At 46.9% G+C, this 121,896-nt stretch overlaps 1 protein-coding gene across 1 annotated transcript; it reads right to left on the bottom strand.

The window, feature by feature from the left end:
• Positions 1-5,850: 5,850 nt before the first annotated feature.
• EPHA8 (EPH receptor A8) lies at positions 5,851-67,253 on the bottom strand. The gene is made up of 17 exons (XM_028740993.2): positions 67,008-67,253; positions 47,827-47,891; positions 44,737-45,400; positions 35,616-35,771; positions 29,812-30,147; positions 26,336-26,460; positions 25,037-25,199; positions 23,544-23,640; positions 23,073-23,140; positions 21,345-21,470; positions 20,910-21,095; positions 18,191-18,252; positions 16,946-17,155; positions 15,045-15,194; positions 12,030-12,220; positions 10,652-10,807; positions 5,851-7,353 (listed from the first exon to the last, which is right to left on the bottom strand). The coding sequence occupies exons 1-17, from the start codon at positions 67,093-67,095 to the stop codon at positions 7,239-7,241; spliced, it is 2,958 nt and encodes a 985-aa protein (XP_028596826.2). The 5' UTR covers positions 67,096-67,253; the 3' UTR covers positions 5,851-7,238.
• Between the last annotated feature and the right edge of the window lie 54,643 nt (positions 67,254-121,896).

Genomic DNA, 121,896 nt, shown 5'->3' with positions numbered 1-121,896 from the left:
TGGGGGGAGCTCAACAACTTTGCCCTGTGTCTGGATTTTCACTTTCTTAAATATGGCAGCCCTACAGACAGTCACTTGCACACTTGCACAACCCTGGCAGGTGAGAGGCATTGTCTAGTACTGTGCGAAAACCTTTCCCTTCCAGTTTCTTTTTTTAAAAAATATATAATAATCTTCTTCTTTAAATAGGTTTCCGTTTTTCCAACTCATTCCTAGGGCACTTGAGAATTAATCTAGAATTCCCCTCACTGAGGGTTTTGAGCTTGACCTTACGGTTATGAGTTTGTGTGTGCCCCGACTCCCATAAATGGGTCTAATGGGTGCTGCATCTAGTGGGTGTCAGAGTTTAATCAATGTTTGGAGTATTAAGATGGGCACCTAGGTTCTGAATTTAGCAGTGTCAAAATACAGGCAAAACCAGTTTGGTGTTGTTTTTTCCCCCATGCCCAGGAAATTGCCTGGGAGAAGGTGGAGCATTAAAAGTGGACGAAAGAGGAGGTGAAGAGCCATTAGGAAAGCCACAAAGAAAGCATAGGCTATGCCAGACAGCAAAAGGGTGGAGCCCCTCCTTCCACTGAGATATAGTTAGCAGAGACAAAAGTGTAGCAGTAGTGGAGTTTTGGGGTTGCAAAGCTGCAAAGCAAGCGAGCTGGAGGAAAAATACTTGCAGTCTGTAAAAATGCAGCTGACTGCAGAGGATCAGAGAACCATGGCTGATTTCTGGTTTGAGTGTAATGCTGGAAGCCCCTCGTGTGTAGGTTCAGGTTGTATATACAGTGGTACCTCGGGTTAAGAACTTAATTTGTTTTGTTTTTTTTAATTAAATATTTATTAAAGTTTTCAATATGCATACACAATTGGTTCACAATAAATTATCAGTCATAACATATTTTCACAACTTCTCTGGACTTCCTCTCATCTTCCGCTCCCATTTTCATCATAAGAAAAAAAAAAATTTTTCCAGCAAATTATCCTCTTATTTACATTATACACCCTCAAACTTACTTTATAATCTGATAGTTCCTAAATAGTTCACATTTTCTTAATCTCACTTGTCTTCCTAATTCTATCTAGTTTAGTGGTGCCCAATTCTTTATGATTTAGCAACCTGCTTAACATTCAATCAGATTACAATGTTTTTGTAAATAAATTTTAAATTTCTTCCAGTCTTCTTCCATCCTCTCTTCTCCCAGGTCTCGGATTCTGCCTGTCATCTCGGCCAGTTCCATGTAGTCTATCAGTTGCATCTGCCAGTCTTCCAATGTGGGGAAATCTTGAGTTTTCCAATGCTTCGCTAGGAGTATCCTTGCTGCTGTTGTTGCATACATAAAAAATGTTCGGTCCTTCTTTACCACCCCTTTTCGCCTTTTTACTAAAGAACTTAATTTGTTCTGGAGGTCCGTTCTTAACCTGAAACTGTTCTTAACCTGAGGTACCACTTTAGCTAATGGGGCCTCCTGCTGCCCCCACACCGCCGCCACGTGACTTCTGTTCTCATCCTGAAGCAAAGTTCTTAACCCGAGGTACTATTTCTGGGTTAGCAGAGTCTGTAAGCTGAAGCGTCTGTAACCCGAGGTACCACTGTATGTGTAAATAAGCCATATATCATAAAGACACCACAATCTCTGCTGTGCCTCATTTCCCAAGGAAACACGAACCCTGGGTAAGTGTCTGGAACCCCTGAAATCTCAAACCTGCATGGGAATTGTGGTGGCATGTAACATTATTATGAGATGTCCAGGGGTCAGATATGTTGCTTCTTTGCAGTAAATATGTCTCCAGCACCCTGCAACCTTCCTAGTGGCTCCAGGGAGCCATAACATCTGCTTTGAATGCAGAAGGTCCCAAGTTCAGCCCTTGGCAGCAAGCTGTCTGAACCCCTTGATCCGAGGGTATGGGGGATGTATGGGAGGAGTTGTCCCGTGGTGTCTTCTTCTGGGATTTAATTGAAGTTAGATGCTTTTCAGAATGAAAGGCCAACACCCCTTGGCCACCTCATTAGTAAAGGAAGCCATTAAACTATGGAACTCACTTCTGCGAGGGGCAGTGGTGACCACCAATGGCTTTAGAAGAAGACTAGATTGGTTTGTGGAGGACAGAGCTCTCAGTGGCTACTAGCCACAATGTCTATGTTCCACCTCCACTGCCAAAGGCAGCATGCCTCTGAATGCCAGCTGCTGGGAGTTGCCGGTACGCAGAGTGCTACTGTTGTGCTTGGGTGCTGCTAGTGGGCTTCTCATAAGAGGCATCTAGTTGGCCACTGTGATGCTAGACCCAATAGGCCATTGGCCTGATTCAACATGATATTCTGGTGTTCATATAAAAGAACCTGCTCCAGACTCTTCATCATTGCACATTTTGACATTGGGGTGCTAGGTACATACAGTTGGGTTCCTCTAGGTGAGTGGGCACCTTGGCTGACCTGTGGCTTGTGGGCCATGGCCAACAGGTATGTTGACATGAAAGAGTTGGACAGGTAAGGATATTTATACGGGTAAGGTTATTGATGGCTACAAGGCACAATAGTTGTGTCGTACCTCCGCTGTCAGAGGCAGTGCACCTGTCGATTCCCAAGTGGTGTCTCCTTTGTGGGCTTCCCATATAGACATCTGGTTAGCCACAGTGAGAATAAGATGCTGAAGCAGATGATCCTTTGACTTGGTGGTTGCGAGAAGTGAAGCTATAGGGAACCAGAAAGGGGGCCTTCTCGGTAGTGGCACCTACCCTGTGGAACACCCTCCCATCAGAAGATGAGTAACTATATAACCTTTAGAAGAACATCTGAAGGCAGCCCTGTATAGGGAAGCTTTTCATTGTGTAATGTTTTATCATGTTTTTATCTATGCTGGAAGCTACCAAGAGTGGTTGGGGCAACCCAGTCAGATGGGTGGGGTACAAATAATAAAATTCTAATTATTTTCTTCATAGAGTGTTAATCTTCGAATGGATCAGGTCATCCACTGTGAAAAGCAGCTACAAGTAGAACTCCATTAGCTGAATTGCCACTCTTATAATGAGGTTCATGGAAAAGGGTGGAGCTGAGGCTCGGTCAAAACTCCACGAGTTTCCTGGATTATTATCTGCCTTCCTAAAGTGGAGGCCATTTTTTCCTACTGCTTTCTAGTGGGCTGAGGGACTTCTCTGAAGATTTCAGGAAGGGGGTACCACTCACCTTCCTGGTTCCCTGTCTCTCCAGGGAGCCATAGTATCTGCTTTGAATGCAGGAGGTCCCAAGTTCAGCCCTTGGCTGAATACCCCGGAGAGCTGCTGCCAGCCAGTGTAGACAGTACTGAGCAGGATGCACCAACGGTCTGGCTCAGTATAAGGCAGTTCCCTATGTCTTTCTGCCCCACAAGTGCTTGGGCTGCTTTTTCCCAGCTCTGCCTCCCTGCGCCTCAGCTGCCAGCCAGGCCAGGGAATTGCTGTGGGGGGGATCACATCAAAGGGTGATTGTTTGCTTCTGCCTGTTTGAAGTTGGCTGCTCACAGTTGGCATGTGGAGCGCAGCCCCCGCTCCTCAGCTCCCACAACGAACCCTCATTGCCTTGCTCTTAAATTATCAGAGACACCTGCACCCACCAATTTCCATCTTTTATTCATGCTCTCCTGCCCAAGCAGAGGCAGACGGACACCTTCCAAAATACAAAACAGAAGAAATCTAGAATGGGAGCAAGCGGGAATCTTTCTGTGGTCAATTGCCGCATTCCCATCTAGGCAATCTTATAGAGGTCATATGTCGCTGGTAGGCAGGACAGGGCCAGAGACAAAGGTAGGTGGAGCAATTAATGCTAATTTTACCTTTGTACAGTAAGCTAGTTTCTACTGTCCCACTTTTCCTTAAAGGTAAAGGGACCCCTGACTGTTAGGTCCAGTCGTGGCCAACTCTGGGGTTGTGACGCTCATCTCGCTTTATTGGCCGAGGGAGCCGGCGTACAGCTTCTGGGTCATGTGGCCAGCATGACTGAGCCGCTTCTGATGAACCAGAGTAGCACACAGAAATGCCGTCTACCTTCCCGCTGGAGCGGTACCTATTTATCTGCTTGCACTGCATGCTTTCAAACTGCTAGGTTGGCAGGAGCAGGGACCGAGCAACGGGAGCTCACCCCATTGTGGGGATTCGAACCACCGACCTTCTGATCAGCAAGTCCTAGGCTCTGTGGTTTAACCCACAGTGCCACCCGTGTCCCTCCCTTTCCTTAGGACGTCCCTATTTTCATCAGAGAAATGTTGGAGGGTATGGACCCCTGAGCCAAGGAGATACAACCTTTAGAAGGCAACTGAAGACAGCCTTGTATAGGGAAGTTTTTGTAATGTTTAATGTTTTATCATGTTTTTATATATGTTGGAAGCTACCCAGAGTGGCTGGGGCAACCCGGTCAGATGGGTGGAGTATAAATAGTAAAATTGTTATTTTTGTTGAATAGGAAGTCCCTATGTTCATCAGAGAAATGTTGGAGGGCATGTAAAGTTTGTGGCCTGTGGAGAATCACACCAGCTCTCCAGCCAGGTGGGGCAGAAGCAAGAATAATTATCAAGGAACCCGCTGCCCCCAATCTTGGGAACGATAGTTTGTTAAGGTGCTTGGCGCTGTAGCTTGGTGAGGGCTGAACTACAATTCTTAGGGTTCTTTGTGTGAGGGGTGGGGAGAGAAATGTGTGTTAATTGTGTTTTAGATGTATGGAGAGGATGTGACCTCAATAAGCCTAATGTCGATTAAAATGCAAACCGATCTAAATGTCTCCTCCTTCCATATCTTGAACTTTGGGGGAACTTTGAGAGAGAAATAGCTTGTGCCAGAAGGGATAAAAGCACCTCCCTGCTGAAGTGAATGGCAGAAATTGAGTAGCCACAGATGACACCTCATCAAATAAGGAACAAAGAGGCAAGCTGTGAATGGAAGAGTTTTATTCTCTGAGGACAGCCTGGACAGGAGAGGCGTAGGGATCAGAAAGAGCAGGAAGGATGACTCAACTGCCTGGCAGAATCCTCAACCACATCCCTCCTCCTGGCCCTTCCCGGCCCTGATTCTGGGGAGCAAGGTCTGTCCTGCAGCTTTTTCTCCCCCCAATGCACCCTCTTCCTCTCACCTTTTCAGGGGTCCCTTTTAACCCCCTTTGTGCTGGCTGCAAAACAAAACAAACAAAACAAAACATTGGGCTCTGCAACCCCTTGCAGTTCATACAGGAGGTTGGTGCTTCCTCTTCCTTGGCTGCTGGATTTGTACACTGTAAAAACAAGGTATTGCATCTTTCTCTGCTTAAAAATAAAGAAAAGGAAGAAAACGAAAGAAGGAAGAGCTTCCATAGGAAGAAAGAGTTGCTGCTATACAACTGAAGTGGCATTTGCCCTGCAGAGATGGCTAAGGTTAGCCAGGTTTATTGCGTTATGGAATGACTCAAATATTCCTCCCATGTCCTACTCCTAGGATCCTGCATGGGTCACATGAAAACATATGTATGGAAACTGATCACTGGTCCACTTGAGTAAGATCTGCTCTTGGGCCCTTCAACAATGACACCCTTGATATTTTTCCATTACACCCGCAAAGCCCCTGAGCACCCCCCCCAAACTTACTGCCCACTTGATAATGATCTCATGTTGACAGTGGGAGTGGTTATCGTCTTATCCTTTGAAAGGTACATAGAGATGACAGAGGAAGTTGGAAGAGTGACCATCTTTCCCACTTCCTCTTTCAGCTTTGTGTGCTTTTAAGGCTCAGACTAATGCTACTTGGCTGGCTTTAACCCAAATATTTTGGAAGAGCAAAGTGTGCCACGCTCTGTCTCTTTTTGTGGGGAGAGTTGATGTGGTGGATAGAAGCGACCAAAGAGTGTGGCACCCATGTCAACTCTGAGGGAACCATGTCCATTAACCACAATGATTCTGTTCTTAGGACTAGCATTGCGTATAAATGCTCAATTGTTATGCTGGGAGTCAACATTCCAAAAAAGATGGACCAGTTGAGCTTCCTTTATGTTGGAGACTGTGCAGGGGGCGGGGAGAGATGCTGTGCTTTTAGACCATTTTTGCTTATTCAAATGGGGGTGGGGAGGAGAGAGAGCCATCTGGACTGTGGCAGACAATCCTATTTACAGGGAGGGTTATGAGTAGTCTCTCTCTCTCATGCATTGCTTGTTCTGTGTCTTTGTTTCTTCAGAGGGCTGTTTCTCCCCTCCTTCCAAAAAAAAAAAAAAATGAGAAGAAAATGGTACAGCCCAACACCAGAGTGCCTGGATCCTCTTGCCAGCAGAGAGGCCTACTAAGAGATCAATGGGCTTTCTCAGACCCAAGTTCTGTACTTGGCTGGAAACAGTCACAAATGCCTTTCAAGGAACCAAAATACATCAACCCCACCCCTCCCTGTATCCCATAATGAAAGACCAGAAGTACAGTGGTGCTTCCTAGCAGCTGAAGAGAAGCTATGTCTGGTCCCGTCCTGTCCCGGTGAGGACAATACCTTGGTGGACATTAGAGAGATCAAATAGATGAAGGTCTTTCTTTTAGCAGCAATGGAAGAACAGATATAGTCTCTCCCCAGACCTGGAAGAGGAACTGGGCCACATCAGGTTAGTCTCTGGCTGGGTGAGCTGGAATGTGGGAAACCTGAGTTTGTGGCCCCAAGTCCTGGGCCCCCAGCCTAAGCTTCAGGCTTGTGGGTGTGAACTGCTGGTAGATTCAAAGTGTGGCTTTTTCCTCCCCTGCAGGCAACATCCTCCACTTCCGAAAGGATCATCTCAGATTCCAAGGCGCAGGTGAGGACCCAGAATGCATCTTCTCTGCCTGTCCTGGCTTTGGTGAGGTGTTCCTTGAAAGCCCATTCTCTTCCATCCCAATAAAGGGCAGCTTAGGGTGCCTGCCAGAGCTTATTGCAATGGGATGGCAGGATAAGGCTTAAAGTCCCTTTATAGTCCTCCATCTCTGCTCATGAAGAATGGTCAGGACCATCACGCACAGCAGAAGTGCTAATCCTTGGTCCTCTGCAAGCAAAGTCCAAGATATGGGAACTGCAGTGCATATGAAGTCCACCCTAGTGATGAATTGTGCAATGCAAGCCCCAGCCCTCCATCTCCAGGGGGAACAGGCCTTCCGCTGAGAGTGGCAGATCATTCTGTGTGCAGCCCAGAACCCTACGTCTAACCAACCATCCTACCACACAACCTTTAGAGGAATTTCTCCTTGGCAGGTGCTTAGCCACCAACACAGGTGAAGAAGCTTCTAGGTCTATAGAGGAAGGGTCCATCACAGGTGTCTTCTGGAGCCCATGGTGTTGAGCAGCTGAGACCTCATGATCTGGATGCTGGTCAGGATCTTCCTCTGGTGACCCACGAGACTGATGCCCAAACTCTGCACATCACTGTGGAAACAAAGGCAACATCAGGCAGACCAAAAGGAGAACACTCAAAGAAGGTGCAAAGTAGGGGCAGTGAAGGGTGTGGCCTGGGGAGGGTCCCAAAAACCAGAGAGAAAGAGATCTAGAGAGCAACATTTAGCCCGTTCAAGGACATGCTGCAATCAGGAAGAAACACTCCTAGGGGATATAAAGCAAGGCTGGTGACATGCATGGCCTGGGAAGGAGGTCCTGGGGTCATATAGAGAGAGCCACATTTGGCATACACACCCTGCTGGGGCCAGATGCTTCCCACCCCTAGTCTAGCTAATAATGCTCATGGGTATTCTGAGCCAGGCGACATTATGCCGATGGAACTTGCAATGCAAAATGAGATTCTACCCACGTCCCTCCAAAACACCATTTAGGTTGCTTGATAATTGAAAGTGCAAAAGTGTGTTCAATGAGGGAGAATCTTTCACTGAAGCAAATCACGGGGGAGGGGCGGAATGAGTATTTCTCCCTGTTTTTCATTTTAAGTGAGATTCTTTGCAGAGCTCTATCTAAACTGTGATCACTATCCAGGACTTGGATCCAAGGGAGTGGTGGTGGTGGTGGTGGGCAAGTACGTTTTCAGGGGCAATTGAAACTGATACGACAATAGGATAAGGGACAGATCCACCACCACCACAGTGGTGGTCAGTGCCCACTGGGAATGGTAGGGTGAGGCCAATAGTAAGTGGCGACAGAGCCAACAAAAGGAAAAAGCAACAAATTCTACTCTTGTCCCCATCTCCCTGCAGAGCTATACAACAGCAACACTGGGACTAAGGAGGAGGAAGCTGATAGCCAGGGATACCCTCTCTGGACTGGTTGTCAGGAAGATGGCAGGCAGCTGAGGGCACACAGAGGTTATTGGGGCAGTGCACAATTTGCCCTAATGGAACAACCTCCACCTCCCCTGAGAGTAGGCAAGTTCTCTCGGTTTCTCATTTTTCCAACCTTGAGTTCAGGTCTCCACGTTTCCAGAGCAGTTGGCTCCCCACCCTGCCCTTTTAAAGAGTCCTTGTGAAAATTCAGCAGTCATTTAGCGTGAATTTCTCCCGAAAAACACACATCTGTATGCAATTTGGCCCAATGCACACATTCCTTTGCAAAATGTTTTACCCTAATAGAATGCCTTTTTGTGTCTTATTTTCATGAGGATATGTAGTTTTAAGGACACTGGTATGTGCGTTTCTATACACAAGTTGTGGCTGGAGAAACGGCATTGCAGAGAAGTGTGAATGTTGAACGACGGCTGTGTTTCAGTTGGCACATTTGGAAATTGCGAATCAGGTTGGTTCGCCTTTGAATGTGAGCTGAGTCATAATTCCCCCATCCCTACTTGAAGGAGCCCTGGGCTTCAAGCTGATTTTGAGCCGAGCTGAATCGAATTCACCCACCATGAGCCAGAAAGTGGGATCTCTTAGAATGCCTTGCTGGTCACCCATGGAGCACTGAAGTAGCTTCTGCTGATGTTTTGTGGCTGCTCTCTGAGAGAATGAGGAGGAATCTGTTCTGGGTGGGTGAGGTAGTTGCCTATTCCTGCACCAGCATGACTAAGTCTCTTAACATCTGCACTTCCCAATTTTCTCCAACAGAACCGCACCTTCTGCTCAAGCCAAAACAGGTGGGGGATACAGCCAAGTCTGGAACAGAAAGCTCCTCAGCTGTGGCTGAGGAATTGCCTGACACTCCTCATATAATATGCTAATGCTTCTCCTGGTCTCTTTCAACTGATAGGTTGTGTAGCAGCTCAGGCTCCTAAAATGTAATGGCAGGGAGATCCAATGGGACTCAAGAGGCGTGTAGATGCATCCCAGGGATCCTGATTGGAGGTCAGTAGCAAAGCAGGCCACTGGGATTGGTAGGGTGGGAAGCAGGGAGGCCAACAGTAGGTGGAGCCAGAGCCAAGAAGAGACAGACCCAGAGTCAATGATAGATGAAGCCAACTAATTCTGGTTTCATCCCCATCCTTGTCTCTGCTGAGTTCTACAAGGGCAACACTGAGGCTAAGAAGACAACAGCCAGCTGCACCCCCTAGACTGGGGGCTCATCCAGACTTCCGCTTGTCTTACTTCTTTCCTCAAGAAAAACCCAATCTTTACCACTGAATTGGAGGAAACGTCATCTGGGTTTCCTGCAGATTGACAGCTGCTCCAATTTAGCACTAAAAAAATTGGGTTTCCCTAGGGGAAACAGCGGAGGAGACTCTTGAGAGTCCCATGGACTGCAAGAAGATCAAACCTATCCATTCTGAAGGAAATCAGCCCTGAGTGCTCACTGGAAGGACAGATCCTGAAGCTGAGGCTCCAATACTTTGGCCACCTCATGAGAAGAGAAGACTCCCTGGAAAAGACCCTGATGTTGGGAAAGATGGAGGGCACAAGGAGAAGGGGACGGCAGAGGACGAGATGGTTGGACATTGTTCTCGAAGCTACAAACATGAGTTTGACCAAACTGCGGGAGGCAGTGGAAGAGAGGAGTGCCTGGCATGCTCTGGTCCATGGAGTCACGAAGAGTCGGACACGACTAAATGACTAAACAACAACAACAGGGGAAACAGCATATAGAAAACCGTTTGGATAAGCAGAAGCATGGAGGAACCCTAAATGTGAGTAAAGAGGTAGGCTGATGGGGGCCTGAGGCCCGACTGAACTTGGAGGGGCAGTGCCCCACACATTCCAATGCACCAGCCTCCATTCAGTGGAATAACATGGGTCCCCTACCAAAGAGGAGCATGACCAAAGCTGGTGCTGGTAAGTGGTGCAGTGTAACAGGGAAAGGGGTGTCACAGTCATAGTACAGAGGGTGGGGGATCCTTTTCAGCCCAAGAGCCACATTCCCTCTGGTCAACCTTCGAAAGACCAAAGGCCAGGGGTGGGCAGGGCCAGAAGGAAAAGTGGGTGGAGCATGAGATGTAAATTTTACCTTTCTGCAGCAGCCTAGTTCACACACACACACACACACACACACACACACACACACACCTCTCTAGCCTCCAGACATGCAAATGAAGTGCATGGTCAGAGTTCGAGGACCAATTCCAGCAAGGCAAAAACACTCAAGGAGGGTGCAAAGTAGGGGGAGTGAAGGGTGTGGCCTGGGGAAGGTCCCAAGAGCCTGAGAGAGAGATCTAGAGAGCCACATTCAGCCTCTGGTCCTTACCCCTGCCATGGTGCCTAGCAGTGACTGAAGAGGAGATGTTGGGACTGGCGTCCCATTTTGGCCCCTGTTCACCAAGCCTCAACCCCCCCACCCCTCACACACATTTTGTGCTTACTCGATGTTCATCCGCATCACCATGCCAAGGGAAGAGTAGCCGGCCAGAGCAAAGTTCTCTTGGTATCGCCCCAGCCGGATGGAGTCCAGCCAGTCTTCCACAGTTGCACAGCTGGTGAAATCGATGCAGCCTCGTTCCGAGATGGTTTGGGTGAATCTGCAAGCCAAGAGATGGAGCACAGGAGGGAGGGGTGAGTGGAAGGTGGAGCAATGATTCTGTGTAGAAAGCGTGTGATAGTAACACAGCACCTAAGGAAGCATAGGCCAGTTATTTTTTCCCCCTTTCCCAGAATGAGCTGCTTCTTGACAAGAGGGAGAACAAGGCAGAGCACAGCCAACTGAGCTCTGGCTCACTCTGTTCAGAGCTAGTAAGCCAGACAAGGGAAACATCCATCATCCCTGCTGGCTGGGGCTGATAGTCATTGTAGCCCAACATCTAGAGCAGTGTTTCCCAAACTTGGGTCTTCAGCTGTTTTTGGACTACAGTTCCCATCATCCCTGCTCACTGGTCCTGCTAGCTAGGGATGATGGGAGTTGTAGTTAAAAACAACTGGAGACCTAAGTCTGGGAAACACTGATAGATAGATAGATAGATAGATAGATAGATAGATAGATAGATAGATAGATGATAGATAGATAGATAGTTTATTACGGCCATAGGCCCATATTCAATACATCATACAACAAAACAGGTATAACAAAATAAAATTGATAAATTAAAATACATTTAAATCAAGTACATCTCAAACCGTAAATTTCTACATTCCATTAAAATAAGAACAATATAGCGCTTAAAATATCAAATTATCAATATATATGGGAAACACTGATGTAGAGAGCCACAAGTTCTCCTTTTAGTGTGTCAATAGAAGTCAGAACAGTGACTCATACAGAGAAACAGCACAGAGCCCCCTTTCTGGATGGGGATTCCAGGGTGGGAGAACCTGTGGCCTTCCAGATGTTGCTGGATCACAACTCCCATAATCTCTGAACATTGGGCATGCTGTCCAGGTGTTGGTGGCATGTGGAGTCCAGCAGAATCTGAAGTGTCACAGGCTCCCCATCCCTGTAGTAAGCAATCACTGCTCCTCCTCCTCTAATTTCTCAAAGGTGTTCTTCTCTGTCGGTCTGCCTCATTCACAGAGCGCTTGAGACTTTCATTATAATTTCGATGGCACATGATAGACACCCCCCCCCCATCACCTCACCTTGTCCTGGGTGGTTCTAACCACCTTTGGCTGCCTTCCTCCACTCCTGTCTTCATTGCCAGGGGAACAATGGACACCGATGGCCTTACTTTGGTTTCCAGCCATGGACACACAACTATCTTAGTTCTCTTCCCATGGGAGCAGAGCATCTCTCTGCTGGCAAACATGTACCTGTTGACTGTGGCCGTGCACTTGAGGTTCTGTGGGCTGCGGATGAGCTTGTCCAGGATGCTGACAATCTGGGAAAAACGTGGCCTCTCATTCCGATCTTTCTGCCAGCAATCCAACATGAGTTGATGAAGTGCTGTGGGGCAGCCCATGGGGGCGGGCAGCCGGTAACCCTCCTCCACCGACTGAATGACCTGCAATGAAGGTTTGACAATGTGTGTTTATTGGTGTTACACCTCTCTTTCCTCCAAGGTTGTGCACTCAAGGTTCTGCCCTTCTCCATTTTATCTTCACAACAACTCTGCATGGGAGGTAAGGCAGATAGGTAGTGACTACCTCAAGGACACTCAGTGAGCTTCATGCCCGAGTGGAGATTTGAACCCTGGTCTCCTAGGTCCTAGTCTAATACTCTAACCACTACACAGCACTGCCTCTCCCAAGGTTTGCCTTTCTAAGAATCACCCTGCTAGGTGAGGTCAAAAAGTTTGTCTTGATGCCCCCAGAGAAGCTTAGAAGCAGGAAAAGACAGTTGCAGCTAAGGAAGGGTGAACCTGCCCATTTCAATTTCTCTCATTTTTTCAGTCTCAAAATTAGTTTTGCCCATTTCTACATCAGTTTGCATTTTTAAAGAAAAGAACAAAATCCTCAGGAAAATCCGTCAGCATTTCTCCTTATATACACATTTTCATATGCCGTGCAAGATAGCAGACACATTTTAACACAGCAATTTCCCCCAATAGAATGCAATTTCATGTTACAGTATTTTCACTAATATATGCCCACACCATCCTAGTATGTGTGTTCTCTCTAAGAACTACTTGGTTGGAGAACTGCCTTGCAAAATTCAGAGAACTGCAAATGCTGAAGGACTGCGGTATTCCAGTTTGTGTATTGTTTCAATCATTGCAAACTAGGCAGGTTTGCCTTTCAATGCAAACTGATTCAAATCTATCTCTCTCATCCCATCTTGTTAACCTCCAGCCTTGGGCCTTCAGGGCTGCCTGAAGAATCCTTGGAAAAAGATACTGTGCTGCTAAAAAAAGAGAGATGGCGGAAAAGGAAAGGAAACGTAGAGTGTGCTTCTAGACCTCATATCAAATTCGCGGAAGACCCTTTTTGACTGGGTAGAGCCCTGCTCCTGCCAGAGATCAGCTGCCCCATCCCATTTCCACTATTTTCGCCTGAATTTCCTTCTACATCCATTTTTGTCCCTGGAGGCTACAGGGACAGAGCAGAGGTGCAATTTGCCTGATTTCCCCAATTCATTCACTTTTCTCTAGAGCCTAAGCCCACCCCGCTTTGCAGCTGTGTCTGTTTCGTAAATGACCAGCTCTTTTGCTTTGGTGTGCTGGGTCTTTGTATGATTTCATAATTGCTTACTTAGTGTTTTGTGAACACACAAAATGCCTGTATGATCTACACTTAGAATCATAGAGTTGGAAGAGACCACAAGGGCCATCGAGTCCAACCCCCTGCCAAGCAGTTCTTCCCCACTGCAACATACTGTGTGTGTGTGTGTGTGTGAGAGAGAGAGAGAGAGAGAGAGAGAGAGAGAGAGAGAGAGAGAGAAATTGGATCCCCTACTTGGGAGGGTACGCAGGGATGGATAAGCAGAGACCGAGCCAGGGTTCAGGCTAGTAAAGGTAATTACTGCACGATTTATCCAGGGAATTGACTCACTTGCAATTAATGTTCTTTTTCCTTTTTCAAAACAACGCTATCAATTTGATTCTTAACAGGATAATCAAGTCACACAATTAACTGAAGCATTTTTAATTTTTGACCAAAAAAGATTGTGAACACACGTGGAATCCCATTCAACGTGGAGTGCACAACTCCAGCACATGCCATGTTTGGGTAGTGAAAATTATGACTTTCTTTGCAATCCCACCCAACAACTATGATGTGCAGAGGTTGGGGGGGGGCTGGGAGACATCTACAACAGATTGACCCTCTGGCTGAAGGACCTCCCTCTGCTCTTTCGTTGCCCTTCCTTGATGTCTTCTTGGGCACACTTCCTTCTAAACTGGCAGCCGTCTGGATTGAGTAACAAATTCCTCAAGGAGAGGCCAACTAGTCTGTCACAGTGCAAAGATCCCCATGGAGCCTGTTTAAGACCAACACACTTGAGAGCATGGAATGTGGTCTCAACAAATCCTGAGGCATGGGAGAACATGGGAGGAGCCGAAATTGGTGGAGCGATGGTGATGGCAGTGGGGTAGGGACCCTCTGAAATTTATCAGTTCAGAGAGCTTTGCCAAAGCATAGGGGGAATGAGAGAGGGAGCCACCATGGACAGAGTGATGGGAAGAAGGGGAGAAATCCTTTCTGGGTCATCGATTCAGACCTCTGGTAAGAATGATCCTTCTTCCAGGAACCTGCCAGGGGAGGAGTGAGAGAAACTAGAGTGACAGAAAGTGGGGGGGGGTGGAGGTACACCCCCACCCATTTTCTATTCTCACTCCATTTTCTGTCCTGTGTCCAACTCCTGCCTGAAACTCTTGAGAGTCACTGACAGTCAATGTGCTTAGCTAGATAGGGCAAGTGTCTGACTCGGAATAAGGCAGGTTCCTTTGTTCTCACATCTTAACAGAAGGACCATAGCTCATTGCTTTCCATGCGAGAGGTTCCAGCTACAACTCCCAACATTTAGACAGGTAAATCCCTGTCTAAAACTACCGGAGAGCACCTGCAAGTCAGTGTGGACAATACTGAGCTAGATGGACCAATGGTGTGATTTGACAGAAGGCAGCTCCTGATGAAGTGCAGGAGCAGAGAGTTGAGAAGAGTGCCAGTCTGGTTCCAGAGTGTTCCAGATGCTGCACCCTGTTCTCCTACTCTGATCCCACCAGCAGAGACCATTCTTATCTTCCTGGCAACTTGGGGAAAGGAATGACCCGGGGATGTGCACAATTCCCTTCCCACAATGCTGAAATCTACGAGGATCGCTTTCATGCAAGTTCTGTTTCAGGTGGAGGAATAGATTAAGTTATGGGCAGCAGCAGCTGCTTCCCTTACGTCCCGGTTGGTCATGTTCCAGTAAGGCCGCTCCCCATAGGCCAGCACTTCCCACATGACAATGCCGTAGCTCCACACGTCACTGGCCGAGGAGAACTTCCGGTATGTGATGGCTTCTGGCGCTGTCCACCGAACGGGGATTTTCCCACCCTACGATAAGGAAAGTTCAAGGTAGAGACATACAAGTCAACGAACCTGAGCAAAGCAACCACCACTGGCCACCAGGAACCACGATTCATCAAAACGGGCACCCGGGGAGTGTGAAACCCTGAGCCCTTGACTGGCTGCTAAGTTAGCTAAGAGTTTTCCATAGCCAGCTGTGTTCATGTGCATGGGCCTCTGCAGTTAAAGGTAAGTAGTGAGAGAGTGCACAGCAGCAGCAAGGAGCATTTTTCAGCCTGAGAGCCACATTCCCATCTGGAAAGCCTTCTGGGGGCCACATGCCAATGGTGGGTGGAGCCAGAGGAAAAAGTGGGCGGAGAAACAAGGGTCAATTTGACCTCTTGCACAACAGGCTAGTTTCACACACCCTCTCTGTCCTTCACCCAGGGATCAGAGTTGAAGGACACATGCCAACATCTAAAGAGGTTGCAAAGTGGGGTAGTGACAGGATTGTAGAGGCTTGGGGGCTGCATTCAGCACCCCCAGGCTTCAGATTCTCCATCACTTATGTACAAATTAGTGGTGAGTGAATGGTCCTTAAGCTCAATTTGGGATCAGCTCAATATTTCTCAAACCATTTGGGTCTGGAGCACGATAAGGATGCCTGCCTTTTCCAAAAAGTTCTTTCCTGGCTGGTAGCATTGGGTATATCTAGATGGTTTCATCTGCCCCTCAAAAGGCCATCTATGCTGTAAATGTGTGTGCCATTTTCTGGGGGAAATGAAGCTCGATTCAGGATACTTCTGAGCATTGCAAGCTGCCCAGATTCATAACTCTGAAGCAGCATTAGCAGCAACATCTCAAATGCAGAACCGGATGCTGGAGGAAGGCAGTGAAAGAGACCTGTGGGGGCAATAGGAACCTGACAGGCTCCAGAGGGCAGGATCAGACATCCTTAAGGAAAGGTCTGTAGCTCAGCAGGAAAGCACATGCTTGGCCTGCATAATGTCTGGTGGTCAATTCCCAGCATCTCCAGGTGCTGAGAGCCTGGAGAGCTACTGCCAGTCGAAGTGGACAATATTGGGCATAGTGGACCATGGTCCTTCCTGGTATATATATATATAAACCAGGCTCCTGTATTTTGCTGAGAAAGGAATATTGGGGGGGGGGGGGAGGCTGTCTGAGAAACAAGGAGGGGACAAGCAGAGTTAAGCTGAATGTGATTCTCTCTGTGTGCATGTGTGCGTGAAGAGCCCCCAAGTTAGGATCTGCAGGAAGAGGCACCAATTCAACAAAGCTACAAAACTGCTTGAAGGAAGGTTCCCCCCAAATCCATCAAGGTCCAGGGAATTCTCCAGATGCCTTAAATGTCTACAGAGATGCTGAGGAGTGAGCTTCATTTGGGTTGATGAGGCATTGTCCTGCTAACCTCAGTCTGCCCTCTTCCACCCCCATCTGCCTCTCTGCTTTCAGAGTCTAGAGGTGGCAATACCTGCCAGCACCAGTGTTGCCCATGTAGAATGCATCAGAGAGGAGGATGGGTACAAAACTAGCAATGGCTAGCTCTGCCTGTTATTGCCTCTGGCTCCACCTACTGCTGGGCTCCCTACCTTCTGCCCCACCAGATGCCGCTGGTCCCAAGAGACCACCAGTCTCCTTTTAGAGGCTTAGAAACCATCATGGCAATCCAGCAGTATGTAAAATCATCATCACCGTCAGGACTCCATAAAAAGAAAGCTAACCGTAATCACAACTTAATCATGACAAGTAGCCCCTGTGTGCCGCAAGCCAGAGCGTACCGTGGTGGTATAAGCAGCCTCGGGGTTGTTCTCCAGGATTCGTGACAGGCCAAAGTCAGAGACTTTGCAGACCAAGTTGCCGTTGACCAAGATGTTGCGCGCCGCCAAGTCGCGGTGCACGTAGCCCAAGTCCGCAAGGTAGCGCATGCCAGCGCCGATGCCTCTCAGCATGACGACCAGCTGAAGCACCGTAAATTGCCCGTCATGTTTCTGGAGAAAGACCAGCCCGTGTTAGTTTTCAGCCAGTGTCATGTCATTGGTAGAGGCTGGTCTGGAGAGCGAACAGGGTACCGCCACACCAAACTCAGCCTGCCTCTAGGCAGCCCCAGATTGCCAGCCATCTTATTTATAACCAGTCCTGTCGGTGGCACTGCCTACCAGCTTTCTTGGTGTTGCCTTTGTAGATCTCACCAGGGAGGAGGACGGGAACGAAACTAGAATGAGCTGGCTCTGGCTCTCATGGGTGACCCCTGGAGGCACCAGCCCACACTGCACCCCACTAATTCATATCCCAGGACCAACCTAAAATACAGGGGTTAGATTTCAGGCTGACACTGGAGAATGTAAGAAGAGCCTTGCTGCTAGGTCAGGCCAAAGGGTGCTCTAGTGCATTATGCTGTTCTTGCAGTGGCCAACCTGATGCCTCTGGGAAGCCCACAAAGAGGACCAGGGTGCGACAGTGCTTTCCCCAGCTGTGATTTCCAGCAACTGAAAGCAGAACATAGCCACCATGGGTTTGATTAATCCACTTTTATAGCTATCCAGGTTGGTGTTCATCACTACCCCTTGTGAAGGCAATTCTAGAGTTTAACAATGCACCATGTGAAGCAATGCTTTCTTCCATCCTTTCCTGAAAGTTGAGAGATGTTGGAAGAACATTCAGCTTCATTGGATGCCCCCATGCTCTAGTATTCATAGAATCATAGAATTGTAGAGTTGGAAGGGGTCCTGAGGATCATCTAGTCCAACCCACTGCGATGCAGGAATACGCAGCAGTCCCATATGGGAATTGAACCTGCAACCTTGGCATTATGAGCACCATGCTTGAACAAGCTGAGCTATCACCAGCTCCACCCCCTTGATCATTCTGGCTGATCAACCATTTTGGGCTCTATACTATCCTTCCTCCTGTGATCCTCCAGTCAGACACCACTGTCATGAGGCTGCAGCACCCGCCTCTCCTTGCTCCTGTCAGTCACTCTGCCAGGAACCATGCAGCATGAATAAGAAGGCGTGCTATTTTACCCGGAGAAAGGAATCCAGCGAGCCGTTCTCCATGTACTCGGTCACAATCATGACTAATTTGCCTGCAGGAGACAAGAGAGGTCAAGTTAATAGACATGTGCCTTTGCAGCTGATGCGTTTCTGTCTGTTCAGGACTGGTATGAGACATTGTGCGGACGAGGGGCACCAATGGGTCCCCCACTCTACTTGACCACAGCTGTGCAGTCTTTTCTTTTTCAGCTGCTGCACCACTCACTGCCCTCCCAGATGCCCCCCTCCAAGATATCATTTTGGCAGTAGATGAGGAGTGGTGCCACTTTTGAATGGGGGACAAGCTTGATTCCCATCCATGATGGTCGCCAGCCATCATTATTTCCCCAAAAGGAAATCTAGGTATGTCAAACCTGGAAGAGCCTGTAGAGCCTATATAGAGCTATAATAACTGCAGAGTCTCTAGGTCAGGACATTGCATTTGGGGTAACCCCCGGATTAGAGTTCAAGCTTCGTTCTCATTCTAAAGAAGGATGTAAGCCTGGCTATTTCCAATAGGGCTGAGCCCAGTGGGGAAGGCAAGGAGGCAGCTGGGTCAGGCAGTGCAGTGTCCCTGGGGCATGAGACCAGTGTCTGAATTGACTAACTGCTGGTGCCAGGTCTTGGGGTGCTTATTGGTGGGGAAGGGACATTTAGAAAGCCCTCTCTGCTCCACTATAGTTCCTGAGACTTCCTCACAGGATACCAAAGACAGACAATATATAGGCACCGTTCATGTTATTAAGTCATTCTGATATTTGCATCCTATTACCATAATGCTTTGCATCAGAAGTATGACCCAAAAGCTCCCCCTCCTCCCCAGCTTTATAATTCAATTCAGCTCATCCCAAAAAAAGAGAGTGAAAGGGCATTTTACTTCTGTGCAGGAAAAGAGAGTCAGAAGCGCAAGCCAAACGTTCCCTCCCCCCTCCCTTTTTTCTCATCTCCATCAAATGAACCGCTGCAGGAAGAACAAACCCAAATCAACGGCTCATTTTGCTAATGATATTCGTAAGGAAGCAAGGACAGCAGCCGGGGACAGGCTGCCTTCCTCTCCCTCTGAAATGAGAGGCAACAACTAAAGGAGAGAGGAAAACTAAACTCCCGCTTGAGGCTTCAGAACAATTGACAGCTGGCCAGTAGGCCAATCCAGGTTGAAGGTTACCAAGTCTTGGGCTGGACCCTTGTAGGTGTCTGTTTTCAGAGGAGTCTAACCTGTAGGTAGGGATGGGTGAATCATAGGAACAGAAGAAGAGCATGAGGTCATTGAGCAATGTGGCCCAACATCCTGCTCTGACACTGGCCAGCCAGATGTCCATGGGAAGCTCAAAAGCCAGAAATGAGTACAACAGCACTCTGCCCACATGTGACCCCCAGTGACTGGTATTGAGAGTGGAATAGAACACAGTCATGGACGCTGGGGACCAAAACTCAGTGACATATGTTGATTTAAATCAGAGAAGGAGGATCTGTGGTCCTCCAGATGATGACCACAAACTCCCATCATCCTTGAATATGCTGGCTGGGGCTGATGGGTGCTGGAGATCAACAGCATCTATTTTTGTTTTATTTATTACATTTCTGTACTGCCTTTCATCTGAGGATCACATGGGCAGTTTACAATATAAAAACACAAAAATATATAGCATAGTAACAACTAAAATCAATAATCCCTAGCCACACACACAAAGCTAATCTAGAAGGCTGCTGGGTCCTCATCCCTGACAATCACTTTTTCAACATACACGTTGAACCTAATTTGCATTGTGACTAATCAGGGTAAAACAATCTGAGGCCGGTGGAATGAACGTGACCACTAGTAAGGCTGAGTTTGATAGCCAAAAGATGAGACTTGCCCAATGCCTTTCCAATGTCACTCAATGACACAGGTATCCCTGAAACAAGATTGATTTCTTAAAGCCATTCACGACTTCCATCTTCACAATAAAGTCCCTTTCTGGGTTGGTCTGCAATGCTGATGAGTCCAGACTGATATCAAAAAGGTCTTTGATTAGTTTTCCTCTCTGCTTGGGGCCTCGAATATCCTGCAGTTCTTCTGAAGACTGGCCCCTTCCACCCTCATTGCCCACAAATTGATTCTTGATGTCCTTATTCATAGGAAACTTTGCCTTCCTCAAGTGCCCCCCCCACCCTATGACAGACCATTTGGATGGAAGGAAGATAGGTGTGTGGGTCAGGGGAGGCAGAAGAAGAGAGTAATGGGGGTAAAGGCTAGCTAGCTAAGTTGTGGCATCACATCATGAATAACTGTGAAATCTGGATGTAGACTAGTAGCTAAGAGTCTGATATGTGACCCAGGAAGGATCTGGTTCAAATCTCACCTGTGACATAAATTCCCTGGGTAGCCTTATGAAAGTCACACTCTCTCAAACCTGCCACCTTCTGCACTATGGAGGAAAATAATACAGGTCTCTCTTATAGTATTACTATAGGACAGCCTTCTTCAATCTACTGCCCTCCAAACGTTCTGGACTAGAACTCTCATTATCTCTGACCATTGGCAATGAGTCCAAAACATGGAGCAGCATGGAGGAGAAGGCCATTGGAAGAACTGCAACCAAATCATAGGCATGGAAAGTGTTTTGAACAACATCATTCTCTCTAGCAGCCCCTTGAAGTCATGAGACATGTTCCCCTTGTTCCATACGCTAAACTCACCTAGTTGAGTCAGACCTGGCCTCACACTTACTTTTGGTGACCACCCCCTCCAGGTGGATGACATTGGGGTGGTCAAACTGGGCCATGATGCTTGCTTCACTCAGAAAGTCCCGTCGCTGCTTCTCTGTGTACCCAGCTTTCAGGGCCTTGACCGCCACGGGTACCTCCCTCTTCCCAGGTAGCTTCAGACGGCCATAGCACACTTCTCCTGACTCTCCTGCAGACCAAGATGGACCAGCACATCACATTCAGTTTTTATCTTACTGCCAAGCCCCTTTCCGAGCTTCCCTTGGCCCCCAATTCCACCCTCAGATAGGCTTCTGAGAACCTTCCAGAAGGCCAATGATTCTCATTTGAGAAAATGAGATCTGGTGCCCCATTGGCCTTAAAAGAGCAGCTTCCCCTGCCCCTGGATGTTCTCTGGGTCCAGGGAGAGGGACATCTATGGGGGAAAGGGAGTACACACCAGACCCAATGACTCTCTCGATTTTAATCCTGGAGGCTTCGATTTCTCGCGTGAACTCGTGCACAGCCTGGCAGGGGTCCTCATAAGTGTGGGGCTCCACGTAGAACTTTGACTCTGGGAATTTCACTGTAGGGCATTCCGGAAGGACAGAAGAGACATGAAGCTTGAGGCAGTTATGCAAAACAGGGACAGGGGAGAAAGTCGATCTTGTTTGCATTTGAATGAGAAACTGGCTCCTTGGCACTTCCCAAAGCAATACACAAACTCAACCCCCCCCCCCAAATCCTCTGAAATTTGCACTTCCCTGAATGTTGCAGTGCTGTTCTCTAACTAAGCAATGTGTACATACATGAAACATTATTTTTTTTAGAAAATGAAAAAGAAATCCCACATGCATTTACAAAAAACCTCCACTATTATACAATGGAACATTGCTTGCGAAAAAGTGCGTGTTAGTCAAAACTGCTTACCAAAAAAAAATGTGTCTCTTAGGAGAAATCAACACTAAGATGCTGGCAATTTTTCATGAAGATTTAAAAAGAAGAGAGTTGTATATTGTGGAGGATATATGGATAAGCACATTTAAGATTGGGGAAAAGACCCAAGGAACTGAGAGAAACTGAAACTGACAGATTTATCTGTCCTTGGGCTTAGCAGCAGGTGACTGATGCTCAGGTGAGGCCAGTTGATGTGTCCTGGGGTGAAGGTGCAGAGGATACATCCCATTAGGAGAAGGGAAGGGACTTGTGTTTTAGGATCAGCAACCCTCACTATTTGCCCTGCTGGTCAGGCTGATGGGAGTTGGAATCCAGCAACACCTCTCTCCCTGCTCTATGCCAGTGATCTTTGACCAGCTGAGACCCAAGACCCACCTGAGACCCCCAAGCTACAACATGGGACCCAATTCCACATTTTTCACTTTTGTTATATCGTTTTAAGTGCTAATAATGCACACTATCGATCCTTACATGGCAATTCACAGAGCAATATGCATAGGATTAGCATGAAAACTAGTCTTCCAATGTGTCAGGAGAAAGGCATAGGCATGCAGTTGGTCAGAAATATATATCTTAGCTAAAAACAGTGTGTGCCTATCTCTTGCCACATTGCACCACTCATGAAAATTGATAAAATGAGCATCTCATCAGAAGAACATATTCCAGTCCTGACAAGCATGTAGTGCCCCTTTGGTATAGCCAGCCTAAGCTGGAATCCAACATGGAAGCAAGAGCTTTGCTGCAACCCGCCTGGTGTGGCCTTGCAACCCACCTGTGGGCCCTGACCCACTGGTTGAAGACCTATGCTTTAGGCTTGTCTACAGTAGCTAATGGTTGAGGAAGTCAAGTGAAAGTCCTCTGCCAGAGGGAAATCATCTGTGGCCTCCTCAGCACTGAAAGGATATCAGGGAAAGCAATACCAAGCTAGCAAAACATATCTCAGGGAAACAGAGACAGGCTCATACAAAGCTTCTTCCTCTAGAGAACCCAACTTCCTATCATCAAGGTTGCATCCTCCTCCCAGGTGGTTCAAACCTCAAGCCAGACAGGTACAGTGATGCCTTCACTTTGCCTCCTGGGACAGTGTCAGAGTTCCATGTGCACCATGATGGAGGCTCTGACCCTGCACATTTACCAGCAGAGGCTTACTCTTGGCATGGTAATGTTAGTTCTGGTGCTGCAGAATGGACATACATGAAGGTCACTGAACAAGCTTTAGCTCAACTCTTACCCTGTCCGTTCTGATAATGCATCTTCTCCTCGTCAGAGTCCTGGAATGCCTTGCTGTAGCCGCAGTGTCTGCCCGGTGATGCGGCGGGGTGGAGGGTGAGGAGAGAGATGAGACACAAAATATGCTAGTGAGGCACCACCTTAAGAACTTAAGAAGAGCCCTTCTGGATTTGACCGAATGCCCTGTTTTCACAGTGGCCAAGCAGGTGCCTATGGGAAATCCGCAAGCAGCAGATGAAAGCGACTTCTCCACTTGTGCTCTCCATCAACCTTTTCCTTCATCAATGGTCTAAAACTCTTTTAAAGCAATCTAAGTTGGTAGCTATCACTTGTTTGCCTTCCTTCCATACTAAGAAGAAGGCCCAAACCCAAATGTTGAAACTTTTCCTCTTAGGGGCATGAAAACATGCAGAAGCATACCACTTGGGAGGAGGCCCCCAGTGAGAGATCTGTCCTTAAAAGATAAGCTTACCTCTTCTTGCAGATCAGAAAGAGCAGCAATGCGACGAGGCCACTGATGAGGGTGAGGCAGGTCCATACAACCGCTGTGGTGTCATAATGGGGAGCTACTGGGAAAGAAAGATTGCAGGATTCTAGCTCTGCAGCCTGAGACAGGCAAACACCCACACATGTGCACTGTTCTTTTCCCTTTATCCCTGGGTTCAGCGCATCCTGACTCCCCATGGAACAGAGGCAGCTATCTTTCATCAAGTCCAGCTAGCTCAAGACTGTCCACAATGACTGGCTCTCCAGGATTTCAGGTAGGGGGAATTCTCAGCCTTACCTGCAGATGCTGGGGATTGAATCAGAGACCTTCTGCATGCAATGCAGATAACTCTACCACTCCGCTACAGCTCTTCCCCAAGGAAACAAAGAGGCAAGGGTGATCCGGCGACAAGGAAATATGTTCTTCCAAAGAATGGAGCCTGTTCCCTGAACATGACTTACTAGTGGGAGATCATTGCCCGTTCGAGGGATGACTTTCTTTTTGCAGCATTCCATAGCTCAGTGATGGCCAAACTTGGCCCTCCAGCTGTTTTGGGACTACAACTCCCATCATCCCTAGCTAACAGGACCAGTGGTCAGGGATGATGGGAATTGTAGTCCCAAAACAGCTGGAGGGCCAAGTTTGGCCATCACTGACATAGCTGATACGCCTTTGTTGCTTGAGAACACCAGTGGAGAAGAAATTATTGAGGAAAGTAATGGTAAAGCAGGAGAGGAATTCTAGCAGTGAAGGGCTGTAGCTCATTCATAGAGCATCTGCTTTGCATGCAGAAGGTCTATGGTTCAATGCCTGGCATCTCCAGGAAGAACTGGAAGGGACTCTTAGAGGAAACCCTAGAAAGCCACTACCAGTCATTATAGACAAAACTGAAATAGGTGGGTCATTGGCCTGTCCCCCTCTAAGGCAGCTGCCTCTGTTCCTTTGTTGAGCTGTGGCTGATGGAAGCTGGAGTCCAACAACATCTGGAAGACTCAATGGTTGCCTGATTCTCCTTTGGTCCCATGTCCAAAATTCATACAGAACCTCAGAACAGGTGACAGACCAAGGATAACAGGGATCATGACTGTGTCAGCACACTGCCCTAGAGCCTTAACTCTCCCCCTTCTGGGCTTAGCCCTCCCTTCCGTAAGAACATAAGAAAGAGCCCATCTAGTCCAGCTTCCTGTTCTCACAGTGGCCAAAGAGATGCCCCAATGGGAAGCTCACAAGCAGCACCTGGGTACAACATTGCTCTCCCCAGTTGCGATTCCCAGCAACCAGCAATCCATGGGCATAACTGCCTCCAGCAGTGGAGGGAGAACTCCTCCTCTGAAATGGGTATGTCCTGTAGGGGTTGGAGGCCACTGCACGGGGGAAGGCAAACAGAGCTTGCATTTTGGGGTCGGGTGCCTTCCAGTCCTGACCCATCCCACACCTGCACTCTCATGCACCCCACTCCTCCCCCTGCTTTGCCTCACTTGCTTTGGCGGTCTCCACTTCCACCACCTGGCTGAATTTGCCACAGCCAGCAGAGGTGCGGGCTCGGACCTGGAAGACATAGCAGGTTGCCGGCTTCAAGCCTGAGATGGTGGTGCTGTTGCCTTTGGACTTCAGGGTGGAGTAGCTCTGCATTTCTTTGTCCTGGGGAAGCAGAAAGTGACATCAGTCCAGGGCAGGGGTGGGGAACCTCAGGCCTGGAGGGCAAACGTGGACTTCTGGGTCTCTTCATCTAGCCATCAGGACACTACCCAGGCCACCTCGTCATCAGCCCTGTTTTGCCTTCCCACTGCTTTTTCCTGGCTAGAATGTGTCCTTCAACTCTGGCAATGTCTTTTGGATGGTGGTTGAGGATGGACTGGTGTAGGAACATCTGCAATTTTTGCTCCAATCACTTTTACACCTGGCCGCTCCCACCATCAGATCTTTGAAGGGTCCCCGGAAAAACAATATTCCTCACCCCTGGATCAAAGCCTTGTGCTAGAGAAGGTATTATTGGAGATGGGGACAGGAAGTAGCAATGGGTTTATTTCAGCCTTTCCATACTTGCTTGGCTTGCCTTCCAAGTTAACTTGGGGAATTTCTAAAATCAGTGTTGGAATTTGGCAAATGCAGGGTTTGCTGGAGTCTTCAGTTTATGGTTTTACTTGGTTTCCTCGTGGCTTACTGAAGCACACCAACCACCAGAGCTTATGAAGATGGATGAAATCTGGTCAAGAAGGAATCATGATGCAATTCCATCAGGATTCCTTTTTATGCTGCAATTTAGTCACTGCACACACGAGCACATGTGCATGGAATCCTGATGCAACTGCATTTAATCAATGCACATGCATGCAATCGCATTAATATTCCGTGTTGTGCTGTGATTTAATCGGTGCATGTCGGAGCATGAGCAGTTGTGCGTGGAATCTCGATGTAATCATGCAGTCATGTCAGAACTCCATTTTACACTTTGATTAAATCAATGTCATCATTACAACTGTAATTTGTAAAGTTAAAAAAAAAAAGGCAAGCTGAAACCCGTGAGAAACTGCACATGCACAGTTGTCTGAACAAAGTCTGGAAATAAAAGGAAGCAGAAATAAATAGCTGCTTGCTAATGGAGAAATGCCCTGTGGAAGCAAGACTCTGGGAGAAGAAGGGGGGGGGGATTTCCATTAGCTTTATTTGCACCTTAGAATCTGGGAAGCATCTTGGATGGAGAGATTTAGCACAAGCAATGGCACACCTTGCCCAACAGAGAGAGCAGACAGGTCAACCAGCACAATTGCTTTTACCTTTTCATAGTACTTGATCTCATATTCCAGAATGATGCCGTTGGGCTGATCCGGTTCCTGCCACAGGAGCGTGACACTGTTTTGGCCCACGTTCTCCTGGTGAACGGCCAGCACTTGGGATGGAGCTACGGAAACAGACAATAGGAGACCACATGAGGGTGGTGCTGATAATGCCAAGGTTGCAGGTTTGATCCCTGTATGCTACAGCTGCATAGGTTGGGCTAGATAATCCTCAAGATCCCTTCAAACTCTACAGTTCTAGAGGAGAGAGAGAGAGACAGAGACAGAGACAGAGAGAGGCCATGGTGGAAGTGGAGAAAGCAAGGAGGCCAGCTGTAGATGGAGTCAGAGCCATTGCAAGGTGGGCCCACCTCCTGTTTGATTGCAAGTAAGACAGTAGAAAGATAGGAGCTGGCCAAGGGGAGACCGAGGTTGGTGGGGTTCTGTTTCATCTGCCTTAGTGGACCACCATTGTCAAATGGGTCAAGAGGTTCTAGGTGGCTTAGGTAACCAAGCTCAGCCATACAGCAATTGCTATAAGAGGGAGACTACATTTAATCTCACGACAAGCACCAGTTAGTGGCATTGTCAGGCAACTGCCAGGACATCAGTACTCCAGGAAGGCTTACTATGGGTGCCTGCCTTGTGAATTCCTAAAAACACTCAACAACCATAATAGCATGACACTGACTTCCACCCATATACAATTCGGGTTGCAAATTTTCCCATTTGTTCATTTGATTCCGTTTGGGAATCACTTCTCATACAATATCTCAAAGGGACTTTGCAGCAAAAACGCCAACCACCAAAAAATTAAAAACAGTTCCAGATACAAAAACAAAATTAATTTTAATATGTTAAAAAAAACAAAAACAGTTTCAGGCTTGATACAGGCACAGTCTGGAATAAAGATCTGCCATTGAAAGTGCTGTTGAGAAAGGAAGGTTTTCAGAGAATTGGAAAGAATTCTTCAGCAAAGTCTACTCCAACTCTGAATTGGAAGAGTACTTCATTCCTCAATAAATTGGTGCGTTGACCTTTTCTTGCTTTCTAGAATTAGCGATTCATCATTGCTCTTGCTATGTAGATGACATTTTGTATGTATATAAAACATTTTTGCAGAGATGGCCTCTGCCTGATATGTTGGGTGAGGGAATTCCAAAGAGGAGGTGCCACTACCATAAAGGCATGATTGCTCTCTCATACAGAAGTGACCTCCTGATAAAAGCAGAGTAGGCATGTCAGGGGTAAGATGATATTTTAGGTATATTTTTCCAGGTCTTCCTCATCATTAATAGTAACAGTTGGGGATTGGACTAGATGATCCTTTGGGTCCCTTCCAACTCTGCAATTCTATGACTCTACGAATTAAGGCTGCAATCTTATGCCCACTTACCTTGCGCTATGCTCCACTGAACTCATTTCTGAGCAGACATGTATAGGATTGCTCTGTTAATCTGCAATGATTTTAATGGGTCAAAACATCCAGAGTAGGGTAGGTATGTGAGATGGAGTTCTGGTTGGTTCTATCGTGGAGGGGAAAGAAAAAGAAAAGAAAAGAAAAGCAGAAAACAATGGAACGGGGAAAGGTCACAAAAGGCAACCCAGATGAACAGAGGATGAAGAATCTTCCTCACAAAGAAATGCTTTTTGTTGTTGTTGCTGTTGTTTTTTTAAAAAAGGCTATTGGAGGGACATGAAAGAGGATTATATAATGTTCCATTGGTGTGGAGGAAGTAAATAGAGAGGATTTCTTCTCCTTCTCTCATAATACTAGAATGCAAGAGATCACCCTGGGAAATTGGTTCGCAATAGATTCAGGATGCATGGAAGGAAAAGACTTCTTCATGCAATTTCTAGAAATCAGTCAAGTTTGTGGGATTCAGTGCTACAGGGGTGGCGATAGCCACTAGTCTAGGCTGCTTTTCAAGAGGATCAAGCAAGTAACAGAGAGAAGGCGAGCACCTAGGACCTGCCAAAATGAAAAAGGAGGTTCAAAGAGGGCAGCAGTTTGCATAAAATCTGAACGTGCCAATTTGGGGGTCGCCAGAATGGCACCTGTGGAAGCCCATGAAGTTAGGCTTGGAAGAAATGTTCCATTGCTGCTAATAAAATGGGTTGCAGTGTGTGCTTGGTTGCGGAGTGCATGGTATCCACCAACAGTTTCTCCAGTCTGCAAATGTGTCTATGGGCCCAAAACGGCTGGTGAACCCAGGGCTCATACATATGCAGAAATGCACATTTTGAAATGATTGCTGCAATTTAAATAGAAGTGCAATACCTAGCACAGGAGTGGAGAAGACTGTGACCAGGTGATCTGGGTGCCTGCTCAGCCAATTGTAAAGATGCCATTGATGGGCAACATCAAGGCCCCTTCCATCTTCATGCTCATTATCTTTCAACATTATCAGCAAAGCAGACCCTACAAATGTCCCTATTTTTCAGGGACAGCCCCGAATTTACAGAAGCCATCCCAGTTTCCAATTTGATCCTGGAATGTCCCATTTATCCTAAGGATGTCCCTATTTTCATCGGAGAAACACTGGAGGGTATGGAGTTATGTGACCTCCCCAAGCCAAGGAGATAAATAACTATACAACCTTTAGATGACATCTGAAGGCAGCCCTGTATAGGGAAGGTTTTTTAATGTTTTATTATGTTTTTATATATGATGGAAGCTGCCCATAGTAGCTGGGGCAACCCATTCAGATGGACAGGGTCTTGTTGTTGTTGAATAGGACATCCCTATTTTTATTGGAGAAATTTTGGAGGGTATGGTAACACTCGTGATCTGCACAGCCCTTCAAGGAGAGGACTGTCGTCTGTAAAATAGGCCACATAACCACCTGAAATAACATGGAGTTGGTGATGAAGGACATCTGACCTAGGGAACCATCCATGTCACTTAAATTTGGGAGCACCTCGATGGATTCCAGCCAGTGCTTTTTTCGTTTCTTTTTTTAGAAAAAAGATACTGGTACTCACCATGAAGTTGTTAAATTAAGTGCCACACTTCTAACATTTAGGGGGGAGAGGTGCCAGTACAGTGGTACCTCGGGTTACATACGCTTCAGGTTACAGACTCCGCTAACCCAGAAATAGTACCTCGGGTTAAGAACTTTGCTTCAGGATGAGAATAGAAATCGTGCTCCGGCGGCGCGGCATCAGCAGGAGGCCCCATTAGCTAAAGTGGTGCTTCAGGTTAAGAACAGTTTCAGGTTAAGTATGGACCTCCAGAACGATTTAAGTACTTAACCCGAGGTACCACTGTACTGAACAACACTGAATAGACAACACTTGAGTTAAATGGACCAGGCGTCTGATTCAGTATAAGTCACCTTCTTACATGCCTGATCCTGCCATAAAAACCTCTTTGCCCATTCAGTGAGATCCACCATGTTCAGCCCTGAGAAGCAGGCTAAGCAGAGGCTGAAAGCCAGTCTGGCAGGGCAAGCAGGGGGGAGGGCATCTCCTACCTGCCTGGTTTGTGGTGATGTTGACGGCAACGAATTTCGGTGGCTCGAGGGTCAGGTCGGAGACCCCGTTGATGGCCTCCACCCAGAAGGAGTAGTTGGTGTGGGCCAGGAGGTTGGTGACAGCCAGGGATCCCTGGGCCAGGTTCACAGGCTGGGGCAGGAAGCGGATGCCAGGGCTGCAGGCCTCGCACTGGCCAGAATCCCACAGGCAGTGGCGGCAGAGGACGTTGTAGAGGATGTCGCTGCGGCCGCCTTTGTCCAGAGGCGGGGACCACTCGAGGGTGACGGAGGTGCCATTCACACTGGAGAGCAGGTTCACGGGGGCAGAGGGAGGACCTGGAAACAATCAGGAGGAGCGCAGGGTCATGGAGGGAGAGTTGGAAGGAACTTCCATAACAGCCCTAATATTTGTTTATTTATTTAGGGCATTTGCACCCTGTTCTTCAGGGACGCGGGTGGCACTGTGGGTCAAACCACAGAGCCTAGGGCTTGCTGATCAGAAGGTCAACGGTTCAAATCCCTGCGACGGGGTGAGCTCCCTTTGCGTGGTCCGTGCTCCTGCCAACCTAGCAGTTCGAAAGCACCTCAAAGTGCAAGTAGATAAATAGGTACTGCTCCGGCGGGAAGGTAAATGGCGTTTCCATGCGCTGCTCTGGTTCGCCAGAAGCGGCTTAGTCATGCTGGCCACATGACCCGGAAGTTGTACGCTGGCTCCCTCGGCCAATAAAGCGAGATGAGCGCCGCAACCCCAGAGTCGGCCACGACTGGATCTAATGGTCAGGAGTCCTTTTTACCCTGTTCTTCAGTCAAAAAAAGGATCCCAGCCTGCACTCCATTAAAACAGGCTTATCATCTTAAAACACATACACATGCAACACAACACACAAGGGAAACGGGACAGGGAGGAAAGAGAAAAACCGGAGCCAAACCTCAGGCACCAATTTTTGAACAGCTGTTCCTGTGCCAGCTGGCACAGTTCAAAAGCAGGAGGTGCCTGATGGAGCCAGGCTTCCAGCAAAGCTGATGCAATGAGCCTTCTGATTCCTATCTCTTCCACCAAGGCAGCCTGATGGAATGGCTGTCCCCACATGATGGGAGAAGAGGTCTGCAGGCAGACCGCTTTGCATCCTCTCCTCTGCTCCTGTAGACATATAACCCTGTCCCAGAGTGGGGAACATGCAGTTCTTCAGATGAGGCACAGCCAAGGTGGTGCCCTCCAGATATTACTGGACTACAAGTCCCATCAGCCCTGGGGCATGCGGAGGGCACTACCTTGGCTACTCCCATCCACCCCAACCAGCATGGTCAATGCTCAAGCATGAAGGGAGTGGGGGGCAAATGTTGCACATGGATATAGGAATACTGCCCCCTCTTTTTGAGCCAGGGAAATGGGCTGCAAAACAATGCATTGGCTTGCACAGGTGCACAATCTCAGTTTAAGGTGTTTAAATCTGCTGTTTGCATGTTTGTGTGTGTGTGTGTGTGTGTGTGTGTGTGTGCATGTAATTGACCGTATGCGATTGTCAACCAGGCAGATGTCTGTAGGAGATAAAGGGTGTGGCATGCCTGGTGACAGGTGAGTTTTCCACTAGTTCTAACTATTTAGAGACAGTCAGGTGTATTCCAGTGCTTGGGCTCACTCAAGAGCTCATCCAAATGGGAATTTGGAGACAAAAATCATCCAGCAACTTGCATACGAATATTCAAAATGTTTTCGTAATGTTTATTTATTGCATTTTATATTCCACTTCTTTCTCCAAGGAGCTCAAGGTGGTGTGTGTGTGTGTGTGTGTATCCCCCCCAATTCAATTTCACAATAACCCTTATTTAATTGGCAGCACCAGTTTGAACTGGGGCCCTTCTGCATGCAGTGCATGTGGTCTAGCATCAAGCTAAGGTCACTCTTTCTGACCACAGGATTAAAAACAGAGAAGCATAGAAACGAAAGCTGCCCTAAATATCCAAGTCAGTAGGACTCTGGGTCCTTGCCAAACCCCCCCCCCCCATTTGTTTACCACCTCTGCTCCCCTGTCAACAGGCATCTTCCTGACCGCAAAAAGAATTTGTTCAAGCAAATGATGGGATTTGCACGTCCATCTACAGAAAAATGGCAATGAGATGCAAATGGATTTGCATGGGTCTCCTGCTCCTAAAAAGAAACAGGCTCTCTTCCTCTGCCTCACCCCGCTTGCAAATTCTGCCCTCTTTTATCTTTGGCCTGCAAATCTGAGAATTTTGCTTTTTTTAAAAAAAAGTTTCTCATTTTTCTACTCTTAAGCTGTCCACATCAGTTTTAAAAAAGCAAGTTCTTGTGAAAATGCGCCAGCGCTTTACGGCGAAATCTTCCTAATGTTTCCGTACGCTGTTTTCCCTAATGCATACATATTTTGCAAAGCAATTTTCACTCCTTTGATGGATTTTTGCAGGCTGCTTTGAGGACTGGTACAAGGTGTCCAATGGTGGGAAGTCTTGGAAAGCGATGGGTTCTCCTTTGTTAGAGGTTTTTAAGCAAAGGCTGGGTAATTACCTACCAAGGATACTGGAGCAGCGAAATGGCATCCTCTCTGACTCTTACAATTAAAATATACAAACATGGATGCATAACTTTGAAATCCAAAATGCCGAAATATAATGGATAGAACACGATAATCTATATAACTGATAGAACATTATAATCTATATAATTGATAGAATACTACTACTACCACTACTACTACTACTATTTTGGGCAGGAAAATAATATTACTATTTTTTAGGGCAGGGAATTTTTTATGGACTACATCAGACCCTCTTTCAAATTTTCACATTGGGGTTTCATTTTATCTCCCTTTGGAAATGCCTCACCTTTTTGACCTGGATTCCAGAATAAGTGTGCAAACAACATTGAGCATGCTGCTGGTTCCAAGAGGAAGACCTTTTTTATTATTATTAATATTATCTAAAGGAAAACCAGTTGACAGACAGAAAGGTTGAAGCCCTTAAGACTAGCAGAGGAGCTTCCGGCTTGGCAGGTCCCTTAGGTGGCTCAGACCTTTCATGAAATGCACATGCTTGGCATGCACAAGTTTGCAGGTTCAATCCTCACCATTGCCAGTAAAATCATCATAATTTTAAAGGCAGCAGGGACTGTAAAAGCATTTCTACCTGAGACAAAGTTGGGGGGAAACAGCCTGTTGAAATGATCTGCCCTGTGTTTGTGTGTTTAAAAAATGGTTGTAGCCAACTAAGTTCTACTCAGAGAAGACCCACTGAAATCAACGGCCTTCAGTTTGGGCTTATCCATATTTAACTTTGCTCCGTGAATTCTAGACATAGGTCCGGCCTTTCTAGGGGTCCATGTCCAGGTGAGATTTTATTGTTCCAGCTGTTTCCCTGGGGAAAGCTGTATTTTACCGCTGAATCGGAGCAAACAGCAATCAGGTTTTTCCCAGGTTGCTATTTGCTCCAATTCAGCAATAAAATGCAGGTTTTCCTGAGGAATGTGCCAGGACCAGACCAAAAGGGGGGAAAAACACTCAGACACAGATCTGGAAAGCTCAGACCTGTACCTAGAAAAGCACAGAGCAAAGGTAAGTATGGAGGAGCCTTTTGCTGTGTTCTTTTATTTCAATGGGCCTACTCTGAGTAGGACTATCATTGCAGAGATATGTAACGTAACAGAAAGAAAGAAAAAAGAAACATCAGCTCACAATTAAGAACTATCTATCAATCCTGCTTTAGGCATATTCTTGAATATAAGCAGTCCACACGCCCAAATAGATATGCAAATTAGACTGGCAATTATAAGATATACGTTCGAATGTAGAAATGGCAGGAAGATTTTCAAGCCCAGTGAGTTATGGATGGTGGGTGTTTATCTTCCTGTAAGCCACTTTGCAACCATAAGAGCTTGAAGAGTCCACTTTCATTATCTCATTTCATTCTGGCAGGAAAGCAGTTTAAAAGCACTTCACCGTATTGGCAAGCAGATAAATTGGGGTGTGTTGGATCAGAAGTGTTGGTTTTTTGGTGATTTCCCTAAAAAATATGGCAACCCTATATGAGCTAGGGACCATATATGCTTAGTTTGCAGCTGGAATTAGACAATTTTGATGTTTTGACATTGTTGTTGAAGACATTTTGGTTGAAGAAGGGAGTGCAACCCGGTCATTTTATGGCAATTGTACAATTGTAGAAATGGTTTTATTGCTTTAGTTTATGGGGTTTATCATCTTTTCTATTTTATCTTATTTATTTAGGAAATGCATAGACTGCTGGATCAAAACAATCTTCCAAGTATTGCGCAAATAAGATTGGAGTGGTTGGAGCCAGAGGGAAAGGTGGGCGGGACAACACAAACTCACATGATCCTCTCTATCCTCCATTCAGACATGCAAGATGCAATATCAGAGTTCAAGGACACATTCTCCACAGTAACTCAAGCAGGGCTCTTACTGTGGTGGCCCCTATTCTGTGAAATAGCATTCCTGTCGAGATACAATGGGCACCCACTATCTTCACTTTCTGGAAACAATTGAAGACAGGTCTTTACCACAAATGTCTATTCACATGGCTTCAGTTTTAAATGCATTTGCTCTCTTTTTTGCTTTTTTAATTGTCTTTAATTATGTTTAGTCTAAATCATATTGGGAAGGTTGTTTGGAGGGGGATTCATTTACTACTACTACTACTGATAATAATAATAATAATAATAATAATAATAATAATAATATAATATAATAATAATAATAATAATAATAATAATAATAATAATAATAATACTCAGGCAAAAATACTTCAGATGTAAAGCAGTGAGAGGTGTGGCCTGAGTGGAAATCCAAGGGCCAAACAGAGAAAGCTTGAGGGCCACATTTGGCCCCTGAGCCACCCACCCCTGCCCTCGTATTTATGAAGTTATGCTGCTTCACTACCTTATTGTGTTCTGGTATCAGGCTAATTTATTTCTAATCTTCCTGATTCCAAGAAATCTGAATCACGGGCTGGAAAGAGAAGCCAAGCCAATTGTGAATAGTGCAAAGGGTGCGGTATTATTTATTATTTATTTATGTCATTCATTGTTTATTTTATTTGCATCCCACCATTCCCACCCCCCTGAGGAGCTCAAGGTGGTGTAAATGGTTCTGCCCCTCTCCTCATTTGATCCCCACAACAACCCTGTGGGATTGTTTAGGCTGAGAGGCAGTGACTGGCCCAAGGTCACTCAGTGAGTTGCCGGGCCAAGTAGGGAATCGAACCCTGGTCTCCAAGGTCATAGTCTGACACTCTAACCACTACAGTAAGGGGACCCCTGTCCATTAGGTCCAGTCGCAGACGACTCTGGGGTTGTGGCACTCATCTCGCTTTATTGGCCGAGGGAGCCGGCATACAGCTTCCGGGTCATGTGGCCAGCATGACTAAGCTTCTGGCGAACCAGCGCTGTGCATGGAAACGCCGTTTACCTTCCCACCAGAGTGGTACCTATTTATCTACTTGTACTTGACTTGCTTTTGAACTGCTAGGTTGGCAGGAGCAGGGACCGAGCAAGGGGAGCTCACCCCGTCGCAGGGATTCGAACTGCCGACCTTCTGATTGGCAAGCCCTAGGCTCTGTGGTTTAGACCACAGCGCCACCTGCGTCCCTTAACCTCTACAGTACACCACACTTAATATTTGTTGGCTCTGGCTCCTCCCTCGCTTTGTGGCTACAGGGTGCTCATCAGTATTTTGGGAAGTATCCTCTTTTATCTGACTGAGACTCGCAGTAAGGGTCTGGGTTGTCCAGGCACGCATGCAATTCGAGGGAGCGTTGGCGGATGAAGTACGTACGTGTACAGGCTGCCGAAGGAGGGTCCTGCGCTGCTCTGTAAAAGTTGCTCTCACAGCGACACACCTGTGCTGCCTGGGTCTCAGAATAGCTGTGGGCAGGGCAGGTAGCACAAAGCTGATCCCCAGGCGAAGACTTGTAGAAACCCAGTTGACAGGCTAGAGGGCATAAAAAAGGAGAAAAGAGAGAGAGATGAGAAGGCAGAAGACCAGCAGGTCAGTGCGTTAGCTAGATTCCTGGGCAGCCCTAACTTTTGCTGCCGATGTGACACTGTGGAAAGGCAGCCCATTCCCATTCAGATGACTCCTGCTTCCTTCATTGATTTTGTCTTATGAGGAAACTAGGCAAAAGTTGGCTGTAAATTTCACTTTGGGTACCGTAGGCTAGTTTCTTCACATGCACCCCTGTCTGTCCCTCCATCAATGTATGCAAGAGGCACCATCAGATTTCCAGGGCATATTCCAGCCAGGCAAAAACACTCAAGGAGGCAGCAAAGAGGGGTGAGGGGTGTGCCTTTGCAGAGTCCCAAGGGCCAGGTGTAAAGCTCTGGAGGGCCACATGTCACCCATGTGACTCAGGTTCCCCAAGCCTGCTATAACCACTACACCAGATTGTCTCTCTAGCTTTTAATTGGTTGGTTTAGTTTCTGGAAATCTGAGCGTTGAAGGCATGGTCTTCCCAATCTGCCACTCCTTCCCATTCATCAATAAAGAGCCGCTCCCCCAAATACTAGTTGCTAGGCATCATAATTGGGGAGTGTCATGTCTCACTCAATTCCTGCTTGCAGACTTTCTGGGGACATCTCACTTGGCTTTCATGAGAAAGGGAAGCTGGTCCTAATAGGCCACTGGCTTGATCCACCAGGGATCTCTTTGTTCTGATTCATCGTATTCTCCTTTAAAAAAAATGATTGTTCAGATTCTGAGAGGATAAGGAGTAGCAATCGCTGGACTTGTAAAAGATTATTAGGAAATGATCCATAATGAATTGGGAAAATATGTTTAAAGGTACTTTTCCAAAAAAAAATAACACAGAATCGTTTCTGTTAGGGATAATTCAGTCTGAAATTCCCAGGTGCTCAAAGGGGTTATTTATGTATGCTACTATTGCGCCCCGTGTTTTGTTAGCCCCAAAATGGAAAATGAGTGAGGTCCCAACCAAAGAAGAAGGGCAACTTAAGTTGACAGAATATGCACAACTTGCATACTTAACATATAGAACAAGAGAACAAGAAGAACATACGTTTAAGGAAGACTGGAAAGTGTTTATTGAATATATGGGAAATAATTGTGTGCAGCTGAAAACGCTGGCAGCATTAATATAAATTCAACAGTGCAAACATGTTTTGATGGATGCAAGAATGGAATACTGAATGGTATAGTTTTTGTAAAATATGAAGGGATTTATGATATGTAAAATGAACCAGGGAAAGAGAAGAAGGGGAGTCATGGATGTCTTAAGGATGTAAAATCAGTATTTTAAATTGTAAAACAGAAAATTGTGTGTGTGTGTGTGTGTGTGTGTGTGTGTGTGTGTGGAGTAGCAATGGCTGCTAGTCAATGTGGCTCTGTTCCACCTCCACTATCAGAGACATGAAGCCTTTGAATACCAGTTTCTGGGAGTTGCTAGCGGGGAGAGTTTCTCTTGAACTCAGGTCCTGCTTACAGACTTCCCATAATGGGTGTCTGGCTGACCACTATGAGATAGGATCCTGAAGCAGATGGTCCTTTGACTTGACCCAGCAGAGCTTTTCCTATGGTCTCAGAAGATGCCCTAAGGCTGCTCTGCAGATCCCATGACATTTGGAGTACACATTGGTTTTCTAGGTTGGCTCATTTCCCCACCACCTTCCCCATAGGCAGAGTCCCCCTCTATCTCCTGTTCCTTCTTGCCTGGCCTTTTCCCTCACTGCTTTCCTTCTTCCCACCCATCTCTCTATGTAACCAGCTGCCACCTGCCGCGTCCTCCTGCCTCAGGAGCTGACAGGCTCATCTCCCAAAGCGCGGGTGGGTGGGAGGGCCCAGCCAAGCCATCTGCAGCATGGTCCATTTGTCCTCCTGCTCGCTCTTCTGAGAGACAGGAGAACATCTGCTAATAAGCCGGTGGGATGGCTGAAATGATAGGCAGGCCTGTCTGTCAAAGAGATGATAGCAAAGCGAGAACCACTCTGCTGGGTACCAGCTCAGAGTTCAGGGGGGCGGGGGCTGCACCATGCATATGAAAGGACTTTGGGGACACAAAGGCTGCATTCAGAGCAGCTCAGCACAGGAGTAAAGAAAAACAAGACAGGCTTATTCCACCCACCCACCCCCTACCCCACAATTGCCAGGTTCAGAGCCTGCAACCATCACACACCCTTCTTGCAAATTCCACTGTTCAACCTTATTTACTAATTGGCTTCCCTTTGGTTTTATCTAAGGAAGGAATGGGATCCTTGGACCCTCTGTCTGGCTCTTGGGACTCTCCCCCGACCACACCCCTCTCTAGCCCTCCTTTTCACCCTGCTTGTGTGTTTTTCCCTGGAAGGAATGGGTCCTTACACCGGATCTACAAATTTTGCCATAGGAAGCAAATATATGCACTGCCACCCTCATACTCTGTGATTGTGAACTCCAAGCATCAAGGGTCTATCGTTGATTTACTTGAATATTGATAATCTGCACTTCCCTAAAATATATTGCTACAAAAGTTGGGTGCCACCCCGCACTCTCTGCCGAGCGATGACAAAATCACAGGGGGTTCCAGGCACACCCCCAGGGTCTGTGGACTTTTGGAGAATTAAGACACAATGGAGACTGTCGGAGCTTGAAGAAATATGGTTTATTCACTTATTTACACCTTCAGTCTGCATGGAAGGAGTCTGGCTCTTACAGCATGGTCATTTCAAGAAGGGCAGTGCAGCCCTGGAGTCCAAGGCATCTTTCTCCCTGTTAGCTCTGCAGCCAACCTGTCTGAGATGGATCCCGGTCTTTCCCCCCTCTCCTTCTTCTTCCCAGCAACTTTTGCTAAAGACTCCCTTTTCCTGACAACCTTCCAAACACGCCCCCCCCCCCCCGTCTCTGTTCACATGGGGAGGACAGTTCTCTTGCATTGCCAATAGCTCTCAACGCCTAGCTTGGCCAGGTCGTTTTTGCATAGACTACTTTGGGAATTCCTCTGTGGCTTGTATTTTCATCCAATTAATCAAAATCCTACCATTTATTAATTTCTAGGATTTGGGGTGTGTGTGTCCCTCCCCCCCCCCCCAATCTATGACAATATCAAAATGGCTTACAAAACAGCCAGGTCTTTGTTCGCCTTCTGCCACCCACCAGTCTGCTCTCGTTCCAGGCAGCAACAGCAAAAGCTGCAACCACAGCAACACCCCCATCATCAACCCCAGCCTTTGGTCAGCCACGGCTAAAGGAACAGGGTCTTTAGCAATGTGGTCTGCTTCCTAGGGCAGTGTTTCCCAACCTTGTGCCTCCAGCTGTTTTTGAACTACAACTCCCATCATCCCTGACTAGCAAGACCAGTGGCAAGGGATGATGGGAATTGTAGTCCAAAAACAGCTGGAGGCACAAGGTTGGGAAACACTGTCCTAGGGAACAGCAAGGACAAGGCACTGCTGGAAGCTGACCAGGTTCTACAGCTGATGCATGGGTGCCAATTTGCATAAAATATGGGGGGGTTGCAGGTAAGCGCCACCCTGCATAATTGATCACAAGACACACAGCATTTGGATGACAATGCCCATTAACTTTGGGGGAGCCCAGCCCCCTCAAATATTCTATTGGGAGGGGGGAGAGACAAAGGGGCCTCAACCTCTAGGAGTTGGCTCCTATGAGATGATGTCTGGGGCTTGCAGAGCACCAGACCCTGTGCTAGGCATCACCACTGCTTGGAAAGGTGTGGGTCAGGGGGGGCTCGGCTTGGCCACACTGTGTGCCAAATCAGATCTATGGGCCAGAGGTTTCCCCATCCCTGCCCTTTCCCTTCCTCGACTGCTTGTCTGCTGGAGAAGCTTACGCTTGATAGATGAACTCCAGCCTCTCTTTGACTGTCAGTTCATTATACAGAGAGAAAACCCTGGGAGAGTTAAGGGGGTAGGAGGCGCCGAGGAAGGTAGCCTGGTTGTACTAAGCTGACAGCACCCAGGCCTCTATGACAGGCCCTCGCCTCTAGGGATGTGCCTTCTGGTGACCTGCAAGGGATGAGAGAGACTCTGAAGCAGGAGCTCAGGTCTCCCCTCTGTGCTCTTTCCGAAGGCGATGGCTCCTGAGGGATGGCAGGGGCGGCCCCAAGGTTCAGTCCCTTTACCTCTGATTGGCATGGGGGTCGCAGCCTGCTTAGCATAAGTGACACAGCCGTGGCTGGGAGCCTTTGGAAGGGCTCAAGCAACGATCCCTGTGAAATGCTAAACTCTCCAGCGAAAAAGGCTTGCAAGACTTATGCTATCGGAGCAGTTGCAGGGCTAAAGGGAAATTCTTTTGTATCTAGCCCGCCCTAGATACTAAAAGACAGCATCTTTTTGCCAATATCAGAGTACAGGGCAGAGCACATGGCATTCACAGCTCTGTCCTCTCCCTGCACCTTAGCATTTGCCACCTGAGGCAGCTGCCTCACTCTGCCTCTTCCTAGGGCTGGCTCTACCCACTCAGCACACCCTCTTCCCAAAACCACACCCCTCACCAGCCTTGCTTCACACCCTTTTTAGGGGATCATTAGGAAAAGGAATTGAAAGCAAAAGTGCCGATATCATAATGCCGTTATATCAGTCGACGGTGCATTTGGAACACTGTGTACAAGTAACTCATGTCTTAAGTGAGGGTTAGGTTCCGGGGGTCTATGTATATATGCAAAAATGTGTAAAGCCAGGAACCCCGGGAAGTGGGCTCTGGAATGCTGCCAGAGCCCTTGCAAGCTCCTTTCCCAAGCCAGGTAAGCCCACAATTGCAGCTTTGTGCAGGGGCAGTGGAATAAATGAATGAAAAGTGGGTTTCCTTCACTTTCCATTGATTTATTTATTTTCACCCAGCCACAATCTTACAGTCAAGTAAGTAAAATAATTGCAAGCGACCTGTACAAAATCTCGTTCTGTCACCTCAGAAAGGAGCCGGGAAACGTTCAAAATAAGTCAACCAAAATGATCAAGGGGTTGGAGTCACCTCCCCCTCCAAGGAAAGGTATTTAGGACATTTTAATTTAGAGAATGGGACGTGGGTGGCGCTGTGGGTTAAACCACTGAGCCTAGGACTTGCCGATCAGAAGGTCGGCAGTTCGAATCCCCACGAGCTCCCGTTGCTCAGTCCCAGCTCCTGCCAACCTAGCAGTTCGAAAGCATGTCAAAGTGCAAGTAGATAAATAGGTACCGCTCCAGCGGGAAGGTAAACGGCGTTTCCGTGCGCTACTCTGGTTCACCAGAAGTGGCTTAGTCATGCTGGCCACATGACCCGGAAGCTGTACACCGGCTCCCTCGGCCAATAAAGCGAGATGAGCGCCGCAACCCCAGAGTCGGCCACGACTGGACCTAATGGTCAGGGGTCCCTTTTCCCTTAATTTAGAGAAAAGACTAGGGAGATGTGACAACATGACAGAAATCTGGAAATTTGCTTTGTGACCGACTGACAGTTTTGGTAGCACAGGGAGTCAGTCTGGTCTGTGGGGCTCTTGGTTCTGCCACCTGCCTGACCCTTAAAAAAAAATGCATAGCCACAGCAAGACTGTGATGCTTTCAGGAATTTCCAGCAAACACAGGCGGGACGACCAACTTTCTTTACAGTCTCAGTCCAGCAACAGGCACTATCCTATGTCTCCTCTTCCGCTGCCTTGGAAGCTCCTTTCTTAGGTAAACATTAAAGCTATAAAGAAGTCCTTAGCTGTGCAAACATCTTTAAGAAATCGGATGCCTAGCTGTGAGAAGGAATGGGGAATTAATTTGGAGTCACATTAGGATGCTACTACGAAGGTAAAGGTTTAATTTCTTCCCCTGCCCAAAAAAATTGAATTTCTCTGATATTTATAGAAAGATGATTAGGACTACAAAGTGGGGTTTACATCATCCTGTCCCAATGGCAGGGAATGAAATATTACCCAGGGTGACAGCAGTGTGGGATCTCGTTCTGACAATTAAAACAGCGGAACGAGGAATTTCCAATTCCAGTTGATTTGGGTTATCAATCTTGCAGCGCCGATTCTTTTCTCTACTGAAAGAGCAGGCTAAACAGCAGGAAGAACTCTCTGACGGTAAGAGCTGCTCAACAGAGGAATGGTCTCCCTCAGGAGGTTTAGGTGTCTCCTTCCTTGGAGGTGTTTAAGCAAAGGTTGGATGGCCATCTGCCATGGATGCTGTAGCTGACATTCCTGCATTGCAGGGGGTTGGACTAGATGACCCCTGGGGTCCCTTCCAACTCTACAACACTATGATTCTAAGTCCAGGCTAAGAGTGCTTTAACTGTGACTGGGACACCACATTCAATGAGTGTGCTAATGTGCATGCCTGTGTACACAAGTGGTGAACCTGTGCACTCGCACTGTTGTTCAAATGTAGCATTCAACAAACATGGAATCTTTGGTCTTCACAAATTTGCTGCCAGACAAAGGAAAGGGTTTAAGTGACACCAATTAAGGCTGCATTAATATGGAACATTGGGGAAACAGGTTCAACTGCTGTGTGAAAGTAGCGATAAGGCACCATTGAAGCAATTCACTTTTACTGGCAACAAGGCAAGGCATGCTAGGTCTGTTGTGCTTCCTAAAAAACAAGCCCACCACCAAGGTTTACATTTGATAGAAAGAATTGTGCAGTGTTGCTCTTTTCATTATTTTCTGCACAGGGTCTTAACTTTAGAACAAAAACGCTAACTTCTCAAACTATCAGAATTATAGCCATATTTTTTTAAAAAACCACTGTAAATAAATAATTCTTACTGTCTAAGGGGTGTTCACATGTTCTATTCCATGTGTGCACCATCTGTGCACCCCTGTACACAAATAGCTAAGCTGTACCAAGTATATTACTTCACACAGTACATGCAGAGAGAGAACTTGTACCTGTGTTCAGCTTAATCCCAGGTCTTTTGGGGGTCCAAGGTGCTGTTTTTGATCTTTAAGTCCCTTCACAGCTCAGGGACTCTGACTCTCTCTCTCTCTCTCCACCCCCAGACCATCATATTTTCTCTGAAGGGTCTTCTCCAACTGCCCCTATTGCAGTGATGCCCACATGACCTCATGAGACCTCAGGTTCAGGACAGGTCAAAAGCCGGGGCATAACTGAAAAGGAAGAACTGGAGTTCTATTTTAGGGGAAATTGCTAGCAAAGAATATATATGGAATTGCAGAGTTGGAAGGGGGGCCCAGCAGTCATCTAGCCCCACCCCTGCCTGCCTGACCTGACATTCACTTTCCTGCCTGATGCCTACCCACCAGATCACCCCTCCACTCAATAGCTGTTGAGGGGGCAATCTGGAGGAGGAGGACTCCTTCCCCAGTCCTCTCCTTCCTATATCATAATTATGATTTTAAAACCCAATTAAACATTAGCAGAGCCAACGAGGGCTGTGGCTTGCGGAGAGGGAGTGTGGCCTAGGGAGAGTCTTGAGGGCCAGATACAGAACCCTGAAGGGCCACATTCCACCTCTGGCCAGGAAGTTCCCTCTTTGCTTCACCTGGTTCACAGCCTATGTGACTTCCGAACTTGCAGTGTATCCAGGGCACATGAAGACGGGCATCTGTCTAGTTTAGCCGTGTCCTTCCCTGCTTGACTTTGCCAGAGGTAACCTTGTGCAAGGTATTGTCAATCCTGCTGTTCACATTCCCCCCGCCTCTAAACAAAGCCGCCTTTTCATATTTGCCAAGCTCTGCTCCTCTAAATAGCGCTTTTCCCCCCCCTGAAAGAAACTGAAAGCAAACAAAGCCTCCTATGAGGACCCCAGTCAAGTCGCCTGTTGTACACATGTAGCCTCAGGGCAGTGTGTACTGCTGCCTTCTGCACAGCTGCTGCCTCCTTATCGTCGTTTATACAGTTGCGAGCTGCAGCCGTCTTCCCAGAGCCCACGGACACTCGGGGGAAACGCCTCCGTCTTCCTCCAAGTGCTCGCTGGCGATGGATTAAGGAGATAGCTCTGTTTCTGTTGACTTTGCTTTTGTTTTCTTTGCTGAGGAAATTTCCTGCCAAAGGAAAGGCAGGGCTGCAGAAAAAACGGCCGGCTGATGGAGCCCAGAAGTGGCCAGAGCCCCCAAGGGAAGGCCCTGGAGCGGAGCCAAACGCACACAGCTGGAAGGGAGGCCGCTCGGCAAGGCGCCAAATAATCAATGCATGTGAGGCTGGTGCTCAGGGCAATCTCTACTCGGAGCAAATCGGGTATCTCCATTGTTATTGACTCCTGCACTGTACGTGGGCCCAGAAGGACCTCCAGCTTCTAATTACACCTCGAGAAGTCCTGGGAAGGTAGACAGCGGTGGAACCGGAAACAATGTAATAATCCTTGGCTCCAGGATGCGTGCTGTAAGCTGTTAGAGTTCTAAGCGGGCCATTTCCCTCTTCTGACTGGTTTCCTATTTTTCTCCCTTTAACCAACACCTTGACATCCTCCAGGTTATGGAAGCAGCACCAGATTTAGGGTGGTGTGGGCTAAGGGGGCATAAAATTGAGGAAACCCATAATCCATTTGGGGGTGCTAAATTTTGGCCTGGCACAGGGCACCGTTTTACTAGGGTTGCCATTTCCTGGAAATATCCATAATATCGCAGTCTGCAGCAGTGTCTGGGCAGAAATAGGTCAAATCTAGACCTATGGCAGCCCATGTCAGCAGTGCTGAAGAACAGCGATTTTTTTCATGATTTTGCCGAAAAAGCTCAACAGCTTTTCTGTCCAGATTTTCACATACTGAAATATGGCAACCCTAGCATTATGAAAGATTACTGAAGTCTGCCCTGATGGAAGCTCACAGGTCATGGTCAGGCAATATTGCGATTTCTTCTTTTTTAGCTGCAATTTGGGGGTGGGGGGCAACCCTGTACCTGTTCTTTGAAGTGGACCTGATCAAACAGAGCAGCACCAAAACATTTTCTCCCAGTGCCTCTTCCCTCCGTCCTTCCCAACAGCAGCAACAGTAGTTTTGCACAACCCACATCCAGACTTACCCAGACACGAATCCCTTTGCTCCTCATAGCCGGCACTGCAGACGCATTTTCCGATGGGCACCAGCCACTCCCCGTCAGCGCTGCAGTACATTTTCGGGGTGTCCCTTTCCTCAGAGTGCCCCACGCACTCGCCCCGCACCTCCACAAGGGACGAGGAGTCTGCTCCTGTCACTGCCTCGGAGAAGGACGCCAAGTTCCTCACCATGGCCGGGCACTTCTTGTAGTAAACTCGGACCGAGACGATGGCAATGCAGGCTCCAATGTCTTGGAAGGCCAGGTAGAAGCCTCTTTTGCTCAGGGGCCCCACGCCACGCACTTCCGTGTTGAGCTTGAGTCGCCTGACGCCCAGGTCCACGTTGGTGAAGCTCTCGTCAGCCGCAATGGTGTCAATCTTCACAAACTGGCTCTCGCGGGGGGTGCTGCCCAGATCGCGGTCCGACTGGAGGTAGTAGAGGTTGAAGGTCTCCTTGCATGTGCCCAGGACCCCTGGCATGCTGTTGCAGTCCCGCAGGGTGAAGCGGATCTCTGCGTACACCCGGTGAGCCCCGTGACGCTGCACCCAGCTAGTCCGCAGCCAGTTGTTCTGGTTGGGGGACATGACATTGCAGACTTGGTAGGTGTGGATGGGGTTGAAGAACTCATCCATTTCGTTGATGGAGTCCCACTTGGAAGGAAAGAGAGGGAGAGAGGAGTTAGAGGAACCAGGTCCAGCAGATTTTGTACTTCAAACCTACATCCCAAGGTAAGGGACGTCACAGAAGATAGAAGCTAGGCAGGATTCATGCTTTAACTGACACCTTGACCTTTGTCAACAGACAAGTGTAGGAGGGAGCTGTAGGGCTACAGTCATAAAGACACTGACTTCAGTCTCACTGAATTCGGTCAGGCTAGGGGAAGAAAGTGGTTCAATTCACATTTTAATGCCAGCTTACTGAGTTTGTGCTTCCAAAGGCAAATATGCAAACTAAAACACATTTCTCTGAATTTTGCAATGTAGTTCTCCAGCCAAGCAATAAAAGTTAAAATGCACATATTTGTGAAATGTGCACACAAAATAAAGTATAGAAATGCATTTGGGTAAAGTTGCTCATGAAACTGCATATACCTGAAACATATGTGTATGAAAATGTACATATTAGCAGAAATGAGCACAAAAAACAAGTACGAATTTTCATATTGCCGTTTTGGGGGTAGGGAAATGTATGTGGGAATGAGGCAATCTAAATTAAGATTGGGAAAATGAGAAACTGGAAGAAGCCAAAATATGCTGATTCATCCATCCCTAAACAGGACTTATTTTGAGCAAACACTCGCAGGATTGTTAGTTGGATGAGTTCAGAGGTTACAGAACTACGTAGACCTGGACAGAGGACCAGACCGGGAAGTGGCTAACCCGACACAGGCCACTCTGGCAGGTAGGCGGGCTATGTACCTATCACTCATCTGATGCTATATGATGTTAGGCCAGGGGTCTGCAACCCGCGGCTCCGGAGCCGCATGTGGCTCTTTTACACCTTTGCCGCGGCTCCGGGGTGGATACTAGCGAGGGGAGGAGGCACATTGTGCGCCCCGACACTCCCCACTGTGGCGGGCGCTGTACTGACTGTGACGTCGCATGGGGGCGGTGCGTGCGTTAGTCACGCACCGTCCCGACATCACCTTCCCACCCGCTGTCAGATCAGAGGGCAGCGGCGTGCATGCTTTAAATGTCGCAATGGTTTTGCGGCTCCCAGGGTTTTTTTCCTTCAGAAATGGGTCCAAGTGGCTCTTTTTGTCTTAAAGGTTGCAGACCCCTGTGTTAGGTCATTGATAGTTCAAGCCCAGGTGTGCACTCTAAGTGTGCTCTTGATCCTTCCTTTGCAAACAAAATTTGGTGTGTTTTGAAGTTGGAGACTTTTTCTTTTACTGCGCAAGGCAGCAGAAAAAAAGGCATCCAATTCAAAAAGTTCAGGGTTTTGCCTGCTGAATGCTTCCATGTGCCTTGAATTTTCTCATAAGACACCAGGCCCAGGAAAGATGGCTCAGGTTTGCCCCGAACAGCCTTGCAAGCTGACCTCCAAGACCATATTAAGCCCATGTTGTGGAAGTTTCCCAACAGCTGATTATTTAAAGCACTTTCCTTATTTGAAAGAGGTTCCTCTGATTAACTGGGATGCAAACTGTGCAAGAAAAGGGACAGGCTGTGAGAGCTCCCATTACAACCTAACATGCACTGCCTTGTTCCTATCTCTGTTTCTTTTTTCATAAAGCGAAATGACTCTCCTCTCTTCCCATGTCATTGAGATAAGGTCTCCTAGCAAGATGAAAATGAGGACATCATAATTAATGCGGCAGGCAAGCGGGTTTGATTACATCTGTATTCAGGAACTTGTTAACAGTTTAAATTAAAATCAACACAAGATTTTAAACACACACACACACACATACACACCAGATTATAAAGGGATAAAGATGCAAATAATAGATACGAGTGTGGCTTAAGCTTGCCCACATGGGCAAAAGAAGAAGGAAGCGCAGATGTTTGCTGGGAGAAATTGTTTGGCAAAGGGGGGATTTTTTCCTCCCACTATGCTATTAGAATTTGGGGTTATTCAATGGAGCTGAACATTGGAAGATTAGGGACAGACAAAAAGAAGTAACTCTTCTTCACACAGTGCATATTTAGACTGTGGAACTCTCTCCCACAAGAAGCAGTGGTGGCCACTAACTTGGAAGGCATTAAAAGAGGAATAAATAAATTCATGGAGGAGAAGAATAGAGGCTGTAGGGCAAATCAGTTCCCCACTGAGCCTTCTAAAGCGGTAGCCTAAGTCAGTCCCTCAAAAAAGATGGTGGCTACTTCCTTCCCAGTGGGCGGGATTCTCAGAAACATTGGGAAATAAGAAACTGAACAGTATGGAAATTTGGCTCAACCCAACAGGAATCAAAGGAGTGTAGAATTGGAAGAGACCACAAAGATCATCTAGTTCACCCCCCTGCAATGTGGGATTTTTTCACCCAACGTGGGGTTCAGACCCACAATTAAGATTCCCATGCTCTACCAACTGACCTATCACTCATCCCTCTCCATAGGTTTTCCAGGTGACTTACCCCATGGGAAGGGTAGGTGAGCCAGCCCCAGTCGCCAATAATGGTGGAAGTGTCCAACAAGTTCACTGAAAGATATAAGAAGAAAACTTTCATTAGACAGACAGAGAATGTGAGGCACGCACAGTTGTCCAGCAAATACTTGGGCCTTCTTGAGAACCCATTCATCAAAAGTCAGAGTCTGAAGAACCTGGGAGCCCTCAAATGAATGGGTGCTCTAATGCAGGGGTGGAGAACCTGCGGCCCAGGAACCAAATGCAGCCCTTTAGGCCTTTCCACTTGGCCCCTGGGATTCTTCCCAGGCCACACCCCATTTCCAGACACACACCCTCTCCCCAGGCCACACCCCTCACTGGCCCAACTCTGTACCCGCCTTGAGTGTTTTCGCCTGGCTGGAATCTATCCTTGATAAGGCCTTCTGTTTGCCGGGATGGAGAATAGAGAGGATTGTGTGAGAAACTAACCAACTACAGTGGTACCTTGGGTTACATATGCTTCAGGTTACATACGCTTCAGGTTAAGAACAGTTTCAGGTTAAGAATGAACCTCTGGAATGAATTAAGTACTTAACCTGAGGTACCACTGTATACCATGGTAAAATTGTGCGATGTGCATCAAAATGTATTGATTAGTAAAAATAAGTATACAAACATGCATTCCATTAGGGGAAGTGCTTTGCAAAAATGTGCAAAAATACCTGCAAACTGTCAGGAGAAATTCTCATTAAAACTCTCAGTTTTCATGAGGAAGTTTAAAAAAAAATTCACAAACTGATGTGGAGATGTAGAAAAGGAAACTTAAGAGTGGAAAGATGAGGAATGGAGAGAAACAGAAACTGACAGATTGGGCCATCACTAAACTTGAGTGAAGGCAAGGTTGGGAGCCTCTGCCCTGGGAAGTGTGATGGCAGAAGCAGCAACATTTGTTCAACAGCTGGTATTCAAGTCTGACATCACACAAATGCAAACACACCTCTAAAGCCCAGTGGTGTTACCCAGAGCCTTTTTCAGCCAGAACTCATGGGAACTGCGTTGCGGCACCACTCAGATGGGCACCATTGTCATTATAAGAGAACAAGGGACGTATTCATGGTGAGTTCCAGCACCCCTTTTTCTAGTTGTGGTGTTAGCCACAACTGCAGAATAGAGCTTGCTTTTCCCATGATGAACCAGCCTCCATCGTACACCTGTGTTTTTGTTTGATTAACCGTTCTGAAAGTCTTTTTGGCTGAAGAGTGGGGTAAAAGGTAAAGGTACCCCTGCCCGTACGGGCCAGTCTTGCCAGACTCTAGGGTTGTGCGCTCATCTCACTCTATAGGCCGGGAGCCAGCGCTGTCCGCAGACACTTCCGGGTCACGTGGCCAGCGTGACAAGCTGCATCTGGCGAGCCAGCGCAGCACACGGAACGCCATTTACCTTCCCGCTGGTAAGCGGTCCCTATTTATCTACTTGCACCCAAAGGTGCTTTCGAACTGCTAGGTTGGCAGGCGCTGGGACCGAACGGCGGGAGCGCACCCCGCCGCAGGGATTCGAACCGCCGACCTTTCGATCGGCAAGTCCTAGGCGCTGAGGCTTTAACCCACAGTGCCACCCGCGTCCCATGAAGAGTGGGGTACAGATCCACTAAATAAAATAATAAATCCATCTAGACATCCGGAAGAAATGCCAGATCCAGCATTTCTCCCCATGAACCTGTGCATTGTTCTTTCTTTCTTTCTTTCTTTCTTTCTTTCTTTCTTTCTTTCTTTCTTTCTTTCTTTCAAGGGCAGAGCCACTCCATCCAAAACAATGTGCTCCCACTTCCCCCTTGCAATCTTTACTTTCCAGAGGCTCAGCCAAGTCCTTCTCTGTTTGTTTCACACTTCCTGCGGGAATTAATCCAGGTTTGAAGTCTGCACACTAAAGCTAAAGTAATTATGCCCCGTGGTGCACAGCTACGACACGCACACACACAAACCCATACCAATACCTCTCTGCTCACACCAAAAGAAGCGAGCGAGCAGGATCTCCCAAGCAGAGATTTCATGGAGTAGGGGGAGACAGCAGGGGTGGAATCAAAGTCACCTGCTCCAAAGTTGTCCACCTCCAGGGAGCCCAGCTTAAGTTAATGAGGAAGTCGAGGCAAATTGCTCTGCTCGTGATCTGGAAACCAAATGCCTTTCAACGCTGGTGAAGGTTCTCTTTAATCTAGCCATGTGCGTGTGTGCTGTGGGTGGGCAGCCAAAAGCTCAGCCTCCTCCATGTTGGACATTCGTTGTGTCAAGCGAGAGTCTCATGGGGCCATTTTCTTGGCAACCCTGCGATGGTTGGGAATGAGAAAAGACCAGCAGCTGCCAGCCAAGGTCCGTCATACCCTCCAACATTTATCCGATGAAAACAGGGACGTCCTGTTCCATCATCATCATCATCATCACCACAATAATTTTACTATTTATACCCTGCCCATCTGGAAAGGCTTGCCTCAACCACTCTGGGCGGCTTCCAACATATATAAAAACATAGCAAAACATTAAACATTAAGAAACTTTCCTACACAGAGCTGTCTTCAGATGGCTCGGGGGTCAGATAGCTCCATACCCTCCAACATTTCTCCGGTGAAAATAAGGACATCCTAAGGACAAGGGGACATTCCAAGAACAAATCAGAAACTGGGATGGCTTCCATAAATCTGGGACTGTCCCTGGAAAATAGGGACACTTGGAGGGTCTGTCAGTGCATGGATACTTTTGCAGGATACAGCTCATGCTGCAAGCAACAGATTTTGGATGAGAGACATACAGTAGGCCTTATACTGTGTCAGAATCTTATGTTTATCTATCTCAGTACTGTCTACACAGGAGAAGAACCATGTAGCTTTCCTAGAACTCCTTGGCAGAAGGATGTGACTGAAATATACCTCTGAGTGTGCCTGTTTTGTTCCTACAATGTATTTATCCTGCTTTGTCTGAATAATTTTCTGGAGCTTTTCCTTCCCTTCAGTTTCTAGCACCTGATATGCCAACCATGCATTGGAGAACAAAGCCCCACTGCGTACCTGCCCATTAAGTAGCAAATCCCCCCATTTTTCTTCCCCTAGGGCGCCGGCACAGAAATATTTTCTGCTCTCCATGCTGACATTTCCCATCCCCGCATTTCCTCTGCACCACTTCAGCCACAAATAGGCCACAAATTACGATCCAGTTCTTCAGGGGAACACAGATGTTCTGAGTCTGGCCTTTGTTGTGAATCCGGGAAGTGATTCCAAGGCTTAAAATGTGCTTGTGGTGAGGAAACAACTCACCACCCAGCCAGCAATAAACTGCAATATTTATGCTGCTGGATAAATATTATTCTTGCCATCAAATTGCATGACTGTGGCCACCATAAGTTGCTTTGTCAAATACAGTGGCATGCAGGGCCGGCACAAGACATTTTGGCACCTGAGGCAAAGGCACCCCCTCCCCTCCAGGGAAGAAGGGGTGAGTGATCAGGATCAAGGAGGGAGATAAAGATCTACACTGGGATCTGCTGCCCCTGTAGATCCTGCCACCTGAGACATGGCCTCCCCTTGTCTCATGGGTGGGCCAGCCCTGGTGGCATATGTCAAATCAGCCTCCGGCTAGTGCTGGTGAAGACACAACTAGGAATTTGGACCCTCAATGTCATGCCCACATTGTGTTGAATATTGCACTGTATTTAGAACTAAGTTTCATTGACTTTCTAGGGATGCGGGTGGCGCTGTGGGTTAAAGCCTCAGCGCCTAGGACTTGCCGATCGAAAGGTCGGCGGTTCGAATCCCCGCGGCGGGGTGCACTCCTGTCGCTCGGTCCCAGCGCCTGCCAACCTAGCATTTCGAAAGCACCCCCGGGTGCAAGTAGATAAATAGGGACCGCTTACTAGCGGGAAGGTAAACGGCGTTCCGTGTGCTGCGCTGGCTCGCCAGATGCAGCTTGTCATGCTGGCCACGTGACCCAGAAGTGTCTGCGGACAGCGCTGGCCCCCAGCCTATAGAGTGAGATGGGCGCACAACCCTAGAGTCTGTCAAGACTGGCCCGTATGGGCAGGGGTACCTTTACCTTTACTTTCATTGACTTACTCCAAGGTAAGTGAGCACAGAAATACAGCCTTCATTACAAACCCTGTGCATGTCTACTCAGAAGCAAGCCCAGTTGAAATCGGTGGGATTTACTCACAGATAAGTATGTATAGGATTGCGCGTTTAGGGAGCACTCCTGTACCAATTTGCTTAGATGTAAGGATGGGCACCTATGCCAATTTTGGTTTTTCTCAGTTCCTCATTTTTCCATTCTTAAGTTTGGCCCTCCATATTTCCACATCAGTTTGCAATTCTTTTATAAAGTCCTCATGAAAATTCATCAGCATTTTAGGGCAAATTTCTCCTAATCTACATTTTGTATGCCATTATCCTTAACAAACACGTTTACTATTTTTTTTGCAAAGCAACTTCCCCAAATATAATTCATTTCTGTATGTTGTTTTTTATGGCATACATACATTTGCATGCACACCTTATCCTTGCATGCACATTTTTTTTGGTAGACATTATTCGGCTGGAGAACTGCATTGCAAAATTCAGAGAAATGCAAATTTCAGTTCTTGTTTTGTTTCTGAAAGTGCAAATTAGGTGGGTTCACCTTTAAATGTGAACTGAATTGAATCCCCCCCCCCCCAAAAAAAAAAACTACTCACTGGACTTAATTCTAAGCAGACATGCATAAGGATTCCACTGTTAATATTTTAAATTATTCTTTTTAAAAATTAGGAGGATGCCGAATCAGCAAGCAAACACACACACCCCTACCTATTGTATCACCCAATTGCCAGGAGGCTCAATTAGTTCTTTAAACCAAAAGGCTGGCCCAACCCGCCCCCCCTTCCAGCATTGCTCGGGCCATTTCATTCTGTCTCCCCACCCCCCATCCCAGTTCTCTTTTGGCCAATGAAACTCCCTTTCCACTTTCTCTACATTAGTTCATTTGCCCATGAATTAGGATTGACCTAGATGTGCCATTGTTTGTGCAATTAGCAATTGCACGGATACGATTAAAAACAAAAACTGTAAACAAAGCTGGCATGGTCCATAGTGATGGTGTTGAGGAAGGGGACTTAATCCTTGCTTCTACTGTGACTATGCCCCCTCCCAACTGCAGCAAGCCAGAACTTTGACTGCCTCTGCTCCCCATAGTCCAGCTTTGACAGGTGGTTGACCCTGCCCACTTGTCAGTCACTTGACATCATTATGATGACAGGTGACAACTTCAAAGAGGCTGATCAGCTGTTGGAGGCATGCTGTCAGCATCAAGAGGCAGATTCTGCTGAAAACGTGTCTCTGAAGGAGCTTGCTATAACCCCTGGCAAGCTGCCTAAGGAATGAAAATATCTATTTGCAGTTTGTATTCTTAGCTGCTCCAACATTTATGACATCAGGTGTGGGGCAGGTAAGTACCGTTTGTGGAAAACCTTTTGGCTGCCCCCTCACTGGGAGAAGTGAAGCTATAGGGAGTCAGGCAGAGGGCCTTCTCAGTAGTGGCACCCACCCTGTGGAACGTTCTCCCATCAGATGTCAAGGAGATAAGAAACTCTACAACCTTTGGAAGACATTTGAAGGCAGGCCTGTATAGGAAAGTTTATATTGTTTGATGTTTCATTATATTTCTGTATATGCTGGAAGCCGGGACGCAGGTGGCACTGTGGGTTAAACCACTGAGCCTAGGACTTGCTGATCAGAAGGTCGGCGGTTTGAATCCCCGTGATGGGGTGAGCTCCCATTGCTTGGTCCCTGCTCCTGCCAACCTAACAGTCTGAAAAGCATGTCAAAGTGCAAGTAGATAAATAGGTACCGTTCTGATGGGAAGGTAAATGACGTTTCCGTGCGCTGCTCTGGTTCGCCAGAAGCAGCTTAGTCATGCTGGCCACATGACCCAGAAGCTGTATGCCAGCTCCCTTGGCCACTAAAGTGAGATGAGCACCGCAACCCCAGAGTCAGCAACAACTGGACCCAATGCTCAGGGGTCCCTTTACCTTTATCTATATGCTGGAAGCCACCCAGAGTGGCCGGGGTGACCAAATTAAAACAACCTTTAGGGCCAAATGGAGACATGTGCCAGGTCTGTTTAGTGAGCCAGAGGCTCTCTACCTCTGCACTGTTGCATTGGGAATAAAGCTGTCATCAGCGGTGGGGGAAACAGGGTTCCTTCAAAGACTTCTCTTGTACCACAGCACACATCTCACCTTACTGGGGAGTGCCAGAGAGAAAGAGAGATTCTCAGTCTATTTTGGTTCTGCACTTTTGCTCCTGGAAGCGAAATTGGTTAAGCTCCATTTAGAGCATGCTGTGTGGCGAGGCAGTTCCCAAAGCTAGGTAGCAAAAATATTCCGCCTCCGCCTCCGCCTTCTCCTGGCATTCTGACCTGGCAAACTGCATATAGTTAATTAAAGGACCTGTCAGGGCCGTGGGGAGGGAGGGGATGCAAGAAGTTTAAGAAGGTTGCAGGACGTTTAGCGGGATTGCATAATTAAGCAACTGAATGAGGCAGTCGGTGCTGCTGGGTTCTGATTCTCTCACACACACAGGCTTCCTGCACGTTGGGGAGAAAATGTGTCTCTACAGAATTAATGCTGCAATCGACCTGTATCTCCTGCATTTATGACATTTGCATGGGAAAGATGAACCTATAACAGGGGTAGTTCGACAGATTTTATTTTATTTTTTGGTTTATTTTTTGTTTTTGTTTTTTTGTTTTTTTGTTTTTTTTTTTTTGTTTTGTTTTTTTTTTATTATCCCCAAGCATTGGTCATGCTGGCTAGGGCAAAAAAATATGCTTTTAAAAGCATACTTGAGAGATTCAGAAACACTTGTTTTGATTCTTTTAAAAAAATGTTTTAAAATATTCAATAAATGCAGATTTTTGGTGCAGATTATTATTATTTTTAATCCACCTGATAATGCAGGAATGGGATGAAACTGGCACATAGGAGTACACTTTGAAAGTAACACAGACATAATGTGCCCCTTTTAAGCAGGGATGTACCATGCAAATACCTGTTTATGTCATGCCTCACAATTGCTTTGAAGCCCGACAAAACAGATGAGTCCAGTGAGATTGATCAGTGCCTTATTCTGGGAGGGAGTTATACAGCCCCTCTTAAAGAAGTCTTCCCCGGATAAAGAGGTTTCAGAAAACTAGCATCCAGTTTGCAATATTCCTTTTCAGGGCAAGGTGGTTGAGAAAATGGTGGCTGGCCAGCTGCAGATGTTCCTGAGGGACTATATAAACTATTTAGATCTATTCCAGTCTGGTTTCAGACCCGGTTTTGCCACCGAAATAGCCCTGATTGCCCTGATTTATTACCTCTGTTGGGAGAGAGCTGGAGGAGTGTAACCCTATTGGTTCTCCTTGACATCTCAGTTGCTTTTGACACCTTGGCACTGCCCATGGTGTCTTCTTCTGGAGCAGCTCGGGAAGGTGGGTATTGGAGGCCCTGTACTACAGGGTTTCGCCCCTACTTACGGGATCAAGAATGCTGAATGTTGACCAAGCTAGTTGCCTATTCACTATGCATTTGGACAGCTCTTGAGATATCATGGCCAAATTTTGCATGACGGTTCCTGAGATCAAGGGGTGGGTTTTTCTCTCTGTTTGGATACAATTTTGATTTAAGATGGCGGACTGAAGCATTCAAAACCAAACTGTTTTTGACCACTGGTTTCAAAACTGCACAGTCCTTTTCATTTTCCATTAATTCCTTAGCAATGTAGGGTGCAGGGCTTTTAGTAAGTAAATAAATATGACATGTGTTTAGCATTGACCAATTGAAGAGATCTCGAGTGTTCAGGAATTAATTCCTCTTTGTTTGACTCTTATTACTTTGCACTCACTTCTTAATTTCAATCCCACTGCTATTTCCTCCACTCAAATCAGATGGAGGCAGATCTTGGCCGGCCGGCCACAGAATCAGGCTACAATAATCACACCCAATAGAAAACAAAGAAAAACATGCCAGGCCAATGAGTTTGTACTAATGATGGCAAGTGGCCCCTTTCTTTCTCACGCTCATTCTGCACCACGCAGGACTGTCAGAACGATGAAACGCTTCCAGACGGCCGAAGGCCTTGCTTTGAAAGCAATAGCCAATTAAACTGAATTTTGCATGATGTCAATAGAAGTCTCATTCTGAGGATATTGCACGACAAAAGCAGGCACCAGCCTGCTTAATAAGTCAGACAAATCACACACTGGAAAATCATTTCAAAATGGATCTCCTGCCGACATGGCTTATAAAACTATCATCAACAGCTTTTCGAAGGGTGTAGTTACAGTTAATGAAAAATTAGTCTCTCTCTCTCTCTCTCTGTCTGTGTGTGTATGTGTGTGTGTTATGTGTACAGATAAATCTGCCCTTGCATTCCTCCCTTCCTAAAAGCACACACACATAAAACATATTTTTAAACTAGATTGCTGGAAACAAGTGTGCTAAGTCATAAGCATAAAGCAAGTATTGTCAATTTACTTATGTAAGCATGTGTGTGAGAGATGTGGGGTCTTACAGAAGCAATTCTGGGGTGACCTCCAGCTTGAAGAAATAAATTCCAAAATTAGTGTTTATTGTGAGCTTAACACATTTCAGGGAAGGAAACATTTTTAAGGGCACTGAAAAATTCAAACATAATCAGGAAACAGATGATTGACACAAAATAAAATGGAGTGAAATATATTCTCCTGAATCCATTTAAAGATACTGAGTTGTATCCAGTGCTTGTGCTACACAAAGTAGACCCATTGAACTTAATGAACCTTAGTTATGTTGATTACCTGTAATGAGTTTGAGTAGGACTAATATTGACTACAACCCATAAAGTTCTTTATAGATAATTACATCACTTAAAAAAAAACTAATATCAAAATATGTTTAACATTACCAAGTTCAAAACAAATTGTTAATAACGAAACAAACCCTAAACAATTTCGGAGAGGGGGGAGGGAGAGCTAAACTATAATAAGATATTGTACATATACACACACACGGCTTTTTTTGCAGTTGGAGCTCACAGGAGGTAAGCTTGACACCTCTCAGATGGGCACCATTGTCGTTCTAAAAGAACAAGGGTGAAGTTCATGATGAGCTTCGGCACCTATTTTTCTAGAAAAATAGCATTGTATACACACATTATATCCAGCATGAAAGTAGGTGTAAAAGGTAAACTAATATTTTTTAGCAATACTTCTAACACACCAAGGATAATGCAGTAGCTCCTGCTACAGAAAACATTCAGTGTGGAATTCGTCATAATAAAATGTGACCTCTAGTTTGGTGACAGACTGGAAGCTTGCTTACCCCTTTTAAAGGTAAAGGTAAAGGTAAAGGTAAAGGTAAAGGTAAAGGGACCCCTGACCATTAGGTCCAGTCGTGGCCAACTCTGGGGTTGCGGCGCTCATCTCGCTTTATTGGCCAAGGGAGCCAGCTTACAGCTTCCGGGTCATGTGGCCAGCATGACTAAGCCGCTTCTGGAGAACCAGAGCAGCACACGGAAATGCCGTTTACTTCCCGCCAGATCAGTACCTTTTTATCTTCTTGCACTTTGATGTGCTTTCGAACTGCTAGGTTGGCAGGAGCAGGGACCGAGCAACGGGAGCTCACCCCATGGCGGGGATTCGAACCGTCGACCTGATCGGCAAGTCCTAGGCTCTGTGGTTTAACCCACAGCTCCACCCGCGTCCCTTACCCCTTTTAAGGACCCACAATTTAAGGACTAAGGAATGACGTTCCTAGCTTTCCAGTGACTGTTTGGGGCATGTGGATTTTCTTGTCCACACCAGTGACTCAGAGTGGGGGACTGTACAGCCTAATAACTTGAGACCAGTTCACTTGAAGGATCACCTTAACCAATATAGACCGACTCAGCAACCTCGATCTGACACTTTTAATGAGTCCCACCCAATCTTTGTTCAGTATGTGTAAGGAACTGATCATTCCTACATTCTGGGTAGGAATGACCACTGTGTATCATAAGAACATAACAAGAGGCTCCTGGATCAGGCCAATGGCTCATCCTGTGCTCACAGTCACTAGCGGAGAAAGGGGGTTGCGATAGGTGTGGTCTGCCCCGGGGGTCATCCCTGAGGGGGAGTGACAAAAAGGCACACCGCGGGGAGCTCGCCCTGCCGCTCCCGTGTGCAGTGGCTTGAGCGTGGCAGACAGCCCTGCCCCCGTGCAGCTCACAATGGATCGTCCCCACCTGTGCAGCCCGCCCTGCCCCCCCCCCCGGGTGCACATGGCCGCCCATGCAACTAACTCTGCCACTGCTCACAGTGGCCCCCCAGATGAACCAATGGGAAGCCCCAAAACAAGACCTGAGCACAGCAGCATTCTCCCTTGGTGTCCAGCAACTGGTATTCAGAAACAATCCACCTTTGACTGGGGAGGCAGAGCGTAGCCATTATGGCTGGTAGCCATCGATAGACTTCCCCTCCACGAATTTGTCTAATCATCTTTTAAAGCCATCACTGCCTCCTGGGGGAACGAGTTCCAAAGTTTAGCTACACTCCGTGTGAATACTTCCTTTTGTCCTTCCAAGATTCAGCTTTTTGAGATGCCGACGAGTTCTGGTGTTGTGAGAGAGGGAGAAAAACCAGAGCCCCCATCGTCCAGCCCATATTTTTCAGTGCATTTCTCCATTACTTGGCTAGCCACAAAACTAAACAAAGATTTCTCATCCTATCCACTTTGATTGCAGCCCCTCCTGCAAGATAGTGAGGCACCAACCTGCTTCTGACTGATTTAGAAAACACAGACTGTTCATAATCCCAAGGAAGCTGATAATTAAGTTTCTACAATTCAGATCACTTGGGGTAAAAACTTCAGGAAGTCAATGAATCAGTGAGCTATACTGTCCTTTTGCTTACATTCCATGCCCCCCCCCCCCAGTTTATTATGGTATATCTCATTGGATTTTTAAATTTTCCTTTTAATAGCTTGTTTTAATTAAGTAGTGGATTCTTCTGCCAGGGTGATGTTGCTATAGCCATAACCTACAGGCGTAGCTCTAAATAATGTTGTGGCACCTTGTGCATCTTGTGGACTGGAGTCTTAGTCAAAGGTGCTGTGGATCACGATGCTAGGATGTAAGGATCAGATAGACCGCATTTGCAGGTCAGTTTATTCTGTTTCCCCTTTTAATTTCTGCATTATATTTGAGCTGTCACGTGACGTAAAAGACCATTGCAGAAGGTTAGCAGAATATAGTGGAAATTTAGGACTCAATTCCATGTTAATTGCTTCCAGGCCGGGGGGGGGGGGGGGCTTGCAACCATGTTAACCCTGAAAATTGTAGGAGTAAAATGATGACGTTTCGGGCAGTATACTGGCATACAGTTCTTTCTTGCCATTTTGATGGGTGAATCATGGGAGAACAGAAGCACGCATATATGGAAAGGGTGTGGGAGTAGCAATTATTAATAATAATAATAATAATAATAATAATAATAATAATAATAATGATGATGTTGTCAAATTATGTTCATTGTTGTGTCACACCACACCCACTGGTGAAACAATAAGCAAACAAAAACACAGCCATTTTTTGAAATTTTAACCTATCTGGATTTTGCAACGCATTTCTCCAGCCAAGTGACATGTACAAAAATGCACACACCAGGAGACAATGTGCATTGTAATGCATGCATTAGTGAAAATAACACGTGAAAATGCATAATCTAAGAGGAAATTGCTTTTCAAAAATGTGCATATCAGACAAAATCGCATACAGACCAGTGTATGGAAGGGAAATTATAATTGTTGTTGTTGTTGATATTATTCAAATGCTGCTGAATTTTCACAAAGTATTTTTTTAATTAAAAGAAAACGCAAACTGATTTTGAAATGTGGAAAACTGAATAAAAAAAATGAAATAGACAGATTCACCCAGGGTCAAATAGTACACTGTGTTAAGGATGGACAACCTACAACCCACAGACTAATTTTATGTGGTTCTTGACCTAATTTCTTGCAGGTGGAATGGAGGGGGAAAAGGAAGTGGCAGGAAGTGAAGGAGGGGGTGATACCAGACAGACAAAAGAGAAAGGTGGCTTCACCCACCTTTGACTCAAGCCCCACCTACTTTTTACTCCAGCCCCACCCACAGCTCCCCTTTGATTATCCCTGCTCATCCCTGCCCTACATTAAACTGCAACAAACTTCAGACAAACCTCATTTGGGATTGGGATCACATTCAGGTAGAGGAAAGGCTTTTCAAATGCACCACCCTCCTACCCAAACATGCTGTTGTCCCAACGAAAATCCCTTCTTCCTTTAAGCAGAGAGGGAGGGTGTAATTGGTGATGACTGGCAGTGGAGAAAGAGAGGATCATGGGTCAACGGAAGTGCAGGTCAACCAGCTCTTTACCTGTCCGACTCTGAAATCATTTCCTCTCTTTCTGTCTGTCTCTCTGACACACAAAATACTGAATGCATAGGTAAGGTAATTGAGCATTCTCCAAGTCAAAGGTAGAGAAGCTTTTTTTCTCAGGTGATGGAGGTGATTTGCCTTGGGTGCAAGACCAGATTCCAAAAGTGGGTGCTTCTTCTCACCTTCCTCCTGCCACTCCAATCTCTTTCTTTCTTTCTTTCTTTCTTTCTTTCTTTCTTTCTTTCTTTCTTTCTTTCTCTCTTTCTCTCTTTCTCTCTCTTTCTCTCTTTCTCTCTTTCTCTCTTTCTCTCTTTCTCTCTCTCTTTTCTGGTACTCCTTTCTCTCTCTCTCCACTCATCCTGCATTCACACAGCAGTTTATTCCACTTTCTTCAATGTTTCCCTAACTGTTAAATTTCATATTATATCTGAGCTTTCACATGACACCTCTGGAAAAATAAGAAAATGTAGCTCAAGTTTAGCATTCATTTCTGTGCTATTTACTTCCAGAAAAGAATCTGGTTGCAAATAACACAGGAATAAGTGCTAAACTTGTGCTATAAGGTAAAGGTAAAGGGACCCCTGACCATTAGGTCCAGTCATGACTGACTCTCGGGTTGCGGCGCTCATCTCGCTTTATTGGCCGAGGGAGCCGGCATATTGCTTTTGGGTCATGTGGCCAGCATAACGAAGCCGCTTCTGGCGAACCAGAGCAGCGCACGGAAACACTATTCACCTTCCCGCCAGAGCGGTACCTGTTTATCTACTTGCACTTTGACGTGCTTTCGAACTGCTAGGTTGGCAGGAGCAGGGACTGAACAATGGGAGCTCACCCCGTCGCAGGGATTCGAACCACCAACCTTCTGATCGGCAAGTCCTAGGCTCAGTGGATTAGACCACAGCGCCACCTATATATCTGAAGGTGGCTTTTATGTCATGTGAAAGCTCAGTCTCTGGTGGCAGTGGAAGGTCACCATTTCGTGGTTCACCTCAGGTGCCAAAATGGCTGGGAACAGCCCTGGATTTGGAATATGGACCCTTTGCCCAATAGTACCTGAGCATTTATCTTTTCAGACACATTGCTTCCTGCATGACTTCAGTGTCCATACTCCAATTCTGGAGTATGACATGGTATTAGAAGCACATGGCTGCCAGGCCCAAACCATCCTGTTACTGGATACAACCTTGACACCACACAATACTGTGACCCAACTGTGATCCTGGAACTATTAATAAATTATCTGGGCATGTCCCGTAGTGGAACAGCCTCTGGTTGTGTGAGTAGAAGGTCACAAATACACACTAGGTTTGGATGGATCTGGCAGCCTTGGGGCCTCTGACTTTTTCATTTTTGCAACCTACAGTTCAGTTCTCCATGCTTCCACATCATTCATGATAGGCACACAAACATATATACATTTATGGATATAGATATATTTAAATGTCCTCACGGAAATTCTTCAGCAATTTAGTGTACATACAGCTTTTGCAAGAATGCCTGTTCATATATTATTTCATAAAAATATGCATTGTTATGCAGACATTCGCCTAATAAACCCATGGTTATACTTCTTAAACTTTCTTGTGGGGGTGTGGGTGTCAGAGTACTGCATTGCAAAATTTGGAGACATATGAGGTCTCATCCAGATTTGCCTTTGCCCCGTCGCTTTCCCCCGGGGAAGCCTACACTTTAGTGATAAATCGGAGCAAATGTCAACTGAGTTTTCTCTGGGTTCACATTTGCTCTGATTTATCGCTCAAGAGTGGATTCTCCTGGGGAAAGTGGGGGTGCAAGGGCTCAACTGCTGGGACCCATGCTTTCTAGACAAAGGACAGGTGGAAGTGTGGACGAGCTCGGAGTATCCAGCGATTGTGCTTTTGCTCATGCAGTGGATGAATTAGTTGGTCTGCATTAAAATGTGAACCCAACTGAATTTACATACAAACAGTATGGTCGTTCCATAGTGATGTATGGAAGTGAGAGCTGGACCATAAAGAAGGCTGATCGCCGAAGAATTGATGCTTTTGAATTATGGTGCTGGAGGAGACTCTTGAGAGTCCCATGGACTGCAAGAAGATCAAACGCATCCATTCTTAAGGAAATCAGCCCTGAGTGCTCACTGGAAGGACAGATCGTGAAGCTGAGGCTCCAGTACTTTGGCCACCTCATGAGAAGAGAAGACTCCCTGGAAAAGACACTGATGGAGGGAAAGATGGAGGGCACAAGGAGAAAGGGGCGACAGAGGACGAGATGGTTAGATAGTGTTTTCGAGGTTACCAGCATGAGTTTGACCAAACTGCGGGAAGTAGTGGAGGACAGAGGTGCCTGGCGTGCTCTGGTCCATGGGGTCACGAAGAGTCGGACACGACTAAACGACTAAACAACAACAAAAGTATGGTCGCAACTGGAAAACCCTGACAAGTCGGTCCATCCACCCTGGAATCCCGTGCTCACAGCATAAAAGATGTCCAAAAAAATTGTGTGTGTGTTAAAGCAATGGGCATAAATATATCCAAAAATATTTTCTCGTGAACTCAGTTCCTGCCAGGCAGGAGATCTTTGATATGGAGAGGAAAGGGTGGGATTTGGGGATCAAGTAATGAAATAAGGATCTGGAATCAAGGCAGGGGTGACAGCTCTTCAGAATGGAAAGCCCGCAGCCACTCCCCCCCCCCCCAGCCACCAAGCCTCCTTCTGTAAGGTGGCATTTGGAAGGTGGCGCTGTGGGTAAAAGCCTCAGCGCCTAGGGCTTGCCGATCGAAAGGTCGGCGGTTCGAATCCCCACGGCGGGGTGCGCTCCCGCTGCTCGGTCCCAGCGCCTGCCAACCTAGCAGTTTGAAAGCACCCCCGGGTGTAAGTAGATAAATAGGGACCGCTTACCAGCGGGAAGGTAAATGGCGTTCCGTGTGCTGTGTTGGCTCGCCAGATGCAGCTTTGTCATGCTGGCCACGTGACCCGGAAGTGTCTGCGGACAGCGCTGGCTCCCGGCCTCTAGAGTGAGATGAGCGCACAACCCCAGAGTCTGTCAAGACTGGCCCGTACGGGCAGGGGTACCTTTACCTTTTTAATGCCAGTACCAAGCCTTCACATTGCTTGGCACAGACCTGGCAGCACGGACCGCATCATTCTGGAGCCAAGGACAAATTGGCCTCGTGTGGCCCATAGTTCAAACCCACCCAGCATCGGGGGATAAAAAACGCGCTCTGCAAATCATAGCATGCTGTTACGTAAACAGGAGCAGAGCCTCCCAGCCACAGTCAGGCTGGCATGATCAGTTTGGGCAGCTCACAGGCACCATGCCCCTCAAGGAGACAGAGCGAGTGCACTGCCCCAAGCCCCGGGGTCAAGGTGATGGGCCCCTTTGTTTACCTGGCCTCGACTCCCTTCAGAACCATCTTTCCAGAAGGGTGGACTGCGTGAAGCAACGTGGACCACTCAGCACAGGCCATGCCAGGGTATTCGGAGCCAAAGGAACGCAGGTCACCATGATCTCATGAAAATTCCCCCAGACACCCTCCTCTCTCCCACTTATCTCTACCAGCTTGGAAACTGCAGGTGTGGTGCCTGCGGAAAAGCTGCAGGAAAGGGCTGCGAAAAAATGATCAAGGGGATGCAGCAACTCAAATGTTCCGGCGCTTTAGGCTTTTTCGCTTGGGGGGGGAGACACAATGGGGTGGGGGGACAACAGCACATAATCCAGGTGGGCAAAACAGTGCCCGGCATGAAGAAAGTAGAAAGGAAGGCATTGGTCCCCCTCTCTCATAATACCAGAAACCAACGGGGTCACCCCGCAAAGCTGAATGGTGCGAGATTCAAGGCAGCAGGTAATTAGACTGCAGAATTCGCTGCCACAAGATGTGGCGGTCACCAGCTTAGATAGCCTCAAAAGGGGGTTGGGTAAATTCATGGAGGAGAAGTCTATCAGTGTCTCTGATAGTCCCAATGGCTACAGACAGCCTCCAAGATCACAGGAAGCATGTCCCTGAAGACCAATCTCTAGAGAACAGCAGAGAGGGGGCTGCTGCTCTCATGGGCTGCTTGTGGGGGAACAGGTTGTGACCCTAGATAGGCTGAATAGCCCTCTCCTCCTGTGGTTCCCCTGCAGCTCTGTAATAGGCCTTGAGTTTGATCCAGCAGGGCTCATTTGAGGCGCCCGTCCTCTCTGTCACAATCCCTTTTCTGCCAGCTGTCTTTGACGTGACATGCTCTCTCCGTGTGGCTGTGGTTAATGTAGCTTCAGAGTTGGCGTGTGAGAGAGAGCAGCTAGGGAGCTGGGAGGGTTGTGGGAGCTGCTTTGCCCTGCCGTGACCTCCTTGTGATCTCTCAGCCACCAGGGGAAGCAGGTAAGAACCGTGGGTGATGATCCCCCTGTCTCTAGGTGGCAGGGAAACACAACTGCACTTGTGATTCTGAAGGGCTGGGCCAGGGTAGAGGAGGAGGACGAGCACCAGGAGAGGGGCATATCTTCTTTAACAAGCACGTGGAGGCAGGTGAGGACCCAAGGAGAGCACTGCTGGATCAGACCAAAGGGCTATCGAATTCTACATCCTGTCTCCCACAGTGGTCAAGCCGATGGCTCTGGGGAGCCCATAGGCAAAGCATGAAAACAACCCTCCTTCACTGCTATTCACAAGAACATAAGAAGAGCCCTTTTGGATCAGACCAAGCACCCATCCCATCCAGCATCTTGTCTCTGCCAGGGGTCATCCAGATGCCCATGGGATGGCCCAACCATCCATCCCCCATTGTCCTCACCCCCCAGCAACTGATATTTAGAGGTATGCTTCCCCTGAACCTATAGGTTGCTTTTAGCATTAATAAATGCTAAAATAAATGGCATTAATAGAATTATCCTACATGAATTTATTGATTCATAGAATTGTAGAGTTGAAAGGGACCACAAGGGTCATCTAGTCCAAATGCAGTAAATATTTTGCCCAATGTGGGCTTGAACCCATAACTCTGAGATTAAGAGTCTCATGGTCTACTGACTGGGCTATCCAAGCCTTTTACCTTTGTAAGGCAGACTTGTAGCAGCTAGAGTCATGGCAAGGACTGGGGAGACTCAGGGTCACATCCCAACGAAGCCACAAAGTTCACTGGATGACTCTGGGATAACTTCTCTCTCTCTCTGTCTGTCTAATCTACCTCACAAGGGTGTTGTAAGGGTAAAGTAAAAGGAAGGAAATCCATGTACTTTGAAAGAAAGGAGGGATATAAATGAAAGCAGATACAGTGGTACCTTGGATCTCGAACTTAATCCATTCCAGAAGTCAATTCGATTGCCAAAACGTTTCAAAAACCAAAGCGTGGCTTCTGATTGTCTGCAGGAGCTTCCTGCACTCAATCGGAAGCCGCGGGAGCTGCATTGGACGTTTGGCTTCCGAAAAACGTGCGCAAACTGGAACACTCACTTCTGGGTTTGCGGCATTTGGGAGCCAAACCATTTGGGAACCAAGGTACCACTGTAAATGAATGCAAAATCAGGTAGGGGATTTGGAAGTATGGTTGTGGCACAAAATTGGCAGGAATAATGGAGAGATGGGCAGGCAGCTCTACCAAGAGGCATGCTGTAGCTCAGCTTTTGCTAACCTGGCGCCCTCCAGATGTTGGCTGAGGCTGATGGGAGTTGTAGCACCAAAAAACATCTGGTGGGCATCAGGTTGGTGAAATCTTCTGTAGGTGAAGAGGTGCGGAGACTTTGCTGTAGTTGCTGGAGAGGAGTAGTGGAAGAACTCAGGCTAACAGCACCAGACTTCACAGAACTGGTCAATACTCTGGCTAGTTATCCATCTACTTGATGTTCGCTCTGAGGCCCCACAGAATGACCCTGGATGTCTTCCGGAGATGAGACAAGGAAGAACACAGAGGTCAACAGTGGAATGTGAACATGCCAGTGGATGGACACTTATTTAAAGTCCAGGGAAGTTGGCCATGCAGAGACAGCAGCTCCACTGCAGGAGCTGGTTTTGCCATAGTTTCACAAGTAGGCATGCGCCATGGTGGAAGATGCAGGTGGTCTTGACAGTATCAGAGGGGTCAGCAGAAATGGGCAGTTGCTCTAGAACCAACGATGCCAGCCAAGACAGACTGGTATTAGAGGTGGCCTCAGCCCCAACCCCCCCCCCCCTTGCTGATCCCCAAAAGCCAAGGGCACTGAGACCAGCATCTGGGCAAAGGAACCAGCAACAATGTTGTGGGACAGTCTCCTCCTAAAGCACAGAGGTGATGAGCAGGTGTGTCCTGTCTGCCTCCCCTTCCTGGACTTTTCTACGCAACAAAGTCCATCTTTTAAGACGCCCAGCAACCCACCCGCTTCCTCTTCTCAGCTCACAGACCACAAATGCCCACTGCACTCACGCAAAACTGGGACATCCTGTCTGCACACACCTTGCCACTGCTGGAGCCCTGGGCTGGGCAATCTCTTCATTATTTACAGAGCGGGAGTTCCCGCTGTCCTTCTCCTCCGCTGTGTGGCGAAGGACCTTAGCTCCCTGAGCCCCTGCCTTGCAACAAAAGGTCCCTGGTTCAAATCCCGCCATCTCCTGCCCAAAACCCAGTCGGTGTGGGCAACGCTGAGCTGAAGGGACAAGCGGTCTCGGGCAGGTTCCCGCGTCGCTGTCCCCAAACCTCCAGGAGCATCAAACTCTGGGAGACCCTCCCCAGCAGTGCGGGGAGGAAGTTTGCTGGGCGACAAGCCCTCGCGAGCGCCCAGCCCACCCGCGCCAGCCGGCACCCGAGGCAAGGGCTGCCTCTCCGTGCTGCTCCCGGGCTCTTACCTTCGCTGGTGGTGGCCGCGAGGCAGGCGGCGCAGGAGGCGATGAAGGCGGCCAAGGAGGCTGCTCGCTCCGCCGGGGTCCTGGCCATAGTGCACCGGGGGCAGCCCGGCGGGCCAGAGCGAGCGCCCTGGCTGCGTGCTGTCAGCGGAGCCCCGGCGCCTCCGACTGCACTTTCCCCACATTTGCTCCCATCCACACTCCGGCAGCGTTGCGCGCGGGAGGAGGGGGCGAGGCGCCCGGCTGCCTGTCACGGCGCAGAAGCCAATTGGATTTGCAGCTTCGCCAAAGTTTCCCCTTCCCTCCTCCTCCCCCGCCCCTCCTCTCCTCCCCATCCGCCACCTCCCACCCACCCCGATCGCTGGGCCAGGAAAGCATCTCCTTCCGCGCAGCCAGGGAGCGGGGTGGGCACCTTTGGTCAAACACCTCCTGCATCTCGCCTCCTCTGCGCGCAGCTCCAAAAAGAAGCCCTTGCCTCTTCTCGGTCCTTTGCGCCTTCCGCGTGGCAGGTTGTTTGCGGTTGCTAGGGAACCGAGCCTGGACAGCCTGGTGCCCGGTTTCCCCTTCCTGGACCCTCGGGCTGGGTGGATGCTCAAATGAGGGAAATGGGATGCTGGACAGGTCCCGGACCCAGCCGCTTGGACGGGAAGGCTGCAAAAAGCTGCCTAGAATGGCACGGATGGATTTGTCGATTGCAGTTCCTCATCCCTTCCGCCCCCAATCTGAAGTTTGGTCCTGTACATTTAAGCATCAGTTTATGGTTTGTTTGTTTGTTTGTTTGTTTGTTTGTTTGTTTGTTTGTTTGTTTGTTTCACTGCACATTTTTCCTGATCTGCCTCCTTTTTTGCAAGCAATTGGTATAATGCGTTTTGCATATTGTTTTCACGAAATTCTTATTACAATTTATTACCTTTTCACCCTAAGGTCCTGGGGTGGGTTACAACAATTTAAACGATTAAAACACAGCACTGATATTAAATCACAATATATACACAATATTGGACAATATTGGACAGGACTCTCATGATCTTAACACCCAAGATCAGGAAGGAGGCAGTCTTTCATAGATTTGGGACCTGAGTCGTTTATATGGATTTTATACATACACCCACCAAGGGGTGGATCTCCTATGAAACTAATGGAGATTACGCTTTACCACCCCTAATCCCAAAGCGACCTCAGAAGTGACTTTAGTCCACATTGTTTTTAAAAGATACGTCTAGTAAAACCGATTTCAGTTGCACAGCTCAAACTGATTATTATTTTGTTGTTGTATATGTTTCAACAATCCCAAAGTCTGAGTCAGTTGCCTTTCCTCTTAACTAAGCCCCAGACTTGCCCCACCCCCCTGCTACTTCAGGGCTCCACATTTTCTTATCTCTCGTGAAAATCAGCAAAATGTTGATTTTGTAGGTTTCCTGCTCAGCCTTAAAATACATCTTTAAAATGACAAATTCACAGCACCATGTGATGATACATAAGGTAAAAACTAAAGTGTATAATTAAAATGAGCAAATCACATTTTAAATCAGAAGTAACACATCTGTTTCTAATCAAGTTCAGCTTATTGATCTGGAAGTATAATTTTAAAAATGCTGTCCTGAGTGATAAAATGTTTGTTCTCCAGTTCCTGACCTTCAGCAGAGGTAGAGAACCTTTCCTCAGTCCCTAGGCTTCACTCTCCCATGGGGAACCTACTAGGGATTGACTATGGGATTGGGGTCCCCTTCAGCAGGGGATGGAAGAGAGGGTAGAGGGGCAGAGGGGAAAATGCATGCAAATCAAGCCCCATGCAAATCAAGTCAATAAGGTGAGTCCGTAGTAGCTATCAGTGGCCCTCTGGTTTGAGGTAGTCACACTATCATCCTCTGACTCCGTTGGAGTAAAAGGGTGCTGGAGCAGTTGAGGTGGTCCCTTCCCAGAGTGTGCAGCTGGTGTGGAACTGCTGCTCCTACATAAGGCTCAATCTAAAGCTGAAGCAACATCAGAGGGTGAGGCCAGGCCTCTGACGAGGTCAAGGCTTGCATCACAACACTGGGCAACCAATTCATGGTCTTCTAAACAGGGCTGTGCACCAGAGCTGTCCAAATTCCAGATCTCAAACCAAACTGGGCCAAATTGGATCAATGCAGGATTCAGCTGGGTCAGGTTGAGGCAGCCACAGATTGAAGCAGGTCTGCCCTGAATCACCCAGGGCTTTTAAAGGGGCCTGTTCTGGCAGGTGGGGAAGAGAGAGAAGAAAAAATGCCATGATCTCCATTTTCTATCCCTCCCAACTGCATGCTCTATTAAACACTGTCCAAGGCCCCTAAACTGAGTTGGAGCCAGATTCAGGTTGGGTCAGCCCCAGTTTGGATTGGGTCAGGTTGCGGCCAGTCTGAAGCAACTGGGGGCTTTTGCAAAACTCCTACTTCTACTATAACCACATCTTGCCCCTTTCACTGCCTCTTCTTTGAAAGGCTGGGTAGAGGATCTGCACACTGTCTGTTGCGGAGGAGGATGCTGTCGCTATTTGACACCAGACTTCTGTTTTGTTTTGTTTCCCAGGAAGCTCTGGGAGCACAGTTCTCATTGATGAAAGAGTGACCATAAATAGAGTTGGGTTTCTTTAGGGTTTTTGCTTCTTTTATCATTTCCCACATAGCAATGAATCCCCATGGTCTTAACTCAGAGTCCTAGCCATGATGACTAATCTGATGAGACTCTGGAATTGCAGAAAAGGCAGATCTTTTAGTGCAGAGGTACAAGACCTCCTTCCTTGGACCATTTGACCACACCCTTCAACATTTCACAGATGGTAATATGAATGCTCTTGTAAGACCTTTGTCCTCATACTACAGATCATTGCATTGTGCGAGTTCACCCCCCCCCCTTTCCTCTTAACTTTGTTGGATCCAGGATATAAAGGACTCTGAGACACAGCACCACGCGTGGACCTGTCTAACCCAGAAGAGACAGGGCGTACAAGCTGAGAATTCTCTTGGGTTGCATCTGATCTTCATGGCCACTTTGTACCAAGTGGAAACGCTAATACTGTAAGAGTGATGGGCCCTGTTGCTGGTCTTGTGTCAAGGAACTGTGAATGAGCCAGGTCAACCACAGGGCAAGCACACAAATGGCAGGCATGGAATGCAATTAGCTCTTTATTAACAGAAAATAACAACACGGAAGAGTCCTCTGGTTCACCTTAATGCAGCTAAGATGGTGCTGAAACTGACCACTAGCTTCAGCCTCCCCCCTCTAGCCTCTTACTTTGAATCCCTCACAAGAAGATGAAGGGGGTGAGATCCTCCTCCTCTGGGCCTGTCTGGCCTGTTGTTCAATAATGTGCAGCACTCTCCTTGATCAGGGTGTCAAAGGGGGAGGTGAGCCACCAGGACTGGGACTGTCCTGCTGCTATGTAGCAGGGCCAACCTCTGACTCCTCTCTTTCTGAGTCTGTGCTCACACAGTGACTCTCACCCTGTCTTGGAAGACCCTCCTTCTCCTGACCCCTCTTGATCTCTCAAACTCCCTGCTTCTAGCACCTCCTGGCTCATCTCTTCTGCAGACTGCTCTTCAATGTCCCATCTGGGATCTAAGTTGTCTTCTTCTGTGCCCTCCTTAGGGGGCTCTTGGGCAGGTGGTTCCCACCACTCTTCCTCATCCAGCCAGTCCCTGACATCTTGGGACCCTGACCCAGCTCTGCCTACTATATGTTTCTAAGCCATCTCTGATCCATGCTTTATTCCAGGGATGGGCAACCTACTTCAGCCTGAGCGCTGCATTCTCTTCTAGGCCACCTTCCCAAGTCCTCATGGCAGTGGTGGGTGGGACCAGAGACAAATGTAAATTTTACCTTTGCTCAGCACACTAGTTTCTGCAAACACCCCTTTCTATCCTCCATCCAGGCAAGCAAGAATCACTATCGGAGTTCAAGGACATATTCCAGGCAGAACAATGCAAAGCCAGGCTGGTGAGGGGTGTGGCCTCAGGAGACAAGGCATGGTTGGGGGCGGTGTCCTGCAGAAGGAGGATGTGAAGCAGGGCTGGGGAGGCGAGGGGCCTGGGGGAGGTTCTTAGGGCTAGAGGGAGAGGCCTGAGGCACTGGGCTTGAGGTTCCTCACGGCTGACCTAGATAAAGCAGTGGCCAGAAATGGCATGAGGCAGCTTCCTCGGTCCCAGCCAAACCCAGCTAGAAATTTCAGAAGCCGCCGTCTATTTGAGATCCATCCATAATGCAGAGCTATTAACTTTAAACTGTTGTCTTTGCTGCCGGGCCTTTGCTCACGCTGCGAATGCAAATATCAGCGAGACCCAAATTACACAGAGATGTGCATAATCCCTTTGAAAGCAATTGGTAAAAGTACACGCTCTGTGCAGAGCACCGTTCCCTTGGCCCAGGCAAATTATAACTAAGGGCTGGGCTACGCCTTATGGTTACCGAGGTTGACAAACCATCGTAGCTCTGCTTGTCTGGAACTCAGAGCGCAGGCTGAAGGCAAGACAACTCCCCAACATATTATAGGAGAATTGGTGGGGCATAAAGATGTCCTTACATGGAAGGAGGAGCTGTGGACTGGCCACCGTTCTTCTACTCACTCACCCTGGTTACCTCTTCTTTGGGGTTTAATCTGCCAGTGGGTGGGACCAGATATTAAAGTAGGTGTGGCCAAAACCATTGGAGGTGGGGCAGGCTGAAGAGGGGAGAGGTCACATATTCACTCTCTCCTTCAGCTAGAAATTGGAATGGGAGGATAAACAAAATATTAGGAGAGAGAGAGAGGAGAGAGAGAACGGGCACATTCACACAATACATTTAACAAATTTATTGACAGCTGCACAAATTATGATGGCTAGGAAGGGGAAGGGGCAAGCAGAATATAAAATGGATGAATGGTATACAGAGGTGTGGGATATAGCTAATAATGAGAAATTAACATGTGCCATTAACATAAGATAGGGAATATGCAGGAGAAATGATTTCGAGGAGATATGGAAGGTGTTTGTAGGATTTGTGCTTTTACAACGGAAAGGGGTCAAACCATCGCAAGAGGTGTTGACATTTTGGGAGGTTGTATACTTACAATGGAATACAATGGAATAATGTGGGGTGCGCATTTTTATTCTTATTTATTTATGATTATAGCTTTGTCAAAATAAAAATGAATGAATGAATTCTGGGAGCTGTAGTTATTCCCCTTCTAGAGCTAGAGTTCCCAGAATTCTCTGAGAAGAGGAATCAATGACATAGCATGGGTTGCCAATGCCTGGGGCCGTGAGGAAGGTGGGTGTGAGGGAGGGAAACAGATTGAATACACATTCAATGTGTATGCACATTCTTTCTTTTTTTAAAGAATTTTATTAGTATTTTCCACACAACAACACGAAAGATATCAAAAGATAACAATACACAACACACAAAAAACAACATTCAAAAACTAAAAAAACAAAAAACAAAACAAAACAAATCCATATCTTACAAATTAATATTATAAACACTAAAACAACAGCAACAAGACATTGACTTCCACCAATCCCACAGCACCTCCTTTATCTCTCATTCTGTCTTCCTGTTTTCCTGTTTTCTTTATCCTCTCTATCCTAACATCTAGATATAAATCCTTCTTTCATGTCCTTTCACTTCACAAGGTTATTCCAGACTCAGCCAGATTTCTGCCCTTGAACCTTGGCTTTTGAGGTATTCATTTAGGCACTCCCATTCTTTTTTTACTTCACTTTTTGGTTTTTGTCTTATTATATCTGTCAATTTGGCTAATTCTAAGTATTCTGAAAGGGACGCGGGTGGTGCTGTGGGTAAAAGCCTCAGCGCCTAGGGCTTGCCGATCGAAAGGTCGGCGGTTCGAATCCCCGCGGCGGGGTGCGCTCCCGTTGTTCGGTCCCAGCGCCTGCCAACCTAGCAGTTCGAAAGCACCTCCGGGTGCAAGTAGATAAATAGGGACCGCTTACTAGCGGGAAGGTAAACAGCGTTTCCGTGTGCGGCTCTGGCTCGCCAGAGCAGCGATGTCACGCTGGCCACGTGACCCGGAAGTGTCTCCAGACAGCGCTGGCCCCTGGCCTCTTAAGTGAGATGGGCGCACAACCCTAGAGTCTGTCAAGACTGGCCCGTACGGGCAGGGGTACCTTTACCTTTACCTTTAAGTATTCTGAGAGCTTACATAGCCATTCTCCCCTAGTAGTGTATACACATTCACCCCTCTCATGGTGTCTGCATCACACAGGTGATCACAACCACACAGATATGAAAACAAGAGTCATACCATTGTCTGGAGAGGTCACTTCCTGGTTCTCCTGGAGAAACCATTTTCAACGGAGCCCAGCGAGGGAAGCACGCAGCTGTTTTGAGGCAGCAGCGGGTGTTGAAATTTTGCACCCCTAACAATTTTGCGCCTGCGGTAACCACCCCCGTGGGTCCCCCCCTCCACTCTACTCCACTGAGAGGGATTGTTAAACCACTCTGTAGTGCTTCCTCAGAGTGAGGGAGGGGAGATGGTGAGGCCAAGGCCCAGCCATCCCTGCCACCATGTTAGCAGCGGCAAAACAATGAACATGTTAGGGTGGAAGCGAAGAAGGGCAGAAGCCAGTCCTGGTCATGTCACTGAAGAAGCTGATCTTCAAAACTGCCTGATGCTTTGGGGAGGGGGCACATCCTGGAGAGCAGACGGCATGAAAAGACGGCCTAAGCAATGGTTTGGAGTGTCCCCACGCTAGTAGGTGGTGCTCCCAGCCGCCCTGACCAGAATGTAGATGCTGGCCTCGTACAATGGATTCCCAGAGTGCAGTTGGCAGGTCAGCTACCTTCTAATCCCATCTGAGGGTGTCAGTGAGGCTCAGTCGTCACACGCCTAAGCACCCCGTATCCCACCCCCGGGCTCAGCTTTCTATGATGCCAGCCTCCGTGAAATCACTCTGACATTAGCCACTTCCTAATAAAGCTGTCAGAGGCACCCCCATTATCTCCCAGCCTACCAGCCCCACTTGCCCTCAGTTTCACCAGATAATCTGCCTTTTAAAAATAGATTTTCTGCTGGCTCAGTGGAAGCTGAGCCCCATCTCAGCTACTTGTTACCACAGTGCAATGCAAAAAAGAATAAGAAGGGGAGGGGGGGACTTGATTGTCACAGAGACTAATTATTGTGCCATTCCCCAAAGTCCTGCTGAATGAAATTAAAATGTTTCAAGGGAAAACTCAAGCACCTCCGCTTTTTTGAGCCCAGGCTTGTGGAGGTTTGGAGTACAGGTAGATAGATCAGATGCATAGTGCCAGGTAAGGCGAAGAAATTCGATTCAGTTTGCATTTAAAGGTAAACCTGCCTAATTGACAGATTAAGAAACAATATGCAAGCTGAAATCTGCAAATTTTCCTAATTTTGCAATGCAGCTCTTCAGCCAAGAAACATGTGTCAAAAATGCATATAGGAGGATAAATAACAATGCACTTATTGGTGAAAATAACATTTAAAAATGCACAATATTAGGGGGAATTGCATTCATTCATACATGATAGATAGATAGATATAGATGATAGATAGATAGATGATAGATAGATAGATAGATAGATAGATAGATAGATAGATAGATGATAGATAGATAATGATGATAGATTAGAGAGAGAGAGAGAGAGAGAGATGATAGATAGATGATAGATAGATAGATAGATAGATGATAGATAGATAGATAGATAGATAGATAGATAGATAGATAGATAGATGATAGATAGATATAGATAGATAGATAGATAGATAGATAGATAGATGATAGATAGATAGATGATAGATAGATAGATAGATAGATGATAGATAGATAGATAGATAGATAGATAGATAGATAGATGATTCTTGTGGAAACGTGGAGAACACACCACAGCATCATTAAAAGCTTGGCAGGCAGGGCATAGAAACTGTTGGGACATATTTGGTGCTTCCATCCAGTTCCAAACTTCTTGCCTGATTCAGGAACTCCTCAGTTGTGACTCCTGAACCTTGTCCTTTGCCAAGCAAGTCCTGCTCCTTGCCTGAATAAAGTTCTCTTTCTCACTGCTTGAGAATGTTGGGCAGGAGTCAGGACACCTTCTTCAAACACTGGCTCTGCTCTGCCCTCTCCTTGAGTCTTTTCTGCCCAGTTGGGAATGCCTCATTGAACTCTGATCATGCCTCTTGCTTTCCTGGATGGAGGACAGAGAAAAGGGTGTGTAGCAACTAGCTTACTGTAGAAAGGCAAATTTTACATTTGGTGCTCCACCACTTCTGCCTCTGGCCCTGCCCACCACTAGAAATTCTCCCCAAGTAGGCTACAGAGAAGGGAACGTGGTCCTTGCCCTGTAAAAAGTTCTCCTGCTGCATTGGTTCTGTTCTTCCCATATATATTGAGTTTGTTCTGTTCAGAGCAGATAGAACTTAATAGACATAACTAGCTTAGGACCAATAATTCCTATGGGATTACTCTGAGTAAGACTTGGTTAGATACATTGCATTATATCCAGGGGCATCTGTAGGCTATTGATCATTTGGCTGTGATAACTGCATTGCAAGGGGCAAGACAAGACGACCTTTTGGGTCTCTTCCAACCGTACAATTCTACAATTCTATGGTTTGCTCGGTGCCAGCATTTTTTCTGCTTGGCTCACCATGTCCATATTCTCTCCCTTTTTGCACCATGCACCCATATCCCTCCCGTCGTCTAATATTTGTGTAGAGCCATTTATGTTCGTATATACTGTCCATTGCTATTGAGAACCTCAGCGATAGAGGATTGCATATATTTTAACTTGGTCTTGTGTGTGTGGTTTTTTTTTAAAGAGAGATGCAGGTCAGTGCCCAGCAGGGGAGCCCTGGCAGACATAGAACAGCTGTGTGCAGCCTGCAAAGGGATATGCCAATCACGCAAAGCAGCAGCTGCAAGCATCAGACATGCTACATAGGGGGGGGAAGGCTGCAAGTAGACCAAGCCCGAAGAACACAAAAAGCTGTGAGCTTCAAAGAGAGACCCCGGTTCAGCTCACTAATGGGAATAGATGTTTGTGCTAGGAGGGCGACAAGATGCAATGGAGGATTTCAGGCTTCTCAAGATTTGTTGTTGTTGTTTGCAGGTGTATTACACAAGGACATAAATTGAGGCTGCTGGATCAGGCCAATGGGCCATCTATCCCCACAGATGCCTGCGAAAAGTCTGCAAGATGGGTATGAGCAGAACAGCAACTCTTCCCTACTGCAATTGACAGCAACTGGTGTTCAGGGGCATACAGCCTCGGACAGTGGAGACAGAGCATAGACATCATAGCTAGTAACTGTTCTAGCCTTTTCCTCCATAAGAATCAGAATCAGGAGAATCTTTATTTGCATCAGCCACTAGCCATAGCAATAAAATAAAATAAAACGTACTGAAGACAGAGGTGAAAACTTAACTATACAAAATACATTTTGGAGGTTTGCATCAATAATCAAATAATAGATCTTATTCTAATTGCCCCCACTAAAAAACGTGTAGTTTTTGCTGTCACCTGATCATCTTGATCTGCTAGAAGAAAGGACATGGTAGCAATGGTGGAGTGATCTGGCATGGACAATAATAGAGGGGTAATAACCTCACTCCTCAAATCTTTATAAAGAGTGCAAGCCAGAAGCACACGAGCCACCGACTCAATACTGCCATTTCCACATGGACACAACCGTTTTTCCAGTGGAATTTTTTGAAATCATCCTTCAAGTACAGTGGTACTTCGGGTTATGTACTTAATTTGTTCCAGAGGTCCGTTCTTAACCTGAAACTGTTCTTAACCTGAAGCACCACTTTAGCTGATGGGGCCTCCTGCTGCTGCCACGCCGCCGGAGCCCAATTTCTGTTCTTATCCTGAAGCAAAGTTCTTAACCTGAAGCACTATTTCTGGGTTAGCGGAGTGTGCAACCTGAAGTGTATGTAACCTGAAACATATGTAACCCGAGGTACCACTGTACAGCCGAAGGCAGTATACTCAATCTTACGAAAGTGAAAGCGGGTCTGTATTTTGGAATGGTTAAATTTTGCAAATAGGGTGCCAAAGTGTCAAAATGACTAGGTGGGAAATAATCATACCATGGACAAAATTTCCTTATTGTGGCCAAATTATTCTGTCACTCCATATCATATAGGCGCTGTATAATTAAATGATTTGCTTTGCTGAAGCCCAGTGTTAATAACTGTTATGGTGATAAACCAGAAAAGTACAGCTTTCGGTTGACCATTTTAGCCCAATCTCATGAGTTTTATCTGTTTGTCTTTTGAAGCTGCCTTCTGTGGGAGAGAGTTCTATAGAATCACCTATGTGCTGCATGATTAAAGGTAAAGGTAAAGGTACCCCTGCCCATACGGGCCAGTCGTGTCCAACTCTAGGGTTGTGCGCCCATCTCACTTAAGAGGCCGGGGGCCAGTGCTGTCCGGAGACACTTCCGAGTCACGTGGCCAGCGTGACGAAGCTGCTCTGGCGAGCCAGCACCAGCGCAGCACACGAAAACGCCATTTACCTTCCCGCTATAAAGCGGTACCTGTTTATCTACTTGCACTTAAGGGTGCTTTCGAACTGCTAGGTGGGCAGGAGCTGGGACCAAAAGACAGGAGCTCACCCCGCCGCAGGGATTCGAACCGCCAACCATACGATCGGCAAGTCCTAGGCACATGTCATTGACACAGTAGTACTGCATTAGTGGCGAAGGATTGTCCACACCTTATTCTACTTTATTAGTTGCTCTTCGGTGCTTCTGCTATGTTGGCAAATTATTGCCACCTGGAGGGGCTCTCTTGTGCTATAGCGCAACAAAAGCAGGACAAAACCACAAGCCAGAACATTTGTGGGACGGAAAGTTCCATGCTGTCTTCAGGAAGTTTCAGGACTGATTGTAAGCATAGCAGTGTCCAATCACAGAACTGTGGAGTTGGGTCATCTCATCCAACCACCTACACTGCAGGAATCATAGCTGAAGAATCCCTGGCGGGTGGTCATCCAGACTTATCTTTAAAAACCTCCAATGAAGGGTAGTCCACCACCTTCCAAGGTAGTCTGTTTGACTGTCAAACAGCTCTTACCATCATAAAGTTCTTCCTAATGTTTTTAGTCAGAATCGCCTTTCTTGTCATATGAATCCATTGTTTTGGGTCGTACCCTCTAGAGCAGCAAAAAACAGGCTTGCTCCACCTTCCGTGTGATAGCCCTTCCGATATTGGAAGGTGGCTATCATCACCTCTCAGTCTTCTCTTCTCTTCTCTTCTCTTCTCTTCTCTTCTCTTCTCTTCTCTTCCCTTCTCTTCTCTTCTCTTCTCTAGGCCAAACATACCCAGCTCCCTCAACTGGTCCTCACAAGACTTGTTTTCCATCTTGGTCGCTCTCCTCTGCACATGTTCCAACTTGTCTATTGACAAGGTCTTCTTAAACTGTGGTGCTGAAAAGTGGACACACTACTCCACATGGAGTCTGACCAAAGCATAATAGAGTTGTACTATACTTTCCAACAGTTGTGGGAAGAATTGCAGGAGGTATATTTTCCTCTTTTTCTGTGGAGGACAGGTGAGCAACCTGCAACCCTGAACTCAATGCAAATTCACCCTTCCATATGGAAGTAGGTTTTGGGTAGAAGAACTATGAGGAAAAGGGGTGTCATTGATAGGTATGAGAGGTGTTGTGTGCCTCCCCTTCAGTGACCCAGATGGAAGGTATGGAAACTATAGAGCCTATGAAACCCGGGGAGGGGGGAGCCATAGCCCAGTGCTTTGCATGCAGAAGGTTCCAGGTTTGATCCCTAGCATCTTTAGGTAGGCCTGAAAAAGAGGTGGTCTAAAATTCTGGAAAGCCCCTGGCTGTCAATATAGACAATCATGAGCTAGATCAACCCATAGTCTGGCTACATATAAGGCAGCTTCCCATGTTCCTTTTTAAACAGTTGGAACCTTGAGGACTCGAATCTTGAATTACCTTTAAGGAAACAGACCACAGCTCTGTAGCAGAACATCTTCTTGGCATGCTGTAGGTCTTGGGTTTAATCCCTGACACCTCCAGGTAGCATCGGATGAGCGTCTGAAAACCTGGAAGGCTGCTGCCAATCAGTGCAGGCAAGGCCAAGCTAGATGGAGCAACAGTCTGACTCTGTATAAGGCAGCTTTCTAGGTTCCTTTGTAATGGAGCGCAGTGGACAGAATTCTGAGCAGGCATGCTCTGCATTGCAGTTTCCACTTGAGTATTTGGGTTACTAATTGATTGTATTATTTGTAAGAAGGCTTAGACACTGATGAGTGCAACGGTGGGATGAAACAGTTTAAAATAAATGAAACAAGTAAATCCGAACACACACACACACACACAGCCTTCTATCAGCCTGCTCTCTCCTTGATTTTCCCAGTGGCGAGGCAAGACCTCATTGGGATGCATGGCGCTCACTTATGATTGACAAAAGGCATCACAATCTTCTCCATCTCCCTGTCACCATGACCGCCTCCCAGGCCCCTGAGACTGGCCACTTCTGGGGTCTTGGGGCTGATTCTCATTCATGTCAGTCCACCTGGTGGTCAGAATGTGGTAGTGGTAGTGAGTGGTGGCACTGATGTGTGCTCACGTTGTACAAAGTCCGGCAGAGTCTGGCTCAAAGTGACATGGACTTGGTTAAAAATGGCCCAGCGGCCCAGCATGGGCGGCCGAGATTCCTTTGTCCCACGGTTCTCCGTCTCAGACCCTAGAAGGCAGCTGGGATGAAGCCGTCTCGCAACAAGCAAGGCTGAAGATGTAAGGAGAGGCATGAAATTAGCAATGACAGTTGTAACCGCCACCGCGTCAGGCATTAAATGGAACATGGGCCACACAGCGTGGGTCCTTTCTCGCCATCAGCTACACTGCGCCCAGTGCTGCAAAGCCTGTCATGTGAAGATAAAGGAACAAGTACAATGAGATGAGGACAAAAGAGAGGATTGGCTCAGCCACTAGGCCACTGTCGGCAGTTGCTCCAGAAAGACACCTTTTTCTCTCTCCTCAAAATATGAAGTTTGCTAAGACAATGTTCTAATGCCTAGCCTTAGCGAGGTCTGGGCAAGGGATGCCAACCAGGATGTGCTTGAACAAATTTGTAAGTGAACCAATCACAAGATTCAAGTTCACCCCATTTGTATATAATGTTCTTTTCGTGATTTTCATTTTTACACATTTCAATAATTTTACAATCATTTAAACATTTCAAAACTCGACTTTCTTCCCCCTCTTTCTGTGGTTCCTTAAATTTATTTTTTATATTTCCTGCATATTCCAAATTAATTTACTCACTTATTCATCTACTTCAAAAATATACTCTCTTAGGTTATAATCCTCCCAATGTTCTCTGTTTACAGTTTATTTGTAAATATTCAATAAACCATTTCCATTTTTTTATAAAAAGTTTGTTGTCTTGATTTCTTATTTTTCCGGTAAGTTTCACCATTTCTGTGTATTTTGTAAGTTTTTGTATCCATTCTTCTTTTGCTGGGACTTCTTCTTTCCATTTTTGGGCAAGTAACATTCTTGCCACTGTAGTCACATACATGAATAAATTTCTATACCGTTTGGGTAGTTCTGCACCTATAATTCCCAAAATTATAATTCTGTCCCTATAACTCCCAAAATTATAGGAAATTATAGGAATTGGGGGGATTTCCTTTTCGAATATAATGTTCTTAGCTTCCCACAAGCACCCATTCCACTCTCCCTGTATGCAGTTCAGCCCAAAGGCACCAGGTTGGCCCCAAGATCGTGGGGGCCCAGCACATGACACGGGCATGACGTATATCACAGTGTATGACGTCACTTGCGACATGCGTTGTGTGTGTGTGTGTGACGTCACTGTGTTGTGCGTTGCATGCATGCACACAATGCGCATGCAATGGAGAAGGTCGAGGCTCTGGAGAAGCCAGCCACTGGACCTGCAATGTGCAACGTGCACCATGCATATGACATCCCATGTACAACACACACAGTGCCTTAAGATTCTCATCAGTAGGCAGGCGCTGAGGTTTCTTTGTTTGTACTCCTGCCAATTAGCCCACCGCTGGGCTCTGCTACTCCAGACAAACCTCCTTTTTCTGTTTCCTCTCTCTTTGGTAACACTTGCCATTCACTTTTACTCGGCTGCAATTTCTCTTCTCTCAGTTCACCGCAGATGATGCTCTTTACCCTTATTCCTGCGCTAGTCAATGTCTTACGTTGTGTCTCTCATTACATTTCCTGCTTTTCTGCCTGTCCTCTGCCTGCCTCACCACTTGTTCTTTCACACTCTCTCATGCACCCTCCATTCCAATCTTCCCTCCCTCCCTCCCATCTCATCTCCTGTCCTGCATGTTTTCTTTCACTCCCTTTCCCTCTCACAGGATCCCATTCATCCGCACTCTCTTTGCTCTTTGCTGCAGCCCATTTCACCCCTGCTTTCTTTCCCCTATGTTAGCTCCTTTGCTCCTATTTCTCCTTCTGTTTCTCTATTCCTGGGACCTACACCTCACATTTATCCTCTGCTGGGCTACACAGTGCTATGTCCTCTGCATGCTCTCCCTCTAACCTCCCAAAGAGAGTCTGAGAGTCAGTCAGAGGGAGATCTGACTTGTTAAACTAGGCCTGTATGGCAGGGGATGGCAAACCTTTTTTTTTCCATTTTGGGCAGCCTCCCAGAGGCTACATACCAGTGGTGGGCACAGCTAGAAGCAAATGTTACCTTTGCCCGGCAGTGACATATCGTGGGTTGCCAGTCCCTGGGACCGCGCAGAGCAGAGCAGCCTCCCAGAGGCTACATACCAGTGGTGGGCACAGCTAGAAGCAAATGTTACCTTTGCCCGGCAGTGACATATCGTGGGTTGCCAGTCCCTGGGACCGCGCAGAGCAGGGGGTGGGAGGGAAATGGATGGAGTACGCATGCGTGTACGGCATCCGTGTCACCCAGGATATTGCAGCCACAGAGATAAGAAAATAAGAGTTATTTTGTTGTGTGGAGAGGTCGCTTCCTGATTCGCATAATGAAGCTGTTTTCAACACAGCCCAGTCATGGAAGCGTACAGCTGTAGTCAGGCAGTACCAGGTGTTGAAATTTTGCACTCCTAACAATTTCGCACCTTGGCTGACTGCTCCCACGCCATGCCACTGTTGCCCAGTAAGTTAGCTTCTACACACACATGCACACAGCCCTCTATATTCTTCATCTAGACAAGCGAGAGGCATTATCAGAGTTTTAGGACACATTTCAGCCCCTCAGCAAAGCTTGAGGAGGGTGCAAGCAGATCTGCGCTGGGGGTGTGGCCTGTGTAGAGGGATGTGTGTCCTGGGAAGAGTCTTGAGGTCTAGACAGAGAGCCTTGAAGGCCAATTTTGGCCCAGGGACATGAGGTTCCTTATCCCTAATTTAAAATATAGAATGTAGCAGTGATAACATGTGGTTGGGAATGTTGCCATTTATATCTTTATTTATTTGCAGTTCTGCTATTTCACAAATATTGTATCTTCAAAAAAGATATCTATGATGACCTTTACCGATATAGCAGTTCCTTTTCCTAACACATCCAATCCCCCTCTCTCCCTGCTTGTTGTTGTACTGTCACCACCCCCTCTTACAGATTTTCCTTCCCTTCCTTTCTCTCCCCCCCCACCCCACGTCCCGCCGTAACAAATCAGTAACACACAGCAAGAGGAAGCAGTTCCACTGACAGATAGAACTGGTGCTATCATCCCTCTTGAATGTCACCAGGAAAATTGCATGGCACACTCTGAAATTCAAATTAGAGCTTGCTTGAAACTGCTAAAACTCATCAAATGCTTGCTTTGAAGTCCACTGGGAGGTTGGTCATTTCTTTTAAATTAGTCCCTGTTGAAAATGAAAATGCAGGGAGCTGATGCATTAGCATACTGGAGTGTCAGAGACGGTGAAATGTTCCCCTTTTTTAAAAAAGAGAGAGAGAGAGTACCTGTACTTTCACTTCCACACAAAGCCACACTCTCAAACGGAACTCTTAGCACATTAGCGTACATGAAGGAATCATGTCAAGCTCCCAGTTTGACAACGAAGTGATTTCCTTGTAGGAACGAGGTGAGACAGCTCCCGGCTCGTGCAGAGAATCCCTACTGTACCAGCTGGAGCCCTCACAAGCCATTTGGGTTTTCCCAATGGCCCAGGCCCCTTTGCTAAGTGGAGGGGTTCCGATTCTGACATCATGAAAGTGACCCCGAGGAAGGGACATTTGAGCACGATGCTCTGTTTCATGTGCGGCCTCTTGCCGTATGTTGCATGATGAGTTAACTCCCTTAGGCTCAGAGTTGATTAGCTCGGTTTAAGCAGAGCTCTTTCGCCCCAAATTGGAAAATAACGCGGCTTAATTGAGTCCATCCAAATCAATTCAGACCCTTGATTGGGTCCAGTTCCTTGAGAGCTTGAGGCTCGCAGGAGAAGCAAGCAGTGCCCACTCAAAGCAGAGAGCAGAACAGAACAGGACCTTGGACAGCTCCAAAAGGCTGCTGGATCAGCTGTTGCCTCTGCAGGGAGCTGTGGTAGGTGGAGGTGCATGTGCCAGCAGTCCTCAGAGATGCCAGGGATTGAACCTGGGACCTTCTGCATGCAAAGCAGATGCCCTTCCACCGAGCTACAGCCTTTCCACAATTCATCTTGCACCTGCTGAACCACTAGCACAGCAAATTTCATGCTGCACATATTTAATGGCATTTAGAGTGGGGATGGGGAGTCTGAGGACACCCATCTTCTCTGACCATTGACCATCCTGACTTTGGACCGATAGGAGTCTGGCAGCACATGGAGAGCCAGACTGGGAATATGGTAATAGCAATAATGGGAATGAGATGTTTGGAGGCAGAGGGAGCTTGGCAGGTTCTGCTTGCTAGGGCCATGCACTGAATCTGACCAAAGGCTGGATCCTGAACCAAATTGGGCCAATTCAAGTGGATGCAGGCTTACCCGTGTTAGTGCTATAAGAGGAACAGCCTGTTTTATTTATTTATCATATTTATATCCCACCGTTCCTCCAAGGAGCTCAGGGTGACATACACAATTCTCTTTCTCCCCATTTTCTCCTTACTACAACCCTCTAAGGTGGGATAGATGCTGACACTGAGTGAACTGGCCCTGAGGTCACAGCCAGTGTGCTTCATGGCTGAGTGGGGATTTGAAACCTGGTCTTTCAAGTCTTAGTCCAACACTCTAACCACTACACCACACTGGCTCTTCAGTTGGTGTTACAGTGGTACATCAGGTTACAGGCACTTCAGGTTACAGACGCTTCAGGTTACAGACTCTGCTAACCCAGAAATAGTACCTCGGGTTAAGAACTTTGCTTCAGGATGAGAACAGAAATCGGGTGGCGGCGGCACAGCGGCAGCGGGAGGCCCCATTAGCTAAAGTGGTGTCTCAGGTTAAGAACAGTTTCAGGTTAAGAACGGACCTCCGGAACGAATTAAGTTCTTAACCCAAGGTATCACTGTACTCTGTTATTCAGAGTAGATCCTTTGAAGTGAATGAACATGCCTAACATAGGTCCATTAATTTCAACCAGCCTACTCTGAGTAGGACGTAGTTGGAGACAACCCTCTGTTTTCTTCCTAATGTTTCATCTTGTTCTTTGAGCAATTAATCAAAATCTTCCAAAGGTTATCGACTTTGAGAGGGAATTATTAAATAGTCCTGCAATACAGTCAGATGAAGAAGGGACCATTAGACACTCTTTAAATTAATTATCTGGATTGGATGGTGCTAGGAGAATCTTACTAAAACTTTGCCTTTATTCTATCACCTATGTTTTTTTAATTAACATCTGGAAGGAATTAATAAGATTAAGCAGGATCCTATCATCTTGGGATGAGGCAAAATGGGTAGTAATCCATAAGTTAAGAAGAATCAAGACTCTTCAAAGCCCATTTCTCTCCTGAATATTGACTACACTGTTAGCTGTCCATTTATATGTGGATTTTCCAATCAATATACCAGTCCTGATCACACAGGGGTGCAAATTCTCTGATACTGTTTTTTTGTTTTTTTTAAAAAAATGATTAGTATAATAGCAAAATTAGAAAGTTTTTTTTAAAAAAAGCTGTCCTGCTTTTCCAATTACTGGTGCATACCTGAAAGGCTTTCAGTGCCCCAAAGAATGGAAATTTCTGAAAAGTCTCACTGGGGAATATGCCCTAGGAATGTATTTAAACAATGGGTAACACTGATATATAATATCCCTAAAGCATGGATGATTCTCATTAATGGGGGCTACTCTGTTTTTTCACTTTTCAACGTAACACAGCTAGAATATGACCACGTCTAATGCTTGTTTAGTGTATGTAATACTTGGCAATTGTTATACAGGGGAATGAAATTGTCCAAGGGATTTAAAACTGGTTGAAAAGAAAATTGCCTTTATAAGAATAATATTATATACGAGTGACGTCAATGTTATTCTGCAATTCGGTATGGAACACCTCACTTTGAAACAATGTTGAACATGATTCCAGTGAAGATTATTAACATCACGCAAATCAGATGCAATTGTTTTGCAATGCTCCCCAAGAGAATCAAACAATGTCACATCTTTGTAACAAGAAGGAAATCCCAGCTATACACTAGGAATAGCTTTCTAATGGGAAGAACTATTTGACAGTGGGACGGACTTCCTCAGAAAGTGGTGGACTCCCTTTCATTGGAGGTTTTAAAGCAGAGGTTGGATGGCCATCTGCCAAGGATTCTTTAGCTGTGATTTCTGCATTGTAGACAGTTGGATGAAATGACCCTTAACTCTACAGGTCTATGGGTCTATGATTCTCTACAGCTTTGTTTATAATCAGTGCATATCCTGCAATTTCCAGCTGAAATCCTGGAACATTTTCTCCCATTCTAATTTGTGTTTTTGCCCTGCTTTTGTTGTTCTATGGCATGAGAGAGCCCCATCATATTGTAACATTGTGCTAGCACCTCAGAAGCTTCGATGGACAAGTAATAAAATGGAATAATGTGAGGACCTGTTAGGAGACCTCTGTCCCTCTCACAGACAGGGCCGGCCCACCCATGAGCTAAGATTAGGCTATTGCCTTGGTCAGCAGGATCCACAGGGGCAATAGATTCATCCTCCAAGGAATATATTGCCCACTGGTGCTGCTGCCACAATTGCAGAAATGGCTGTAGTACACTTCTTGGAGACTAGATCTGCCTTCTCCTCAGCAGCCCACCCCATGTCACCTCTACAGTGGCTCGCTGGCAAACAGGAGGTGCTGCTGGTCTCCCATCCTTGTCCCCAATGTATATTTTCATTCCTCTCTTGTTTCTGATGTACATCTTCATTCACCCCTTCTTCCCTGACAGGTGAGGGGAGCCATTTTGTGGTTCGCCTCAGGTGGCAAAATGTCTCGGGCTGGCCCTGCACAGAGAGCTACAATCCTCAGAGTCATACCCTCCAACATTTCTCTGATGAAAATAGGGGTGCCTTTTCTAGTAGTAGTAGTAGCAGTAGTAGTAGTAGTAGTATTCCCCACCCATCTGAGTAGGATGCCTCAACCACTCTGAGTGGCTTCCAACATGTATGAACACATAATAAAACATTTAAAAAGCTTCCCTATACAAGGCTGCCTTCAGATGTCTTCTAACAGTTACTTATCACCTTGGCTCAGGGATAGCCTAACTCCAACATTTCTCCAATGAAAATAGGAATGCCCTAAGGGAAAGTGGGGCATTCTGGGATCAAATCAGAGACCAGGACTGCCCCTGGAAAATAGGAACACTTGGGGGGGGTGTCTACAGAGTTCCCCTAAGAGGAATTCACTGTTAAACCACTCTGGGAACTGCCATTCTAGGAGGGGATAGGCGAAGTGAGAGCTGGACCATAAAGAAGGCTGATCGCTGAAGAATTGATGCTTTTGAATTATGGTGCTGGAGGAGACTCTTGAGAGTCCCATGGACTGCAAGAAGATCAAACCTATCTATTCTTAAGGAAATCAACCCTGAGTGCTCACTGAAAGGACAGATCCTGAAGCTGAGACTCCAGTACTTTGGCCACCTCATGAGAAGAGAAGACTCCCTGGAAAAGACCCTGATGTTGGGAAAGATGGAGGGCACAAGGAGAAGGGGACGACAGAGGACGAGATGGTTGGATAGTGTTCTTGACTAAACTGCGGGAGGCAGTGGAAGACAGAAGTGCCTGGCATGCTCTGGTCCATGGGGTCACGAAGAGTCGGACACGACTAAACGACTAAACAGCAACAACTCTGAGCGCTCTTAACAAGCCACACTTTCCAGAATTCTCTGGGTGAACCCATGGCTGTTTGAAGTGGTATCATAGCACTTTAAATGTGTGGTTTAAATGTGGCCCTTGTTGGATACAACCTGTAGTGGATAGGCGACTGGGCAGCTGAACAGAGGCGACATGCACCAATCCTTTCCCTGCTCTTGGAAAGGTGGTAGCCCTTCCCTTTCTGCCGTTTCCATTCCTCTCCCCCTCCATCCCAGCCCCTAACCTGCCACGAATCTCTGAGCAGGGGCCTCATTTTGTATCTGAAATCTTGAGGTGTCAGCTGTCTGCAGATTGATTCGTCCCTTTCATGACTGCACTGATGGGATGGCATGGAGTGCTGAGCGATGCTAGTCACACACCAGCCAGTATCAGCTCGCAGGCTCCAACCCTAGAATTTTGCTCTCCCGGTTGCAGATTTCCACCATTCCGAGCGCGGAGGGGGTTCAGCAGGCGTCAGAGGTCAGAGAACGGCCGATTCTCTTGCGATCGGTCAGAAGCACAAAAGTGAGGTTTTTCTGCCACAGTGTGTAACCTGTGACATTTCACTGGGCTAATGTGGGCTGTGCTGATGCAGACAGCAATGCGAGCTGCCGGCATCACACAGATAAAGCTGTCAAGGATGGGATTTGTAGCCGGAATATTAATTTGGAAGAAGCAGGGACAATTCGTTTGGGGGTCAGCTGCAAAGTGGGTAGGCCCAGAACCAAGAAATTCTGGCAGCTTTTGGTACGGGGTGGAATGGCAAACTTACAGGGCAAATACTATAATGCAGGGGTTGGGAACTGCAGGCCCAGGAACTGAATGTGCCCCTCCCGACCTCTCTATCTGGCCCTCATGACTCTCTCAGGCCACACACCCTTTCTCTAGGCCACACCTCTCTCTGACCTTGCTTCACAGCCTCTTTGAATGCTGTTTCCTGGCTAAACTATGTCCTTGACCTTCCTCTTGCTTGCTTGCCTGGATGCAGGCCCTCCAAGTGTTCCTATTTTCCAGGGACAGTCCCAGATTTACAAAAGCCATCCTGGTTTCTGATTTGATCCCAGAATGTCCCACTTTTCCTTAGGACATCCCTATTTTCATTGGGGAAATGTTGGAGGTATGCATGTCCCCTGAGTCATCTGAAGGCAGCTATGTATAGGGAAGATTTTTTAAATGTTTAATGTTTTTATATATGTTGGAAGTGGCTGGGGCAACCAGGTAGATGGGCAGGGTATAAACAATAAAATACCTATCATCATCACCATTATTAATATTGAATAGGATGTCCCTATTTTCATCTGAGAAATGTTGAAGATACAAATTTCTGTGGGTAGATACCAGCCTCTACGCAAGGGCAAAATGTTCCTCAAGTGTTGCAGAAATAGGAATCAAGAGTGACTCTTCTTCTTCACCTGTATTAATAGGTGAGATGGGAGAGAGATTTTCCTACCAGCAAATAAATCAGGAAATAGTTTGGTTTAATTCAATCTGCATCTAGACAGACATGGTCACAGGCCTACTGGTGATGCAATAGGGTCTGACTCCTGCCCTACTCCCATGAACCCCCAGCCACTTTCGCTTACCCCCACAGGTCTTCTTCCTTCCCCTGACATACACCCACCTATCCGTTCAGCTTGTTTGCTATTGCTCCCTTATGGAGCAATATTCTGATCAACAATCCTTGAAGTCCTAGAATCATAGAGGTGGAAGGGACCCCCAGGATCTGTGCTTATGATGTAGGACAAATAGCCACCCCTCACAACTTGGTGCCCTCCCGGTGTTTGGACAGCCCCGGTCAGTATGGTCTTGCTGGCTGGGGCTGATGGGAGTCGTAGTCCAAAGCATTTGGAGGGCACTGGGTCGGGGAAGAAGCACTTAGGACTTTCAGGGGGCACCCTTGCGCTTGCCTGTGGTGAACTCAGAACTAAAATGCATTTGATGCTTTAAACTGTTTACGCAGATTCCGCTCATGCACATTTGCATGCCAGGCTGTGAGAATCAGAGAAGCAAGTCCGTGCATCTTATTTAAAGATGAAAAGAGACTGCCTTCCAGGAACAAGAAACAAACAGAACAATGGCTGCATGAAGTTTTGGATCTTTGGCGGAAAAGATGGTGACAAGGCAAGGATAATGAGAGACTCTTTGTGCATCAGTCGCTCTGCAATTTCCCCTCCTCTCCCAACCGCTTTAAGTTTTGTTTAGCTATCCCCCCCCCCTTTGTTCCTAAAATACAAATGCCCCAATCTAGCTAAGACAACCCATATGTGGAAACAGATTTCTGCTGCATATGCATCAGCTGCTAGATCAGGAACCGCAGGCATAAGTTGGATATACAGCCAAGTGTGGAAACAATGAGAACTGGGGCCGGGGCATTCAATTCTATGAATGCATTTGAATGAAACACTCATCCCACTACAGCCACCATGCAATTATTCTGCATCTACAAAATCCTGTCATCTACACTGTACAAGTTTTAGTGACTCTTCACCTTTTCACTCAGGATAAATGTGAGTTTTCCTTTCTGTTCCTGATGCCGGTATTGCTTCGTTTTCAAATTGACGCTTCCTTATTTTATATAGTAAGTGATTTTTTAGTCTTACTATATCCCATCCTGGGACATTTTGTGACGGGTGCATAGTAGGTATGTACAATAAATTTTGGGGGGGAAGGAGGGGTGAGAAAGCATCACTTTAATGTCAGAAGACTTAGCACTGTATTGAAAATATTCCCTGCGGTGTTGCTGTGGCTGTTGCTTTCAACTATTCCGCAGCAATGAGTAAGAAAAGAAATCACATTCAAACATTTTCTTTTCTTTTTTTAAAGATATTTATTAGAATTTTACAAAATGAGAAAAAAGAAAAATACAAAATAAAAATAGTTAAAAAACAATTCCATCTTTCCATCACTTATCTTTCATTTGCTTGTTTCCCGGACCTCCTCACACCTCCCTTTTTGTATTCCAGTTCAATTTGTTAGTTCAGCAAATCCTTTCCCTCTTTGTTTATCCTAGTCTTTAATCTTAAAATATTGTAACATTAAATTTTTGCCTGTTAATAATCCATTTTTTCATATTCCTTATAGCGTTATAGCTAAAAACCACATAACTTTTCATCCAACATCATTCTAACACTCATTAATTTTACAATATTTCTGTAGGTAGTCTTTAAATTTCTTCCAATCTTCTTCCACCAACTCTTCTCCCTGGTCTCGGATTCTGCCGGTCATTTCTGCCAGTTCCATATAGTCCATCACCTTCATCTACCATTCTGCCAGGGTGGGTAGATCTTGTGTCTTCCAATACTTTGCAATAAGTATTCTTGCTGCTGTTGTGGCATACATAAAGAAAGTTCTGTCCTTCTTTGGCACCAATTGGCCGACCATGCCCAGGAGAAAGGCCTCTGGTTTCTTCAAGAAGGTATATTTAAATACCTTTTTCATTTCATTATATATCATCTCCCAGAAAGCCTTAATCCTTGGGCACGTCCACCAAAGGTGAAAGAATGTACCTTCAATTTCTTTACATTTCCAACACTTATTATCGGGCAGACGATAGATTTTTGCAAGCTTGACTGGGGTCATGTACCACCTGTATATCATTTTCATAATATTCTCTCTTAAGGCATTACATGCCGTAAACTTCATACCTTCAAACATTCAAACATTTTCAAAGGGGAAAGACAATGTCCGTGAATTTCTCAAGGGGTGGGGTGCAAGGCTTTTACAAATCACAGAATCATAGAGCTGGAAGGGATTGCGAGGCCCATCTAGTCCAACCTCTTGCAACGCAGGAATGTTTTCGCTCAACATGGGGCTGAAATGCATGACCCTGAGATTAAGAGTCTCATGCTCTACCAACTGAGCTATCTCTCTGCTGGTGGGACTGGGTAGCTCCAGCTTCCAAGCTTTTAAACTCTTTCTGTAAACCAACCTTTTTTTAAAAAAATGCAAAACTCAAGAGCCCATAAGTGGTGGAACTTCTTCACCACAGCAGTGAGTGTCACCTTCACTATGTCACACATTGACAATTCAGCTCTATAGTAGTCTGGCCTTTAATAGCTGAGATGCATATTTTTAGGAGCCCACTCTATTCTTGCAGCTGTGATTTAGAAGCACAGAACTGTAGAGCTGGAAGGGTCCCCAATGCTCATCTCGTTTTCTTTTTTTAAAAATAATTTTTATTAACCGACCAATCACATCAAATCAAACCAAATTACATAAATTACAAATTACAAAGCCAAATTTTAAATTTTTGTTGGGGGTACCCACATTTCAAGTTCCAAAGGGGATCCAATCATCTTCTTGCTGCTGCTTTAATGTCCACAAATCTGTCCATATGATGTTCACAATACTGTCCAGTCCTTTCTTACTGTTTTCCACATCTCCTCTTGTTATTCTCATATATTTTTCCTTTCTCTTTGTGACCTCTGATGCTCTCCAAAGCAGGTTAAAACAAGTTGTAATCCTGTGTGGATATTTTTATTCATCCAAGAACCATATTCAGACGGTTTCCGTATATCATCACTTCCATAAATAAAAACAGTCTTACCGTCGTTAATCTTCACAAGTCAGTCGCCTTTCTCCAGCCTCTGAGGAGGTTCCCCATGAATGCAGCCCCAATGCTCATCTCACCTGGAAATCACAGCTAAAGAACCCCTGACAGATGGCTATCCAACCTCTGTATGAAAACCTCCAAGGGAGAAGAGTCCACCTTCCTCTATATTCCACCATTGAGCAACTCCTGGAAGTTCTTCCTAATATTTAGTTGGAATCCAGTTCCTTGTCTTAAACTGCTTTTTAAATTGCTGTGACCTCTCCTGGGACCGTTGACTGAAGGATGAACAATAAATCACATGCATCACCATCTATCCAGGAGGACATCCCATTGAGCACAGGATTTGCAGGCTAAAGACACAGGAAAGACTGCGTATTGAGTTGCATGTTTCTGGCTTCCACTGATAAGAATCTCTCGGATCCTGTGTTTGCTTGTAGTCGTGTGACTCTCTAAGTTCATCACTGGGTGAGATCACATCTAGTTCCAGCCTGGGGTGTTAGCTGCACACATGCAGGGAAGGAAGATGCCTCCAAACCCTAGGTAAAGGTAAAGGGTAAAGGGACCCCTGACTATTAGGTCCAGTCGTGGACGACTCTAGGGTTGCGGTGCTCTTCTCGCTTTACTGGCCGAGGGAGCCAGCGTACAGCTTCTGGGTCATGTGGCCAGCATGACTAAGCTGCTTCTGGCGAACCAGAGCAGTGCACGGAAACGCCGTTTACCTTCCCGCCAGAGTGGTACCTATTTATCTACTTGCATTTTGATGTGCTTTTGAACTGCTAGGTTGTCAGGAGCAGGGACCGAGCAACGGGAGCTCACCCCGTCACGGGGATTCGAACTGCCAACCTTCTGATCGGCAAAGCCCTAGGCTCTGTGGTTTAACCCTCAGCGCCACCCGAGCCCAAACCCTAGGGATTAATCCAAAATTGAGTTTACTTTTTGCTTAATGAACTGCCTTGCTGGTGCCTGATTGGCGTGTGTGTGCGAGGAAGGGGTGAGGAGCAGGGCAGAATGAGCAAGCAGCCGAGACAGTCTCACACAGATCAAATCAAGGGCAGAGCCGAGTCGCAGAGGCAGATCGCTGCAAAACTTTCTCGGTTTTTCAAATCCTCTTTTCCCCACCCCCATGATTGATACCCAGCAGTCACTGCCCTGGCTGCTCTTCTCTGCCTCCCCCCTCCCTTCCCACAGATTTAAAGACGCAGCCTCAGGGGGCTTATAGGAGCAGAGGTAAGACATAATAGTCAGATCAATGCAGCACCCCACTGCGCCGGAGAGCGAGAGGAGGGTGGGGGAAGAGACCTCCGAATGCAAGCAGGAACAACAAGCAAAGGTAGGGATTGATCTGCTGGCTGGTGTTAAGGCGGTCATGTGCACATTCCCAGAAAAGAGGACATGTTTACATAGGTACATTTGTACGTCTCAATTCAAATGCAGAAATAATTGCTCTCATTTCAATCAGGGGTGAGAAACCTTTTCCAGCCGGAGGGCCACATTCTTTTCAAGGCAACTTTCCAGGGGCCACATGCCAGTGGTGAGTGGAGCCAGAGGCAAAACTGAGTGGCTCAGTGAATACTAATTTTACTTTTCTATATCTGGTTTGCTTCTACACAAACCTCCGCACCCGTCTCTCTCTGCTCCATCCAGGCAAGCAAAGAAGCACTCCTGGAGTTCAAGGACACATTTCATCCAGGCAGAAGACACTCGAGGAGGGTGGAAAACAGGGCTAGAGAGGGGTGTGGCCTGGGGAAAGGAAGTGTGGCTATGGCAGGGTTGTGGCTTGGGGAAAGACTCAAGGACCAGGCAGAGGGCCCTGGGGGCCACTTTTTGCCCCCAGAACTGTGGTTCCACTTTTGTCCTGACCCTTCCCAGACCATGCCAACAGAGACTCTTACTTGAGAGTCAGGAAGAGATCTTTATGGGTGCAAAGAAGAGACGCAAGTGCAGCAAAAGTTAATGAATCACAGCAGCTGCTATGCTCAGGCTCAGCAACAGGAAAGGAAAGGAAAGGCTAGCTGGCCTAGAGGTAGCCACCTGAGTTTAAGGGGTCCAAGGTCAGGGCAAGGAGTTCAGAAGTGCATGGAAGCAGCAGAGGTGTCCCAATGGGTTGGCATGCCCACCCACCAAACTTTCAAAGGCAGGTCAAGGCAAGTTAACTCATGAAACACTTGCACCTTACAATACTGCTGAGCATGCATCGGGGAGAGTGTGTCTGATCCCAGGGATAGATCTTTGATTCATTTGTTTACAGCTTTAGGGGCCTTTGGGCCAAACAGTAAATAAACCCTAAGATAACATCACTATGCAAATGTTGAAAAATGTGCTTTCTAAAAAGAAAAACACTTTCCAAACAATGTTTATTCCTCTTCTGATTTCAGAATCACGCGTGTCGGAATTGATTACACCCTTTAAAAAATTACCCTAAGATTATTTTAGTGGAGATAATCCACTGCAGATAACATAAGAAGATCCATTTGCACAATTCTTTGCCACAAAGCGGCAAGAAAGGAGGTGAGGAGGGGTCCTCTAGCCCATGTTGTCCTTGATATGCAGAAAGTGGCTGGCCTTTTAATTGGCAATTTTGGAAAAAGCAACATTAATTAGAATGAAATCTTGCAGGATCATAGAATTGTAGAGTTGGAAGGGACCCCAAGGACGATCCAGTCCAACCCCCTGCAGTGCAGACATCACAAAAGAATATCTGACAGGTGGCCATCCAACCTCCATTAAAAAACCACCAAAGACGGAGAACTCACATTCTGAGGTAGTACGTTCTATTGTGGAACAGCTCTTCTCATCTGAATATTCTTCCCAATGTTTACTTGTAATCTCCTAGCATTTGGAGCAGCAGAAAACAAGCTTTCTCTCTCTTCCATGTAACAGCCCTTTTGATATTTGAAGATAGCTGTCCTATCGCCTCTCAGTCTTTTCTTCTAAACATACCCAACTCCCCCATAAGGCTTGGTTTCCAGACTCTTTATCCTCTGCCCACATTTCAGCTGGTCAATATCCTTATTAAACTGTGGTTCCTGGAATTTGGCCCTAGATTTATTAAAATGGTCCGCATTCCCCAAGGCTGCCAAAGCAGCAAACGCCATATTAAACCAAATTGTTTTGGGGAGCGGGGCAGTGAGAGAAAAAGACACCTTTCCTGCATTTCCTATACTCCTTGTGCTCTTTGCTCGCACCATCAGGGATAATCCTAAAATAGTTGGTTATCGCATTGGTTCTGCGACACGTCGGATCAGTCAATTTCCAGATGGTGCTACTTTATTTACGGTAACGACGTTTCCAAGCAATTCAAACTGGAAGGCTCTGAGAAATTGCAGGGTTTGAAATTAACGTGGGCAAACCTGAAATATTCCAGATTTAGTTGACAGATAGTTCAAAGCAAGATCTTTAGGGTATCATGCCATATAGATTGCTTGACTACCCCATGAAGATGCTAGAAGTATTAAGGAGAGAGAAGATCTCATTTCCTAGAGTGTCAAGAATATTCAAGTAAGAACTCCTCACTGGCAGATAAACTACCGGCTCCTCAAAGGAAAAAAAGGGCAGGGAGAAATGGAGAATGTGGATATTGAGTTCTCATTGTGTTGATGGAGCCTAGAATCAAAGAGCTGAAAGGTTGTATCCTGAAGGTCATCTTGTCCAAGCCAGTCCAGGAATCTTGCAAGTCCAGCATTCATAACAGATAGCTGTCCAGCCTCTGTTTAAACACCATAAACTTAAGCATTGCAGGGGGTTGGACTACATGACACTATGAGGTCATAGATAGAATATAATGGGACTGTAGAGCTGGTCCTTCCGTCTCTTCACTTCTAAGATTCTATCCTGTCACCTCCCTGAGCCACCTGTTCCACTGTCAAATAGCTCTTGTTGTTAGGAAGCTCCTGCTAATGAGCAGCCAGAATCTGCCCACTTCCTGCTTCTGCCTACTGGTGCCTGAGGCTGCATGATGAGCAAGCAGATATGACCATTAAAGTGGTCAAGCTGTGTCGAAGAATCTGGAAGCCGGGGCCAGAAAAGGTATACATGTTTATGCCAATTTTCGTGTGTAGTACACATAAGAAGCTGCCTTACAGTGAGTCAACTCAGCCATCTCTTTAACTCAGTATTGATTGTCTGCAATAACTAACAGCTGCTCTTCTATGTTGATATGTACAGTATAGGTAGGTATTATATAGAGTAATGTAGGTATGTTTTATCTTATGAAAATAAGGTAGTGTGTTGTGTATGTGTATTGTGTAAATGTGTATGTATGTGTTTTATATGTTAATAAAATGTAAATAAAATTAAAAAAAAACCTGACAGATGATCTTCAGAGTTTCAGACAGGGACCTTCCTCAGCCCTGCCAGGACTGAACCATGGACTTTCTGTGTGCAATTTATATGCTGTAGCACTGAGTTACGGACCTTCCCTTAATATAAATTAATATTCTAGTCCTCATGGTCCCAAACAAAGGGCTGATTTAAATAGGAACCCAGGAAGCAGCTTTATACCATGTCAGATCATTGTCCCACCTAGCTCAGTATTGTTGACCCTGGTGTCATGGACTGGTTGGACGAAGAGGAATGGCAGGAGGAACCAGCTGGGGAGTAGTGGTGGGACAGTGATGAGTGGTCAGAGGGAGAAGACTGGGAAGAGGAGGTGTCAGAAGTTGAAGAGGTAACAGGGTTAGTGAGATGGGAGTCTATGGCAGAGCAAGGTCCAGAATCAGAGGCAGAAGTTGAAGCAGGGGAGCAGAGAAAGGAGACCAAGATGCAGAGATGAGGCAAGCTGGTGAAGACTCATGGGTATCTCTCTCTCTACTGCTGCAACAAGCTCCCACTCCTCCTGGTCTCCCAGAACCAGAAGAGGCATGAAAGGGCAGAGGAGAGGTTGGTTTCATGCCGGCGCAGTCTCCGATTGCTTGGGAAGAACGCTGGAGAGGAGGGGCCTTAGACGGCTGTGGGGAGGAGGGAAGGTAGGGACTTTAAATCTCATGGAGCCAGACCTACCAGGGATGAGCTACTGTGCTCATTAGGCCTGACACTCACCAGGTCTACCGAGAATGAGCTTTTTTTTTTTTTTTTTTTTTTTTTTTTTTTGCTAATAAAGACTGAGGAATGAGATCATCACTCCACTCTTACTTACCATCCCAGGCCACCCATCTGCAGCCACATTGTTCTTTCTTTTATCAGATCAAAATGATCAGACAACAGCAAAGGTTGCTAGGTTTATCAAGGGTGCAATGAGATTAAGGGCCACTACCTGAACGATAATCTTGGTCATCTGATTGTCCTTTTTACCCATTGTTGTCTTTTTAATTGTATCTATTGCTTGTTTTATGTTGCTATGGCTGTTGGCTAATGCGAATAAAGTTTATCTATCTATCTATCTATCTATCTATCTATCTATCTATCTATCTATCAAGACTTTGAATGGTGTGATCTACTGCTGGCTGGCTCTTTGACTACTGGCTGGCAGCAGTTCTCCAAGGGGACATTTTCAACCTGGGAGCCTATTGCAAGAAAAAGCGGATGCTCTGCTTTGTTCTATAGCCCTTCCCCTTAAACAGGAACCTAAGAAATTGCCCTATACTGAGTCAGACCATTGAGCCACAAGTTCAGTATTGCCTGCACTGACTGGCAACAATTCTCTGGGGTTTCAGGAAGGGGTCAGGGATTGGACAAGGGACCTTCTGTGTGCAAAGCTGAACTCTGGTCCTTCCTATGTGAAATTCAACAGAGTGTTGCACATTAGTGGGAACAGCACCCTGTGCAAATAACAGGCCTTATGCGACATGCACACAAGACCTATTGTAATACCTCGTTCCCTCTATTCTCCTGTTCTTTATAGCTCAGTTCATTTTTCTGCTTCTTTTGGACCTTCAGAGTCGCATCACGACAGACTTTCTATCCAGGAGTCTCCCTGGCCTGGAGACTTGAAAAGAGAAAATTCAATTACAGGCCCAGGACCAAGTTTAGAACTCTTGGATCTCCACTGTTTTTTGAGTTGATTGCAAAAAAGAAGAAAAACAAGGGGGGGGGGGGAGAAAGGGCCCAAACAATTTCTCAAGCAGCTAAAAATAAGCACCGAATAGATGAGAAATGGATTGTCGTCAAATTTCTCTGGGGGAAAAAAAATCACTTCTGAGCTTGAAGAAGAGAAATATCAGTCCCAAAGGTAATTTGGGAGCAGGGTGAACTGCGACTTGCCGTAACTGAGGACTGTGGAACACTATTCCCGGGGCTGTTCTCATCCCTGCTGGGATAAATAGGATCTGTGACACCAGCGGGTCTTCCTCGCTCGGCAACTTTCTCCATGCATCAGCCGAGTGGTCTGAGATTAGGTGTGTAATTGACTGGAAGATGTATCGGAGCAATGGCTCAAAACAGAGGATGCCTCTCCATAGCAGCTATTTTGCAAGAAGCAGGGAGGGCAGGAAGCTCTGCTCCCCACCCTCTTGGTCCCCCACCCGAATAAAAACCACAAAGCAGGAGTCGTAAGACGGTGGCAGAAGGAGAGGAGTAATTGACTCTGTTTGTACAGGTGAGAGCTTTATGTGGTGTGGGTTTTTTTTGGGGGGGGGTTGGAACTGTCTCAGATTGGCTGCGCTGACAAGATTTGCCAAGAGTTCACTCTTCTTTCTCACTGGTCATTTATTGACTGGCATGGCAAGCAACAGGCACCCACAACTCAGTCGGTAGAGCATGAGACTCTTAATCTCAGGGCTGTGGGTTCGAGCCCCACATTGGGCAAAAGATTCCTGCATTGCAGGGGGGTTGGCCTAGATGACCCCCGTGGTCCCTTCCATCTCTATGATTCTAGGATTCTATTATCCTTCTTGACTGCATGGTACAGGGGTGGGGGAAACCCTGAATGTGGCCTTCAAGGCCTCTCTATCTGGCCCATGGGGCTCTCCCCAGGCCACAGCCCTCACCAACCCTTCTTTGCACTCCTTCAGTGTTTTCTCCTGGCTGAAATCCGGTCCAGGTGGCTGCAACTGACATCTACCCCCGCCAACCACAGGATGGGAGTCTTGGCAGTCCAAAACACCTGGAGAGCTGGCAAAGGTATGGACAAATAAAGGTTTATCCCATCACCTGGGAAATCCAGCCAGATGGGTGGGGTATATTATTATTATTATTATTATTATTATTATTATTATTATTATACCTTGGGTTACATACGCTTCAGGTTACATATGCTTCAGGATACAGACTCCGCTGACCCATAATAGAACCTCAGGTTAAGAACTTTGCTTCAGGATGAGAACAGAAATTGTGCTCCAGCAGCGCAGCAGCAGGAGGAGGCCCCATTAGCTAAAGTGGTGCTTCAGGTTAAGAACAGTTTCAGGTTAAGAACGGACCTCCAGAATGAATTAAGTACTTAACCAGAGGTAAAAGGTAAAGGTACCCCTGCCCGTACGGGCCAGTCTTGACAGACTCTAGGGTTGTGCGCCCATCTCACTCAAGAGGCGCTGTCCGGAGACACTTCCGGGTCACATGGCCAGCGTGACATTGCTGCCAGAGCCGCACATGGAAACGCTGTTTACCTTCCCACTAGTAAGCAGTCCCTATTTATCTACTTGCACCCGGGAGTGCTTTCGAACTGCTAGGTTGGCAGGCGCTGGGACCAAACAAGGGGAGCGCACCCCGCCGCAGGGATTCAAACCGCTGACCTTTTGATCGGCAAGCCCTAGGCGCTGAGGCCTTTACCCACAGCGCCACCCGCGTCCATTCTAACCAGAGGTACCACTGTATTATTATTATTGCCTGTGACCTGAAATCCTTCTAAGGAACGGATCAGAGAATTGTAGAACTGGAAGGGACCACGAGTGTCATCTAGTCCTACCACCTGCAAAGGCAGAAATCTTTTTGCCCAACATGGGGCTCAAACCCACAATCCTGAGACTGAGAGTCTCATGTTCTACTGACTGAACTTTCCTGCAGCCTCTGAGGAAATTGAATTGAATTTTATTATGACGGTCACAGACCAGTTCTGGTTCTGAGGAAATGTTTCTAGACAAACTTTCCATCTGGGCCACACTTGCTCTTCAGTGGGAGCAAATTGGCCACACACACACACAAATAAACAAATACACATCTCTGATGAAGACCATTAAGCCCAGAGTCCAAAATTACCTAGCCCCAAAGAAATGGTGCTGTAATAAATCAGGAGTCTTGCCAGGGCCGGATTTAGGTTTGATGAGGCCCTAAGCTATTGAAGGTAATGGGGCCCTTTATATGTCCAGCTGTCCTTTGTCAACAACAAATTGTCACTTTTTGTGTGTGTAATGCCATATGGTAATTTATGGACCTAATAGGTATCTAAAGCCATTTGCACATGCATAATATAGGCACCAAAGGGACGCGGGTGGCGCTGTGGGTAAAACCTCAGTGCCTAGAACTTGCCGATCGCATGGTCGGCGGTTCAAATCCCCGCGGCGGGGTGCGCTCCCGTCGTTCGGTCCCAGCGCCTGCCAACCTAGCAGTTCGAAAGCACCCCCGGGTGCAAGTAGATAAATAGGGACCGCTTACCAGCGGGAAGGTAAACGGCGTTCCGTGCGCTGCGCTGGCTCGCCAGATGCAGCTTGTCACGCTGGCCACGTGACCCGGAAGTGTCTGCGGACAGCGCTGGCTCCCGGCCTATAGAGTGAGATGAGCACACAACCCTAGAGTCTGGCAAGACTGGCCCGTATGGGCAGGGGTACCTTTACCTTAATATAGGCACCAAACATATAGAAATGAGCAAACCAGTGGTATTTTAGGGAGCAGGCTAGCAGGCGGGGCCCATTACTTACATCACAGGAGCCTACACAACACAAAACACTGTTGCTGTATGTAGGTTTTATTTTATTTGTTTTTTATCTATTATTTTGGAAATGTATATCCAGGTTTTTTTTCTTTAACTTTTTTTGGGGGGGGGGGCCAAGAGAGTGGAGCCATAAGCTATAGCTTGGTTAGCTTATACGTAAATCCGGCACTGAGTCTTGCTAGAAAGCATCCTTTGCCAACCAGGTGTCAGACTGCAACTCAGATTGGCACCAGCAAACACAGCCACCCAACATGGGCAAGTGAGGATTTTAGAGCAACGCATCTGCCCCCTTAGCCAACCTAACACCCTCCAATCTATTCGGAAAAGATGAAATCTTAGACACGTAAAAACCCCTTTTCCCGATATATGATACTAGAGGGAGAGCATAATTGCCATCCCAGTATGCAATGTTCTTTTAACTTTTCCTTTTTTTAGGCTTATCACTGAACAGTAAAATATTTGGGTCAAATAATGCCACATCAACACTCTCCCCCCCACACACACACACAAAAGAGGAAAATTAAATGTGAACCCACAATTCTGCTGAGCCCACTGTGCTTTCAGACAAAGCTGCTTGCTGGCTCCTTCTTAAATGTGCATTCTGGCAAATGTGTTAACCCTGCTGTGCCTCGTCGTCTTGATTCTCATATTTTATGCACGGGATATGCTCGCAGGAGCCGTCGGACACGCGAGGAAACCGCTCTCCAAACTCACGGAACAACACGATGGCACGCAAAAAAGACATGCATGAGTTGAAGGCATCCCAGGGCTTTGCTTAAAATTCTGGAATGGATCCTGTTTTAATGAAGCTGTGCACAGCCCCCAACAAGCCGTGAAAACGACAGAAAGTTCCGTGGCAACTTATAAAAACAGGGTTTCTTGATGGAACAGGGTTTCATAGACCAGGGTCCAAATCGTCGGATGCTTGAAATGTCCTAAGTCAAAAGGTACGAACACATGGTTGGAAGGAAGATTGTAATATGGATGGGAGGGGGGCGAATTCAATTTTGTTTGCATTTTAGTGAAAAGCTCACTGATTGCTAAAAGCAATACTTCAACCAAAACAGAAGTGCCTGTTGAAATTCACACTTCTCGGAATTTTGCAATGCAGATGTACCAAAATGTTAGGGGAAATGGGACATAAAAGTGAAGGCATTCGTGAAATTAGCATACAAAACTTCATTCTGCTAGGGGAAAGTGCTTGCAAAAGCGTGTAGGTCAGTCAAAACTCCCTACAAAAAATGTATATATTAGAAGGAACTTGCACTAAAATGCTGGTGAATTTTCATGAGGGAAAAGAAAATCAAATTTCTGTGAAAAGGTGGAGAATTGAATTTAATATTGGAAAAACAGGAAACGGGGAGAAATCAAACCTGGCAGTTTTGTCCATCTGTAGATTGTAAGCAGTCAAGTTAGTGTCCCTTTGACATCCCTTTATTCAAGCGGATCATGGTCCATGAATGTTTGTGCCATGATATTTATTTACTGATTTGTTTGATTTTTATCCTGCCCTTCCTCCCAACGCACCCCTCTGTCACCTCCTTACAGACAAGCAACAGGCATGATCAGAGCTCGAGGGCACATTCCAGCAATGCAAAAACCCACAAGGAGGGCAGCAAACAACAAGTGATAAAACAATAAAGAAAAACCTCTTAAAAACAAATCCAGCACAGAGGCCAACAGGGAGAGGTCCCTGCTGAAAAGGCTTGTTGGAAGAGGAGGGTTTTCAGTATGTGCTGAAAAGACAACATAGACTAGTATTTCCCAAACTTGGGTCTTCAGCTGTTTTTGGACTACAACTAACATCATCTCTAGCTAGCAGGACCAGTGGTCAGGGATGATGGGAACTGTAGTCCCCAAACAGCTGGAAACCCAAGACTGGGAGATTGTGCTATAGATAGTGCCTGTCTAATATTCAATGGTTAGGTAAAATTGAGGGCCCTAGGACTGTTAAGTCCAGTCAAAGGCTAGACAATTGGGTTGCGGCGCTTATCTCATTTTCAGGCAGAGGGAGCTGGCATTTGTCTGCCGACAGCTTTCCAGGTCATGTGGCCAGCATGACTATACCGCTTCTGGCACAACTGAACACCGTGACGGAAACCAGAGTGCACGGAAACACCGTTTACCTTCCTGCCACAGGGTACCTATTTATCTACTTGCACTGGTGTGCTTTCGAACTGCTAGGTTGGCAGAAGCTGGGACAGAGCAACGGGAGCTCACCCCGTTGCTGGGATTTGAACCGCCGACCTTCTGATTGGCAAGCCCAAGAGGCTCTGTGGTTTAGGCCACAGCGCCACCCATGAGGGAAGTCCAAAGAGGGTCCAAAGCAGGGTCAGGGAGAGGTGTGGCTGATCCAGCCTGGAGAAAATTTTGAGAGGCCTGGAGGGCTGCACTTGAGCCCTATGTCTAATGTTCTTCACCCTTGGCCTTGGAGATGAAGGAACAAGGTGGGAACAATGCCCTCCCCTCAAGCTGAAGCCAAAAGGGCCACAAACCAGCCCTTTGCAATCTTCTCCTGACTGTGGGCTGTGTTGACGGGATTTGGAGTCTGCCCACGTGCGGGGGGGGGGGGCTGCCACTGCTTGCCCACCCCTTCTCTTGGGAGGGTTCTTCTGCCTGCTTCTGTCTCAGCCAGTTCTAAAGACACACTTTGCCTTTGCTCAGCGGTTGGGTGACAAAAGGTTCCTTGACCGCCTCTGGAGAGTTAGCAGAGTTTGTTCCCCCCCCCCCTTCCATCTGACAGCCAGCTGCGGCCTTGTACACCAAACATTAACCACCAGCTCACTTTGTGCTTTGGTGCGCCTTCAGATAAATGAGACGTTTTCCCTTTCATTGTTTAAAGGGAATAGCAAAGTGTTTTCTGTTCGCCTCGTGCCTGGGATAAGCTCTGCGATTCACTTAGATCTGTGGCAGGGACGCTTCTAACTGCTGGGGAACAAAGCATACCTTGCTGCTGCTGTCCTTTTGCTGACTTCCCCGGCATTGCTACATCTTTCCCTGACCATTTTTTCTTCTCTCTAATAGGAGAAAGCAACCAACATAAGAACACAAGAGGAGCCCTGGAGGATCAGGCCAAAGGCCCATCCAGCCCAGTATCCTGTTTTCACAGGACAGCCAACCAGATGCCCATGGGAAGCTCATATCAAAGACCTGAATGCTTTTGATCCCCAGGTAACTAGTATTCAGAGGCATACTGTCTCCAACAATGGAGGTTGTTGGCATCCGTCTGTCTCAAGAGACAATGGAGTACTTCTCCAGGGGTGAAGTCAAACCACTGTGATAGCAGCACTGAAGTGACCTCCCTTGGACACAAGTCTGGGCAGTGTGTATGGAGGTCCTGGGTTGCCTAGATCAGTTTTGCTGATGTAGTCCAAAGGAAAGCAGAACAATACATTTGGCACCAGCTTGGCTGCAGGAGTTGCTAGAAGGAGGCATACAAAGCACCACCCAGCTGCCTTAGGGCCTCCACTCCAGATTTGTGTAGGGTTTACTCCTTAGCCTTTCTTCTTCCAAGGCAGCAGAGATTTAGGACCAGAGCTTTCTTTCTTCTAGATGGGCTACCTTCCTAGGTGGACAAGCCCCATCTGCCCCTCACTTCCCTCTACAGCACATGCAGAAACCACCTTCTTGACCAGGCATAGGCAAACTCCGGCCCTCCAGATGTTTGGGACTACAATTCCCATCATCCCTGACCACTGGTCCTGTTAGCTAGGGTTGATGGGAATTGTAGTCCCAAACATCTGGAGGGCCGGAGTTTGCCTATGCCTGTTCTTGACCATTGGACCCAGTACTGGTCTCCTCCACTCAATCCACCGGAGCCTGTCTTCTCATGCAAGGGAAGTTCCTAACTCACAAAGAGTTTGAGATCCATCAGCTTCCTTCAACTAGTTTGGCCGGCCAGTCAACGCTTGGGGTGTGTCCACTGTCACCTGCTGACAGCTTCTAGGGGCTACAGGTGAGAGCTGAGTGTGTCTCCCACCAGAAGTACTACCCCCCCCCCAACAACAACAACACTCCATATACCCCTAACAGTGGAGATGGAACAAATGCATTGTAGCCAGAAGCCACTGAGAGCCTTCTTCTCCCATGGATTTGTGTAATCTCCTTGCCAAGCCATCCAGGGAGAGTATGAAGAATAAGAATGTAAGCAGGGCTCGTTCAACCATGGGGCAAGCTTTGGTTCTTGGCTGGCTCTTCTGGCTGCCAATATGTTTTTGAGCCTAGTTCAGGATGCTGGTTTTGAGCTTTAAAGCCTTATTTGGACTGTCTTTCCTCTGAAGATGCCAGGACCCTGAGATCATCATCCAAAGCCCTTCTTTGCACCTCACCTTCAAGGAAGGCAAAGAGGGTGGCAATGAGAGAACACGTCTTTTCTGTTGGCAGGTCCCTGTCTATAGAATACAGGGCCACCAAGAGCAGGGGGTGGATTCAGGCCCCGCAGAAAGGGTGGACTGGATAAAAAACATTACACGGGATATAAAATAAGTGTGTAGTCTCATGTTTATGTTAATAAGAAATATGATAATATCTGTACCTGTTGAGAATACAGTGGTATCTCGGTTTTCAAATGAACAACTTGGAACCCGAACTCTGCAAAACCGGAAGTAGGTATTCCGGTTTTCGAACTTTTCGAAGCTGAACATGCTCCATTTTGAGTCCTCCTGTGTTTCCTGTTGCACTGCTAATTTGCATCCCCCATTGTAATTCAAGCCTTCCGTTTCTGATTGCAGTGTTATAAGATGATATTTGGAGCTTATATTTGGTGCTTTTGTTTTTGCTATTTATTTTGCGTTTTTTGTTTTGAGGCTTTTTCAGTTAATATGTTTTTGTGACTGTGTGGATCCCAGTTCAGCTACTGATTGATTGATTGGTTGGTTGGTTGGTTGGTTGGTTGTGTGACTGTGGAAATGGATAAAAGCCCCCGCATCCAAACAATGACTATCATTAGTGCAGGTAAGACTTTTTTTAATTTTAATTTTTATCATCTACAATACTGTTTTATTTATTTATTTTATAGTACAGTACATTGATTATTGCTTTCAATTTATGGATCAATTGTCTCATTAGATAGTAAAACTCATGTTAAATTGCTGTTTTAGGGGTTGTTTTTAAAAATCTGGAACGCATTAATCCATTTTGCATTACTTTCTAAGGGAAAGTGAGCCTTCATTTTGGAACGCTTTGGTTTTGGAACGGACTTCCGGAACGGATTAAGTTTGAGAACCAAGGTACCACTGTGCTAAGAACTTAATTGCAAGGGGTTCCTACACTGCAAGGGTTGGACTCGATGACTCTTGGGGGTCCCTTCCAGCTCTACAATTCTATGGTTCTATGACTAATATCAGTCATGAGACCCCCTCACACACCCAATCCTTGATGGACTGAAGCATACACTTTAATAGGGTGGCCATATGTCCTCTTTTTCCAAGACGCGTCCTCCTTTTTTATGGGCATGTAAAATACGAGAGTCGTCACAGTGATCCATAGTTAAAAGCAGAAGTCGGCAAATGTGTCCTCTTTTTTGCTCTTCAAAATATGGCAACCCCGAACTTAAACTTGCATGTGTAGCAAGCATTACGCAAGGTGAGATTGTGATGAGCTCTTTAATATAAACAAACATTTGTTTTGTAGTATTTGGTTTCGGTGTCATCCTTTTTTATTTTATTTTAGTATGGCCAAGGTCTCTGGGTGTGGCCTGTGGCCTCTCTAGACTTCTGAACAGGATGGTGGGCCAACACCCTCTCCAACAGCCGCTCTTGCTCATCCAGTGGCGTAGCGTGGGGGGTGCAGGGGGGCCGGCCGCACCGGGCGCAACATCTGGGGGTTAGGGTTAGGGGGCGCAAATGCATGGGTTAGGGGGCGCAAATCCACAGGTTAGGGGGCGCAAATTACTTGCCTTGCCCCGGGTGCTGACAACCCACGCTACGCCACTGTGCTCATCCCAACCCATCCTCCGGGGAGTTCTCCCAACAAGCCTTAAAACACTCTTAGAAATTAACGCCTTCTCCCTTTTGACAGCCCGGTAGCCTCAAAGGAAGGACAGGGATCCAGCAGCGATTCACAAAGCGGAAGCATTTGCTGCTTTTCTAGCTTCGTAGAATGGGAAGAAAGGAGCGAGGTTTCTTCCCAGAAACAAAGTTTAAACAGGGGGGGGGGGTCTGGGGGAGGTGAAATAAAAATAGCAAAGGTCTATCTTTATTCTAATGGAGAAAGGCATCTGATTGCATCTATTGGCAGACGATTCTTTCAAGGACCTCGAACATCACCAGAGACCAGATATTATAGGGATTGCTGCCCAGTAACAGAAGCCCCGCCAACAGGTGGGGAATTATGAGCTTCCCCTACTTATGAGAGCTCTTCACCAATAGAATTAGTCTTACAGTGGTGCCTCGCAAGACGAAAAGAATCCGTTCCGCGAGTCTCTTCGTCTTGTGGTTTTTTCATCTTGCGAAGCAAGCCCATTAGCGGCTTAGCAGCTTAGCGCTTTTAGCGGCTTAGCGGGCTTAGCGGATCAGCTGATAAGCGGCTTAGCGGCTTAGCGGATCAGCTGTTAAGCGGCTCAGCGGATCAGCTGATAAGCGGCTTAGCGGATCAGCTGATAAGCAGCTTAGTGGCTTAGCGGATCAGCTGTTAAGCAGCTTAGCGGATCAGCTGATAAGCGGCTTAGCGGCTTGGGAAAAGGGGGAGGAGGAAAAAAACCCTGCAGGAACTCGCAAGACATTTTCGTCTTGCGAAGCAAGCCCATAGGAAATTCGTTTTGCGAAGCACCTCCAAAACGGAAAACCCTTTCGTCTAGCGGGTTTTCCGTCTTGCGAGGCATTCGTCTTGCGGGGCACCACTGTATAACTTTTTTCCATTATAATAGTCCTAATGAATAGATGTAGTATCCAAAAGAATAAAACTCTCTCTTTTTTAAAAGTTTCTGTGAAACAGAAACCAGGGGGAGTTTATATTAGATCACTCTTCTCCAACTGGGTGAGCTCGAGATATATTTTTTAACTGGCAGGGGATGGTGAGGGTTGTAGTCCAAAGATTCAGAAGGCGCCAGGTTAGCAAAGGCATTAATAACCTGAAACAAACCTTTAAAACTCCTCAAAACAACTGCTGAACTTTTAAGTTTCAGGACTCGGCTACGTTAGTCAAAATACAGCGTTATAAGTGTGTTATAACTCCGTGACACCAGGTGGCACTGTGGAGCTAAAATCGCAACACAATGTTTTCAATTGTGAGCTTTTGTGAGGTTTTTTGCAGAGTGTATTCAGAGCGGTTTTTTTATAGCTGTGTAGATCTAGCCTCAGAAAGGGGGATCAGCTGACTTCTTAATTTGCTCCCTAGAAACGGTTTAGCCACAGATAGCTTTCTCTCACCTACCTTTATAGTTTTTTATTGGTTTTTCGATACATACATCCTTTTTGAAATATCTCTCTAACAATTTCCCATATTTTCCTGCCCCCCACTCCCCTGGACGTCCCTCATACTTCCACTTTGTTTTACTTTCAATTTATTCATCCTGCGCATTATTTCCCCAATTAATTCCTAATACATTTACATCTTTATTATTATTATTATTATATACATTTGTGAATGTTTACTCAAACCCTGCCAATGAGTCCAACTCTTTATATTGTCTCTTCATATATACAGTGGTACCTCGGGTTACATACGCTTCAGGTTACATACGCTTCAGGTTACAGACTCCGCTAACCCAGAAATAGTGCTTCAGGTTAAGAACTTTGCTTCAGGATGAGAAGAGAAATCATGCAGCAGCAGCGCAGCAGCAGGAGGAGGCCCCATTAGCTAAAGTGGTGTTTCAGGTTAAGTACAGTTTCAGGTTAAGAACGGACCTCTGGAACGAATTAAGTACTTAACCCGAGGTATCACTGTATATATGAAGAGGCAATATGAAGAGTTGGACTCATTGGCAGGTTCCCAGTCTCACCTACTTTTCAAGCCATACAAATTGGCATCAGAGAAAATTCAATAGTATTAACTATGCAACGCATGAAGAAGTACTTTCTTTTGCCTGCTATGAATCCCCTGCTATTTCACAGAATCACAGAGCTGTCGAGTCGGAACAGACCCCAAACTCCATGTAGTCCAACCCCCATCAATGGAGGAACCACAGGTAAAGAACCCCTGAGAGATGGCCATCTAAACTCAGCTTAAAAACCTCAAATGAAGGAGAGTCCATATTTGACTTGAGATCCAGTCGTATGAGAGAGGGAGGAAAACTTCTCTCTGTCCACTGAAGCGTCACACTATTTGTTTGGGGGTTGGGTAAAACATACAGGGAACTTTTATGTTTGGTGGAGTTCAGGAGCTCCCTTGGTTCAGTCTTCAGTGGGAAACAAGAGAACCTGGTCTGGAAAAATCAGGGTTAAGCTAGTAATCAAGCTAGTCACCTGTTTCATGGTTTTGCCCTGTCAGCTTCAGAGGGATAAGCGCCCCGGGGGAAGCGGGGTAATTACAATAGCTTTTATTTAACTTCTTTTTAAAAAGGGAAGAAAATGCAGTGATCCCCCCCCCAATAAATGTCCCCAACCCCTCTCACACTTTGGGGTGACTGCATTTGCTTATTCATGTGGGGCTACCTTTGAAGGTGACCCAGAAACTGCAATTAATCCAGAATGCGGCAGCTAGACTGATGACTGGGACTGGCCGCTGGGACCACATAACACCAGTTCTGAGAGATCTGCATTGGCTCCCAGTACGTTTCTGAGCACAATTCAAAGTGTTGGTGCTGACCTTTAAAGCCCTAAACGGCCTCGGTCCTGTATACCTGAAGGAGCGTCTCCACCCCCATTGTTTAGCCCGGACACTGAGATCCAGCGCCGAGGGCCTTCTGGCGGTTCCCTCATTGCGAGAAGTGAGCTTACAGGGAACGAGACAGAGGGCCTTCTCGGTAGTGGCGCCCACCCTGTGGAATACCCTCCCTTCAGATGTGAAGGAAATAAGCAGCTAACTTTAAAAGACATCTGAAGGCAGCCCTGTTCAGGGAAGTTTTTAATATTTAACGCTGTACTGTTTTTAACACTTGATCGGGAGCTGCCCAGAGTGGCTGGGGAAACTCAGCCAGATGGGCGGGGTATAAATAATAAATTATTATTATTATTATAAATTATTATTCTCCTCTTGATGACCCTTGTTTGGACCTTTGAGGTATGCCAGCTCTTTTCATATTGCATGGACCATAGCTCAGTCGCACAGCATTTCTGGCATCTCCAAGAAGAACTGGGAATGTCCTCTGTCTGAAAGCCCCGAAGATCAAAATGGCCTAATGGGTCTGATTGGGTATAAGGCAGCTTATTATATCCCTGTAGACCATTTGCTTTGCATGTGGAAAACCCCAGGTCCAACACCCCCAGAATTACTAGGTGGGGTTGGGAATATCCCCGACCTGAAACCCCAGGGAGCTACTGGTGGTCAGAGTAGACAGTAGACAAAGTAGACAGCTAGATGGGCAATATCCTGAGTCAGTATAATTCAGCTTCCTGTATGGTGGAATTTGGGTCTCAAATTTCAGCAGCGCTTTGTGTGACACTGAAACACCACCTTTTGCACTCCATTATGCATCGCTGTAGCTGAACTGGTCGTGCTACCCTAAAACTGCCTCTGTCCCCATGTCCCTCTGCTGTTATAACTTGAATTGTGCTCCTTAGGTGGCTTAACTGCAAACAGATGCTAGAGGGTTAGACTTAAATTTCTCCCACCCTCCTTTTTCTCCTCCTCCTTTTTGCTCTCCAATAGTCAGTCAAAATTCTGAACCTACTGAATATTTTTTCCCGTTCTCCCAAAAACCCTGGGTTGTTGCAGATCTGCCGATGCCTCCAGTCTAGCTGCTTAATTATCTACACTGAAAGATGGAGTTTGCTATTGGTATGGAAGTATTCTTCTCATTTTTAAAAAAACAACTTGATGGGCTTCAGGTCACCTCCACTTCTATGATGAAAACTATCTTGGTTTGTTTGTTTTTTTCTTCCCCATTACTATTCCCTCCCCCCCCCCCAAGTGCACAACTGGTTATTTTAACATCCCATCTTTCTAAACACCTGCAGATTTGTAGTCTTTGGCTCCCCCTGCTGTTTGTTTGAATAAGTTGAAGCATTCCTTTCCATTGTTGCCATCTGAACCCTTGTACTGAGAGGTTGGGGTCAGTTGTCATGCTCTGTTCCATAGGGGTGCAGGTGGTGAGAGCCGTTAGAAGACCCCTATTCACCTCGCAGAGCTGCCAGAGTGGTTCAAGAATCAATCCCTCTTTCCAGAGCACTCTGGAAACTGTAGCTCTATGTGGCTCTCAGCCCTTAACAAATTACAGTTCCCATCCCTAGTCATTTATTTATTATTACATTTGCATTCCAACTTTCCTCTGAGGAGCTCAGAGTGGCGTAGGTGGTTCTCCCCCACTTCTCAATTCTGTCCTCACAACGACCTTGTGAGGTAGATTAGGCTGAAGTGGGAAATGGGTTAGTAGTAGTAGTAGTAGTAGTAGTAATAATAATAATAATACAGTGGTGCCTCGCAAGACGAAATTAATTCGTTCCGCAAGTCTCTTCGTCTTGCGAGTTTTTCGTCTTGCGATGCACGGTTTCCCATAGGAATGCATTGAAAATCAATTAATGCGTTCCTAGAGAAACCGCCTTCAGACCAGGTCCGGGGACAGTCTGTCCCCCGACCTCTTCTGAAGGCTGGGGGGGGCGAACGTCTTTGCTCCCCCCCGCCTGCCTTCAAAAGCCCTCCGGGACAGCGGAGAAACGCACTGCATTTCTCCGCTCTCCCGGGAAGGCAGGCAGGGGGGAGCAAAGACTTTTGCCCCCCGCTGGCCTTCAGAAGAGGTCCAGGACCTCTTCTGAAGGCTGGCGGGGGGCGAAAGTCTTTGCTCCCCCCCGCCTGCCTTCAAAAGCTGTCCGCCCAGGCTTCGCGGACCTCTCCGCAAGCAGCGGCAGCGCTGCTTGCGGAGAGTTGCCGGCATGCCGAAGCCTGCGCGCGCTGAGATCAGCGCGCCCAGGCTTCGCAGCCCCACCGGCCGGCATCGGGGCATGGTCCCGATGGCAGGCGGCGGGGGGAGGCGTTCCCGCCCACCGGCCGGCATCGCAGCATGGTCCCGATGGCGGGCGGCGGGGGGAGGCGTTCCCGCCCCGTCAGCCGGCATCGGGGCATGGTCCGGGGCTTTTAAATTGCCCCGGAACAGCGGAGAAGTCCCCCGCTGTCCCGGGGCTTTTTAAAATGCTGGCGGGGCGACAGCGGAGGCTTCGCTCCCGCACGCCAGCATTTTAAGATTGCCCCGGGACAGCGGAGAAGTCCCCCGCTGTCCCGGGGCTTTTTAAAATGCTGGCGGGCGACAGCGGAGGCGCTTCCCCGCTGTCCCGGAGATTTCCCTATGGGCTTTCGTCTTGCGAAGCAAGCCCATAGGGAACTTCGTCTTGCGAAGCGCCTCCAAAACGGAAAACCCTTTCGTCTAGCGGGTTTTCCGTCTTGCGAGGCGTTCGTCTTGCGGGGTACCACTGTAATAATAATAATTTATACCCCGCCCTCCCCAGCCAGGGCCAGGCTCAGGGCGGCTAACACCAAATATAAATTACAATAAAATGTAATAGAAAACAACAACAATAACAACAACAAACAAACAGTTAATTAAAATATGGCTTAAAATACTGCTTAAAATGCAACCTCATTTTAGTAGGAGCCCATAAATCAAGACCATAAAGGGAGGAAACATCAGATATTCACCTGAGCCAGATATCCATGCTGGTCCTACATGGGCCAGCAAAAAAGCCAAGGGAAAATTTATATACCAATTCCCATATAAGGGGTCAGAGTGAGTCTAAGCCGAAGGCCAGGCGGAACAGCTCCATCTTGCAGGCCCTGTGGAAAGTTGTCAAATCCCTCAGGGCCCTGGTCTCTTGTGACAGAGCATTCCACCAAGTCAGATCCAGGGCTGAAAAGGCCCTGGCCCTAGTTGAGACCTACTGAGAAAAGACCTACTGAGATTAATGGACATGACCAACTTAATTTCAGTGGGCCTACTCTGGTTGAAGCTTAGCTGGATACAACCCAGTGACTAGCCCAAGGTCAGCTTCCTGGTCAAGTAGGGAGTAGAACCTGCTGTAACCACTACACCACACTGCCTCTCCTGTTTGCTGGGTGCTTATTCCTCCCTGCAGTGTTGAGTGGGATAAGCAAAGGTCTTCCTTTGCAGCTCCACAGGTTTACTCACTGTGTTTTGCTTCTCCTGGATTCAGGTTTAGCAAGATCGTCCACCCTGTGTTACTCATGAGAAGTGGGTGATGTGAATAGACAGGAGTTTTGGTTAGAGAAATGGATTTTGAGGACTCAGGAACCAGTAACCATGGTAAAAGCTAGCAAACATAACCAGGCTGAGGGAAAGGAGGGAAATCTAATCATTTATTCATTGAAAAACAGAGCATATTTGTTTATGGATTGGTGTGCCAGGATTGAAGGGAATATTCTGCTGCATATATTATTAGGAGCCCTGTAAAATATTAATCATCTATTCCGGTTTCTTTCTTTATATTTTGTTATTTATTTATGAGTCTCCCGTATATTAGCACAAATCAGCATTGCTCTAATATTGCATCTCTGTGCAAGCAATCTGTTTGCTGCTTTCTGTTTACCCTGGGCAATGCTACACATCGTCTTTACATATTTATTTTCAATCTTTGCCGTGCATTATCTGAGTACGAGTGAGGAGGGCTGGAGGAGAAGGAGGGGAATGAAGAGCGGAAAAGGAAGGGGAAGCTGCAAGATGGTGCTTCTGTTGCTAAGAGCATATGAAGAATCTGCTGGGTCAGACCAATGGCCCATCTAAGTCCAGCATCCCGTTCTCACAGTGGCTGAACAGATGGTTTCCAGCAACTGGTATTCAGAAGCATTGCTGCCATCAGCCATGGAGGCAGAGCCCTCTCCTCCATTATGTGATGGCCTGGGAATCTGATTCAGAGGCTGAACCTAAGGAATCCCAGCCTGCACAGGAGTCCCCCACCTCCAGGGCCGGCTGAGCTGGGGCAGGGGGTTGAACCTGAAGGGCTCTCACCTGTGCCGGATCCTCAGGAGCAGACACCGGAGCTCTGGCTCCGGAGGTGATGGAGGACCCATTGCCTGCAGGTGCTCCTCTCCCAGCCCTGTCAGGGGAAGGTGACGTTGCCTCTGGGTCCAGTAACTCTCCAGCCTCTCCGGAGCTGCAGAGGCTCAGGGCAGAGAGGCGGAGGGAACTAAGTTCTCACAGGAGGAGTGCTCGCCTCCAGGCCAGGAGAGGCGAGTTACCTGTGGGCCGGGACCACCCTATGCCTCAGAGAAGATAAAGGCCAGTCAGCCCAGTCCCAGGTTGCAGGAGCAACATCGTTGGTAACCTGTTCCTGCCGGCACCCTGACCTGCTCTCCTGAGTTCCTGACCACGCCCGACTCCTTGCTTTGGACCTCGCTTCGCCCCTGACGGACAGCCTCCTTACCCTCAACCTAGGACTGGACTTAGACCACACCGCACGGTAACACACACACACACCCGGGACCAGCACACATTAATTTGTCTAATCCTCTACCTCCTGTGGGAACAAGTTCCGTGCTTTAACTATGTGCTGTCCTTTCTTTTCTCTCTCCTGAATCTTCCAACATTCAGCTTCAAGTTCTAGTGTTACGAAAGAAGGAGAGGAGCATTTCTCAATCCACTTTCTCCGTGCCATGCATAAGACACTGCCGACATGGGTTGACATACGTCCTTATTTTCCCAGACTTTGTTGTTGTTGTTTTTTGCAATTTCCACCCAGGACACCGCTGCAGTATTCCAGCTATGTCCAGGAAATTCCTGACATATGGCAACCCTATTTAAGTGCATCATAACACTGTGACACCAGATAGCGCTGCAGAGTTCGGTCCTTTGGCAACGTGATTTCCCATTATGAGCTCTGCAACGCGTTTTCCTAAAACCTTTTTTTTTTGATGTATCTACTATAGATACTGTAGATCTATTGAGGGCACAAGGAGAAGGGGATAACAGAGGACGAGATGGTTGGGCAGTGTTCTCGAAGCTACCAGCATGAGTTTGACCAAACTGCGGGAGGCAGTGGAAGACAGGAGTGCCTGGCGTGCTCTGGTCCATGGGATCATGAAGAGTCAGACACGACTAAACGACTAAACAACAACACTGTAGATCCAGCCCAGATGTCAAAGAGATGAGTAGCTATATAACCTCTGAAGGAAGCTTTCTAATGTTGAGTGTTTTATTATGTTTTTATAGATGTTGGAAGCCGCCCAGAGTAGCTGGCACAACCCAGTCAGATGGGTGGGATACAATTATTATTATTATTATTATTATTATTATTATTATTATTATTATTACCTCCTACTAGGAAGTCCCCAATACTCCTTCCTCCATGCCTTGAATCATTTTGGTTCCCCTTTTCTGAACCTTTCCCAACTTTTCAAACATCCTTTTTGAGGTGAAGTGACCAGTACTCCAAATCTGGCTGCAACATAGATTTGTCTACACCTCCCAGGATAGAACTACATAAGAGAAACCACAACTTTCTTGCATGCGCTTCCTCTGTCTCCACATGACCACGAGCTCTGAATGTGCAGACTTCAATGAATGAATGTCATGATTTCGGTCAGAAGGATATCTTGGAAGCAGGAGAAAAATAGAACCACAGAAAGCTGTAGAAGGAATTAAACACCTCATCTGTCTTCATACACCTCTCCTCATTTCTCAGGCAAGCTGTCGGCCTGTCAGGATATCTTAATGCATGGCTCAAATATTCAATCAATTGTACTTTCCTCACCTTATTGTCTTCCAGGAGACAAGGCAATAAATGTTGACATTGGTTAAGCTACTTTGGAGTGGAAGTCATCTTGTGCCCTGCAGAGGACCTTACAGTCTGCAAATAATAATATCTTGGAGGTCCCGGGCCTCAAGGAGGTTAAACTGGCCTCAGCCAGGGCCAAGGCCTTTCCCCTGCAGGACTTGACATCCTTCCTCAGGGCCTGCAAGATGGAGCTGGCTTTCGGTCTGGGCCCAGTTTGACCCTCTTTGGCCCTTTTATCGGCTCATGTGGGACCAACATGGATAGGTGCCCCTGATGAATACTTGAGGTCCCCAACCCCTATGGTTGTAATTCGTGGGCAGTCATTTAATTTTATCCTAATTCTAATTTTTGGCCCGTACGGCAGGGGTACCTTTACCTTTACCCTTTAATTCTAATTTTTAAGCTGTATTTGAATCAATTATTTGATTGTGTTTCAATGTATTTGATATTTGATGTTAGCCGCCCTGAGCCCGGTCTTGGCTGGGGAGGGTGGGGTATAAATAAAAATTTACTTTACTTACTTCCTTACTTACATATGAACCTTTTTTTGAGATCTTCACGGGAACCCCCTTATCTCAGTTTGCCACCTTCACAGGCACACTTGGTGGGGACATGAGAGAGGGCTTTCTCCATGGGTGCTCCCAGATTCTAGAACATCCTTTCTGGAGACGATAGAACAGTTCCCTCCTTGTTGTCTTTCCATTGACATGTGAAGACTTTCTTATTCCAACAGGCTTTGGGGAACTGACTGCTCTTTAATGAATGAGCTGGTGTTGTGCTGTTTTTATTCTAATAATCTATGTGGCTTTAAATGGATCCTGTATGTATGTATGTATGTATGTATGTATGTATGTATGTTAATGATCCCTCCTATGTTTTTAGCTGTTACTGTTTTAAGCTGCTTTGAGTCCCTATCAGGTAAAAATGCAGAATCATCGTCATCATCCATACTATGCACATCTGGATGCTGCCAAGAATTGCTTTGTCTTGAATATGGCGCGCGCGCACACACATACACACACACACATATAAATGGCCTCGGTCATATCTGAAGGAGCGTCTCCTCCCCCATCGTTCTGCCCGGACACTGAGGTCCAGTTCCGAGGGCCTTCTGGTGGTTCCCTCACTGCGAGAGGCCAAGTTACAGGGAACCAGGCAGAGGGCCTTCTCGGTAGTGGTGCCCGCCCTGTGGAATGCCCTCCCATCAGATGTCAAAGCGATAAACAACTACCTGACATTCAGAAGACATCTGAAGGCAGCCCTGTTCAGGGAAGTTTTTAATATGTGACATCTTAGTTTATTTTTCATCTTTGCTGGAAGCCGCCCAGAGTGGCTGGGGAAACCCAGCCAGATGGGCGGGGTACAAATAAATTATTATTATTATTATTATTATTATTATTATTATTATTATTATGGCTTGGTTCAACAGATCCCTCTTTTGTTCAGAGCTGACCAGCTGTAAATATAGCAGAAGTGACAGTACTGTTTCTTTTTCATGTCCTGGATTTCCATCTCATATTTTCATGGTGCTCCACTTTCAGTGCTGTGGAGCTTCATGAAGCCTGTTTCAACCATAAAATTATAAAAGAAGAGTTCCCCACAGGCTTTATAATGCCATAGCAAATCCAGGCGCAATGCACTCTGCTGGTCAACAGATGGCAGCATGAAACTACCCAACAGAAAATGAACAACTTTAGCAGTTAAGTAATTAAGGAGTCGCAAACAATTGATATGTGAGTGAAGTGTTTTTCTGTAGAAAAATCTGGGATACAAAAATGTGCAACTTAGGGAGAAATACAAGAAATGCCTAAATATTGAGGGGAAATGCCTAAATATTTGTTCATTGTCTCCCCGGACGGACGCCAACAGCAGCAGTTTTAACCATTATTAGAATACTTATTACCAGATTAACACATTTCCGCAAAACAACATTTTTTTTAAAGTAACAATGCAATTCTTTGAAAGCATGGAAACTCTTTCCAGCAAAATTCAAAAAGAAATCAAAATAATATTCACCACAGTTGACCTTACTATATTCTTTATTAGCTAATACTATTAAATTAACAGGGTCGTGGGTGGCGCTGTGGTCTAAACCACAGAGCCTAGGGTTTGCCGATCAGAAGGTTGGCGGTTTGAATCCCCGTGACAGGGTGAGCTCCCGTTGCTCAATCCCAGCTCCTGCCAACCTAGCAGTATGAAAGCACATCAAAGTGCAAGTAGATAAATAGGTATTGCTCCGGTGGGAAGGTAAACAGTGTTTCTGTGTACTGCTCTGGTTTCACCAGAAGTGGCTTAGTCATGCTGGTCACATGACCCAGAAGCTGTACGCTGGCTCCCTTGGCCTATAGAGCGAGATGAGCACTGCAAGCCCAGAGTCGTCTGCGACTGGATATAACGGTCAGGGGTACCTTTACCTTTATTAAATTAACACCTTATTAGTGACCGCTGAATTAAAACAATGCATTACAATTCTATTTCCTTAGGTTAAATACCATTTTGAATGGATACCTTAGAATGGGGGTGGGGGCACTTCTGGACTTGGAACTTCCTTCAGTTCACAATTCATCTTCATTTGACTTTCAAGGCTGCTTTAGTCAAGCCATAAAATAATTTTATAATATAATAATAATTTATTATTTATACCCCGCCAATCTGGCTGGATTTCCCCAGACACTCTGGGCGGCTCCCAACAGAACATTAAAAGCATGATAAAACATCAAACATTGCAAACTTCCCTAAGCAGGACTGCCTTCAGATGTCTTCTAAAAGTCAGATAGTTGTTTATTTCCTTGACATCTGATGGGAGGGCATTCCACAGGGAGGGCACCACTACCGAGAAGGCCCTCTGCCATACTCCTGAAATTATAAAGGGCCCCAGGTGTGGGGCAGATAAAGACTGGGCCAAAGAGGTTTGCAGGTTATCAGCTATGCATAACACTACAGAGGGTCCCAGTGATCAACAGTTCATCAACACAAGCAAAGACCCGTAACCTGATGTCACATTTGAATGAAACTCTTAATCTCAAGGTCATGGGTTCGAGTCCCACATCGGGTAAAAAGATTCCTGCATTGCAGTGGGTTGGACTAGATGCCCCTTCATGGTCCCCTCCAACTCTACCTATCTATGATCCTATGTCAAGTGATTGGCGGCTAGGTGCTCTCACTGTCCTGTCAAACTTGGCCCATGGGATCTGGTGTGCTCAAGGAGATATGGACCTGTCTGAGCTAGATCCAGTCCTCCATTCTTTTTTACATACAATTTAAATGTTATTTCTCATATATATATATATATATATATATATATATATATATATATATATATTTGCTTTCGTAGATTTTCACGGGTATAGGAATGCAGGTTTTGGTGTCCTCGGGTGTCTTCCCGTGTAAAAGTTGGGGTGTCTAGGCGACGTTTCGACGAGGTCTCACTCGTCATCTTCAGGCTGGTGCTTTCGGCTTCTTGTTCCAGTAACAAGAAGCCGAAAGCACCAGCCTGAAGATGACGAGTGAGACCTCGTCGAAACGTCGCCTAGACACCCCAACTTTTACACGGGAAGACACCCGAGGACACCAAAACCTGCATATATATATATATATATATATATATATATATATATATCTCCTAGCAGAAAATGGGGTGAAAGGGGTTGTACTCAATTACTCAGAGTAAAGCCGTTAATGGAAATTAATGGCTGTTAATTTAGCCACGTTCACTAACATGCTTAAAACCTTCATTGGAGGTTTTCAAACAGAGGTTGGATGGTGATCTGTCAGTTTTGACAGCTCCCTGACTTTGATCATTAACATAGTTAAAAGAAAGGGGTCCACGTTTCTTGGAAGCTGTCTCTGTTCATTAATCCTTTGATTTCCCTCCTATGTCTGTTGAGACACTCAGACAACCTGCACTACCCGTTTCAAGCACTGTCACAACACTTTAAACTGTCATGGCTTCCCCCAAAGAATCCTGGGAGTTGTAGTTTATTAAGGGTGCTCATTGCTATTAGGAGACCCCCCACCTACCTCACCAAGCTCCAATTCTCAGAGTGGTTTAACACTCAACCCTTCTTCCCAGAGAATTCCAGAAACTGTTGCTGTGTTTGGGGGTGGGGGCAGATGTCAGAAAATTCAGACAGAAATGGGAATGGCAGTTGCCGATGTTTGATTATTTGCGTGGCTATTCCCTCCCCACCCACAAGTGGAATAAATGAAGACAACGGACACAGAGTTATAGTTTAATGGGCGAAAATGGCCACAACTTTATTGATTACAGGAAAGAAGGGTATTGGCATTAGGCATTGGCCCCTAACCGACTATCCGGTCTAACCGGGAAGGGTTAAACACCAACAGGGGGAGCCACCCGAGATGCATATCCCTAGGCGCTCCCCGAGGGGTTACCGCTCGGGGGCGCGCTTTAGGCCCTAGCCTCCGTAGGTTTCGGACGAGGCGTCGCCCCTCGGAGTCCTTTAACGAACTACCCTTCAAGCATTGGGGGAGGTGATGGCGTTCCTCCCCCCCAACCACATCTGCATGACAATACCCCGGCCAATGCCTACCGCCAAAACCAAGGAAGTTGTGACGATTTGCTACGAGGTAGGCGAAAAAACCAAGTGGCACAAACCAGCCAATTAGCCAAATGGAAAAACTCCTACCAGGCCCCTTGCGGCGACCAGCCGAAGCCCATAGCAAGATCATGGGAAAACCTAAAGGGCGGGAGGGTGGGAAACCTCGTCGATTCTGGGGCCAAAAGGGGCGAGCACGGGGCTTCCCCGACCTTAAGTGGCCTCACTAAGGCCCGCCCCTGCCGCCAGCCGATTGGCTGGCGCGACAGGGGATGGAGTTGGGGAAATCCCTATCTCCCGCGAGGCTGGCGCCAGCCTCGCGGGAGTGAGAGTGGGTGGTCCGTGATCCCGCAAACCCCCCTCCTCCTGAATCTCGGAAGGGGCATTGCGTGGCTATTCCCTCCCCACCCACAAGTGGAATAAATGAAGACAACGGACACAGAGTTATAGTTTAATGGGCGAAAATGGCCACAACTTTATTGATTACAGGAAAGAAGGGTATTGGCATTAGGCATTGGCCCCTAACCGACTATCCGGTCTAACCGGGAAGGGTTAAACACCAACAGGGGGAGCCACCCGAGATGCATATCCCTAGGCGCTCCCCGAGGGGTTACCGCTCGGGGGCGCGCTTTAGGCCCTAGCCTCCGTAGGTTTCGGACGAGGCGTCGCCCCTCGGAGTCCTTTAACGAACTACCCTTCAAGCATTGGGGGAGGTGATGGCGTTCCTCCCCCCCAACCACATCTGCATGACAATACCCCGGCCAATGCCTACCGCCACCGAGCCGTGAACCGGCTCGCCGCCAATACCCTCAGACCTGTAACCAATCCCTAACGCCTTGAAAAATATCAGCCAACCAAATGTCATTGCCAGCATCAGATAGATGCACGCCATCCCAGCGATAAAGCTCTTCCGCGTCAAACCGTATGCGCGGGTGCTGAATAACGCGGCCGCCCCATGCAGCCACTTTGCGCGCCACCGTGCGCTCCACAATCCTCCTAGCCTTATTCACCGCCACTGGTTTCTCCGCATCCCGCCAATATCGCCTTTCCAGCAGGGATGACCACAGTATTGTAATGCCCCCATGTTCTGCCCTCAACCTCTCTAGGTCATTTATCATGTTCCAAATCAGGTCCACCCCTTTCCTATACGCCAGGTCGTTCTCGCCCAGTTGGATAACCAAGGCGCTAGGTGGTCCTTCAGCCGCTATCTTCCTGGATACGGCTGGGAAAAACTCTTCCCAACGCATACCCCTCCTAGAAATCCATGACAATTTAACCCTGCTGGGCAGCTGTAACTCCTTATCCCAGCCCCTTTGTTCGGCACGCTGCCTAGCCCAATAAACGATGCTGTGGCCGAGGATCCACAGTCGAACCACACCAGTACCTGAAATGAGAGAATCGGAAAAGCAGATCAGGAGAAGAGCCGGGGGGCAAGTTGAGGGGGGGAAAAGCTGAGGGGATTTCAGAAAGGGTTACCGTATGTAACCCCGGTATGCGTTAGGTTTCCATCGACCCATGTCCATAATTCTTTCAGCTGGTAAACCCATATGTGCGGCGGTGGTTGCCGCCCCAATGCGAAAGGAGTGCGCGGCGTACTCCTCCTGAGGAAGCCCGATGGCAGCAAGTGCCTTGCGCATGACCCTCGTGAACTGTTGTTTCGAGAGGGCTGAACCGTCAGAATGTAAGAAAAAGGGGCCACTAGACTCTGGTCTTACACACAAGAATTTCCTAGCATCCTTTACTGGGCAAGGGCCTGCCTTTTGCGTCGCCTGCAGGCGAACGAAGGCACCCCTGCCAAGCTGATCAGTCTTCGAGCTACGGATTTTTAACGTCACCTGCGCCCTGTCTACGGTTACGTCCTCCAACAATAACCCTTTAGGAGCCGTGCGGTCCTCGCAGACCACTTCGCCTATGCGTAGGGCGCCAAAAAATGCAAAAGAGAACGCT

Source organism: Podarcis muralis, chromosome 7 (assembly GCF_964188315.1).
Source record: "Podarcis muralis chromosome 7, rPodMur119.hap1.1, whole genome shotgun sequence".
Taxonomy (NCBI): domain Eukaryota; kingdom Metazoa; phylum Chordata; class Lepidosauria; order Squamata; family Lacertidae; genus Podarcis; species Podarcis muralis.
This window is presented reverse-complemented; position numbering and strand designations above follow the sequence as displayed.

Coding starts and splice junctions, on each gene's coding strand:
- EPHA8 (XM_028740993.2), bottom strand. CDS start 67,095: ATGGCCAGGACCCCGGCGGAGCGAGCAGCCTCCTTGGCCGCCTTCATC. Junction 18,253..20,909: donor GGAGGGGGTGGTCACCAAAA/GTAAGTGTGAGG, acceptor TGTCTCCTGCAG/GCAAATTAGTCATGATTGTG. Junction 10,808..12,029: donor TGCACGGCCACAGTCAACAG/GTACATGTTTGC, acceptor CTTGGCTTGCAG/ATTCACCCAAACCATCTCGG.